This window comes from Leuresthes tenuis, unplaced genomic scaffold, assembly GCF_036924035.1.
Source record: "Leuresthes tenuis unplaced genomic scaffold, fLeuTen1.0.hap1 SCAF_1, whole genome shotgun sequence".
Lineage (NCBI taxonomy): Eukaryota > Metazoa > Chordata > Actinopteri > Atheriniformes > Atherinopsidae > Leuresthes > Leuresthes tenuis.
Genome location: NW_027325355.1, coordinates 6132123 through 6271774, shown reverse-complemented (window position 1 = coordinate 6271774; position 139652 = coordinate 6132123). Strand labels below are relative to the sequence as shown.

Sequence of the window (139652 nt, the reverse complement as noted above, 5' to 3'; positions counted from 1 at the left end):
GCAGTGAGCGCCCCCTGGTGGTTCCTGTCAGACTGCAGTGATCCTGCAGGATGGATTTCTGGAGTCCTGCTGCTACTTATCTACAGTATAGCTGTTCATGTCAGTTCAGTCCTGCATTCAGCCCATCAGAGTGTTTCAGATATCAGATTTATCATCGTGCTGCAGGTTCAGATAATCAGTGTGTGTCACTGAATGGAAATGCTTCATCATCATCATCATCATCATCATCATCAGGATCATGATGTCTGTGCTGCTCCATGCCTCCATCTAGTGGACTGATGGAAGTACAGCAGCTGATCTTTTTACAGCCCAAATGATGGAGAGGAGGATTTGAGTTGATGTGCAGATGAATGATTTGTGTTTCCTCTGCAGATGAAGGTAGAAAGTGTGTGTGAGCTGATGTGAATTCAGCAGCATGGATCAGTGTGAGGACACTAAAACCACTCTGTGTGGGGAACATGAGAGCCAGAGCAAAGCTCAGAGGTGAGATGACCATCTCTAACTGTCCATGACTCTTCTCCATGTCAGAGCTCAGCACTCACATCACCAAACCACCTTTATTCACAGGAACCAACCAGAACCAGAACCTGAACCAGAACCAGAACCAGAACCAGAACCTGAACCTGAACCCAGCTGTGTGTCCCTTAAGAGCGACCAGTCAAAGGATTGGTTGATTAATTTCCAGCATGATGTTCCATCAGCCCAACAGTGAGTATCTGTCAGTATTCAGTGGAGGCTGCATCATGTTTCAGATGATAACCAGTTTTCAGCTGAATTACTTGAGACTTGGATCAGTTCCTGATGTCTCTGATGAGACTAATTAGCTGCATCATGTGTGTAATGTGATATTTTAGTTCAGTCCTGCAGCTCTTTATTAAAACAAAGGGAGAATATTGCTGAATATCTGTCCACTGATGTGGCTTTTTCACAGGATGCTGATTATGTAGTGAACAGGGCGGCTGATGTAGAAATATTACGTTCTCACACGTTGTGTTTAATGACGTCAGTTTAAAACGACCTTCTGAAGAAACAAGAACAAAACGACCAAATCAACCTGTAGCTCCCAGTCGAACAAAGATGAGCCTTACTGATGTTTATTTTGTTTTATAATTTTCTCAAGCATGTGCCACTCTTAAACTAACGTAAGAGTGGCAAACATATATATGTATATATATACATATACACACATATATATGTATATATATATATGTATATATATATATACATATATATGCATATATACATATATATATACACATATATATGTGTGTATATATATATATATATACACACATATAAATAGATAAAAGAAATTAAACGTAATTTTTAATATTTCCAAATTACACCAATTAGCATGTGCTATACTAATTTAATGCAAAACATTTCGGAAGTACACAGAAATATACTTTGTTCCTCCTTTTCAAATGGTGCTAAACCTTACCTTTAGCCTTTTTATTTGTTCTGATTTTAACTTTGAACCAAAGTTCGTCCTTTCCTTTTGTTGTTGTCCAATGTTCTATTAAACTACATTAATTACATAGTTTCAAGTCCTTCAAAATAAAGTACTTACGGTTCTACAGAAAATTAAAAAATGATAGCGCCAAAAAAAGGAAATTTTCTCAATTCATTGAGAACAATAGGTGCATTCGGACAGAGAGTTCTAAGAAGGCAGTTCTAAGAACTGTCCACCTCGAATTTAGTTATAAGAACTGCCCTTCCCCAGGGGAACTGTTTCATTTTGCATTCACACATAAGTCGGGGACCTTGGTCGGGACTGATGTGACGCAACCATCTGCAACCGTGACGTGTTACTGTAGCGCCACTCAACAACAAAACAAAACCTGCAAAAAGTAAGGAGAGAAGAAAAAACAACACCACCAAGAAGCTAACATGGAGAGCGAGGAGGCCACCGTGTTCATGGTCTGCGTGACGGTGATATTAATCATGGACGATCACATCAGGCGTCTCAGATGGTTGGAAGAGGCTGGAAGAGCACACAGAGAGTCAGGAGATGAAGAATCGAGCATCAGGCGATACTTCTTTGTTTCATGAAGGAATGAAGGAGAGCAGAGTGCCGCAGACAAAGGAGACGACGTGCAAGTTTAACTTATTAAACAGGTGCCGGTTGTGTCCGTGTCGTATGAGTAAATATTTCAGTCAAGGGGCGGAGCTACCAGCCACCAAACACCTATGTCATGTGTTCCTATGGAACCCAGAAAAGACCCCGCCTCGGAGAAGGAGCTAAAATGGTTCTAGGAACTGAGGGCCGTGGTCCCTAGTTCCTGTATGTCCGAATGCACGAAAAAACGGCCTAGTTCCTTAAAAGGTTATAGGAACTGCAAAAGGTTCCTACAGTGGGAATGCGCCTAATTATACCCCTTTTCCACCGGTTCACACAGATCCCAGGCACCTTAATGACATGTCTGTGAAATTATTTGGTCAAATTCCTCACAGATTAAAAACAGCAGCCCTGTCTGTAGCACTCTGCTCTGAGGCGGTCAGATTTTCATGCTGCGGCTGCTAATGCTCACTCCGCCCCTCGGTTCGGCATCAGGCTGAGGTTGAGCACAAGCACTGGTCATGGCTGCCCACACACAGTTGCAACCTTATATGTTTGAGCCAGAGTCAGACCCTGAGAATGTATATACTCTTAATATAACACAACCTGCTGTATAAATAATTTATTTCAACATCGTTTGTACCTGCATGAACTAGCGGTTAGCCTTAGCTCGTGGTAATTGGACAAAAGAAACACAAAGCACACTTACATCGTCTGTCCTTTCCCCATGGATGACCTCTTTTAGGAAAAGTTTTGCTGCCAGTCCTGCATTGTACTGACCTAAATTGAGGAAGCAGTCCATGTCAAAATATTTGGCACACACAGATAGGTTTATGCCGACCGTGACAGAATGAATCTGATCACACAAACAGTAAAGACTAAGTCAGGAAACCATGCTGAAAGCTCAGAGCTTCAGTCTTCCTGTTTTCTCTCAGTAAAATTACATCCAGCTTCCAGTTTCACACACCTGCTGACGTCTGCCTGCAGAGTGGCAGAGCTGCCACAAGGAGGAGCTGTAACATTGTTCCACAGCAGCCACACTGACTCTCTGACAGGCCGTCTCACTGCAGACTCAAACACTATCACTGAATACTTTAGTTTGAAGAAAACAAGTGTTTTTCTCTCAGGATCCATCAGAGACTCAGACCTGAACCTGGAACCAGCTGTGTGTCCATGAAGAGTGACCGGTCAATGGATCTACCTCTTTTCTTCAAATCAGACCAACATCCATCCTTTAAGAGGTGAGCTGAGTGTAAATGTTGTAACAGAGTAAAATGTAGCAGAGTCAGTTTGAACAGTTTTTACTCCAACATGTGTTTAATGTGAGCTCAGCTCTGTTTCACATCCATTTCTATGTTCATATGTGAAGCGGTGTGTGTTGGATGTTTTCCACAAACACAGCAGTCAAAGAGGAAAGAATGGATGTTGGAGGAGGTGTTTCTGAGTGTCTGTAGGACACCAGCTGGTCCAGCAGGTGTCACCTTTGTGCTTTGGCTCTAACACAGTGTAGGAAGTGTGAAGCAGCTGACTTCTAAAGTAAAGTCAGGTCTGTTTTAGGTGGTTGAAATATAGACAAACAAACATGGTTTTGAATATCTTATAAGATTTTCAAAAATATCCTTTCAAATGTTTTGTCATCACTTGTCTTTTTGTCTTTTGAGTGCAGTGCTGAAATTATTTTGTGTTCTTTAGAAAGCTGGAAAAACCAGGCTCACCTGAACCTAAACCCAGCTCCGAGTGCCAGAAGACTGATCGATCTATAATACATACTCCAGGGAAAAGGCACCACCCAGATGTTCAAATGTACTGGAATAGTTTAGAGATGACAGACGGAAACTAAAGCATTTAATTTATTCTTTACATCTTCAGTACAACTTTACTAACACAGATAAAGTTCTCTCAGTGACGACTCTGTTTTAAACATCTATCTGTCTAACACTGGGAGCATATCAGTACAACCAGTCTGATCCAAGCACACACTGGCTCTGGCTGCCCTGCTCCAGGGCACTTCAGCAGGGAGGGAAAGCTTTCTGAAGGGGTTGCTGAGAGCTGTTGGACCCAACCAAAGTGAGCTGAAAGCTCCAAGCAGCTGCAGACTGAGCTGTTGATTCTCAGTGGGATCAGCAGGACTAGTAAAGCTTTCCCACTACAGGGAGTCCTCTGATTCACTGTTCACATCCACACATCACTTCATGGAGCTTTACCTTGTGTTTGTCTCTGTGTGGACAGACAGAATGTGAGCTCATTCTTCATGATTCCTCCACAGAGTGGACCAGCAGAGCTCAGAGGTTCCCAGTGGTCAGTCTGCCCAGCAGCATCAAACACAGCTGGACTCCATATTTATGGTCTGTACATGTACAACAACTACTTTTCCATCTATTCCGTTCACAGTCATCTCCATGCTGCACTTTGTAGACCAGTGGATTGTCAGTGTGTCCAACATGGATCTGATGTTTGGCTCCATGACTTCAGTCTGATTGGCTCATTCATATAGTATTCTGTTCCAGCTGCTGGAGGACAACATGGTCACTTTTGTGAAGGAGGAGCTGAAGAAGATGCAGAAGGTTCTGAGTCCAGTTTACCCAGAATGCTTAGCGAGTCAGAGGGAGGATGAGGATGAAGAGCAGAGGAGCAGCAGAGAGGCATTAGTGAAGATCACAGTTCACTTCCTGAGGAGAATGAAGCAGGAGGAGCTGGCTGACCGTCTGCAGAGCAGTAAGAGGATTTCTCTAAAGATTTAACCTGCTGGATAAATGACACATTTACTGATGTCTCAACACACAGAACAACAGATGTTCAAATACTTATTCTCAGAGAAATGAAAAGTTTGAAGATTTTCTGTGTATTGTATTGTCTGATCTTATTTGTTGTTTATTTAGAACTTTTTGACCCAGTTTTCCAACATAAATCTGCTCTGAAGAAGAAGTTCCAGTGTGTGTTTGAGGGGATTTCTAAAGCAGGAAACCCAACCCTTCTGAATCAGATCTACACAGAGCTCTACATCACAGAGGGAGGGACTGGAGAGGTCAATGATGAACATGAGGTCAGACAGATTGAAACAGCATCCAGGAAAGCAGGCAGAGCAGAAACAACCATCAGACAAGAAGACATATTTAAACTCCCACCTGGAAGAGATGAACCAATCAGAACAGTGATGACAAAGGGAGTGGCTGGCATTGGGAAAACAGTCTTAACACAGAAGTTCACTCTGGACTGGGCTGAAGGCAAAGCCAACCAGGACATCCAGTTCATGTTTCCATTCACTTTCAGAGAGCTGAATGTGCTGAAAGAGAAAAAGTTCAGCTTGGTGGAACTTGTTCATCACTTCTTTACTGAAACCAAAGAAGCAGGAATCTGCAGCTTTGAAGAGTTCCAGGTTGTGTTCATCTTTGATGGTCTGGATGAGTGTCGACTTCCTCTGGACTTCCACAACAAGGAGCCCCTGACTGATGTTACAGAGTCCACCTCAGTGGATGTGCTGCTGACAAACCTCATCAGGGGGAAACTGCTTCCCTCTGCTCGCCTCTGGATAACCACACGACCTGCAGCAGCCAATCAGATCCCTCCTGACTGTGTTGGCATGGTGACAGAGGTCAGAGGGTTCACTGACCCACAGAAGGAGGAGTACTTCAGGAAGAGATTCAGAGATAAGAAGCAGGCCAGCAGCATCATCTCCCACATCCAGACATCACGAAGCCTCCACATCATGTGCCACATCCCAGTCTTCTGCTGGATCACTGCTACAGTTCTGGAGGATGTGTTGAAAACCAGAGAGGGAGGAGAGCTGCCCAAGACCCTGACTGAGATGTACATCCACTTCCTGGTGGTTCAGGCCAAAGTGAAGAAGGTCAAGTATGATGGAGGAGCTGAGACAGATCCACACTGGAGTCCAGAGAGCAGGAAGATGATTGAGTCTCTGGGAAAACTGGCTTTTGAGCAGCTGCAGAAAGGAAACCTGATCTTCTATGAATCAGACCTGACAGAGTGTGGCATCGATATCTCAGCAGCCTCAGTGTGCTCAGGAGTGTTCACACAGATCTTTATAGAGGAGAGAGGGCTGTACCAGGAGAAGGTGTTCTGCTTCATCCATCTGAGTGTTCAGGAGTTTCTGGCTGCTCTTCATGTCCATCTGACCTTCATCAACTCTGGAGTCAACCTGATGGAAGAACAATCAAAGTTTCAGGAGTCTAAATCACTAAAAGAGACTCTCTTCTACCAGAGTGCTGTGAACAAGGCCTTACAGAGTCCAAATGGACACCTGGACCTGTTCCTCCGCTTCCTCCTGGGTCTTTCACTGCAGACCAATCAGAGTCTCCTACGAGGCCTGCTGACACAGACAGGAAGTAGCTCACAGACCAATCAGGAAACAGTTGATTACATCAGGAAGAAGATCAGTGAGAATCTGTCTGCAGAGAGAAGCATCAATCTGTTCCACTGTCTGAATGAACTGAATGATCGTTCTCTAGTGGAAGAGATCCAACGTTACCTGAGTTCAGGAAGTCTCTCCACAGATGAACTGTCTCCTGCTCAGTGGTCAGCTCTGGTCTTCATCTTACTGTCATCAGGAAAAGATCTGGATGTGTTTGACCTGAAGAAATACTCTGCTTCAGAGGAGGCTCTTCTGAGGCTGCTGCCAGTGGTCAAAGCCTCCAGCAAAGCTCTGTAAGTACAGAGATAAATGTGTTTTAAATATTCTGTTTACTTGTTAAAAGCAGAGAAAATTTTTAAAAAAGTTATTTCTCAGATAATTTCAGTTTGTAGATAACACAGATTCACAGCAAACAGTTACATCAGATCAGTTTACATAAAGAGGAAAGAAACATGCTGCAAGAATGTCAACACCTTATGAATGATTATTCATTTTATTAGAAAAGTTAAATTAATGAGTGTGAGCGTGTGTGTGGTTGTTTGTCTCCTTTGTCTATGTGTGTCCCTGTGATGGACTGGCGACCTGTGGAGCATGTACCCTGCCTCTGACCCAGTGACATCTGGGATAGGCTCCATCCCTATGATCATGAGTTGGATTGAACGGGTATAACTTCATTCTTTCCCTGTTATTCTCTCCTTAGACTGAGTGGCTGTAACCTCTCAGATGAAGGATGTGCAGCTCTATCCTCAGCTCTCAGCTCCCAGTCCTCCAGTCTGACAGAACTGGACCTGAGTAACAACAACCTGCAGGATTCAGGAGTGAAGCAGCTTTCTGCTGGACTGAAGAGTCCAAACTGTAACCTGGAGGCTCTCAGGTCAGGATTCATTCAACTGTTCAACTTCTGATCATTTTAACTCTGCTTTACAGTCATGGATGAACAGCTGACCTGTTCAGGATGGTGTCTGCTGTTGGTGTCTTTTTTTTAACCCAGTGATGGTGTTTAAATTAGAATTTTTCATTATATTTTCAAACGTAATTTTTTCTCATTAGTTTTTAATCACAGATGATTTTTTAATATTTCTTTTGACTTTGACTGAAAATGTTGTTGGAGACATGCTCTAAATGATCTTTCAGATTTATTTGAATTCAAACAGCTCTAAAGTGTATTAATGTTTGCACATGTGACAGACTGTGAGAAAACCAATGTTCTCTTGATTCCTTTGTATAACAAATGTTATGTTTCAGCAATCATAGCAGGAAAAATCAATACCAACAACAATACAAACTAAACTATTAAAAAAAGTGAAATTACGACATTGAGGTAACTCACCAACTCATATGAATGTTTGCACATCAGAGCAGACCTTGTTCTCAAGTGTTTCCTGAAGAATCAACAAACTCCTCATAAAGACCTAAGACAGGGTTCCCGTGGGGTCTTAAAAAGTCTTAAAAGCATTGAATTTATGAATTTGGAAATAATACCTTAAAAACACTTGAAAATGTCTTGAATTTTTATATATGGGTCTTAAAACTTGTGCAATATGTAACTTCTCCGTATTGCATTCTCCTCAGAAGTTTCACCACTATTATTTTGATTAAATAACGTAGCCTAAATAAAGAGTGGTGGTACCAATAATTGAGAACTCAACTGCTCCGGGTCTGATCACGTCACTTTGCGACAGCACGGGCCACCAAACAGACAAGGACACCAAGCCAAGCAGAAGCAACACAAGAAGTTTGTTTTTAACATTAGTTTACCCATTTCATGTTTTATGGGAAAATGTAAATTTAACGCTTGGCGAGAAATGCAAGCATTTTGTAACTGGTTAAAACCGGTGGACAACAATGTAGTCCAGTCTTTTTTTTTTCACTGTTTGCAAAAAAAAAACATTCAGCTTGGTACCATGGGCATGAAGGCTTTAGAGTCTCTGGATAAAAGTGTCTGTTAAATGCATAAACATCTACAGGAAACTGATTACAGAAAAGAAAAAAATCTAACTGAGAAAGTTTGTCAGAAAAATGTTTTTAACTCAGTCCCAGTAACACTTAGACTGAGTAAGTTTGAGAACAAATTCTGACTATATAGGGACTGTAAACACAATGAAGCATCTACTCCATGTGGTTCTGGAACTGCTCTCAGTTTACTTTGGGGATGACGTGAGGTTTTAGGATAAATTTTCAGGAAAGTGAATTAATATACAGAAGTTGGGGTCTCCAATTAAAACAACACCAAAATAAAGAAGAAGTGTTCAGAGAAGGTGATTCAAACACTGTGTGTGATGTCACATTTGATCACATTCAGCTTTAGTTTCAGAGCAGGTCTCTCAGTATCTGCCGTTTGTGTTGTTTTCCGCAGCCTGTCAGGCTGTCTGATCACAGAGGAAGGCTGTGCTTCTCTGATCTCAGCTCTGACCTCCAACCCCTCCCATCTGAGAGAGCTGGACCTGAGCTACAACCATCCAGGAGACTCAGGAGTGAAGCAGCTATCAGCTGGACTGGAGGATCCACAGTGGAGGCTGGTAACTCTCAGGTATGGAGAGGTCTGCTGCAGCATCACACAATGTCTGATGGAGGAGGAAGAGATGTTTTCTGTGCTTCACTCAGCCCTGTGTTTTTCCTTCATGCTGGTTTCTGAGTTTTATATGAACCTAAATGTAGGAGCCTTTTTCCTTTGTTCACTCAGGCAGATCTTTACACAGAACATTTAACAGCTTTATGTTAGCCTGCAGCACAAAAACATTAGTTTCAGCATAAAGGTTGAAAAACTGTGTGAGACTGTTTTCCTCTTACAGAGATACAGCTTACATCTCACTATGTGATCATGTTCATGTTAAACATCAGTCAGCTGTTCACCTGTCTGAGTAAGAAGTATTTGACTTGTTTACAGCTTGTACAAAATTCTGCTGTGAGTATCATGACAAGCATTGACAGAAGAGCCTACATTACCCCCGTCTTAAAATCTCTTCATTGGCTTCCTGTATTTTAACGCATAAATTATGAAATTTTGGTTTTGACATTGAGAGCGTTGCATGGACAGTTTCCTCCCGACATCTGTGAACTGATCCAGCCCTACACTTAAGATCGTAGCTTGAGATCCTCTGTTCAACATCTATTGATGGTCCCTCACACTCGCTTTAGAACCCAAGAAGACAGATCTTTCCAATCTTTCACATTTTCCTCAAACAGCCTCTGAAATGATGAAGAATTCATGTTGGATTCTATGATGGACAGTTGACCAGGCCTTGCTTCAGACCCAAATCTTTACTTTTACAGCTTCAGGCTTCACTGTTGGTTTAAAGTACTTCTGCTCAAATGTTGCTTTTAGTTTACACCAAACAGGTTCCCTGTTACAGTGTCCAAATTATAAAGTTTTAATGCCATCCAAAATTATCCCAAAGTCCAGGGACCAGATGCATAAATCCATTCATCCATTTTCTATACCTGCTTAATTCATTCATGGTCGCAGGAGCTGGAGCCTATCCCAACAGCCACAGGGTGAGAGGCAGGGTCCACCTGGGTGGGTCTAGATTCCATCTCACATACAGATATACAAACCACTCATACAAATGTTCCTACATTAAATAAAGAGAATTGCACACTTCACACATTCTTCAGACCGTGCACACAAATATTTTCAGTGTAATTTAAGTCTGATCTGAAGTGGAGATGAAACTTCTGAAACGTCCCATACTGTCCACATACTTTGATAACTTATTTCCATAACTTCAGACACAGTTCGCTCCTTTTCCTTTCACCGGCTCATGAGCTGGTTAGAAGTGATGACGAGCAGCGAGGGAGGAGAAAACCTCTGTAAGGAGGAGGAGGAAATGTCTGCCAGCATTAGCAGGTGTCCCCTTAAAACAGCGTGGATCTGTCAGAATGATGGAGGGTTATCATGTCTTTTCTGAGATAAACGGACCACAAAGAGAACATACATACCAGCAATCATCTCCTGGTTAATGCACAGCCTGTAAGGAAACATATTCAGCAGATTCAGAGACTTTATTCATCCAGTTAAAGGGATATTTATGTGTTTTTTAAATGGGGCTGTACACTCTTTCTCAGTGTAGAACAATGTGTGTGAGAGCCATGTAATGTCCATGTTTGCATGCTGAAAGAGACTGTGCTGCTCTGACCCCCCTCCTCTTTTCAGGGTGGAGCCTGCTGGAGAACGATGGTTGACACCAGGTCTGAGGAAGTGTAAGTGTGTTCTTCATCTGATTCATGACATCCAACCATCTTCACACTGTCACATCACTCATTGATCAAAGTGAACAGATGATAGATCAATAACTGCAGCTGGATTGTGTTTGTTCTCTCCATCAGATTCCTGTCAACTCACAATCGACACAAACACAGTGAACAGAAAACTGGAACTGTCTGACAACAACAGGAAGGTGACACGTGTGGAGGAGGTTCAGTCATATCCTGATCATTCAGACAGATTTCATGACTGGTCTCAGCTTCTGTGTAGAAATGTTCTGACTGGTCGCTGTTACTGGGAGGTCGAGTGGAGAGGAGATGTTTTTATATCAGTGAGTTACAGAGGAATCAGAAGAAGAGGAGGCAGAGAGTGTATGTTTGGATACAATGATCACTCCTGGAGTTTGAGCTGCTCTGATCGTTTAGGTTACTGTATCTGGCACAAAGACATACGAACATCCATCTCCTCCTCCTCCTCCTCTGTCTCTAACAGAGCAGCAGTGTATGTGGACCGTCCTGCTGGCACTCTGTCCTTCTACAGAGTCTCCTCTGACACACTGATCCACCTCCACACCTTCAACATCACATTCACTGATGAACCTCTGCATCCTGGATTTGGGTTCTGGTTCTGGCCACTTGGTTCCTCAGTGTCTCTGTGTTGAGTATAAAGAGTTTCCTCCTGTCAGAGAATCACTGTTGAACAGATAGTTCAGTCTGTACATGTCTGTCTGTTTCACTCAGAAACACCTTTTCAGATTCATGGATTCAGTCAGTTTCTGTTTGAAACTCTTCTAAATGATTCCTTGGAAACTTCTTCCTCTTCCAGTCCTTTAAAGATGGAAGCTGCCATTCTTCCGGGATGTTGTTTTTCTGTGTGTTTCCAGTCAAAGCTTCACACTGAATATCAGTATGTTGTGTTTCTCTGCAGCTCACTTCCACTGAGACCATTCAGTTGCTGTCAGCTGCAGTTATTTTGCTGCACATGTGACAAACATATTAGAGAGGAATCACTGAGCTGCAATCAGCCAAGATGAATTTCCAACCTGCTGACAGATCTTCACTGATTCTGTTCCAATGAGCAGAATTTTGCTGAGCAGCCATGGTTCATCCTGATGCTGTGCAATTATAGAATTAGTGATTTCTGATCTCAGAAATTTGATATTTTACATGATTTTTTGAAGTCTCAATGTTGGACTTTGTATCTGAAATGTCTAATTTTTAAATTTTTCCAAAAATCACTTTTTCTTTTTTTTACATTCAATTTGTATTTAGTATGTGAATGTTCACTTTTTTTTTTTTTATAAATCGGAAACTCCACTTTTTTTAGAAATTGTATCTGAAATATTTTATTCTTTTTAACATTTCTTTATACACTATTTGTCACTTTTATTTATTTTACTCTCAGTAGATTGATACAATTGTTACTTCGTCTTTGGGGACATTGAGTTTTAACAGATTTTTCTTCCAGAGTATTTGACACTTAAAATTGAAATTCATTTTAGATTTAATAGGATCCTAAGCTATTTAAACTCCTCCACTTCAGGCAGAGACTCATCACGGAACTTGAGGGTATGGTACAACATGAGGGCCAAAATTAAGACTATTGAGCACCCGGCGGTGGCTTCATACGTGTCACAGGCTATAATTCTGAAGCCAGCTGCTGATCTGATCAATGACAAGAGTGCACCAGTAACTGAGAGGCCGATGTTTTATTTAGGGTGCACCCAGTTAAGACATTTTAAAAAAGGGAATAAAAGTAACTGCCGGTAGGGTTTGTAAATTGTTTATTTTCTTATGTGTGTTTAATACAGTATTGTATAAGTTCACCTGTGTTCCTTTTACTCGTTGGAGTGTCCAAGCTTTTTTCTTTGAGCACGCACTTGACTTGAGAATCAACTCTGTGGCGGAAAAGCCTCTGACGTAATTGTGTCTGTCTTCTACATGATGCGCTGTACAGCCTTATACAAAGGATATTTTTACACCAGTCTGGTTTTAGCTAGCTATATACTGTTGAAATTAGAAAAACCCAAACTCAGACAGCATCTCCTATCTTAGCACTTACCCTGTACTTCCCTCTACAGTGTCCTCCCTGTCAGCTCTGACAACTTGTTTCCTTCTATGAAGCTATAATTAGCTTTGATGTTAGCTGTATGTTATATCCTCATTTGTCAGTCACTTTGGATAAAAGCGTCTGACAAATGCATAAACAAAGATCGGGAATACTAATTGGTCTAACCACAGTACATGTTTCCACTGTCTGATGGTCCATCCCAGATGCCCCTGAGCCCAGAGAAGTGGACGCCACCCCTGGACGAGGTTAACATAAGGCTTCTTTTCTGCACAGTAAAGTTTGTGAATGGAACTGTGTATTGTAGTTCTTGACAAAGGTCTCCCACAGTGATCCCTTGTTCACGGCGTAACCTACGGAGATCACGGGTGTCCAGCTTAGGCTTGTCCTTTACACACTGAAATGGGTATGGTTTGAATCCACACTCAGCACAGGCAGACAGGTAGTAAGTTGTTAATGGCTGAACTTATAGACAGGTCCAGTAAAGAGCTGTGACAAAAAACAGAAGGGAACAGACAGAACTCGTTGTCGGAGACAGAAGACTGAGGTAATATCCAGGCCAGAGCTGAAACAGGCAGGTCGGCAACAGGAGATCAGGCCAGAAAGGACCGCTGGAAAGTCTGGCGTGACACGAGAACAATCCGGCACGACGGAGATGACAGGAGCAGTCTTAAATGCAGCCAGTGTTGATGAGAGGCAGGTGCTGCCACAGGTGTAGGGAGTTGGCCTGATGAGTGGGGCGTGGCTGCCTGACAGAGTGGAGCAGAGACAGGTGAGTGGAAAAATACCAGCAGACAGCAGATGAGCAGAATGTGACAGAAATTCCTCCAGATTCCTTGAATGCTTTAATTATATTCTGCACTGTAGAGGGAGAAATATGCAAATCCCTTCCGATCTTTCTTTGAGGAACAAACTGGAGATCCTCTGACCATCTTTGCTCCATAAATACTCAAATAGCAACATTATTATTTGGTACATACATCTAATTCTTATCTCATTGCTGGTATTTAAGCTTCTCCATCGTATTTAGGGTTTTGATAAAATAAGAAATCATCTGGTTCTCACCAGGGTTTAAAATGAGATTGTGGTGGAAATTTTAGTAATGCACAGAGTCAGTTATTTTCTTCTGAGGATATAAGAGGTTTTTATAATAATATCTTGCAAGGGAGAACAACACAGTACAAAATACAGTTGTTCTGACAACTGACCGAAGACACTTCAGTCATAATGCACATTGTTGCTGCATCGCTCCTTGGGTATAGTTGAGTCTTATCTACTTTTCCACCCTAACTACAGTCAAAGTTACACAGACACAGCTGCAAGTACCAGCTCCCCTTCTATCCTCTTTAAAGTGCAGCTTTATCACAGCACACAATGTCCTCGGGAGAAAAGAGAAAAACAGGATATGTTGCTATCTTGCAGGAGGCCATCTGCAGGTTATACACAGTAACACTGAGTACAATGCATGTAAGAATTAAGGGCAGAATTTAGAATGTAGGCAGGGAACACCTCGCCAGTCCATCACAGGGCCACACAGAGACAGACGGTGCTAACCACCACGCCAACGTGAACCATACCTGAATTCTATGAGAATAAATCCTTTGATCTTTACAAGAGAAGATCCATGTTATTAAAGATTTTTTCACATTTTAATATTCCCCCCGGCTGGGGGAATTAGGCAGAACACCTCATACTTAGAAATATGAGGTGAAGTAAAGTTCTTCACAGAGGAAAAACAACACCTGAAAGGATTCAGGCATTAAATGACAATTCAAACCGTTGGAAAATACTGTTTAAATAATTAGATCAAAAGTTTCAAGCATCACACACCAAAGAAAAGACCCTTCCGAAAGTTAAAAAGTCCTTTCTTTATTGTGATGATGAAGAACATCCAAAAAAAAAGCAACACGACACACAAAACAGTCATTTTGTTTGAACTGAACGTGCAGCTGAAGACAGTATTTCAGAAATGATGTTCAGTGGTGATATGAGCCACGGCATCATCATAGTCCAGTCCCTCATCTTCCTCATTTTGTGGAGACGTTGTCATGGAAACAGGTGGTTTCCTTCCTGCAGAGTTTAGAATACATTTTTCTTACTTTTGAATATTTGAAATCACTGTAATGTAACACGTACGGCGTTTCACAGTAATTATTATCAATAATTATTATCAATAATTATTATCAATAATTATCAATAATTATTTAAAAGAATTGAATGACTTAATAATCAGCTCAACCTTTTAACTGAAGCATGAAAAATAATGAAGTGAACTGAAGAATGAAGTCTGATGGTGTGAAATCAGGAGTTTGATTAAAGAAGTAACAGTTTTAAATGAGCTCAGTTGGAAGCAGTGTCTCAGTCATAGTTACATCCTGTTATGATTTTACAGCAATAAGCTGCGGCTGTGCTGTTAGTAAAGTCACTCCTGATTATCCCCAGGTCTGCTGCTTTGTGCTAATTTGTTGACTGCTTCAGTCATCGCTGAGATGAACTGGTTGTTCATATAAAACATGTTGGTAGAACACTTGGAGACTTCCCCTGACTCTTGAGTTTTTAAATCACCATGATGTCGGTGTGAGTGGAGCTTTACCGGTTGGTCTGTGTCGATACAAAGACACCACGAGGACGGTGGAGATCAGGTACGGAGCGCAGACCAGGATGTGGCGCCACGTCCAGCGCAGTCGGCGTTGGTTCAGAAACCTTGAGAGCTGGAAGAAAAACAAACACAAACACAGCTCATCGGAAGTTCTAAAATCCCATCCGTTAACAGTCACATCACGAAACAAACGTCATCCTGTACAGACTAAACGAGGAGCACTGTGTCCTGTGGACAACAAACAGGAAGGTTGTTTGTGCAGCTCTGTTTTTATAAGCATACAAAGTCTTTGAGTTTCAAACACCCATAAAAAAGGCTCTTAACCTTTTGGGGCTTGTCCAGGATTTGAAGATTTTACCTTTCTCACCGCAAATGCAACTAAAGCTCGAGAACCCAACAGGTTTTTGATTGGTCAGTCAGGTATTTCATCTCGAAGGCTGTCAAAATGTACAATAGAGACCAAATGGAAGGAAGCACTGCAGCTGAGAGTTTTTTATTTTGTGCCAAGAACAGAAGAAAAATAAACTGGTTTGTTGAAGAGCTGTTGTGTTTCAAATGTCATGGTGGTGCAGTAAGATACGGGTCAGATGTGCAGATAACAACTTCATGTAAGAAATAAATATGGTATATTCTGTGTACCAACAGATGGAGTTCTGCAGTGGGGAAGAAAAACTAAATATGATTCATATTTTCATTTGCCAGTGTTGATCTTTACCTCTTATCAGCAGCCAGCTGGGTGGAGACTTTTCGTGAATGCTGATGTTACACATGTAGAGGCCTTCATCAGACCTGGTAACATGGTGGAGGGTCATGTGACCTGTAGGCTCAGTCCTGATGGAGGAGCCATCTTTATAGAAAGCAGCTGGGAGGTTGGAGGAAGTGGTCTTTGATTGACAGCTCAGTGTGACGTCATCTCCCTCCATCACAGGGAGGGCAGGACTCTGCAGGATCACTGGGTTGTCTGAACATAGGATGAAAAAATGTGTTTTTTTGTGTGTTTGATATGAAAGGATAGAAGTACATCACAAATTATGATCAGTTGCAAACATTTCTGCCTAATCAGAGCAGACTGGGCCCTGTGGGAGGAAACAGACTTAAAGAAAGAGGAGCAAACATTTTAAACATTGAAGACTGCACATCTGTTCTAATTTACCTCCACAATAAGTTAATAATCATGTAAATGAGTGTTGTATGGGTTTGGGTTCCACTGGTCCTACCGGTTATAGAGATGTTGACGGAGTTGCTCCGCTGCTTTGCAGGAGATTCACACCAGTAGATTCCAGAGTCCTGCTTTTTGGCTATTTCTATGGTACATTCAGCAGAATTCTGGATCCCCAATCCCTTACCACAGCTGGACAGAATGCCGTTATGCAAGAGGAACCTTTGAATCCTCCATCCATGAGAGCTGCTGTTGTTGCTGCAGCTCAGGGACAGTTTGTCATACTCAAACAGCTGAGACGAGTCTGGAGACACTGTCAGAAATGGTGGTTTGGAATCATCTGGGATCAGAGAAAGAGTGGAACTTAGGGTGTACAGCAGCGCTTCCTTAAATGTTCCCGACAGACTCCCAAATACTGTGGAAGCAGTTTATCATTACTGCAGACTTACTGTACATGTGTGCAGACACTGGTTATCTGATGGACTCTTACTGGAAAACATTATGTTGACGTCTAACCCAACATGATCTCATGTCATATCAAATAAATAAAGCCCAACTTACGGTATATTCTGTGTCCCAACAGATGGAGTTCTGCAGTGGGGAAGAAAAACTAAATATGATTCATATTTTCATTTGCCAGCGTTGATCTTTACCTCTTATCAGCAGCCAGCTGGGTGGAGACTTTTTGTGAATGCTGATGTTACACGTGTAGAGGCCTTCATCAGACCTGGTAACATGGTGGAGGGTCATGTGACCTGTAGGCTCAGTCCCGATGGGGGAGCCATCTTTATAGAAAGCAGCTGGGAGGTTGGAGGAAGTGGTCTTTGTTCCATTTTTTATTTGACAGCTCAGAGTGACGTCATCTCCCTCCATCACAGGGAGGGCAGGACTCTGCAGGATCACTGAATGTTGTTCACGTTCTGAAAAATGTGTTTGTTTTGAAATTAATAAGACAAAAAGAGACTTGGAGACAAAAGCGACACCTGCCGGAGGCTGAAATGAGTGCAGTAAAATAAAGATAAAGGAAAAATTCAGGATCTGAACATGAAAATATGTGTTTTTTATGAAAGGATAGAAGTACACCTGAAAATGGTCTGAGCAATAATAAAGTAAATTCTGCAACAGAATTTATGTCTGAACTAACTGGATGTGATGAGGCTGACTCTGCTTAAAACATACTGATACCCTGTTCCAGCCCCGCTCCACTTCATCCACTGACCTGTCAAACACAGCAGCTTCTGTCACATGTGACTCTGTCTTCCTGTCTGTGCAGGACTTTGTGCCCAAGCACTCAGTTCCTGGGTTTTACTGGGTTGGTTTGTCTGATTGGAGGACTGGGAAGTGGGAGTGGGTGAGCCAGACACCGTACACTGTGGAGCACAGGTATGTTACCCTGGAAATGTGTTCTTTCTGATCCAGGTTTTATCTGCATTTGTGTTGTGATGTGATGACTTCAAATGAAAAATTCAGTCATTATCAGGCCAGAATTTGCCCCAAAACATAAATATTTCCAGGCAGTTCCAGTGGGGAAAAGACCTGGGTCAGACGCAGGCTGGATCATATATCCCATCTGGCCTGGGAACATTTCAGGAGCCCCCAGGAGGAGCTGGAGAGTGTCGCTGGACAGAGGGATGTCTGGGTGTCCCTCCTGGACAACTTTGTATAAGTGGCAGATGATGGATGGATGAACCTCTGAAATATAAACTTTTAAAATGTTTTCTCTGGCCTTTCTTGGCATTTCTGGTGTTTTTGTTGCTGTCAAATATCAGATTTGAACTGAACTGCATGTTAACGTGTGAAGGTTGTGGTCTGTGTCCTCTGAGCTGAATCCTCTCACAGAGATTCACTTCTCCTTGTTGGAACCCGTTTCCTTTACAGCAGCTCATGTGTATCACCTGTAAGTGGCTGGATGTGTGTCTTTAGAGGAGATTAAAGAGTCTCACCAGTGACAGTGATGTTGATGGCGTTGCTGCTGTCTCTGTGTTTGGATTCACACCAATACACTCCGCTGTCATCGGGCTTCAGCGACTTCACGCTGCAGGTGGAGGAGGTCTGGGTGCCCCATCCGACGCCACACTGAGACAACCTGGGAACATCCCATTTGTGTTAGTCATCCACACTCAGGCATTTATCTCATTGTTGGCAGAAGACTTCTGATCAGAGGTGTGGAGTCAGAGGGTTAGATGTGTTTTCTTACCCTGCAGCACACACACACACACACACACGCACACAGTTATCGTGGTGAAATGTTACATGATAAATGTGGCAGTAGGCCCTGACTGCACTATGTCAGTGCCTGTCTGTTATTGATCACTGGGCCGGCTGGTGGCACATAAAACTCCCTCCCTCACCTCTGTGGTGATTGCCTGCTGGGTTCAGACTTCCGGGGTTGCCGATTCACCCTGTGTGAATGCCGCTCCTAACAATTCTTTACGGTAGGAAGCTTCTTTATTATTTTTCTGTATGTTGCTGGCTTGGGCTCAACCTCCATGTTTTAATAGGACACCAGTCGAAGTGGCCTGACTCTCCGTCCATCTGCACTCTACAGACTCGGGCTACTTTGTGTAGCCTCTTCTGGTCGGCTGCTTGTCCCAGCGCCAGGTCAGCTGTATTGCCGTTCAGCAGTCGCCTTGGCAATCTGCTGTGACCTGACGGGAATGATTTGATTTATGTTTTACTATTGTTGATTATTTTGTACGTTCAAGTAATTGAACCTTGATTTATTACTTTTGATCTTTTAACTTTCTTTTGTAATTGGCACAGGGCACGGCCAGCTCCTGGTGGTGGATTTCCAGGGTGGTGGTCTTCTGTTGGTGCGTGGTATAATTTCTCTTCTTTTCGTGCATGTTGTGTTGTGCTTTTCTTTTTAGACTACTGCCCTGCCTGTCTCTCAACTCTGGGAGTTGAGCCAGAGAAAACTGTGTCCCTCTTTCTTTGTATATGTGTGAGTAGCTGCTCGGCTTTTAATAACGATCCTTTTATTTTTATATTGTGGAATAAACATGTTACTTCGATGAGTTTGTCTCGAGCCTCCTCTGTGGCGAATTTGTGTAAACCCAGTTTGGGATGGTGCTAATAGCTTTGCTTTACCTTTTTGTCTGCTCTCACTAATCCACATTTATCACCATACTGGTCCCGCCACATAAATTTTACCCTTTATGTTTGAATTAATCTCATTATCTCGGTGGATTATGGGGATATGTAATAACAGCGTCAAGAGAACCAGTACGTTCAGGGACTTTTCCCTGTTTTATACGGCATTGTGGTTTGTTAGGATGAGGCATAATACAAGATTAAGCCATCAAGAACACTTCATTATAGAACATAAAACATCCCCATGTGTGCATTTCTGGGCCTTTACTGTGACACCTGTTAACATGTGACACTAAGCTGTCACTTTAGATTTGGCAGCGTTGCCTCGTCGTCTCTTAGCGCTGTTTAATGATCTCATCTGTCAGGCTCACAAAACAGGAAGTCGATAAGCTTCTGAGGCCTTATCTTCACAGCGCAGTGCAGGAGTGTGTGATGAGCAACACACATTTACTCACCTAAGGCAGATGAAATCAGTTGCCGTGGCCGACAATAAAGAAGCAATCCTCAGAGTCAGAAAGCAGATGCCTGTGAGGTCTGACTGCACAGAGTTTGTGATCTGAGCAGTCAAACTCTCTCTGCTGTGACATGAGTGTTGTGCTGGTGAACTCACTTTGTGGTGGATCTCCACACTGTCCATTCACCGGGGCCGAGCTGCTCGCAGCTGATGGAGACGTCCTCATACTCGAAATACTGAGACCAGCTGGGAGTGACCGTCAGGGAGGCTGACGGAGACAAAAAGACAGATTACCATCTTTTCTTTCACTGTATTCTGCTGATGGTGCATGTTTTAAAGGCTCACTTCACTTCTCCGTGTGATTTACAATAACTGGTGATTTTTTTTTCCATCAGCCAGATGCTCATGTACTAAATCTCATTAGGAACAAACATTTCCTCTTCAGATACCTTTGAGTTAAGATGGATGGAAACTTTAACTTAAAACATGTCTCTCTTACTTACACAGTACATTTCCTTACTGTTCTCAGAGGTTCAGACAAACATGTGCAGCCTGAGCTGACAAACACTAAAAGAAACTCACCTGTCTGCAGGACTGAAATGGAGCTACATGAGGTTAATATCAAACACGACACCCAGAAACTCTTTGGCTGTTTTCAGTGTATTTTTGGACTTTTTTGTCTGTGGATGAATCTGAGCAGATTTCATTCAGAGTTCATCCGGCTGCTTCTGGCCTCTGTCTCCTCATCAGTAAACATTACTCTTTAGAAGCCATTTAAAGCCATTCTCCTCAGGGTGAAGCCTCTGTATTCGCTCTGTGAGGTTTTCTCCTCAGGGTGAAGCCTCTGTATTCGCTCTGTGAGGTTTTCTCCTCAGGCTGAAGCCTCTGTATTCGCTCTGTGAGGTTTTCTCCTCACGGTGAAGCCTCTGTATTCGCTCTGTGAGGTTTTCTCCTCAGGCTGAAGCCTCTGTATTCGCTCTGTGAGGTTTTCTCCTCATGGTGAAGCCTCTGTATTCGCTCTGTGAGGTTTTCTCCTCAGGCTGAAGCCTCTGTATTCGCTCTGTGAGGTTTTCTCCTAAGAGTGAAGCCTCTGTATTCGCTCTGTGAGGTTTTCTCCTCACGGTGAAGCCTCTGTATTCGCTCTGAGGTTTTCTCCTCAGGGTGAAGCCTCTGTATTCGCTCTGTGAGGTTTTCTCCTCAGACTGAAGCCTCTGTATTCGCTCTGAGGTTTTCTCCTCAGGCTGAAGCCTCTGTATTCGCTCTGAGGTTTTCTCCTCAGGGTGAAGCCTCTGTATTCGCTCTGTGAGGTTTTCTCCTCAGGCTGAAGCCTCTGTATTCGCTCTGTGAGGTTTTCTCCTCAGGCTGAAGCCTCTGTATTCGCTCTGTGAGGTTTTCTCCTCAGGGTGAAGCTTCTGTATTCGCTCTGTGAGGTTTTCTCCTCAGGCTGAAGCCTCTGTATTCACTTTGTGAGGTTTTCTCCTCAGGGTGAAGCCTCTGTATTCACTCTGTGAGGTTTTCTCCTCAGGCTGAAGCCTCTGTATTCGCTCTGTGAGGTTTTCTCCTCACAGTAGGCTTTGATAATTATTAACTGATTGTTATGAAGGAATTTATCTGGACCAAGTGAAATAATTCTGCTGCTGTTCTCTGTGGTATTTTAGTTCTGAATGAACCAAACTGTAGATTTGACCTCTCCTAATGTTTCTGTAACCTCCCAATTGTTAGGTTGGTATATAGTTGGTGACAGTTGATTTAAAGAATCCAAACTATCTGCTGTTTGTGGACCCTTCCATCCATCCTGATACCCTACTGTAATTACTTTGTGTCCCTTTTAATGACTTTTTTTTATCTTCCTCCAATAGTCTCATCATGGTGTCTTCATTTCTGGACTGAAGATCAGTGGCAGCAGGTCTTATGGAGGGATGAATCCTCCCGAGAGCCCGGACCTCAACATTATTGAAGCAGTGTGGGATCATCTTGACAGGAAACGGAATTAAGGCAGCCTTTTTGCACATACTGTATGACAAAATTCTAAAGGGTTGTCGTCAACTCATTCAAACAACGATAAACTTGATACGCCGCCTGTACACTCAAAGTTTTAAGTGCAATAGATGGAAAAAAGCAACGAACAAACTGATCCTTTTGTCTGCCACAAATGACTGGCAAAAAAACTGCATCAGCAGGCAACAAACCGCCAGACAGGAAGTGATGAGAGGTGGGCAGCACGCATGAAAGTTCCTCAAAAAGAGTATCAAATAAACTAATATTTACAGTGTAATCCGGACACGTGCCCAGTTCTAAACTGGACACGACACTTTAAACACACACACAAGGGTCCAAACTTACCATGACTGGCAGACGTCTGGCAGGAGCTCAACAACACTGAAACATCAAAGTTAAGCCACAGTGTGAGCACAGTGACAGACATGCATCTGAGTCACACACTTCTTCTACTTCATCAGCTGTCACTGAGACCTCAAAGTGTCGCGCTTTAAATCTTCAGCAGAATCAGAGAGCTGGTCCGCTCATATCTGACTTTTGGCTTTACAAACATCAGTCACAGGATTGTTTCTGATTATAACCATTAGTTGTTTTGTCTACTTACAGAGAACAAGCAGAGCTGTCTTCATCGTGTCTGCTGGCTGAAGACTGACCGTGTTGTAACATATGTGGCGGCAACATCCTGTAAAGCAAACCACAAGTGGGTATGACGGAGATGATAGTGCAGCACAATATGATAACACTTAATCTGACTATAACCATCACTTACCTACGCTGTCATGTTACAGAAATATCTGCTTTCTGCTGCTTATGTGTATCTGAACTGAGAGTCCCGAGAAAAAAGCCTCACGTCCTGTTTCTGTTCTTAAATCCGCTCATTGAATCAGCTGCTTCAGTAAAATACTTTAATAAAAGGAAACTATTTCCACATCTCATAATTCGGAGAACAGGAGAGTTGTGCTGATATGAATGCACAGAGCTGACAGTCAACACTGATCTGCTTGTTGTGTCTGATGCAAATTAGATATCTGATTCTACTTATAACTGACAACACAATTTATCTTCTTACTTTCAACATCCACCAGTGAGCTGTGACATTCAGACATTCTGTGTGATTCTGTGTGGCTCATGCAGCCAAAACAGTTCTGATTGGCCCCAGTATGGACTGAGATTTGCAGCTGATCTTTTGTGAGGCCCAGTATCTGTTCAATGGTCTGATTATCTTCAGAAGGATAAGCAGCACGTTGAGCAGAAGGAGTGAATCTAGCTCAGCTGATGAAAGTGCTGAAGCTAAAGTAGTTTGGGTCTCGTCTGTTTCTGACCAAGCTGGTCTTTTGGGTCAAAATGGTGTTTTGGTCACATGATTTAAAATGTGAATAGTTTGAGTTTGAGGTGAAGACTCAAAGTAGGTGTTACATATGTGATGCCTGAGGCCACGTGCTCGTTTGGATGTTTTTTTCCAGATTAATAAACTGAAGACTTTCTTTAACCTTTGTTTAAAACCATCCGTCTTCTCTGACCAAACTGTGGACATTACTGTCCTCAGAGGTGAGTTCCTTCTCTTTGAGATGCAGGTGAACTGCTGAGGAGCAGGTTCTCCTGTGTGGGGCCATGTTGTTGTCAAGTGATTGTTTAGTTTCAACTGTTTAAAGGTTAAGGCTCTCCTCGCTGCACTGGCCTGCAGACACAACACTGCTCAGTTTGTGTTTACTTTCTGTCAGAGTGTGTTGTTGGCTTTGAAATGAGTCAGATTTACCATGTTTCTGATGTATATGGTGTAGAGGACCCAGATGTGGAACAGCAGCAGTCAAATAATGTGTGGCTAAAATATTTATAAAGAAAATAAGCAAAAAGCGCAGGTAAAAATAATTGAAGAACACAACAAGAAAAAATACGACACAGCAAAGAAACCAGAAAATTACAGAAGAGCAGAATGATAATGATGGAAGAAACAGCAAGGATCTGACAGAAGGTGAGATAAACCAAGGGCCACTGCCTACTTCCAGCAGGATAATGCACCATGTCACAAAGCTCAGATCATCTCAAACTGGTTTCTTGAACATGACAATGAGTTCACTGTGCTCCAATGGCCTCCACAGTCACCGGGTCTCAATTCAATGCAGCCGACAAATCAGCAACAACTGTGTGATGCTATCATGGCTCCAAACTTTTTAAAGTGGCTAGTGACTGTATAAACCAATTCATTATAATCCAATCATAATCCAAACAAATCAAATGCAATTAATTTCAACTCAAAAAACAAAGTTTCCTATTTAAGGAAACCAACAGATTTCACTGATATCAGTAAATTGATCATTTCAAGTCTTATTTGGACTTCTTTGAGAACATATCCCATAAAACGTCTCATATATCTCAAAATTTAGAATTTCAAACGTTAAACATCTCTTTGTTTTCTTGTATTGACATTTCTGACTCGTCTCCTGTGTGAAATGCTGGAGATGAGCTTCTGTAGTCTCAGTATCAGGTGACGCTGGCTGTAATGAACATGCAACACTTCCTACGGGTAGCAAAGCAAAGAATAAGCATACATCCAAACATCTTCTGCAGCTTCATTTAGCTGATTCATTGTGAGTGGTTCATTTAGCCAATCGCAGCCTGGCACATCAGGAATGGTCACATATTACAGGCTGAGTTTTTATGCCACCTAAATTTGAGCATCAGCTTCTACGGCTGAAAGGTTTTTTTGTAGGAATGAAATGTAATCTCTGATGGTGGTTTAGGTTTCAGCTGTGAATGAGGAAACTCACGTATCTGTGGGTGCTTATTGTGGTCCTGTAACTACAGGTCAGAAGTGGGAATATGGTTCTTTATGTAGTGTTATAACAAATACTTTGAGCATTTCATGATGTTTTAGATCTAAGATGTTTCTCTCTTGTGGAATAAGCTGCCAGTAAATGTTCGGGAAGCAGACACCCTTTCCACTTTTAAGATTAGGCTTAAAACTTTCCTTTTTGATAAAGCTTATAGTTAGGGATGGCTCAGGTAATCCTGAAACATCCCATAGTTAAGCTGTTATAGGCTTAGACTGCTGGGGGACCTCATCTGTCACACCTTTCCTCACTTTGCTCTCTTCTTCCCCCTGTTTAATTTCTCAATTGATTTTATGTACATGTGACATTATTGTGGTTATTAACTTGTGTTTCCCTGTTCCAACAGGTATCCTTTGAATGGCGTTATGGTGTTTTTCCCCCCTCTTTTCCCTCTTTTCTGTCTTCTCAAACCCCAGCTGGTCGAGGCGGATGGCCACCCTTCCTGAGTCTGGTTCTGCCAGAGGTTTCTTCCTGTTAAAAGGGAGTCGTTCCTTTCCACAGTTGCCACAGGCACGCTCAGGACGGGAGATTGGACTGAAGACAAGTTTCGGTGCAATCTGTTGGTTTCCTTAGCTAGGATATTAATTTTTTGAATTAGCTCTATATGAATTAATTGGATTATGATTACAATGAATTGAATTCCAATTGGCTTGAATTGGACTATATTATTTAAGTGCCTTGAGATGACAATTGTTGTAATTTGGCGCTATATAAATAAAATTGAATTGAATTGAATTGAATTGAATTGTTCAAATGGTGGTGAGTGTCACGGTGCGTTGGAGAGGTAGGACCCAGATGCAGTTCTTTTCCAAAATCAAAAGGTTTATTTACAAAACGGGGAGCAGGAACAAAAGGCACAGCAGAGCCGGATTATCAAAAATACCCAAACTGAAAAAAAGACACTAAACAAAACAAGGCTATGAAAAAACACTATGACTATGGCTATCTTAAACAGGCTATGAGGCAGGCAATCAAACTTATCTTTTGTCGTGGAAGCATGAAGGGATAGTGACGTAAGGATTCTGCGGTGACTGAAAGGAAACCAGAAGACTAAATACTGTGGAGGGAGTGATCAGTGAATGAGGTGCAGCTGTGAACAATTAACCAGGTGACTTGAGTGAACCGAGGTGGCAGGGGAAAAACAGGACTAGAACATAACTGAAACCATGATTAAACAAACTGTGACCGATAAAACATAGACTGTGAAAGAGCAGACTGTGACAGTGAGGCCTCTCGTGGTAAAGGACAGATTTTTTAAATCACATATTATCTCAAACCTTCTCATATGTTAATCTGCCCGATCCTAAAGCTCTTGTTCAACTGTAATTATACATTTTTGGGGTTTGGTCTTTGGAAATCTGGATCCCCAGAATGGGATGACCACTAATCTATATGTTCTTTACACCAGTCAGCCACAACATTAAAACTACCTGTCACGTAGGGTGGCATGGAGGTGAGGGGAGAGGACCCAAATGGAGATTATAAATGTAAAACTGGATTTATTCCTAAATATTTTTTTGGGGAATCCCAAAAAAACATAACTGATCAAACAAAACCTTAGGAACAAACAAAAACCCAATTGACATGAATAACTACTTAACTTAAACATGAGAGACGGCGAGGATTTGACAATGAGTGAATGACAACTGGGAGACTAAATACTGTGGAGGGTGATTGGTGAGTGAGTGCAGCTGATGACCAGACCAGAGGGAACTGAGGAAAAAGGTGAGGACATGGCAGACCTAAAGCTAAGACAAAAACACAGAACAGGACAAAGAATACAAAACGGTCACAGAGACATTGCACTACCCTCCTATCATTACGTCAGTGAATGGAAATTGGACCTGATGTGATGTATAAAATTAGCATTGATGTGAAATTCAGGACCAAAGGTTTCTCAGCATGTAACTGGATAGTTAGTTATTCATTTCACCCTATAGTGAAATTAATTTAGAGGTTTTAATTTTATGAATGATTGCTTTCTTGGATCGTACATAAGGTTATATATGTCCAACATGTGATTTCCTTTGCCCTTGGAGTTATATCGAAGGCTGAATATCTTGTGAAGGATTCAAAGATATTCCAAGTGATTCCTGCGTCCAGTATAGAGCTTCTAGTGTTTTTATAGCTGTGAAGCACACTCACAGACCTGTGCAGTAGCTTTAGGCAGCCAGCCAAAGCTATAAATAGTTTCTCCTTCAGATTAAATCCTCCAAAATGAACCAGCAGGAAGGTGACTGATCACCAGACAAACAAAACAGGCAAAACAGCTGAAGCTGCATTACAGACAATAAGAGATGTGGAAGCAGCATCAAAGCTGAAAAATGGGAACTTTAAACCTCGTTGGATGTGAAATTAAATGTGCTGAAGAGCAGGATTTCTACACACGTCAGTCATCATCATGATGTGAGTGTTCAGCTGCATAGAAACAAAAGAAGAAGAAGCTCCACTTTAAGACTGTGTGATTCCAGTGATGATCCAGCATTGATCACTTCCAGTTTCTGGAGAATTTGTTTAAAAAAGAAGCTTTCTGGTGAATTGATTTGATTGTGGATGTGAAGTGTGTCAGCGCCCCCTGCAGGTTGTAGAGAGATTTGAAAAAGCTTACAGCACCTGGTATTCCCAGGCGGTCTCCCATCCAAATACTAACCAGGCCCCCTGCTTAGCTTTCGAGATCGGACGTGTTCAGGGTGGTGTGGCCGTAAGCAAAAGTCACTGCAACAAATATCTATTATATAGCTGCTTGAACCATATGTTTCTTTTAGTTTTTCACCTAATTGGCTTGAGGGGCTGATACTGATCCTGCACATGTTCTTCTCTCTCGTGTTGGTTCTCTGCAGCTGAAAGTGAGACTCTCAGATAACTTAGTGTCTGTCGACCTCTTCTGTTCCCTGTGTGTAGTTTTGTGTTCAGCGTCACACAGAGAGACCGAGGCTGCTTAGTTAGATGAAATCATCACAAATTGCTCATTTTTAAACAGTTACATGATATTCTGATAGATGTTGTTTCAGCATCTATAAAACCTGATCTGTGACTGATTCTCTCGCTTACGGCCATACCACCCTGAACACGCCCGATCTCGGAAGCTAAGTAGGGTCGGGCCTGGTTAGTACTTGGATGGGAGACCGCCTGGGAATACCAGGTGCTGTAAGCTTTTTACACCTGCAGGAGGCGCTGCTGCTCACTCAACACGGACAGCTTCTTGACATACTTCACATCAGGAAGGAAATCACTCAAATAAATTCACTTTTCAATCTTTGTCAAAGACTGGAAATGAGCGCACACATAAACCTCATTTAGGTCACTCTGTCATATCATCTTCCAGCACTGCTCAGCTCACAGTGACTTCATCTGTCTCAATTCTTCTGGATACCAAACACACACAGATATTATTGTCTCACATTAGTCTGCAGACTGTTAACAGATCTTCCTGCAGTCTGCAGATTCATCCCATGTCCTTCCTTCCTAAGAATCCCTGCTGATATCCAAGGTGCTGATCCCAGATCTGCTCAGATGTCCCAGGTTCTCCTCTGCTTTTATCCTCACACACTGAACTGTCTCCTCATCTATGTTTTAACAACCAGAACCCACTGATGTGGGCTCAGAAATAAAGTTTCCAATGTTTTCCAAACACAAATGAATAAATTACAGAGATTTACTGAGGCCAGATAGAAAAAGTGCACGTGCAGCCACTTTAAACTGTCAAACAGGCAACTTTATATCTAACAGCAAACACTGAGAGCTGCTCTGCAGAATAAATACTTTTACTGGTGGAAGTGTTAGTAAATGTTGCTGATGACACTTTGATTCTTTTGCCTGAGTGAGGTTTTAGATTCAGAACTTTTACTGGGAGTTGAATATTTCTCAGTGTGGCATCAGTGCTTGTAGAGGATCTACACCACTGTCACCTGACTCAAAATCAACACTAATCAAATTGAAAGAAGTTCATAATCAGCTTTTTTAAGTGAATTATAAGCTAAAGGCTTCCTGTTTGCCCCAGGTTAGGGCTAAGCTGATCCGGGTCAGGGGGTAAGTTGCACCGTCTGGAGGTGAACTGACCGTCAAACTGAATCTAAATCAAACCCATAAGAAATTTCAACCATAACTTACCTCTTTGAAAAACTGATTTAAAAGTCCATTATTGTTTTGTAAGTGGTCATATTAATTTTCTTCAGGATAACTTAACATTAAATCTGATTTAAAAAAAAAATGTCATTAAAGTTGGAATCTTCCCTGAAACAGAAATGCTTAAGTGGAATGAATGAATAAATGTCCCCAAAACTTTCCATCCTTCCACTTTCTTTAATTCATGGTTTCAGGGGGAGTGGAGCCTATCTGTCACAGAAACTCCTCAACATTCCAGTCTAATAACAAGTCTGAAACTAAAGCAAAAACTGCAGCCCCAAATGAACATTGGCATGATATAGGCTGTGTCAAATGCAAAAGCAGTCCCTGTTTCCCTTTTTGGAACTCATCCTTTCTAAGGACAAAGTTAAATGTATGAGGATCAAACACAACAAGTACCTGGGACATGTCAACAGATTCAGGAAATCCAGGAACCAGCAAACTGAGAGCCACAGAGAAACTGAGGCGTCTGCCAACAAATCAGCAGCAGCTGAAGCTGATCAACTTCCTGATGTGTCATGAGGTGATCACATGTTTCAACAAAAGACATCAAATAACAGCTGAAGCTGCATTACAGACAATAAGAGATGTGGAAGCAGCATCAAAGCTGAAAAATGGGAACTTTAAACCTCGTTGGATGTGAAATTAAATGTGCTGAAGAGCAGGATTTCTACACACGTCAGTCATCATCATGATGTGAGTGTTCAGCTGCATAGAAACATAAGAAGAAGAAGCTCCACTTTAAGACTGTGTGATTCCAGTGATGATCCAGCATTGATCACTTCCAGTTTCTAGAGAATTTGTTTAAAAAAAGAAGCTTTCTGGTGAATTGATTTGATTGTGGATGTGAAGTGTTTCAGCGCCCCCTGCAGGTTGTAGAGAGAAGAGAAAAAGCTTACAGCACCTGTTATTTCCAGCCGGTCTCCCATCCAAATACTAACCAGGCCCCCTGCTTAGCTTTCGAGATCGGGCGTGTTCAGGGTGGTGTGGCCGTAAGCAAAAGTCACCGTAACAAATATCTATTATATAGCTGCTTGAACCATATGTTTCTTTTAGTTTTTCACCTAATTGGCTTGAGAGGCTGATCGTGCACATGTTCTTCTCTCTCGTGTTGGTTCTCTGCAGCTGAAAGTGAGACTCTCAGATAACTTAGTGTCTGTCGACCTCTTCTGTTCCCTGTGTGTAGTTTTGTGTTCAGCGTCACACAGAGAGACCGAGGCTGCTTAGTTAGATGAAATCATCACAAATTGCTCATTTTTAAACAGTTACATTATATTCTAGAAGTCAGAACACAGTGATAGATGTTGTTTCAGCATCTATATAAAGCTGATTTGTCACTGATTCTCTCGCTTACGGCCATACCACCCTGAACACGCCCGATCTCGTCCGATCTCGGAAGCTAAGCAGAACACAGAAATATTATTGTCTCACATTAGTCTGCAGAATGTTAACAGATCTTCCTGCAGTCTGCAGATTCATCCCATTTCCTTCCTTCCTAAGAATCCCTGCTGATATCCAAGGTGCTGATCCCAGATCTGCTCAGATGTCCCAGGTTCTCCTCTGCTTTTATCCTCACACACTGAACTGTCTCCTCATCTATGTGTAAACAACCAGAACCCACTGTGAGCCTTCCCAACATTAGGACTGCTTTCAGCCTACATGGATGGGACAGTAATGGGTGGTGTTTCCATCGGCCGGTGACAGACATAACAACAAAAATAACTAGACAGAGAAGAAGAGACTGAGCGTGGCGTCTGTGACAAGAAGAGTCAGAAACTAATGACATGGATAAAAGTGAACTCTGCTCACAGCAGATTCAGAGCAGGAAGTTAGTCCTCACCCATCACTGTGTTTAACTGTTTGAAGCTGTCGGCTGGAAGAAGAATTCTTGGCAAATGTGTTGACAGTGTAGATTATCTTCAGTAATTCCTTCTTCATCCAGTTTAAAATCACAGAGATTTAAGATTCCTCAGATCAGATGATGATCTGGACATTCTTGCATTAGCTCTCTGATCTCAGTGAGACTTCCTGGTTGAATAAAGGTGATGATGTGAGGTTCAGTTAGCTTTGCATTCACAGAGCTGTTGAAATTCCCCTTAAAACAGGTTACTTTGTACTTTTAGACCAAAAAGGTACATTTCAGAACCTGTACTTTTTAAGTTGAAGCAGAACTTTTATTTTTGACAAAGTATTTTAGTTAATTTTTTACAAAAGTATACGTGCCTCTACTTAAAAAGAGGTTCTGTGTACTTTAGCAGCCTCTAAAGGAGAGTCAGAAATCATCAGTCACACCTGAACACACCTGAGACAGCCCTACAGAAAGCACAGACGTGTTCATGAGTGGAATTTAGAGGTTGAATCATTCAGATAGAACAGCAGTACAAAGTTCAGACTTTGTTGTTCAGTAACTTGGAGATGTGTTTTAGCTCCACTGGTCAGACAGCTTCTATCAGTCCTGCCTCCATCACAGGTGGATTCTGCTCTGACTGGTTCCAGGAAGCAGCTCACCTGCGTCTCAGTCTGTCGGGTGGAGACTCTTCTTCTTCTTTAGCTCTGAACAATCTGTAAGTTCAAACTTTCCTGTTTGTTTCTGCTCTGTAATGTTGGAGAACATGTTCACTTCTTATTTCAGAGCAAACGTTGATCAGTTTGTGTTTGAAAACAAATATAGATGATTATCAGATTATTGATTAACTGGAATCAATCAACATGATGATCAGCTGATGGTTTTTTGTTAGTTTGTTTCCTTCTCAAACAAACTGCTTCATGTTTTTATTTCCTGGAATCAAAGTGTCGTCTCCACCTTTAAAGTCAGAAAGAGCAGCTTCCTGTCAGACCTTCCGTTATGAAGCTGTGATGCAGTGTATGTATGAAGGTGTTTAGTGTTCATTGTGGTTCAGTCTTTTCACTTCCTGCATTGTGCTGCAGGATCCAGTTGGACCAATCAGAACCTGCAGTGTGGGATTCTGCTGCTCTTTCAGTCAGACTTCACATTCAGACTGAAATCATTCTTTAAATCATCCTTTAGTTTCTGTTGTTGATATTTATTCATTACATCCACAGTACAGATGCTGCTGTTTTTAAGGTGTCAGCAGGAGAAGAAACTCTGAAGTGTCTAAAAGTCAGTTTAGAGGAGATGTTAAAGATCAGGGACTGCATTCATAAAAACTCTGTAAAGAGCTGCTCCTGCTGATGAAAATCTAACCAAATTCTTAGAATGGTTGAGAATGAAAGAGTAGATCCTACAAAAGATAAAAGTTATTCAGCAACATGTTAACCCTTAAAAGGAAGGAGGATTTGAGTTGATTTCAGGGGCGTCACTAGGTCTTAAGGACGGGGGGGCTTAGCCCCCAGAGAGGAACAGGATGTGAGCGAACGTAGCGCACGAGCACAAAACTTCACAAACAGCTATCAGGCTGAGAAACTTTTCATTATTATTATTTCAGTCTGTTTTTTAATATAGTACAACAACTATCACAGGTTTGCACAGTAACAGCATGTTTACAGCATTAACAAGAAAAAAAAATGGCTCCAATTGCGAGTTACTTGGTTGATGGAAGCAAAGAATGCCGTCTGTTTTTAAAGGCTGGCACATGGCTCTATCACTCTGCTGTGACTCAGAGGCTGAAGCTCGTCTTTTTCAATTGACATTGTTTGACACAGCCAGGAATGCAGCCGACGCAGTGCACTACAGGACGTTCCACATGAGCAGCTGCTCACAGGCACTGTTAGGGTAACAGCTACCTGGTAACTTGGATGCTTGCCAGGGGCGGTTTTTGCTATGATCAAAGTGGGAAATCAACCCAGGGCGCAATCTGTGAAAGGGCGCACGAGAGGAAGAAAAAAAAAGTATTCAGTTATTTTTATAGCTGAATATACAGATTCGACTGTTTGGGTTTTTCTAGTTCCAACAATATGTAACAAGCTGAAACCATACAGCATATCATGCAGAAGAAGAAGACAGATGCAGATTACGTCAGAGGCTTTTCACAGAGCAAGTCAAGTGCGTGTTCAATGAAGGATGGAATATAAAAGGTCAAGAAAGTCATCAGGTGCCCAGTTCAGGAAAAGAAGGAAATAAGAAGAAGAGGACCCAGAACCACCACTGATGGTTGCCTTCAGAGAGGGAAACATGTCTGTAATCTGAGACAATAAGATGGAGGGTTTGAAAGAGGAGATGAAGCATCAGAAGCTGTCAGACTCCTCCTCCTCTGACTCAGTCTCAGAACAATGTGGAGTTAAAGAAAACACAGGCATCTGTTTTAAAGGACTCACTGATGTTATGACTGGAAATCCAAAAATGATATGAAATTTGAGTATTTTATCCATGAAATATCATTGTGTTCACCTTCTGATCAAACTGTTTCATCATTCTTTGGGGACCTGGGATGTATCTATATTGGCCACTAAGTTACCTTCAGTTATGACACAAGAACATTTACATGAATTCTTCCTGAAGGGCAACAGCTCACAGAGAGGCTGCAGTATCAGTAGCTCCTGCACCAGGAAATTATTTTCCTTTAGAAAATGTATTCCTAAATAAAGCAAGGGTTGTCTGTAAAAACACTAAAATAATTTCCTCCGTACTTGTGCCTATTCAGTAACTGTTATAATAAACATCAATACTCACATTATAAGGACAGCAGGAGGCTGAATCTGTGAAATCACTGTAAAAGTAAAACTTACAATGAAAAGACAAACCCACAGAGTCACCTGATGGAAAAAAAAACATACAGAGTGACAAAAGATGCTTCTACAGGTCTGCAATGAACCTGTTTGTCTGGATTCAGCCTGTATTTTCCATCCTGTTTGTTTGTGATGGATGAAAGATTAACATTTAAATCAGCTGATGGTAAGAGAATCAAGGAGGTTGTTGACAGACAATATATCTTTGGTGACACAGCAAGTGAATCTATAATGACTTTGTATTTACTGTTTCTCAACCTCTTTTTAGTTTATGAAAGTAAACTTTGAATATGATATGAGACTTTATGCAGTAACTTCACTACGGGACATGTTGACCGATCTGTTTGAGGGAAGTTACTTAATATCACTAAAGTTTCCTGAACTTATCAGGAAAAGATCAGTTTTCTTGGTATTTGTTTTACAGTTGAACAGTTTCACAGTGATGCCGGGCTGTGTAAAGTCCATCAATCATTTAGATGTTAACATTTCTCCTCCATAGTTAAACTGAACTATTTAGGATGTTAATTTCAGACAAAACGCCTCTCTGGTTGTGTCTTTCAGAGTTTAGTTTCACTTTCCACTAAACTTCCATCTTTTTGTGACGCAGATTATTTGCTCCGTGAAATTCTCCGTCTGAAGGTAACGGAAACTATTTTTAATGTTTGACAATAATATCTGCTGTTGGCAGCTTAGTTCAAGCAGAAACAGACACAATCTACCGCATCGTCCTTTCTGTTGATTCACTGCTGTAACTGTAAAACTGTAACTGTGGGACCAGTGCCGTGCACAACATGTGTTACTTTTTGTGTTACTGAGTGAGAACAATATGTGGAATAAGAGCAGCAGCAGACTATAAAGATGGCCCAGGCTTAAACACTGAGTTGTTGTTACATGTCAGCTTCAAACTAAAACATGGAGCAGCATCCCAGTTATTATCTGGGAGGGTTGTAAAGGAACTCTTGAGGAGCTCAGAACCCCAGAATTTATTTTTCTACATTGATGTTACACCACCAGATCAGAGGAGGAAACATCTTCTCCGAAGGCGACGAGTTTCATTTGCTCTTTCATTTATAAGTTATAACCAAAATGATTGAAACAAAGTCACACCCTGTCATCAGTTAAACACATTGATACATTTTACTGAAATAAATAATAAAAATATAAAATAGATAATGTAACATATTGGTGATCATGGTGTAATTAAAACCAATGTTACAATAAAAATGTTTTTCATTAACAAAGCGAAGTATTGAAAACAGGCACCAAATCATATATATGATCATTTATAGATTAGCTGACAGATTGTACAACACAAGGGACTGTTACATGCATGCATTTCATTAATAATGAAAAGCATTAGACAATAAATCATATTTCTTTCACAAGTTCTTACACAATATTGGCATTAAGAGACCATTTCCTAATATTCCTATATTCATTTAAAGAGTTGATTTCAGTTTTAAATTCTTGAAAAGATGGGAAGGATTTGGAGAACCTGGCTTTGTGTTTTCTCAGTAAACCTGAAGGATTAGCAATGAGTTTAGTTTCAGAGTTTTATGTCCACAGTCTTTCTGCAGCAGAGGACATGAAACCAACGTCGAGCTGCTTTGGATTTTAGATCATTTGTTTCTGATTTTGGCTCTTTTCTGAGCAGGAACCCTGCATACTAACCTTCAGGGACAATTTTTATGCATCCACTGTAAGAATGGTCTCTAAAACCACGTTTCAGTCCATTTCTACACGCCTGTCCACTGTAAGTTTAAAAAAGCAGATGGAAAGTTAATTTTTAACAGATTCTAAGATTGTGGAAAGTCTTTGTGAAGGATTTATCCCCCTATAACACCCACTGAGCAGAAGTCCAGCTGAATGCATCTGACAGTGCTGTAATAGGTTCACTACAGACCAAAGAGGGTCAGACTTAGCAAAGAATCATATTTCAGAACAACACTGGCTTGTTGATTGGCAGATACAGTCACTGCAGAACTTTATCTGAGCTTTTCTAGGATTTGTAGTTTTTACCTGAGCAAAGAGCATCCACTGTAAGCCCAGCCCGCAGTGTGCTGAATTCTGGCTGTTAGCACAGCATCTGGCTCAGTTTCTGAGTGTTTGTCTGGTTCTGTAACTTCATGTGTTGGAAGCAATAAACTATATTCACTCTACTTAAAGAACTTTAGCTTTCCTCAACAATTTTCATGTTTCAACTTTACATTTCTTCCATTTCAGAGGAGATCAGTGAATCTTTTATTGCTCTGCATCTCTTCACAGAAATGCTTGTTAAGGCATCATAGAAAGTTATTGTGACCTTCAGAGACTTGTTGCTGCTGTTCAGCTGAAGATAAACTTTTAAAAACATTTTCACTTGTAAATCCTCAGTTAATCAAATTCACGGGCTGGAAAAGTTGTTTGAGCTGAGGATGACTTTACCACAGTGATGTTATGTTCTGGGAGAGGCCGGATCTGATTGATGCTGCATTCCAGCCTCATCTGCTTTGACTCTCTGATGACAACAGAACGGTTTCCTGTAACCTGTAAGCTGTTTGTTTCTGCTCTGTAATGTTTGGGAAACATGTTCACTTCTTATTTCAGAACAAACTTTGATCCCTTCTGAGTTTTGAGACAAATCTGCATGATTATCAGATTATTGATGAACTGGAATCAAACAACACGATGATCAGCTGATGATGTTTGTTTTCTACATGAAGAACTGATCTTCATAGAATGAAACCGTCAGCTCCTCCATTACAGTCAGACACAGCAGCTTCCTGCTGCTTCCTTTCTCATCTTTGTTTCTTTTTGTTTGTTGAATTCAACTAAAAGTTAAAACGTTTCATTCAAGTTTTTATCAGACTTTTTATTTGTACTTTCAAACACAAGATGGAACCTACAGACAAAGATGGAACCTTCCCAGGGTAGAAGGTTCTGTTATTAACAGCATATTAGTCCGTTTCTGGTTCAGACGTTAAATCAGTTGATCTCCGTCCTGTTTCATGTCAGTAAATGTACGTAATGGTCCATCATCATCATGAGTGTGCTGGGTGGTAGCTCCATGGCTCCATCTAGCGGACTGATGGAAGTACAGCAGCTGATCTTTTTACAGCCAAAATGATGGAAATGAGGATTTGAGTTGATGTGCAGATGAATGATTTGTGTTTCCTCTGCAGATGAAGGTAGAAAGTGTGTGTGAGCTGATGTGAATTCAGCAGCATGGATCAGTGTGAGGACACTAAAACCACTCTGTGTGGGGAACATGAGAGCCAGAGCAAAGCTCAGAGGTGAGATGACCATCTCTAACTGTCCATGACTCTTCTCCATGTCAGAGCTCAGCACTCACATCACCAAACCACCTTTATTCACAGGAACCAACCAGAACCTGAACCTGAACCAGAACAAGAACCTGAACCCAGCTGTGTGTCCTTTAAGAGCGACTGGTCAATGGGTCGTTATTATGACTTCAAATCAGACCAACATCCATCCTTGTGTGTAAATGTGTGACAGTGTCCATGTTGAAGGAGGAAAGAGTCCATTAATTATCGTATTAATGATAGTACCTTCATAGATCAAATGCACAACAGAGGAACATAAATGTACATTTATGAGGAGCTAGAAACGTAACTCAGTGTCATGGTATTACTGTGGAAGATCCATTTCATAAGGGTGGTGTGTGATGAACATCAGAACACTGAAAGCAGGAATGAAGAAGGAATAGGTGGGAGATCACCAGGAGGTTCACTTTAAGATTATGAATAGAAACTAAGTAGAGATACATTTAACTTATAAATTAAAGATCAAATGAAAGTCATCGCTTTCGGGGAAGATGTTTCCTCCTCTCATCTGGTGGTGAAACATAAATGTAGAAAAAGCAAATCTGGGGTTCTGAGCTCCTCAAGAGTTCTTTACGACCCTCCCAGATAATAACTGGGATGCTGCTCCTTGATTTAGTTTGAAGCTGACATGTCTACAATGAAATTTTGTCTCCTGTATTTGGGAAATAATCATCAGATGATGTTGTACAGTCATCGTCTGAGGCCTTCACACTGGGAGCTGCCCAGTACAACCAGTCTGATCCAAGCACACACTGGCTCCTGCTTCCTTGCTCCAGGGCACTTCAGCAGGGAGGTAAAGCTTTCTGAAGGGGTTGCTGAGAGCTGTTGGACCCAACCAAAGTGAGCTGAAAGCTCCAAGCAGCTGCAGACTGAGCTGTTGATTCTCAGTGGGATCAGCAGGACTAGTAAAGCTTTCTCACTGCAGGGAGTCCTCTGATTCACTGTTCACATCCACACATCACTTCATGGAGCTTTACCTTGTGTTTGTCTCTGTGTGGACAGACAGAATGTGAGCTCATTCTTCATGATTCCTCCACAGAGTGGACCAGCAGAGCTCAGAGGTTCCCAGTGGTCAGTCTGCCCAGCAGCATCAAACACAGCTGGACTCCATGTTTATGGTCTGTACATGTACAACAACTACTTTTCCATCTATTCTGTTCACAGTCATCTCCATGCTGCACTTTGTAGACCAGTGGATTGTCAGTGTGTCCAACATGGATCTGATGTTTGGCTCCATGATTCCAGTCTGATTGGCTCATTCATATAGTATTCTGTTCCAGCTGCTGGAGGACAACATGGTCACTTTTGTGAAGGAGGAGCTGAAGAAGATCCAGAAGGTTCTGAGTGCAGATTACCCAGAATGCTTAGAGAGTCAGAGGGAGGATGAGGATGAAGAGCAGAGGAGCAGCAGAGAGGCATTAGTGAAGATCACAGTTCACTTCCTGAGGAGAATGAAGCAGGAGGAGCTGGCTGACCGTCTGCAGAGCAGTAAGAGGATTTCTCTAAAGATTTAACCTGCTGGATAAATGACACATTTACTGATGTCTCAACACACAGAACAACACATGTTCAAATACTCATTCTCAGAGAAATTAAAAGTTTGAAGATTTTCTGTGTATTGTATTGACTGATCTTATTTGTTGTGTTTATTTAGAACTTTCTGACCCAGTTTTCCGACATAAATCTGCTCTGAAGAAGAAGTTCCAGTGTGTGTTTGAGGGGATTTCTAAAGCAGGAAACCGAACCCTTCTGAATCAGATCTACACAGAGCTCTACATCACAAAGGGAGGGACTGGAGAGGTCAATGATGAACATGAGATCAGACACATTGAAACAGCATCCAGGAAAGCAGACAGAGCAGAAACAACCATCAGACAAGAAGACATCTTTAAACTCCCACCTGGAAGAGATGAACCAATCAGAACAGTGATGACAAAGGGAGTGGCTGGCATTGGGAAAACAGTCTTAACACAGAAGTTCACTCTGGACTGGGCTGAAGGCAAAGCCAACCAGGACATCCAGTTCATGTTTCCATTCACTTTCAAAGAGCTGAATGTGCTGAAAGAGAAAAAGTTCAGCTTGGTGGAACTTGTTCATCACTTCTTTACTGAAACCAAAGAAGCAGGAATCTGGAGCTTTGAAGAGTTCCAGGTTGTGTTCATCTTTGACGGTCTGGATGAGTGTCGACTTCCTCTGGACTTCCACAACAAGGAGCCCCTGACTGATGTTGCAGAGTCCACCTCAGTGGATGTGCTGCTGACAAACCTCATCAGGGGGAAACTGCTTCCCTCTGCTCGCCTCTGGATAACCACACGACCTGCAGCAGCCAATCAGATCCCTCCTGACTGTGTTGGCATGGTGACAGAGGTCAGAGGGTTCACTGACCCACAGAAGGAGGAGTACTTCAGGAAGAGATTCAGAGATAAGAAGCAGGCCAGCAGGATCATCTCCCACATCCAGACATCACGAAGCCTCCACATCATGTGCCACATCCCAGTCTTCTGCTGGATCACTGCTACAGTTCTGGAGGATGTGTTGAAAACCAGAGAGGGAGGAGAGCTGCCCAAGACCCTGACTGAGATGTACATACACTTCCTGGTGGTTCAGGCCAAAGTGAAGAAGGTCAAGTATGATGGAGGAGCTGAGACAGATCCACACTGGAGTCCAGAGAGCAGGAAGATGATTGAGTCTCTGGGAAAACTGGCTTTTGAGCAGCTGCAGAAAGGAAACCTGATCTTCTATGAATCAGACCTGACAGAGTGTGGCATCGATATCTCAGCAGCCTCAGTGTACTCAGGAGTGTTCACACAGATCTTTAAAGAGGAGAGAGGGCTGTACCAGGAGAAGGTGTTCTGCTTCATCCATCTGAGTGTTCAGGAGTTTCTGGCTGCTCTTCATGTCCATCTGACCTTCATCAACTCTGGAATCATCCTGATGGGAGAAGATAAACGATCCAAGAGGTCTTCATTTTTTAAGAAACCAAAACTAATAAAGCTCCATCAGAGTGCTGTGAACAAGGCCTTACAGAGTCCAAACGGACACCTGGACCTGTTCCTCCGCTTCCTCCTGGGTCTTTCCCTGCAGACCAATCAGAGTCTCCTACGAGGCCTGCTGACACAGACAGGAAGTAGTTCACAGACCAATCAGGAAACAGTCGATTACATCAAGAAGAAGATCAGTGAGAGTCTGTCTGCAGAGAGAAGCATCAATCTGTTCCACTGTCTGAATGAACTGAATGATCGTTCTCTAGTGGAGCAGATCCAACAGTCCCTGAGTTCAGGAAGTCTCTCCACAGATGAACTGTCTCCTGCTCAGTGGTCAGCTCTGGTCTTCATCTTACTGTCATCAGAAAAAGATCTGGATGTGTTTGACCTGAAGAAATACTCTGCTTCAGAGGAGGCTCTTCTGAGGCTGCTGCCAGTGGTCAAAGCCTCCAACAAAGCTCTGTAAGTACAAACATAGATAGATTTCTTTTTAAATACATCTTTTACTAATTAACTGGAGAAAAACAGCAGAATCAGCGTTAAACTCAGTTTCAAATTAACTTCAGTTTATTTATAAAGTGTCAGTTCACAACAAAATATCATCTTACAAGTGATGTGAGATGATACTTTGTTGGAAATAGAAACTCAGCAGTTTCTCTGAGGAAGAACATGGTGACAGTTATTTATTAATTGTAGAATTAATTATTTCAATTGATTAATTTATTTATTTATTTGCTCCCATCTCATTAGTTAGTTATCTGACTGAACTAACTCAAACAATCAATGTGAATTAGACAGATGTAAATTTAGTTTTACTGTCTGTTTTGTTGTGTTTGAACATGAGAAACTCTAAAAAAACATGTTTAGCTTCTTTTATTTTATTTAAATACTTTATATCCATGGACAAATAAACAGAAACAAAATGGGAAACATAACTCTTCCACTAATCAAATACGATTGTAGTTTAATTAATGGATTAAGTTGTTTCCTTTCATCTAATTTCCTCCTCAGACTGAGTAGCTGTAACCTCTCAGATGAAGGATGTGCAGCTCTGTCCTCAGCTCTCAGCTCCCAGTCCTCCAGTCTGACAGAACTGGACCTGAGTAACAACAACCTGCAGGATTCAGGAGTGAAGCAGCTTTCTACTGGACTGAAGAGTCCAAACTGCAGACTGGAAACACTCAGGTAAGGATTCATGAACTTTTCAGATGAGAAAAATAACAGCTTCAATGAAACAGGTTGATCTGTTCTGCCTTTTGATTATCTGGTTTAAATAACTCTGATTATGAAGATAATGAAATATAACACACACAGTTTAAAGAAATGCCAAAGTGCTCTTTTACTCTGACTCCTTTCCATTCCTGTAGATTTGTCCTAAAACACAGATCCATCACATACCCAAAGTAAACTACTTTACAGAAATATGAGCTGTTTTTCCCCTAAATGTGAGCATCAAACCACCATAACACCAGGCCAGAGATACCTGCTGAGGAAGAGAAACACAAGTTAATGACAACAATGATGTCATATGAACATGGAGAGTAAAGAGAGCAGAGGGAGGAGAGGTGCATCATGGGAGCTCCCCAGCAGTCTGGGCCTATAACATCACTATGGGATGTTTCAGGGTCACCTGAGCCATCCCTAACTATAAGCTTTATCAAAAAGGAAAGTTGTAAGCCTAATCTTAAAGGTAGAGAGGGTTTCTGCTTCCTGAAGCCAAACTGGCAGCTGGTTCCACAGAGAGGGGCCTGATACCTGAAGGCTCTGCCTGCCATTCTACTTTTAGAAACTCTGGGAACCACAAGTAAACCTGCAGTCTGAGAGCAAAGTGCTCTGTTGGGAAAATCTCCAACTATGAGATGTTTCTCACTCAGTCCACAGAGTTGCAGCGTCAGACAGACTTCAGCCAGTAACTGGATTCTGCTTCTCTGCCTGTGAACAGTTCTCAACATCTCATAGATTGTGATGTCATTTGTTTCATGTCGTCCTCAGAGGGACCAGTTACAGTAGTTGATGATTCTCTGACTTTTATTCAGTTCCATCATCAGGTTAACATTTGATGAGATTCAGCTTCAGTTTCAGAGCAGTTCTCTCAGAGTTTCTGTGTTGTTTTGTGTGTCTGCAGCCTGTCAGGCTGTCTGATCACAGAGGAAGGCTGTGCTTCTCTGGCCTTAGCTGTGACCTCCAACCCCTCCCATCTGACAGAGCTGGACCTGAGCTACAACCATCCAGGAGACTCAGGAGTGAAGCTGCTGACGGCTGCACTGAAGGATCCACACAAACTCAGGTATGGAGAGGCCTGCTGCAGCCACACACAATGTCTGATAGAGGAGGAAGAGCTGGAAACACGTTCTCTGTCCTGCACTCAGCCCTGTGTTTTTGCTTTCTGCTGAGTGTTACATGAACAATCACACATGTAGGAGTGTCAGAAAAATTATCCTAAAATTAGGCTCAGAGTCGCTGGATACGATTAACACAAAACATTTATTTCTTGCAAGAAAGAGACAAGTCTGCACAACCTGTCAGGAAACTGGCTCAGAGTTGTCTCCCAAACAAAATGGTACTATTGCTATTTATATTGTTTATGTTTGCTGGCCACACAATGTTATGGGAAAGGGACATTTAATGTTTTGGGAAGACGAGTTCAGACAGTCACTTTTGCTTGCTACATAGTATTATGAGAACCAAAAGACAGGAGGAGTCCCTGACCCTGACCCTGGATCAGATACAGAGATGGGTCCAGGACATGTTAGCCTAGCTTAGCACAAAGATTTATAAAACCACGTTCACTGCACATCTGGAAATGTGTACATGTGGACCAGCTGGTACCCTTATAAAAGCACAGAATCAGAACCGGATCCAGTCCTTGGTTCTCCACACAGCTCTCTGAAGCCATCCACAGCAGAGACAAAGCCTGGTCCAGCTCTGCTTCATTTCTCCTAACAGAGCGGGCAGTTTGTCCGTGCTGGGCAGAAGGGAGAACTGTGGGTATATGAAGGGACATTTCTTCAGATCCTTTTCAGGCAGCTGTTAGAATGAATCACATTGTGTTAGAAAGTGTAGCTGTGTCTCCACAGTGTTGCTGTTGGACTGTGTACATCCTCTCTGCTCTGCACAGAAGAGTTCTGGCCTTCTGTGGTTCTGACCGTCCTTCCAGATGAGAACGAAGTAGACCAAAGTTCAACTGGAGCTGTATTTGGTTGTTCTTCATCCTGTCTCTGGCTGGGATGAAGAAACAGAAATAAAGGTGGAGGACAATCCAATAAACACTATCCAAGGAATTCCAGAGAAATAGGAAGAGAGGGACACTGGGGGAAGGAGAGGAAGAGGCTGTAGGCTTTTCAGTGTGTTTCAGATTCCTGAAAACTGACCAGGCTGAAATAAATGAGTGATTCTGATCAATAAAACCACAACACCTGGCAGCTGATATACTTCCAATGACTATAGATTCTCCTCTGATCTTATTGTGAGCCTTTAATGTTCAGTGTGGAGGGTGGAATGAGGGGAGTGTTTCTAATCTAACTTTTCTAGATGAATGTCTTCCCCTGGCTGGCTGTGCAGCATTCAGATGGACCAATGGGTCTGAGAAAGTATCTGGATGTTTGGCTGCCCTGAAACATACTGAGAGGAGGAGTCAGCAGAAACAATGTGACCATCAGGAGAGACCATGATGTCAGAAACTGAAGTGATTTCATTAGAATTCTTAAAGCTCATATTTGGATTCAGAAATGAGTGAAAAATTAAAGTGAAAATTCTTCCAAACTTGAAGAGTTGAATTCAGAGACAGAAACTTCATCTCCTTAATCTGACTGCAGAAAACATTTGGTGCTCATAATAGCAGTTTGGAGAGCACAGCAGTGGCAGCATAGGAAAACTTTCAGCCGACATTTTGAGTTAAAAGTTGACCACAACAACCTGAATACATCCAAAACTTGCAGTACAGTTAGATTTAGGATTGTGGGTATCGAGAATGCCTAAACAAAAGCAGAAAAAGTCAATGCAGTCGGAGCTATTTGAGAGAGATGAAGTTAGCCAGGTGTCCCCAGCTAACATTAGCAGCGTGATGGAGGACAATGATATGCAGTCGGACCACAGCAAGGAGCAGATGGAAGAAGCAGGCCTTGGCCTTATATTGAAAGAACTGTGGCAGTTTGGGAAGGACAACAGCTGAAAGTGATTCGAGAAGAATTCAACAAAACTAACGTGAGAATCGAAGAGGCTGAAAAAAGGTCGAAAGTTGGATACAATTGGCTGAAGAAGCAGTTACGGAGCTGCTGAAACTACAGATACACCTGGATGCAAAGCTGACAGATTTGGAGGCCGCTCCAGAAGGGAGCACATCAGAAAACACAAAGTTAAAGAGGGAGTGGAGGAGTCGTCCACATCGATGGTATGCTATGTGGAGCACTTGCTACATGAGGATCTGGAGCTCCAGGACTCCTCTGAGCTGTGAGTGGAGAGAGCTCACCGCACCTTGAAGGGCCCAGTATGGTTGCCGCTATGGCAAGCCATTTTAACATTTAATAGCCAGATTGGATATGTGTTGCAGATATCTGTAATTCAGTTTAGCCTAGTCAAAAAGAACATTTCAGATATCCACAACTACGTTCTTGTTACAACAAATGACATCACTTTTGCCATCCATGTATATGAGGTTTGTCATTACTGTTATCTAAAATTCAGTTGTGGATATCCGCTACGTGAATTATGGATATCTGTAAGGGAATTACAACTACTCATAATTCCAGTTACAGATATCTTTAATTCACCTTCATCAAAAATATCTACATGTTCCTTTTAAGACACCTTAAATTAAGTTTTGACTAGACGAAATGACGTTGTCCGTAATTAGGACTGCTACCACAAAGCATTAGCCTTGATCAGACGGGTTTTGTTTGTCAGAGACAAATTTACCCCTCTTTTATCCCTCTCGCTCAGAGCAGTGTGTCTAAATTTCTCACATGTAGCCATCCTACTACATGCCCGCTGGACCCCGTCCCTACTAATCTTCTCCAATCCATTACTCCTACTGTTACTGCAGCAGTCACGCATGTGATTAATGCTTTACTGACATCGGGCACATTTCCTACCACATTCAAGCAAGCTCAGGTTACACCGCTGCTCAAGAAACCTTCCCTCCCTCCAACTCATGTGGAGAATTATCGGCCGGTCTCTCTCCTCCTGTTTCTGTCTAAAATCCTTGAAAGGGCTGTCTTTAATCAGGTCACCGATTACCTCTCACATAACAACCTCCTTGACCCTAACCAATCTGGGTTTAAAAGTGGACACTCCACCGAAACGGCTCTGTTAGCTGGGACAGAAGCCTTAAAAGAAGCCAGAGCGACAGCTAAGTCCTCTGTACTTATCCTGCTCGACTTATCGGCTGCATTTGACACTGTCAACCACAGTATCCTTTTGTCCATACTCTCTAGCATGGGCATCGCAGGGAGAGCACACTCCTGGTTTGAATCGTACCTCACTGGTCGGTCTTTCAAAGTATCCTGGCTTGATCACACTTCTGCAGCGCACCACCTCGCCACAGGGGTCCCCTAAGGCTCAGTACTGGGACCTTTTCTCTTTGCCATATACACCAACTCACTGGGACAGATCATTCGATCACATGGCTTCTCATACCAATGCTATGCTGCTGATACCCAGCTCTATCTGTCATTCCCACCTGATGACCACACGGTCATCAGGTGGGACCACACGGTCTCTCTGACATATCAACATGGATGAAAGCCCATCACCTCCAACTTAACCTCCCAAAAACTGAACTGCTTGTCTTCCCAGCCAAACCAACCATACACCACAGCATCTGCATCCAAACCGAATCCCTATCTCTTGCTCCATCAAAGGTTGCTAGAAACTTGGGTGTCATGATTGATGACCAACTAACCTTCAAAGATCACGTTACCTCAGTTGCTCATTCATGCTGCTTTGCATGACTAAACATAAGAAAGATCAGACCATACCTAACCCAACATGCCACCCAGCTCCTGATGCAGGCCATGGTCATCTCCCGCCTTGACTACTGCAATGCTCTCCTAACTGGTCTCCCAGCCTGTACTATGAAACCTCTACAGATGGTCCAGAACGCGGCAGCACATCTGGTCTTCGATCAGCCTAAAAGAATACCACCCCTCTGTTCATTGAACTCCACTGGCTACCCTTAGCCGCCCGCATCAAATTCAAGTCACTGTTAGCCTACAAAGTGCTTAATGGAACGGCTCCCATCTACTTGAATGCTTTTGCAAAGGCTTATGTCACAACTCGGTCCCTCTGTTCGTCGCAGGATTGTCGTCTAGCAGTGCCTACACCACGCCTAAGACAATCCAAACTCTTTTCATGTGTCGTCCCACGATGGTGGAATGACCTACCAAGCACTACCAGAACAGAACTGTCTATCTTCAAGAAACTCTTGAAAACCCAGCTCTTCAGAGAGCATCTCCTATCCTAGCACTTACCTTGTACTTCCCTACCCCCTCTATCTTTGCACTTTATCTTTCTGCACTTCCTTCTATGCCTGCACCCTATCTCTACTCTGTCACCTCTGACAGAGTCGGACTAGTGGGTTCCTTCTATGTAGTTTATTGTTAGCTTTTTATATAGCTTGTTATATCTTCATTTGTAAGTCGCTTTGGATAAAAGCGTCTGCTAAATACATAAACATAAACACAAACAAACCCAGGACAACATTAGACGGTCCTTGCATGTAATGAGCCACATAACAGAAAGTCATTTGGAAGCTGTATTAGTGGGGTTAGATGCAGAAAAAGCTTTGGATTGTGTCAATTGGTCTTCTTTGTGTCTTTGGTTTTCACAATACTTTCATCACAACAATAAAAGCTCTTTATAACAATCCAAGGACAAGAATTAAAATTAATGGACTGGTTTCAACCCCCTTTTCACTAAAATGAGGCAGGGCTGTCCAATTAGCCCCCTTCTATTTGTGATTTTTATTGAGTCCCTGAGTCAGTGGATTATTCAGAATAAAGACATTAAAGGAATATGTATGAAAGAAAAAAAATCTCCTTGCTTGCTGATGACACACTGGTACAGTTGTCAGAACAATCCCTTGGACAGTTGTTTTCACTTTTTGAATATGGATCCTTTTCTGGATATAAAATGAAAGTTTCACTAACCCAAATACCGAGGTTTAACTACAGTCCCTCAGAAAATGTGAAGAAAAGGTATAATTTGAGGTTGGAGGCTGAGTCCATGAGCTATCTAGGTTCAACAGATTTGTTGAAACTGTTTTCACTGAACTTTCTCCCCAAACTGCAGGATTACTTCCCAAACTGCAGGTTTACTTGTTGTTCCCAGAGTTTCTAAAAGTAGAATGGGAGGCAGAGCCTTCAGCTATCAGGCCCCTCTCTTGTGGAATAAGCTGCCAGTAAATGTCCGGGAAGCAGACACCCTTTCCACTTTTAAGATTGGGTTTAAAACTTTCCTTTTTGATAAAGCTTATAGTTAGGGATGGCTCAGGTAATCCTGAAACACCTCTTGTAAAGGTTTGGTAGGATCATAAAGGGGCACCCCAGCATTCTTGTTGTTAGAGAGTTTAGTTCTTATTTAGTTTTTATTTCTTATAATATGGTGGAAGGACCTTTTCATCTTTGTACTATTTGTATAATCTCAGATATACGACTGTGGGATTCAGCTGTAACATTTAGATGAATGGATGAGAATGGTGAAATGACAGTATAATGAACATGTGAATCATGAAAAATAATAATAAAAAAACATGTGGTGCTTTCAAACTTCAGAATGAGCTCAGACAGATTTCCTTCCATCCATTGTTCTTCTCTTTCTTCACTTTCTTTTCTTTCCTCATTTTCTGACCTCTGACCCCCCTCCTCCTTTCAGGGTGGAGCCTGCTGGAGAACAATGGTTGACACCAGGTCGGAGGAAGTGTAAGTGTGTTCTTCATCTGATTCATGACATCCAACCATCTTCACACTGTCCCATCACTCATTGATCAAAGTGAACAGATGATAGATCAGTAACTGCAGCTGGATTGTGTTTGTTCTCTCCATCAGATTCCTGTCAACTCACAATCGACACAAACACAATGAACAGAAACCTGAAACTGTCTGACAACAACAGGAAGGTGACAGATGTGGAGAAGGAGGATCAGTCATATCCTGATCATCCAGACAGATTTGATGGCTGTCCTCAGCTGCTGTGTAGAAATGTTCTGACTGGTCGCTGTTACTGGGAGGTCGAGTGGAGAGGAGAAGTTTCTATATCAGTGAGTTACAGAGGAATCAGAAGGAGAGGAGGCAGTGACTGTGTGTTTGGACAGAATGATCAGTCCTGGTGTCTGAGCTGCTCTGATGGAGGTTACTCTGTCTGGTACAATAACAGAAGAACACTCACCTCCTCCTACTCCTCCTCCTCCTCTTCTGTCTCTAACAGAGCAGCAGCGTATGTGGACCGTCCTGCTGGCACTCTGTCCTTCTACAGAGTCTCCTCTGACACACTGATCCACCTCCACACCTTCAACACCACATTCACTGAAGAACCTCTGCATCCTGGATTTAGGTTGTTGTTACCTGGTTCCTCAGTGTCTCTGTGTTGAGTATAAAGAGTTTCCTCCTGTCAGAGAATCACGGTTGAACAGATAGTTCAGTCTGTACATGTCTGTCTCTTTCCCTCAGAAACACCTTTTCAGATTCATGGATTCAGTCACTTTCTTTCCGGGACATCTTGTGTGCAGATGTTCACTTTTCTGTGCACATCTACGTATACTTTCATAGTGTAAAGTGCTGTGGGATTAATTCCATTTTACACATCGTTACTGACTTAGTTTTGCTCTATTCATTGTGTTAGTTAGCACATGGCTTGATGATGTAATTTCCTGTTGGTCGTGTCACTCGCGGTTTATTTTCTGATGCCACGTTGAATTGGTTTTGTTAAAAGTGTTGCACATGTGTGGAGGGACACAACTTGCTGTGAATGAAATATGTTGATCGTCAGAACAAGAATTATGTATCAAAAGCAAAATAAATGGGTCAGAAACTGACTTTAACTGTTACATGTACATGTATGTTCCTCATTGAGAAGCTGGTGTGATCTTTGTCTTTTTAGGGGCTGTATTTTCAATATTCTGCTCTTCTCTTCTCTCAGGACAAGTTTAATTTACACAAGAAATGTGTGTTTTAGTGTGTTTATTATTTTCAATTTGATGGGAAGATCAGAAAATGTCCAGGAATTCAACAAATCATATTCTGCGCTCAGATCTGTGTGTTTGAGAGCAGAAGCTTGTTAATGAGGCAGTTATTTCAGAACAAATCACATATTGTTTTAATCTCAACACTCACACCTGATATATTTGTGAATATATTAATATTTCCATCACATTGTGAAGCAGCTTCAACAACATTTGTTCAGTCTTTCTACGTGTTCTAATCCACATTTCTTACTGACAACATCTGGATTCAAAGTTCAGGATCAGGTACGACATCCTTTTCTGGTTGGGTGAGGTCCCCATCTTCTAAGTTCTTCACCCTCTGGTCCTGAATGTCCGTTTCTGTAGAGTCATCATATTTTTATCTGACACATACAGATGTGCAGTTTGAAGGCTTAGCAGTTCACCTCCATCTTAAGGTGAAGGGACACTCTTTTGAGGACAGTAATGTCCACATTCTAGACAAAGAAAACAGATGGTTTGGACTGAGGTGTGTCAGTGTGACCGTACAGACCTGCCAAGTGTGAATAGTCTTTAAGCTGCTGATCAGCCGACAGTCACCAACTAGTTAAAGCTGAAGACATCTTTCAGATGAGAAGTGAAATATTCAGAAAGTCCAGTTGCTCATTATTACAATGATAAGAAATCTACTAAAGTATTCAATCGTTTAAAAACACTCCCAATCTGACATGATGCTATTTATATTGTCACCGCCAGAGGGCGACAAATTCCCATCAATAAAGACTCCACTTCCTTCACAGTTAAAGGAGATTTTATTGACATTGTTTCAACAATCGATAATTACCTGAGGTCAGGTCGCCTAGGCAACAGGTCCAGAAGTGAAGACTCCAAAGACTCTCCTTTGAATTTCTCATGTCTGTGCATTATTAACTGCTCGCTGCTATAGAATATTAAAAATGAAGCCATTTTAAAAGATACAGCTCAGTCCACAACAGAGTACAAATATACAACAGATGTATGTGTGTATTGAACATCATGTGTGATTACAATGTAAACCTGTTCATCTGCACCTGTATTTGATCCGTTACAGCTTTAACGTTTCACAGAAATATTCCTTCTCTGTTCATGATGTCACATGTGTCTGCGTGCTGTCTGTGTTCCTGAGAGGAAGTCACACACCACAGAAACCAAGAGAAACAGCTTTAACACTCTGCTATATAGTATATCCAAGTAGTGTTTATAAAAGAAGTAAACTAATATGAAGGAACATGTTATGTGCTTGTAAATGTATGATCACGGTCAATCTGGGGACTAAACTGGGGTCCATCATTTCATCTATTAAAATATTTCTTCAAGCCACCTGTGTATGAGCAGCAAACTTTAAAGACACAGCAAGTGAATCTATATGTCTTTGAATTGACTGTTTCTTAACCTCTTTTTAGTTGATGAAAGTAGACTTTAAATATAATATGAGACTTTATGCAGTAACTCCAGTACAGACATGTTGACCGATCTGTTTGAGGGAAGTTACTTAATATCACTAAAGTTTCCTGAACTTATCAGGAAAAGATCAGTTTTCTTGGTATTATTTCGATAGAATACTTTTTATAAATGTTTTAACTTCTCAGAATTCAGACAGATGAAGTCATTGTGAGCTGAGCACTGCAGGAAACTGTTAGAACAGACCGACTTAGATGAGATGCCATGATTTGTGTGTGCTCTCATTCACAGTCTTTGGAGAAAAATGGGAAAGTTGTTAAAATAATAACCAACTTCATATGAAGTTCCATGGGACAGCACCTTCCTCTTTGGTTTTTGTAGAGAAGGAAAAGAGCTTTCAGCACCTGTTGTTCCCAGGCAGTCTCCCATCTAAGTGACCAGGCCCAATCCTGGTTAGCTTCTGAGCTCAGATGAGGTCAGGTGTGTTCAGGGCAGTACGGCCATAAGTGAGGGAAGTGAGATGCAGAAACAACATATATTATTAAATTAAGCTTCCTCGGTCTCTCTGTGTGACGCTGAACACAAAACTACACACAGGGAACAGAAGAGGTCGACAGACACTAAGTTATCTGAGAGTCTCATTTCCAGCTGCAGAGAACCAACACGAGAGAGAAGAACATGTGCAGGATCAGCATCAGCCTCTCAAATAACCTCTGATTTAAAATAGAGGAAACATGGTTCCAGCACCTATATAATCCATATTTGTCACAGTGACTGTTGCTTACAGCCACACCTCCCTGAACACACCTGATCTTGGAAGCCAAGCAGGGTCCAGCCTGGTCCTCTTGGGCAGTCAGAACCACCCGGAGCTGAACCCGCTCAACACTGTGGAGATGACAGTGGACTTTCATAGGAAACCCCTCACTCTTCCCTTCTCACCATCCTCAACAATACAGAGAATTGAGAAGGTGAGAGAATAAAATTTGTGTTTGTTTTCCAGAAGAATTGAGACAGATGAAGTCTGTGAGCTGAGCAGTGCTGGAAACTGTTAGAACAGACTGACTTAAATGAGGTGCCACGAATACAGCAGCTGGTATTCCCAGGCGGTCTCTACGGTGGCCCTGAAGTGTCAAAGAATACAAAAGCAACACAACAAGCCACAACGCTTGGGTTTTAACGGATAAAGAGAGGGAAATTAGGAAAAGTTTGAGAAGGAAGTGAGACACTGATGCTGGATAATGTTTATTAACTGTGCTGTTATCTTAGTTTCTCAACTTTACACAACAAATTACCATCATGTGTAAGCTAAGAGTCCTTTCCCCTTTGTATTTTACCAGATGATGTTTTGTACATTTTGTGGAATAAATCTTCAGCCTGTCCTGTCACACTGTGGCTCATGCTGCAGAAATCTTCAACAGGAAGGTATATTTTGATCATCTTCTTAAAGATTATGGATTTCTTCATTGTACTGTGAATTATCACTGAGATTACCACCCAGGTATGGCTGAAACTCAAAACATGCAAACTATGTTAAATGCAACAGATGAAGAATATTACATTCAGAAAAACAGAGAGGCACCCTCAAAATAAAATGTCAAATCCCACTACTTCGGGTGGCATTTTGCAAGGTTTCCAACTCTGCTGCGTTTTAGTCACTGGGATGAACACTAAATGTATGAGAATCTAAGTGAATCATTAACAATATTCAGTTTCTTACTTTGTTAATCAATAATTGTTTAAAACTTGACACCAAAGAGTATAAATGCAGTGGATCTACTTTTTCTCATGTGGTGTTTTCATATATTCATCCATCAGGTCCTGAAGCTGCCGTGGTGGATGAACTTATCCACAAGTATTTCACAGAGGACCCTGCCTCTGAAATCATGCTGGACTTACTGGCAGCCAAGCACAACATTTCAGTGAGTGTCAGCACTTTCAAAAGAAGACAAAATGCAGACCTGACCGAGAGGACGAACTACGCTCCAGTTGCTGCTGTGCAGGCAGCTTTTTCTGAGGAACCTCAGGGATCAGGCAGCTTTTAGGTTACAGAGCGATGTGGCAGCCTCTGAAACAAAAGTACTCTTTTACAGTCAGAAGATGTGATGTGATGAACAGAAGAAGAGAACCTGACACATCTGGAATAGAGTATTGTTCAGTGTGGCATGTTGGTGGCTACGACAAACTGAAACCTTTTGGAATTGCCTGAAGTGGCCGTATCGATGACTTCTCAACAAAAATGATGTGGCTCACATGTGGAAAGTCCAACAATGATCCTGGTGTCGGTGCTCAAAATGACATCGAGTGTGTCGCTGAGCTTTGAGTTTTTCCAATGCGCCGCCGCACAGACTGTGGCAGAAAATGGACTGATGGCAGCACTTCATCGTTCCTTAAGATCAGAGCACAGAGATGCATTTGCAGGAGCCAGAAGTCACATGTATGGCACTTCAGCATCTGAGCAGTGAACTGAAAGCTGGAGGTCCTGCTTTGGCAAACAAAGGTTTTTATCTCGTATTCATTCTTCACTGATTATCTACTTCACATCACACTTTGGATTTACTGTAGATGACTGTGCTGATGAAGGCAATGCTCGCTTTTATTTGGTGTTTTTTTTTTAATATGTTGAATCAATTCAGTTCCTGCTTAAGATTTTAAATGTCTTCTACATAATAAACTACTTAAAACACAACAGGCAGCAATTCAGCTGTATTTTACAGGAGGAAGGTAATATATTTCCTTAGAATAAAATGTGTGTTTGCATACTCACACACAGTTTTGGACGGATCTGTTTGGTGACTTGAGGGAGAAGCATCTGTTCAAAAGCAGCTACGAACACACAAGGCTGCTGCGATACAGCCGTCTGGGAGCACGACAGAAAGAACTGGACGAATACAAGCACCACTGGAACGCTCACGTTATCCGTGCTGTTCGGCAGTCTAACTGAACATCTGGATGAGCAGAGGTGATGTATCATTTGTCTCACAGGTGAACACTGCAAACCATGTTAAAGCAAAAACAACAGGATGAACTTTTATTTCATCTACATGAAGCATTCACAGGAAAATCATGGTTACATGAGTTTAACCTGAGGTTGGACTGAGGCTGTAAAAGCTCAGAAAACAGTATATGGACCAGAGAGCTTTTTTTTATGATAAAAAAAAAAAAAAAAGGTTTCTTCCTTGAAGCTGTCACTTTAAAATCAGTCATTATGTCTGAGAATTTACACTCATGCTTCAGTCAGCATCACTTTAGTTCTAATATTTATTTGATGGTGTATTTGAGCTTTTATCATGTCGTCTTGTGGTGTCTCTGCATACGAGTCTTGTTGACTAAATCTGGCCAATCACTGGCAGGGAACGCCAACAACATTTAAACTTGAAGAGAAAACAAAGTAAATCTGGTTGTTTTTCTGTATTTTCTTCCCAGATTCAATGGGATGAACTGTGGATTCTCAGCATCTTCACAGACCCTGAGCAGCACCACCAGTTACTGTTGGAGACGATGACCTGCATCCCTTTGAAGAACCACAGAGACAAAGTGGTCTGACACCATCTCTTCAGTGGCAGTCTGCTGTAGAGAACTACATCACTCTGAACAACATGGCTGAACTTTATCTTCATGTCACATTTAGACAAATAAACTGGGATGGCAAAACATTTTATTCTTATGCATTACCCTCCGGCACAGAGGAACACCGGCACCTTGTAGATTTTAAAAAGAGAAGACAGAACAGAGGTTTAAACAGGAGTTTAAAGCTGAGTGTTTAACATCTCCAACCTGAACAAAACCTTTTTCTTTTGGGACATTTCAGGTGTTCATAGTTCAGTGTGTTTAAAAGTGGGAATTCTTCATTCCAAAGTTCATGTTGGCTTTAAAGCTGTTGCAGTTATCAGAGACAGGCGGCTTTAATGTGTTGGCACATGTATTTGCCATGGGGTAGTTTGAACTGGTGAGGAGCTGAAGGGACGCTCCAGGATCCGTGCCAGCAGGAGGTTTGCCTGCTACACCTGTGGCAAGCATGAAGATCTCCTCCAGGGTCACTGAAGTGTCTCCTTCTAAAAGTAGAAAGCATTTGGACTAATTTACTGAAAATGTCAATCTAAAACAAGACTTGGGATGATATTTTACGTTGATAAAGATTAAACTGACTAACCTTCGCAGTCAGAAGGCAGTCTGCCCACAAACTTCTTGTTTTCCTCTTGTTACTTCAGGCAGGACTAAGCTGGGGTTGGAATAAGTTTTCCGTGTCTGTGGCAGATAACTTTTCACTTGAGTGACAGAACAGGGGTCAGGACTGTAGGATACTGCTGCAGTGCTGTGAGAAACTGCAAGCTGCCAAGTCCATCTTTGAAGCCATAATGCAATAATACAGAGGATTTTAACTAACAGTCAGTCACATGTTTAACTCTTTCTGGGCAAGAGCAATAAAATAAACTACCTTTCAACTGCTGTGTAGTTCTCATCAATTAAATACGACTGAAGGTAATCATTGATAACTGAATGCTTTTCCTCCATTGACCCAACACGTTTAAAACACCCTGCAGTTTGCAGCATGGTGCTGCTGTGTACGAGCAAAAAGCAAGAACAAAAAGCACGGCAGAGCCGGATTCAAAAATACTTAACGTTAACAAAAACCAAGGATATGGAAAAAATAAGATGCTGTTGTTTCAGCATCTGTAACACTTTTATCCCCTCTGGGCTTTTACAGAAGAAGCTTCCATAAATGAAAACTCTTGAAGCACTTGGAGGTGCTGGGTGACCTCGGCAGGTGACTTAGGTTTGCACACGTTACCCCAGCGCCTTCAAATCCAAATATCAACACATGGAAGCAAACGTCACTGGTAGATCCCGACCATGTTTCCATGGAGCATGGAGGTGCTGGGGTGACGCATGCACGTCCAACCTCACCTGCACACGTGACCAATCATGTCACTGATGGACCCCTATTTTGGGGATATTCGTTTGACGTTTGCAGATTTCCATTTATGGAAGGTTCTGTGAGTTCTTTTTTCCATATATGGTAAAAACAGGGGCAACAGTGACGGTGTCTACTGGTCATGTGATCATATTTCGAACGCAGAAATCATATAAATAGGGCCAGTAGGACTACTGAAAGTTTAATCCTACACGTTCCCTCGAGGAGCCGTGAAGGGTCGCCTCTCTATCAGACTCCTTCCAGGGTCTCTGCAGTGGGCTCTGCCCCTCCTGCAGTGATACAGGTGGTAGTTATGGAGTCTGATAGACTGTCCTGGCCTGGAGCGTGCTGGGTGGGACATCGGCCGGCTCTTCGGTCCAGGACCGACGCCGAAGCCTCCCTGGGCGGCTTCCGTCGGTCCTGGATCGAGGCGGCTGGCCGGTGTCTCGCTCCTCTCCTCTGGGTGAAGTGGCCGGTAGGATGCCCTGACAGATGGGGAAGACATTAAGCCACCACCTGGAGTCCAGAGCTTACAGCTTTGGGACTCCATTTTTTAATCTTACAACAGCCCCGAGGCTCGGGGTGCATTAACTTTGAGCAGGTGTTCCTCCTGGGCTCCACAAAAATCTCTACAGTACAGCAACTTACATCACTGATGTGATGTCCAATGTTCATACAAGCAGACACATCTGTGCTTTTGTGGGCATCTGTTGCGTCCCTTTGAATGCCTTTGAACTCATCTGTTAACCAACTGACTTTGTGTCAAGTGAGACCAACTCTGCTTCAAAATTCTTTAAGAACATATCAACACTTTCCTTTAACACATTTTTATCAATTCATACTTGGATTTGGGCAATAACATCACCTGGTCAGAGTCACAAAACAAAGGTAGTATAGCCTAAAACCCATGTTTAAATAACGCGACTCTCCCCCGCACGGACGCCATTTTGTTGGTCGCCACGGTTACACATAAACAAACAAGTTCACTTCAAACATTGTCACTTTCCGGTTGGTTTTAGAAAATAGCTTCACTTGGTTAAATCATTAGTTATACAAAAAACTATTATTATAAAACAAGCGTGGTTAAGAATAAAAAAATAAGTAGTTTTGTCATGGCCAGCATTTTTCTTTTCACGTGCAGTTATTCTAACAACCACTAGATGTCGCACATTTTTTAACCTCAGTATGAGCTGCATCTGTGTCTCTGCCTGTCATGAACACCCCATGGACACATTATGTGAAGAGGCAAAGTATCTTCAAAGCGACACTTGGTTATATTAATCCAGTCGTACCAATATCTTTCACTTGTATCCCCCTTTCTTTGATTTAAAATGACTAACCTTAATAATAAAGTGTAACAGACAGTATTGTATTGTATTCTCATGTCAAATGTCCTGCTGGAAAAGTGCATTCTGGGAGGAGTAATAAAACGGGGGCGGCAGGTTCTGAAAGTTAAACTCAGTATCCAGTCTCCATTAATGTTTTTATTTTAAAGTGTTAAGTTGAATGAACCCAGCAAGCTCGGTTACTTTGGTGGCAGAGCTCATGTTTTTATATGTTTAGACTTTTGCCGGTCCATGGAAGTTAGCTTGCTGTGTGAGTTAGCGCGAGGCTAAGTTAGCATCACGCGGCGTGGAGACATGACCCTGTCAAGTTCAGTTGGTCTCTGTTTGGTGGATCTACCCGCTCCATTTGCTGGTGACGGAAGCCAGAGTTTCCTTGGCTGGAGGGACGGGAGATGGCGGCGACTACTACGGTGAGCTCGCGAGGATTCCTCCAACCTGTTTGAGCAAGTCTGCGTTTTTGCTGGTCGTGGAGGCATTTCCCGACTATGGAGATGTGGCACAAAGAGAGGAGAAGTTTCGACGCTTCTTCGCTGGTCTGGGGGCTGCTCTGAAAGCTAAGTTCCTTGAACATTGTGCCACTAATCCGGCGGCCGAGGAAGTTGCGCCTGTGGTGGAAGGAGGTGCCAAGCCAGGTCGTCCCAGATGACTTCTGGTGCTATTCATCAGATTCAGGAGGAGGTGTCGTCAAGGAGATTTCCAGGGGCAGGAGTCCCAGCCCAGGGTGAAGAATGGAGTCACAGTTTCAAAAGTTAAACTCTTACCTACTCAATGACTTCAGTACTTGTAAACCCAAACAAAATGTTCTTGTGAAGAATAGATTGCCTGCTGTGGAATTAAGCTTCCATCTGCTGGATATTTGCTGAATCTGCAACTGTAGGCCAAGCCGGTCAGTTTCAGGGCAAAGCTCCTGCAACACCAGCTCAACATCAGTCAATGCCATCGGTTCATGTTATCCTTTTTGCTGATTCCTCGATTGCAGATAACAAGCTGAATATTGGCTGATACCGATGTTAGGACGATATATCTGTGCATCCCTCCATGAATCCATGAAGCTGAAAATGTGTTTCTGAATGAAAGAGGCAGGTATGTGCAGAGTGAACTTTCTGCTCAACAGTGAGTGTTTCTCAGACAGAAAGACACTTTCTATAAAGATACAGAGGAATTAATTGAGCAGAGTGCAGGATGCAGAGGTTCTTCAGTGAATGTGGTGTTGAAGGTGTGGAGGTGGATCAGTGTGTCAGAGGAGTTTATCTTCATGGGATCAGGCAGGAGGAGAAGACCTTGTCATCAGTGAGTTAAACTGCAGTTTAACTCTGCTGTGAACAGCCTGAACAACACTGCTGCAGCTGTAGTTTGTTCAGTGAGTTAAGGGCTCGTAGCTGTGAACCAGTTGATGATTTTAGCTCAGAAAGGCAGTTCATACAGGTCAGTGGATCCACTGCTGGGAAAGACTGCCAGACCTGTTAGGCCCAAGTGCATTGTGGGAATGTTTGGCAGCGAGCTCTGTCCATGAGATCTACATGAAATCACGTCTGTCTTAGTGTGGAATTCTAACCTGAGCGACCTTAAGACTCCCCGGGTGGAGTTCCTGGGGTTTAGGGCGGACATGTTGTTCTGACTGAGTGACGCAGAGCTGGATGCCGTCTTTGCAGAAATCCAACTAAGTCCCCCAAACACAGGACACAGAATGATGAAATCATTCCTTCATGCCAGGGGACTGCTGCTGCAAAGTGAGTCTGATATAAAGTGGATCCTTATGTGAAAGTCCTCTGTAAGCTGCATCAGTGCAGTCTCTCTGCTTTGTGTCAAAGAAGCTGTGAATGAACCTTCTTCAGATTTAGATCTGATGCATTAGATCTTCTTTTTCTTTGTCCTTCACGCTGGAATAGATGCTTCAGCCGTTTAACTGTTCATCTGTCTGCTGCAACAAACAATGGAGCATCTCCAGTGCTGGAGAGCTTCCTTGGTGCCATCAACACGTCTGGTTTGCCATCAGCTGTGCGCTCTGACAGGCTGCTGAGAATACTGAGGTCGCCCATTTCATGGTGGAACAGCGAGGAGAGAACCCAGACTCACACGTTACCGGAAGGAGTTTCCATAACCAACGGTGAGGTTTCCATGGCGATGTATTAAGAGAAAAGCTCTGCAGGAGAGCACATAACGAGTGTTATTATTCCCCAACGTTCATCCTGCTGTTCCTCTGCAGGACTCTCACTGGCCTCATTCACAAACTCTGCTTTGTCCTCCATTACTGACAGAAAACACTGAACAAAGCATGAATGACATCTGTCATCTGCTTCAGAGCCTGTTGTTTTTTCACATTTCCAAAATGTAAAGTATATTTGAGGGGGAAAGATCTTCAGACATGTTTTCCTTCTTCTTATTTCTTGTGTTGGAACTGTTTGTATTTGCAGCAGCATCAAACATTTTCAGACTTAGTTTTTCAGGCGAGTGCTCCACCAAGACCAGATTAGGCTGGACACACATTTCTAAAGCCATCACTGAACTTATGAGCATCAGTTTCCTCATTGTAGAGTCATAACATCCAGCAGCTGGAAGTTCTAATTCAGAGCAGAAACATCTTCTCTTCCTGCTTGGAATGTTTCTCTGAATCATGTCTCTTGTTCTTCCAGGATAGAACGCTGATGGACAGATGTTTCCATTCCAGTCCTTGACCCATTCCATACTCTGTTTCTCAGCCTGGAGAGGCAACTTGCCTTCTTCATGGATGCTTGGAACCATCACGGCCTGAGAGCAGCAGGCAGCCAGTCTCCCCACCAGCTTTGGACATCATTCAGACACCTTCAGGATCCTGATCAGGTGTGTTAAAACAGCTGAGTGCATCATATCAGGAGCCATTATTTAAATGATACATTTAAAAGGCCTAAACTGATTTGGCGAGATTACAGAACTTAATATTTATACTGAGGAGAACTGATTTCATAGCTTCAGTTTAAAACTGCAACTGAAAATGTTTCAGTGAAACATCTGAAGATGCCAAAGCTTTTGTTTAAGTCTCCAGAAAGCCTACAAACTATTGAATAAGCTTAAAGCTGTGATGGTGTTTTATTTGTGTTCAGGTGGAGGCAGACTGTGGGACTGACTGGGATGGACCACACGGCTCTGATGACCTCGGAGGTGAAACGGACCGAGTTGAAGGAGCCCAAGTGCAGCTTGAAGGACACCTGAGCGAGAACATGGCCAGGTCACCTGACCCCGATGTTCCCTTCATGGATGCACTCCACATCTATGCAGCCGCACCACAGCAGCTGATGCAGCCACAGCAGAACTGGACGAGTTCACCAACGTTCACACACTGCTGGATGGAAAAGTGCACCAAACACTTCATGTTCAATCGTCTTTATTAACCAAACTTTAACATTTGTAAATAAAACTTCAGCTTGAAATGTTTGTTCTCAGTTCTCCTGAACTGTTACCAACCTCACACACTTCCAGTTAATGAGGTAAAGCCTTAACATGGCTCACTGCTCCACAGCCTTCAATGAGCAGCATGAAACAGAGGAACAGACTAACTGCTACAACTTTGAAATGTTCAACTTAAAGACGCTCAGTTTCTCACATTATTCACATCAGATCATTCCAAAGCCAAAGTCTGTACTTCTAACAGACGCTTGGAGCTTTTCTCTGAATGTCTGCTAGCTTTGGCTCTTCAGAGGCAGTTTCAGCAGGTCCTGCAGGCTGAGGCTACAGGCGTGGTCATTTCAGGAGGAACTCCTGCATACAGGTGCTGGGGAGGTATACTCCAACCTGTCCACAGCTTCAGGAGTTGGTGCAGTTCCTGAGAGGAGCCCACAGAGACACAGTCAGAAGTATTTAAAGCTGCCAATAAGATGCTGAACAGCAGAACTTTCTCAACTTTACCCAAAGATCAAAGAATCTCTGCTTCACCTGTAAAAAGAAAACTGGTCTTTCTGCGGTAAAATCAAACAATGTTTCCATCATGTTACCGGGTAGATTTTCCACCACCAGGTTTCAGAAATATGGAGTCAGTGTGAAGAATCAGCAGCAGCTTTAGGAGATGAACATTGTTCAGGTCTGTTTCTCTGAGAGAACATTTACAATCTGAGCATTTTCAGTGTGGTCTCTCAGAAAGCCTGAGCTGCACGTCTCCTCCAGGCTGCTGTGCTCATCCTCACTATCTGGCATCGGCCTCATGATCCTTTTCAGGATGGTCTGAGAAGTAAAAACAGCCTCAGAGGCTGTAAACTGAAAGGGTTTATTAACAGAACAGAGCAGCACTTTTATAAAAGCACAGGCAGAAAAAGCAGGGGGAGAGAGGAGGAAACAAGCAGCAAAGTGCTGCTTTAAGTTAAATTAAGCTGTCGATAAAGCAGCGTTCAAAAGCTACAGCACAAAAATGTCTGTGACAGTCTGTAGGAAACACGTGTCGCTGCATTATCTGACAGAGCAGCAAACAAGTTACTGACTGGAGAAACAATCCACAGCTGTGACAGAGAGCAGCAACAGAAGCTCTACAGGGGTTGTAGGCTGTACTTCTATCACATCGGATGTACTGTAGATTTCTCGGGACGATCCATCTGAGTTCAGCTGAGGCGAGTTGGACCCACGAGGGATGTTCCTGACCAACAATTTGCTCGTCGATTAGTCTAAAACTTAAATTTAGACTAAGTAAAAATATGTCTGAAGATTTAGTCGAGGCCTCAGGACACAGATGCAGGGTCGAGTTCAAAGTCAAGACTTTCTTTATATAAACAACAGGTTGATGATCTGCTCACAGAGCAAAGAAAGGGGCTGTGAAACTCCTGAGCACTCTCCTCAATAACTATGGAGGAGGAGAGTGCAGCTGTGAAAATGATCAAACCAAAAGCCTCTCCACTCCAGGAGGAAAACAAAGAGCTATTAAAGATAAGAAACTCGCAGCTCTCCTAACGAGGCGGACTTAAACAAAAGAAGCTCTCTCAGAAACAGAGGCACTATGAAACCTTAACAGTTATCTATCAGCACACCTATAACGGCGGCGCAAAGATCCTCCAAGAGCAAAACACAAAATCACTCCACTAACGGAGGGCTATGAAACTAAAACAATTAACCAACGCAAAAGCTCCGCTAACGGAGATGATTAAAAGATTACAGCAAAGATCACTCCAAAAAACAGAGGAACAAAACCAGGCTGTGAAACTGAGCGTAATAAAACTAAAGCTATGGATAAAGAATAAATTACAACAAAGGATACGCTCGACTGCAGGCTGAAGGAAGCTGTGGCTGTGGAACAAAGAGGCGAGGGTGAGGCTCATGGTGGAAACAACACACTGGCACAAGACAAGGGAGACACAGACTATTAGAGCACAAGAGGAGCCAAGGAGAACAGCTGGAAACACTTTGGAATCAGGGAAGACAATCAGACGCAGACACAGGAGGAAGGGCAAGGTACCTGAAAGGAGAGGGACGTTAGTGATTTCAAAATAAAACAGGAAATGACGAAACAAGACATGAATCAAAACTTAAATAGTGACAGATTTCTTTTTTTAAAAAATCAGAGGTTTAAAAATACTTTTGACAGTAAAATTGCACATTGGAAAACAACTTAGACCCCAAAAAGTGACCAAAGTCCGACTGTGTTTTAAGTACTTGAGGGAACTGAAAAAATGACATTAACATTAACTATCATGGCACAAGAAGCTCTGACAATGAACACATTTTCTTAAAGTCCATGTGTGTGAAATGTTGGGATAATCTGTGTTTATCTTTGAGTCACCTTCAAATGAAGAGAAGTTACAACACGAACAAGGGAACCCAGAGAAGGATGCAAGATTTGGATAGAAAGCATTTCCCAGCTGGTTGGCTGTTGTCATGCTTCCTGAGCGATTTACACAAGTCAAAGAAATTCCCAACATCTGACACTGAAACACATGTTTGGTCCTACAGTAAACCTGGAGATTAAGAGGGGTTTCCCCTTTTTTATCCTTTCAAAATAAAGAATGAGCAGATTTCTCACTCATTTTGGTAACAGGCCCATTATACGTGACTTACAGTTTATCATAGAGGGAGAAGGACAAGGAGAGGAGCCGTTCATCCCTGCACTCTGTGGGGCTACAGACCGGTGCGCAGCCGCAGCTTCTCTGCAGACTCAGACTGAGTCAAATGAACACGGAGCAAACGACTCCCCTGCTCCATGGAAATTTAACTATGGCTGCAGCCCTGACGTTTAATGTACTCATAAACAACTGTTGCTTTCATTCGCGTGACATATTTTTCCTTCACCCACACTGTATTCAAAGTAAAAAAAAACTTCACCATTTCTCCAAGGAAATTATATAGCTATTATATAGCTGCAGGAACCATATGTTTCTTTTAGTTTTTCACCTAATTGGCTTGAGAGGCTGATTTTGATCCTGCACATGTTCTTCTCTCTCGTGTTGGTTCTCTGCAGCTGAAAGTGAGACTCTCAGATAACTTAGTGTCTGTCGACCTCTTCTGTTCCCTGTGTGTAGTTTTGTGTTCAGCGTCACACAGAGAGACCGAGGCTGCTTAGTTAGATGACATCATCACAAATTGCTCATTTTTAAACAGTTACATTATCTTGAAGAAGTCAGAACACAGTGATAAATGTTGTTTCAGCATCTATATAAAGCTGATTTGTCACTGATTCTCTCGCTCACGGCCATACCACCCTGAACACGTCCGATCTCGGAAGCTAAGCAGGGTCGGGCCTGGTTAGTACTTGGATGGGAGACCGCCTGGGAATACCAGGTGCTGTAAACCTTTTACACCTGCAGGAGGCGCTGCTGCTCACTCAACACGGACAGCTTCGTGACATACTTCACATCAGGAAGGAAATCACTCAAATAAATTCACTTTTCAATCTTTGTCAAAGACTGGAAATGAGCGCACACACAAACCTCATTTAGGTCACTCTGTCATATCATCTTCCAGCACTGCTCAGCTCACATTGACTTCATCTGTTTGAATTCTTCTGGATACCAAACACACACAAATATTATTGTCTCACATTAGTCTGCAGAATGTTAACAGATCTTCCTGCAGTCTGCAGATTCATCCCATTTCCTTCCTTCCTAAGAATCCCTGCTGATATCCAAGGTGCTGATCCCAGATCTGCTCAGATGTCCCAGGTTCTCCTCTTCTTTTATCCTCACACACTGAACTGTCTCCTCATCTATGTGTTAACAACCAGAACCCACTGATGTGGGCTCAGAAATAAAGTTTCCATTGTTTTCCAAACACAAATGAATAAATTACAGAGATTTACTGAGGCCAGATAGAAAAAGTGCACGTGCAGCCACTTTAAACTGTCAAACAGGCAACTTTATATCTAACAGCAAACACTGAGAGCTGCTCTGCAGAATAAATACTTTTACTGGTGGAAGTGTTAGTAAATGTTGCTGATGACACTTTGATTCTTTTGCCTGAGTGAGGTTTTAGATTCAGAACTTTTACTGGGAGTTGAATATTTCTCAGTGTGGCATCAGTGCTTGTAAAGGATCTACACCACTGTCACCTGACTCAAAATCAACACTAATCAAATTGAAAGAAGTTCATAATCAGCTTTTTTAAGTGAATTATAAGCTAAAGGCTTCCTGTTTGCCCCATGTTAGGGTTAAGCTGATCCGGGTCAGGGGTTAAGTTGCACCGTCTGGAGGTGAACTGACCGTCAAACTGAATCTAAATCAAAGCCATAAGAAATTTCAACCATAACTTACCTCTTTGAAAAACTGATTTAAAAGTCCATTATTGTTTTGTAAGTGGTCATATTCATTTTCTTCAGGATAACTTCACATTAAATCTGATTTTTTAAAAAAATGTCATTAAAGTTGGAATCTTCCCTGAAAAAGAAATGCTGAAGTGGAATGAATGAATAAATGTCCCCAAAACTTTCCATCCTTCCACTTTCTTTAATTCATGGTTTCAGGGGGAGTGGAGCCTATCTGTCACAGAAACTCCTCAACATTCCAGCCTAATAACAAGTCTGAAACTAAAGCAAAAACTGCAGCCCCAAATGAACATTGGCATGATATAGGCTGTGTCAAATGCAAAAGCAGTCCCTGTTTCCCTTTTTGGAACTCATCCTTTCTAAGGACAAAGTTAAATGTATGAGGATCAAACACAACAAGTACCTGGGACATGTCAACAGATCCAGGAAATCCAGGAACCAGCAAACTGAGAGCCAAAGAGAAACTGAGGCGTCTGCCAACAAATCAGCAGCAGCTGAAGCTGATCAACTTCCTGATGTGTCATGAGGTGATCACATGTTTCAACAAAAGACATCAAATAACAGCTGAAGCTGCATTACAGACAATAAGAGATGTGGAAGCAGCATCAAAGCTGAAAAATGGGAACTTTAAACCTCGTTGGATGAGAAATGAAATGTGCTGAAGAGCAGGATTTCTACACACGTCAGTCATCATCATGATGTGAGTGTTCAGCTGCATAGAAACATAAGAAGAAGAAGCTCCACTTTAAGACTGTGTGATTCCAGTGATGATCCAGCATTGATCACTTCCAGTTTCTAGAGAATTTGTTTAAAAAAAGAAGCTTTCTGGTGAATTGATTTGATTGTGGATGTGAAGTGTTTCAGCGCCCCCTGCAGGTTGTAGAGAGAAGAGAAAAAGCTTACAGCACCTGTTATTCCCAGCCGGTCTCCCATCCAAATACTAACCGGGCCCCCTGCTTAGCTTTCGAGATCGGGATGTTCAGGGTGGTGTGGCCGTAAGCAAAAGTCACCGTAACAAATATCTATTATATAGCTGCTTGAACCATATGTTTCTTTTAGTTTTTCACCTAATTGGCTTGAGAGGCTGATGCTGATCCTGCACATGTTCTTCTCTCTCGTGTTGGTTCTCTGCAGCTGAAAGTGAGACTCTCAGATAACTTAGTGTCTGTCGACCTCTTCTGTTCCCTGTGTGTAGTTTTGTGTTCAGCGTCACACAGAGAGACCGAGGCTGCATAGTTAGATGATATCATCACAAATTGCTCATTTTTAAACAGTTACATTATATTTTAGAAGTCAGAACACAGTGATAGATGTTGTTTCAGCATCTATATAAAGCTGATTTGTCACTGATTCTCTCGCTCACGGCCATACCACCCTGAACACGCCCGATCTCGGAAGCTAAGCAGGGTCGGGCCTGGTTAGTATTTGCATGGGAGACCGCCTGGGAATACCAGGTGCTGTAAGCTTTTTACACCTGCAGGAGGCGCTGCTGCTCACTCAACACGGACAGCTTCATGACATACTTCACATCAGGAAGGAAATCGGTCAAATAAATTCACTTTTCAATCTTTGTCAAAGACTGGAAATGAGCGCACACATAAAACTCATTTAGGTCACTCTGTCATATCATCTTCCAGCACTGCTCAGCTCACAGTGACTTCATCTGTCTCAATTCTTCTGGATACCAAACACACACAAATATTATTGTCTCACATTAGTCTGCAGACTGTTAACAGATCTTCCTGCAGTCTGCAGATTCATCCCATTTCCTTCCTTCCTAAGAATCCCTGCTGATATCCAAGGTGCTGATCCCAGATCTGCTCAGATGTCCCAGGTTCTCCTCTGCTTTTATCCTCACACACTGAACTGTCTCCTCATCTATGTGTTAACAACCAGAACCCACTGATGTGGGCTCAGAAATAAAGTTTCCAATGTTTTACAAACACAAATGAATAAATTACAGAGATTTACTTAGGCCAGATAGAAAAAGTGCACGTGCAGCCACTTTAAACTGTCAAACAGGCAACTTTATATCTAACAGCAAACACTGAGAGCTGCTCTGCAGAATAAATACTTTTACTGGTGGAAGTGTTAGTAAATGTTGCTGATGACACTTTGATTCTTTTACCTGAGTGAGGTTTTAGATGCAGAATTTTTACTGGGAGTTGAATATTTCTCAGTGTGGCATCAGTGCTTGTAAAGGATCTACACCACTGTCACCTTTTATAAGTGAATTATAAGCGCAAGGCTTCCTGTTTGCCCCAGGTTAGGGCTAAGCTGATCCGGGTCAGGGGTTAAGTTGCACCGTCTGGGGGTGAACTGACCATCAAACTGAATCTAAATCAAAGCCATAAGAAATTTCAACCATAACTTACCTCTTTGAAAAACTGATTTAAAAGTCCATTATTGTTTTGTAAGTGGTCATATTAATTTTCTTCAGGATAACTTCACATTAAATCTGATAAAAAAAAAAAATGTCATTAAAGTTGGAATCTTCCCTGAAACAGAAATGCTGAAGTGGAATGAATGAATAAATGTCCCCAAAACTTTCCATCCTTCCACTTTCTTTAAATCATGGTTTCAGGGGGACTGGAGCCTATCTGTCACAGAAACTCCTCAACATTCCAGTCTAATAACAAGTCTGAAACTAAAGCAAAAACTGCAGCCCCAAATGAACATTGGCATGATATAGGCTGTGTCAAATGCAAAAGCAGTCCCTGTTTCCCTTTTTGGAACTCATCCTTTCTAAGGACAAAGTTAAATGTATGAGGATCAAACACAACAAGTACCTGGGACATGTCAACAGATCCAGGAAATCCAGGAAACAGCAAACTGAGAGCCAAAGAGAAACTGAGGCGTCTGCCAACAAATCAGCAGCAGCTGAAGCTGATCAACTTCCTGATGTGTCATGAGGTGATCACATGTTTCAACTAAATACATCAGATAGACATAGCTTTAACAGATGCAGACCAATATCAATACTTTCACAGTTTGTTCAGAAACTAGATAGTTTTATTGAAAACAACAGCTTATTGAATGAGAGTCAATATGGGTTTGGTTCAAATAGGTCTACAGCTGCAGCAATAATGAAGGTGACAGAAGAAATCCCAACTGCAACAGACAGAAAGAAGTTTACCATAGGGGTATTCATTGAGCTGAAGAAAGCTTTTCACACTATTGATCATTCAATATAACTTTCAGAGTTAAATAGCTTTGGTGTGAGAGGAGTTGCTTTAAAGGGGAACTCCTGTATTTTAAAACCTGGACCTTATTTCTGGCATGAAATACGTTTCATCTACTCACAGAAGAGTTTGGCGAAAGTCGGCGTCCTTCGGGAGCTATTTAGAAAACTCGCAATCAGCGTATATCCATATAATGGAGTTAATGGATGATGCAGCCTCTAAATAAGACATTATCTGTCTTAATTTCACCAATACTTTAAGAAAAATGAATGAACGAACGTGTACTATAGCTCTGTTAGTTCAGAGGTGCTGTTATGTGGCTACTTGCGGCTATAGGAGAGCTAACGGAGGGATTTCTACACAGGCCCTCTACTGGGACAACCAATTTAACCAATTTAAAACAAATGTGTATCTCAGCTGCAGGAGTCAAACTTTGGGATTCTCAACATAATGATTTAAAAGGTTTTTCAGATGTTTCCCTGTTCAAAAAAATGTATGAGGAGAAAACAATTGGACATTAAACAAGACATTAGACAGTGGAAGGAGCTGCACCCATCTGTCCCAGACAGCCCTGATGGGAGCAGGCTGGTCAGATCTTTCTCTGGTATCTCTGTTGTCAAATCTGAGGACTCTTGATATCATTTGAAAGGTCTGAAGTGACATTGTTGTTCGAAAATATTTCTTCCTGTCGATGCGTCCCAGAGACGATCAGTGGCCTCATTGCAGGATCTGTGCACTCCAGCAAAAAGAAGAAGCATCCAGGTGTTCCTCATCAGTGTCTTTCCACATATTGCCATGGACTTTTGTTCCTTCAAGGTTTGACTCTTTTTAATGGCATAAATGGCTAAAAACATGTGTTGATGTCACTGATTCTGGTCACAGCAAACCCTGTGATTCCAGGAGTCATTTTGATGACATCTGCAGCAGCTGCCCTGCCATCATGTACATCATGAGGTACTGAGCTCCAACACATCTTACCATTTTTGGACTTGAGTCTTTCAGCAGGAGCAGCTTCAGCACCGGTGACCTCCTCATCAGATGAGTGTCTTCTGGATGATATTCCACTTTGTCTTCCTCCTCAGAAACCTGCTCATCCGTATCTCCATGCTGCTCTGTGTCCTCTCCCTCATTTTCACCAGAAATATGATGCAGAACTTCTCTCACTGAGAATCTTCTTTTCATTTTGGCATGCTGCACATTGGAGATGTGCACTCTGCACGTCACCAACTCCACACTGAACTGAGCTCACATGTGTGGACATGCCCGTCTTTGCTTGTTCTGTTTCTGTGCAGGTAAACTGGATAACAAGGCAAACTGAGAATCCCCTAAAGCTCACATGATGAGGAGAGGAGCTGGCTGTCAGTGTGTTGGCTGACAGTGCACTGATGATGTCATCTGTGGCTCTAATTATTGCTTTATAATCTTATTTTTGTAACTGGGACGAAACCGACCCTAACAACACAGAAGTCTTAATTTCAGCCTGAGCTTTTTACAATTTAGTTTTATTTTGGTTCCTGACAATAGATAAATCAACTCCAGTTAACTGTAAATATGAAAAACTGTGGTATTCATGTCTCATCCCATCATCACCTTTACAGCACCGCTGCTGGAGCTGATACAGACACACAGGAGACTTTTAACATTTTATCAGTATCAGTTTTACACAGACAGCAGGATCCAGGATGACTCTGATTGCTGTGCAGACCTGAGAGATGTCACCTTGATGTGTTCACAGTTTGTCACATGATGACAGATGTTGTCTCCCTGCACACATCTGGTGCATCTGTCGCAGCACTAAAACTACAGAGCTCCTGCACAGAACAAATCCCAGTTTAAACCGTGGTTTTGATATATTTTCTGGTGATTATCAGCGACTTATTCTGTTCCATCACTGTGAGTCTTCCCAACATTAGGACTGCTTTCAGCCTACATGGATGGGACAGTAATGGGTGGTGTTTCCATCGGCCGGTGACAGACATAACAACAAAATAACGAGACAGAGACGAAGAGACTGAGCGTGGCGTCTGTGACAAGAAGAGTCAGAAACTAATGACATGGATAAAAGTGAACTCTGCTCACAGTGTAGATTCAGAGCAGGAAGTTAGTTCTCACCCATCACTGTGTTTAACTGTTTGAAGCTGTCGGCTGGAAGAAGGATTATTGGCAAATGTGTTGACAGTGTAGATTATCTTCAGTAATTCCTTCTTCATCCAGTTTAAAATCACAAAGATTTATGATTCCTCAGATCAGATGATGATCCGGACTCTTGCATTAGCTCTCTGATCTCAGTGAGACTTCCTGGTTGAACAAAGGTTACTTTAAATATAATATTAGATTTTAACTTAGTAACTTCAGTAGAAGACATGTTGATCGATGTGTTTGAGGGAAGTTACTTAATATCACTAAAGTTTCCAGAACTTATCAAGAAAAGCTCAGTTTTCTTGGTATTACTTTGATAGAATTATTTGGATAAATTTATATAAAGCTTTAAGTAAACACTGGTTTTTAATTGCTCTTAAACTCTTTGTTGGATGTATATTTCAGAGTTTAGTTTTACTCAAGCTGAAAGTGAAACTAAACTTCCATCTTTTTGTGACGCAGGTTATTTTCTCCGTCTGAAGTTAATAGAAGCTATTTTTAATGTTTGACTATAATATCTGCTGTTGGCAGCTTAGTTCAAGCAGAAACAGACACAATCTACAGTTCCTGAGACATTGTCTTTTGGAGAGTGCCTTTCTGCCATTGGAGCTGTTGGTCTCAGAGAAAAGCTCTATAAGTTCTCAGCAGTCAATGCACTACTGATGTTTCAGTCACTTCTGTCTGTAACCGAAGGACTCCGCAACCTCCTTCAGAAAGAGACTGTAGACCTGGCAGAAGCTTTGATCTGCAAACAAGCAGTATGTGACACACTTAAGGGCAAATGCACAGATGCATTTGCCACAGAGCGGCATGAGAGAACCAAAGCCCTGTGTCACACCCGCAGTATCTGTGGGTATCAGATTTTGTGCTGGAGGAAACTGCAGGTTTCACACACTGAAATAAAAACAACTCATGCATTGAAAAGAGAGTTACTTTTCCCTTGTGTGGATAGGATGGTTGGCAGGGCTACTGAAAGGCATCCAGGCATGCAGTCCTGAATGTGAATCACACACTTGAATGAACTTGCAAAACACAACAGCATTGACCTGAAAACAAAGTTTCTGGTGGTCAGAAACTTTCTTGCCCGGGAAACAGAGGCTGGATGTTCACCCACAGATATATTGTCTGTAAACAACCTCCTTGATTCTCTTACCATCAGCTGATTTAAATGTTAATCTTTCATCCATCACAAACAAACAGGATGGAAAATACAGGCTGAATCCAGACAAACAGGTTCATTGCAGACCTGTAGAAGCATCTTTTGTTCACTCTGCATGTTTTTTTTCCATCAGGTGACTCTGTGGGTTTGTCTTTTCATTGTAAGTTTTACTTTTACACTGATTTCACAGATTCAGCCTCCTGCTGTCCTTATAATGTGAGTATTGATGTTTATTATAACAGTTACTGAATAGGCACAAGTACGGAGGAAATTATTTTAGTGTTTTTACAGGCAACCCTTGCTTTATTTAGGAATACATTTTCTAAAGGAAAATAATTTCCTGGTGCAGGAGCTACTGATACTGCAGCCTCTCTGTGAGCTGTTGCCCTTCAGGAAGAATTCATGTAAATGTTCTTTTGTCATAACTGAAGGTAACTTAGTGGCCAATATAGATACATCCCAGGTCCCCAAAGAACGATGAAACAGTTTGATCAGAAGGTGAACACAATGATATTTCATGGATAAAATACTCAAATTTCATATCATTTTTGGATTTCCAGTCCTTTAAAACAGATGCCTGTGTTTTCTTTAACTCCACATTGTTCTCAGACTGAGTCAGAGGAGGAGGAGTCTGACAGCTTCAGATGCTTCATCTCCTCTTTCAAACCCTCCTTCTTATTGTCTCAGATTACAGACATGTTTCCCTCTCTGAAGGCAACCATCCCTAACAGTGCCTGTGGGCAGCTGCTCATGTGGAACATCCTGTAGTGCACTGCGTCGGCTGCATTCCTGCCTGCCTCAAACAATGGCTCAGAAAAGACTTCACAGTCTTGGAGTCATGTCAATTGAAAAAGACGAGCTTCAGCATCTCAATCACAGCAGAGTGATAGAGCCATTTGTCACCCTTAAAAACAGACGGATTTCTTTGATGCTTCCATCCACCAAGTAACTCGCAATTGGAGCCATTTTTTTCTTGTTAATGCTGTAAACATGCTGTTACTGAGCAAACCTATGATAGTTGTTGTACTGTATTAAAGAAACAGACTGAAATAATAATAATAATAAATATTTTCTCTGCCTTTTTTAGCTGTTTGTGATGTTTTGCGCTTGTGCGCTACGTTCACTCACATCCTGTGCATCTCTGGGGGCTAAGCCCCCCCCTGTCCTTAAGACCGAGTGACGCCCCTGAATAAAATGGAAAAAATATATATAAATATTAACAATTTTCTGTATTGGCTTTATTTGGAATAAATATGTCGTAGTGCTGCTGTTGTTTTTCACCTCTACTGTCATGCCTTCTTCACGCAGTCTGACTGGATGTTGTGAAAATAAACACTGGTGTTGTCTGTGATAACTGAAAAGAATGACTCATAAAAGCACCTTCATCTGAACACATTCTTCTCACACCACATAACACACTAAAGTGAGTAAAAACTAACAAGAAGATAGAAAAGTCCACATTTAAGTGCTCAATGTATAAAATAAAGTAGTGAAGTGTTAACAGTGAGTAAATCAGAGTTAAATCCTGCACATAAACACAGGGCTGATATTTGAAACAATATTTTTCACAAACTTTGCTGGAAACCGACCTCAGATTTGTTTTACTGTCACAATCACAACTTTTAGTGATTAACACGCATCTCCTGTGAGCGCTGATTCTCACGTGTCCCTGTCCTCTGTCTGAAATGAACATTCCTGTAACATCTTCCTGGCCTGTGTGTGCCATACAGGTGATAAACTCTCAGAGGCTGCTGTCAGATAACAGCTTGAGGAAAACTTTGAAGGATCCTGAAACATGTAGGCATTCATGTTTCTGAGGATCTGTTAAAAAATCTAATCAAAACAGATGCATATTAAACATTCTGGTACATAAAAAGTCAACATTGATGAAGACCAAAGGCAGCTTTTAAAAAGGAGCTGCATAACCTGAGCATTGTTTGGAGCTAATGATCCAAACATGACAGATGTGTAAATGTTCCCTCCAGCCTTTATTCCCCTGAAGGGGACAAATTCATTCATAATTAAAGATAAAATCATCTGTGATTAGTGTTGATGAGGTCGTGTGAACCATACTTTGGTCTCCCCTTGTTAGGGTTTAATCATGTTTAATCACAGAACTGGTTCCTGGTGAGCAGTGGTTGGCCTCCATCTCCAGTTACCTTCTGCTGGAGATCAGTCTCCAACATCAGCTTTTAGATCTCCCTGATCTCTCTTGGTCGAGCCAGAACACTTATTTTCTGTCTTTGTGAGAAACTCTGGACCCAACTGCTGCTGCCTTTCACTCCTGTAACTTTGTCCAAGCAAAGTTTCAGGTCTGAACAACTTCTGTTCTTCTCTGGACTTTGACTTGTAAACCATCAGATATCAGTCAGATTCCAGTTCCTGCTTCCAGCTTCTGCTTTATTCCCATAAATCTTTACTCTAAACAACATTTAGTTTTGTTTCAAACTAAAAAGGCAGGTACAGTCTTCCTGCAGTACGATACATAATGAAATAAATGTTGTGCTGCATCTGGGAGTCATTTACAGAACGAGCAAATAATTGCTCATCTGCAGCTTCCTTTGACCTAAATTCAGCTATAAGTCCACCAGATGTGGCCCAGCCCTGCTGATATGAACCACTTTGAATACATTGTAGGGACATAAAGTCTGCCCCAACAATCCAGACAAAAAGAACTTTCAGAGCACCTGACGACTCATTTCCACTCCCAGGATGCATCAAACCTGATTGATGAGACTTCAGCTGCTTTACTGAACCAGCTGCAGACATTCAACACTTTTCTGAGCATGAATTCGGGTCATTCTTCAACATTTTCAGCACAATCAAACAGTAAGATGTTTACGGGTTCTGTTAATCTCCTCAAACACAGTCATCATGAAATAAATAAGGCATGCTGTGTGAAACACAACAAGTTTCAGAGGTGTCAGAATACTTTTAAAGCTTCAAACTGAAGCAGGAACATGTTGTAGAGGGAGTGTTCAGCCAGGTCATCTGTTTCAGTCCTATTCATGCTCAGATGGACAGAAAATGCTCTCTTTCTATCCAACATCAGTGATGTTAATGAGCATGTTCCCTCCTCCATCTGATCGTTGCTTCAGAGTCAACATGACCAGTCTGCCTGATACCAAAGCAGGATGCCTCCAAGTCCCAGGCTGGCTGTGAGATGGTCAGTTACCATTCTGACCTCCATCATGATCCCTACCTAATGTGAGAAAACTGCTCAGTGAGACATGATGGAGGAAATAAGCAGATGATGGCTGATAGGAGTCAGGAGTGAGAGTAAGACTGATGAAACTGTTCATTCATTTCAAAACAAATCAGAAATGTTACAACAAGGTTACAAGCTGCTGTTAAACTCAGAGACGCAGACGCTGGCTGCAGAAAACGCAGCCCTCAGAGGATCGGTGAAAACACTCACCGAGGGAATGAGCCGGATCTCTGACGAGAACAAGAGGATGAAAGAATCAATTATTGATCTCCAGGCTCGTAGTATGAGGGACAATCTGGTGTTTTCTGGAATCCCGGAGCAGGCAGACGAGGATCCTGAACTCACAGTGAAAAGCTTCATTCAAAATCAGCTGAAACTTCCAGGAGATGTAGTGAAAAACATTACTTTTCACCGAGTCCACCGCCTGGGAGGGAAGAGACCTGATGCCCGCCGACCGAGACCGATTGTGGCCAAGTTCGAGCATTTCCAACAGAAGGTCCAGGTGAGGGGCCGCGGCAGGGAGCTGAGAGGAACGGACTTCAGCGTCAACGACCAGTTTCCCAAAGAAATCCTGGAAAGACGCAGGGTTCTGTTCCCCATCCGGAGAAAGTTCATGGAAGGAGGCTCCCGAGCTGTCATCGCGGTGGATAAGTTATTCATCAACGGGCAGCTGTACCGCGACCAGGAAACCACTCCTTGGCTCTTCTAAACTCCAGGTGATCTGTATTCGTTAACTTGTATAAATCATATCACCATAGATAGTACATAAGTAACTCTGAAATAATCTATCCAATTCACAGTTATCTATCAAGGCAAAATATATAGCTCACTGCCAGTCTCACCAGCATAGGATGTATGCAGTTCATATTTGTTTATTTGGGTATGTTTTTTTGTTTTCGTTTTTGTTTTTTCTATCTCACACTTCCACTCTTTTGCACTGTTTTTCTATTCTGTCTTTCTTCCCCAACCCGCTGCGTTTCCACCTTAATAAGTAATGTTAACAAGCACGGCGCACATAGAGTTTTGAGCAGAGCACATAATCAAGTTCCACACAGCATCGACAGCGCAAGTACATATTGTAGCAAGCTCATACTGACAACTGAAACACCAACAATGGCATGTTCACGGAAGCATATATGCACACACACGCACGGGATGCTTTTAGCAAGCATCCAGCACTCACTGCGTTAGTCTGAGCATGTCCACACTGAGGTTTATCTCATGGAATGTGCATGGAGCTGGGTCCAGGGAGAAGAGATTAAAAATCTCCAATAAATTGAAGGATTTACAGGCGGACATTGTTTTATTACAGGAGATTCATTTATCAAAGACTGTAGCTGATGTTCTCACCACAGCACAGTTTCCTCATGTGTACTCAGCCTGTTACAACTCCAGACAAAGAGGTGTAGCCATTCTGATAAATAGAAGAGTAAATTTCACCGTAAACAACACAGTTATAGATCCAGAAGGTAGATTTCTAATAGTTAATTTATCTGTTCAAAATATGAATTTATGCATTGAAAATATATATGGTCCAAATGTGGATGACCCCTCATTTTTTCACTCCTTTTTCACTTCACTCTCTGATCACTCAGATAACACACTCATCATAGGAGGGGACTTTAACATGGTATTAGACTCAGGAGTAGACAGACTCAGTACTTCAGGAAGTCAGCGGAACTGGCAGTCCACGAATATTGTTAAACAGTATATGAAAGATTTTGGTCTTTGTGATGCTTGGCGCTCCCACCACCCCACTCTTAGAGAATACACCTTCTTCTCACCGGTACACCACTCATACTCAAGAATAGATTATTTCTTAGTTAGCAGTTCCTTGATGAGGGATATTTCAGACACCAAAATCCACCCCATCACTATCAGTGATCACGCTCCAGTTTCTATCACACTGAAGAATAACAGAGTTACACCACCAGCTAGGAATTGGAGATTTAATACATCATTACTAAAAGACCCTGATTTTATTAATTATTTCAAAAGGGAATGGTCTGTATATTTAGAAAATAATGACCTGCCAGGAATGTCAGCTTGTACTCTTTGGGAAGCCGGAAAAGCAGTTATGAGAGGCAAAATAATCTCTTTTTCATCAAATAAGAAAAAGAGGGAAAGTTCAAGGAAATCAGATTTAGAACTCAGGATTAAATCATTAGAAATTGTCTACAGTACCTCCAAAGAGGAACACACACTGAATGAATTAAGAAAAGCTAAACTTGAATTAAACAAAATTATTGATAAACAAACACAGTTTCTGATACAAAGACTTCGCTTGGAGAACTTTGAGCACGGCAATAAATCTGGAAAGTTCCTAGCTAACCAACTAAAGAGAAACAAAGAGAAAACAACAATCACTTCTGTTAAAGACTCAAAAGGAAATGTCACCCATGACCCCGATGTAATCAACAATGCTTTTAGGGACTTCTATAAAACCTTATATTCATCACAAAATGATCCATCAGACAGTAACATAGATCAGTTTCTTAGTAATATCAACCTTCCAAAATTACAAACCGAACAGGCAATGGCTCTGGATTCACCTCTTTCAATAGGAGAACTCCATGAAGCCCTTCAACATATGCCTAGTAACAAAGCCCCGGGACCAGATGGTTTTCCAGCAGAGTTCTACAAAGAATTTTGGACTGTTTTGGCACCTGCATTTCACAAAATGGTATTACAAGTTAAGCAGAATGGCAGATTATCCCCACACATGAACTCTGCTAACATTATCTTGCTACAGAAACCAGGAAAAGACCCCATACTTCCATCCAGCTACCGCCCAATATCTCTAATAAATGCAGACCTCAAAATAATTTGTAAAGCCCTCGCCAAAAGAATAGAAAAAATAACTCCACTTATAATACATCCTGACCAGACAGGTTTTATAAAGGGTAGACACTCATCCACTAACACTCGCAGGCTAATTAATCTCATAGACTATTCTAACATCAACAACCTGGAAACCACAATAGTCTCTCTAGATGCAGAAAAAGCATTTGATCGAGTGAACTGGAAATTTTTATTCGCAGCATTAAACAAATTTGGGTTTGGGTCACACTTCATCAACTGGATAAGGATATTATATAGCTCCCCAAATGCGTGTGTCAGGACAAATGATCAAACCTCTCCAAACTTCAGTCTGCAGAGAGGTACAAGACAGGGTTGCCCACTTTCTCCCTCACTTTTTGCTATTTTCATCGAACCTTTAGCAGCTGCTATCAGACAAGATAGAAATATTAAAGGCATCCAACCCCAAAATATTGAGCATAAAATAAGTCTTTATGCTGATGATGTTTTACTTTTCCTTCAGAACTCTCAAACGTCTCTCACTCACACGATCACACTCATAAATAAATTCTCAGCACTTTCTGACTACTCTATCAATTGGTCTAAGACCACAGTTCTGCCCATTAACTGCAGAGTCCAGAATATACCTGCAATCACTTTACAGTCAGGAAATATCAGATATTTAGGCATAAACATTTCCTTCAGGCTCTCAGAGCTAACAAAGCTAAATTATGTGCAATTATTAAAGACAGTAGAGGACGATCTCTCTCGTTGGAAGTCCTTACCTATATCACTTATGGGGAGAGTTACAACCATTAAAATGATGATACTACCAAAAGTTAATTATTTGTTCTCAATGATCCCCATAAAACCATCTGCTACTTGGTTTAAGTCACTAGATTCTTGCATCTCCAAATTTCTGTGGAAAAACAAACCACCACGTATTAGTTTAAAAACCCTACAGAAGACCAAGGACAGTGGTGGATTAGATTTACCTAATTTTCAGCACTATTCCTTAGCTACAGGTTACAGTATATATCAAAATGGTTTAAACCTAGCCCAATAGATGAACCATGGATAAATGTAGAACAAGCATTGTGTGATAATCTGGAAATCTCTGACCTGCCACTTATTAGTCAAAACGTAAAACATCACAAATGTTTCAAAAGCATTAACATCAGCACCTCTCTGACAGCCTGGTGGGAATTTCTTAAAATAACAAAGTCTTCAATTGTCCCATGTAAGCTTACACCCATCTGGAACAATCCTGACATACTGCAAAACAAAAAAATGCTAAACTTTACTCTGTGGAAGATCAAAGGAATCAAACATCTGGAACATATAATCCAAAATGGACATTTTATTTCATTTGATGAGCTCATATCACAACACGAGATAGGCAGCAATAAATTCCTAGAATATCAACAACTTAAGTCTATAATAACAAAGAAATATATCCTCCACCAACCAGACTTACAACTCCCGATTAGGGTAGCAGAATTTCTAAGCATCTGCACCCCAAAACTACTATCAAAAATATATAAATTATTGTCTAAAATAGATGACACAATGTCTCTTCCATCCTCAAAATGGGAGGCAGATTTATCCATCAGTTCTAGTCATAGCTTCTGGCCACAAATATGTTTGAACACCTTCAGAATGACTCAGAATTCTAATTTACAGCTCATACAATACAAAATCCTTCATAGAACACACTATACAGGACAAAGGATGTTCAGGATGGGTCTGACACACTCAGACATCTGCTCACATTGCACAGAGAACACGCCTGATGATTATGCACACGCTTTGTGGTTCTGTGCGCCTGTCCAGAAGTTCTGGCTTGAAGTCTGTGCGGACCTATCAACATGGCTAAAGTGTAGCATCCCTGCATGCCCCACACTGTGCATACTGGGTGACTTAGACAACATCAACATGGAAATTAACTCAGCACACATGGTTCTCACAGTGTTATGTATCGCAAAGAAAACTATTCTCATGAACTGGAAAGCGAAGAAGAATCTGTGTATTAACCAGTTTAGAAATTTTCTTTTAGATTATATTAGCATGGAAACAATGTCTGCCTCCTCAAAACATCAATTGGCTGAATTTAACTCTCTCTGGTTCCCGCTGATTAGCTTTATCACTTAGTGGTGGTGGTGGGTTGCTGTCCCGTCGCTCTGGGCGGTTGGGTGTGTGCTGGGGGGGGCTGTGTGGCTTCGGGCGTCTGGTGGTCTCGCGGGTCGTGGGGACCGGGTTGGTCATTGCTGGGGGGGACTGTGTGTCGGGCTTGGAGGGCAGTTTTGGGGGCTTGCGGGTGGGACTGTCTTGCGGTGTGGGGCGGGGTCACTTAGAGGCCTTGGGGTGGTGGCTGCTGGCTCTATGCCGGGTGGCTGGGCCGCTCCGGCATGGGTGGTGGTGCTGGGCCTGGGCCCTGGTGGCTGGGTGCTGCCTTGCGCCCGGGGGGGGGCCCTGCCTGTGCCTGGAGGGGCTGGGTTGTCCTGGACGCGCCACAGTATGGGTGGGTTGGTGCAGGTCCTGGTGCCGGGCTTGTTGCTCTGGGACCTCCAAGGTGTCCGCAGATGGTTGTTTTTTTTTCAGGGTGTTGGGGCGTGCGGTGGGGGGGGGGCGGTGCTTTTCCCCTGTTGGGGGGGGGTGGCGGCCTGTGTGATGGTGGGTCTCAGGCCCGGGCTGCTGCGACTGGTGTGACCGGGAGGTTTGTTTGTTTGTTTTTTGTTGTTGTTTGTTTGTTGTTTGTAGAGGTCCTCCGGGGTGGGGTGGGGCGGGATGGGTACCTTCTGGGGGTACAGTAGCTCCCGCAATATGGTCGCTGCAGGCCCCGAGCCTGGTGGACATCAGCCCCTCCTGCCCTGGGTTGGCTCCCAGGTAGCGGGGATGCCTATTGCAGCCAGTCCCTGGCTGCCTTCTCCGGGGGAGAGTAGCTCCCCCCGGTGTATATCCCCATACCCCTCTCCCTTCTGGCTCCTGTACACAGCACACACTCACACATGAAGGGTTTTGGGGGCGTGTGTGTTCGGTGGGGTGTAGTGGATGGGGCCACGTAGGTGGTCCCCTTTGGTTGCACTCTGCAGTTCCCCGCCCCTGTTTTAATTACACCTTAGACATTACTACTTATCAAACACACTCACACACACACATTAGGTCTTGGGGGGTGGTTACACTGAGTGGCATCTGGTGGGCGGGGCTCTTTGGGTATGTAGGCTGCCCAGAGGGCCGCGCTCCCAGTCCTACAAGTTGGGCTGCCCCTCAATTTTAATCGCTCACTATTAGAAAATATTGAAGAGCCAGAAGGGTGAGGGGAGGGGTCTTCTTCCCACACCCCTGCTTCCTGGTTGCTGCTCGGGGCGGGAGGGGCCAAGAGGATTAATTAATTGTTCTGCTGGTTCGGGGTCTGTGGTGGCTGGGGGGCTGCTGGCCCCCTGGTGTGCCCGCTGCACTACACCCCAGCGGAGTCGAGGGAGGGAGGATGTGTGGATGTATGGGACGTGAAAGTGTGTGTGGTAATGATTGGGCCTGGATCTGGGACTTGCTGTCGCCTGGCCTGCCTGTGCTTCTCCCGATGGGGGGGCGGCGTTGCCTCTCCCTGCTGCTCGCGACTTCACCCACCTGTGGGCACGTCTTGACTCCCAGGGCACTTGGCCAGGGGCGCTGGGGCTGGCGCTGACCCACTGCGTGGCTGTCTGGGGCACTTGGCCCTCCTGGGTATTGGGTGGGGCCTCTGCCGGGGGGTTTGGGGGCGCTCGGGCTCCCGGGGCCCGGGTCCAGTGCACGGCCCATGTCTGGGCGGCTGGGACCTGGCGGGGTCGGTGGGCTGTTGCCCCTGGCTCTCTGAGGGCCTCTGCCCTATGCTTATGGGGGCTCTGTCCGGGGGCTTCCTCTGCAGTCTTCTGGGTGGATGCATAGTTGTCCCTGCGGTGGGCTTCCTGGGTTCTGTGCTCCGTGGGGGCTGCTGGTGGCCTGGGTCTTGTGGCCCTCTCTGCCTGCTTCTGATTGCTTGGGGGGGGCTGTGGATTGTGGCCCTGTACACTTATACACTCATAACTAACCACGGTTACCATGTAGATCCTGTGCCATGGGTGTTGCATGTTCTCACACACACACACACACACACACATTCATTAGTCCAGTAGCATGCTCGCTAAGCAGTTGATGTATTATCATGTCGTCTCAGGTCATCTATATCCACAGCTGTGTTGTATGCGATTGCCGCTTCTTGTGCTTGTTTTTGTTTGTTTGTGTGTTTGTTTTTTCTCTGCTTGTCTGCTTTCAGGTGCTCCTGGTGGCGCTAAGGCTGGATTCCCCTCAGAGGCCATGGATTGTTGTCTGTTTTGTTTTTTACAGGTGTAGCAGCTGGTTGTCTGGTTTTTGTTTCTATTTTTGTTCTGCTTCCTCTTCTTTCCTCTTCTTCTTTCCTTGTCCCCCGGTCCGGTTCAGTTCTATTACATGTTATATATTGTAAACAAAAATAAATAAATGGGCATCAAGGGGAGCTTTACATTTATAAAACTTCCCTTGGCAAAGCAAATCTGTTTGGCATCAAAGGTATTCAGACTACAATTCTGCTGCCATAATGCTGAACAGGACAGGGGAAAAAAAAAAAAAAAAAAAAAAAAAAAAAACAACAAAAAAAAAAAACAACTCAGAGATAAAGATGAAATCAGATCCTGTTGCTGCTCCTCCCTCCTACCTGTCCTGCCCCCATCAGGGGTGGAGCTCTGACTGATTCCAGCAGCAGCTCACCTGTGTCTCAGTCTGTGGAGCCTCGTCTTCTTCAACACTTGGTTTGAACAAACTGTGAGTCTGAACTTTGTCTTCAGTAACTTTCCTGTTAGTTTCTGTAATGTTTGGGGAACATGTTCACTTCTTATTTCAGCTCCAGTTTGATCACTGTTGAGTTTGAAGATAAATCTGCATGATTATCATTTACATTGTTATTGATTAGAAACATATTATTTATTGTTTTATTCACAAAATAAATCACATTGTGTTTTAATTTGTGGGACTAACTGTGGTTTCTTCCATTAAAGTCGGACACAGAAACTCACTGCTCATTCAGAGAGAACGGCAGAATAAATGTTTTCGGATCAGTTTGTTGTTCAGGAACTTGGAGATGTGTTTTAACATGAACTCCACTGGTCAGACAGATTTTATCTGTCCTGCCTCCATCACAGGTGGACTCTGCTCTGACTGGTTCCAGGAAGCAGCTCACCTGCGTCTCAGTCTGTCGAGCGGAGACTCTTCTCCTTCTTTAGCTCTGAACAATCTGTAAGTTCAGACTTTCCTGTTTGTTTCTGCTCTGTAATGTTGGAGAACATGTTCACTTCTTATTTCAGAGCAAACGTTGATCAGTTTGTGTTTGAAAACAAATATAGATGATTATCAGATTATTGATTAACTGGAATCAAACAACAAGATATTTTTTTTATTTGTTTCCTTCTCAAACAAACTGCTTCATGTTTTTATTTCCTGGAATCAAAGTGTCGTCTCCACCTTTAAAGTCAGAAAGAGCAGCTTCCTGTCAGATCTTCCGTTATGAAGCTGTGATGCAGTGTATGTATGAAGGGGTTTAGTGTTCATTGTGGTTCAGTCTTTTCACTTCCTGCATTGTGCTGCAGGATCCAGTTGGACCAATCGGAACCTGCAGTGTGGGATTCTGCTGCTCTTTCAGTCAGACTTCACATTCAGACTGAAATAATTCTTTAAATCATCCTTTAGTTTCTATTGTTGATTTTTATTCATTACTTTCAGAGCACAAATGCTGCTGTTTTTCAGGTGTCTGCAGGAAAAAAAAAGAGGAGATGTTAAAGATCAGGGACTGCATTCATAAAAACTCTGTAAAGAGCTGCTCCTGCTGATGAAAATCTAACCAAATTATTGGAATGGTTGAAAATGAAAGAGTAGATCCTACTAAAGATAAAATTTATTCAGCAACATGTTAACCCTTAAAAGGAAGGAGGATTTGAGTTGATTTCAGGGGCGTCACTAGGTCTTAAGGACAGGGGGGGCTTAGCCCCCAGAGAGGAACAGGATGTGAGTGAACGTAGCGCACGAGCACAAAACTTCACAAACAGCTAACGTAGACTGAGAAATAATTAATTATTATTTCAGTCTGTTTCTTTAATACAGTACAACAACTATCACAGGTTTGCACAGTAACAGCATATTTATAGCATTAACAAGAAAAAAAATGGCTCCAATTGTGAGTTACTTGGTGGATGAAAGCAAAGAATGCCGTCTGTTTTTGAAGGCTGGCACATGGCTCTATCACTCTGTTGTGACTCGGATGCTGAAGTTCGTCTTTTTCAATTGACATGACTCCAAGACTGTGAAGGGAAACATGTCTGTAATCTGAGACAATAAGATGGAGGGTTTGAAAGAGGAGATGAAGCATCAGAAGCTGTCAGACTCCTCCTCCTCTGACTCAGTCTGAGAACAATGTTAAAGTTAAAGAAAACACAGACATCTGTTTTAAAGGACTCACTGATGTTATGACCGAAAATCCAAAAATATGAAATTTGAGTATTTTCTCCATGAAATATCATGGTGTTCACCTTCTGATCAAACTGTTTCATCATTCTTTGGGGACCTGGGATGTATCTATATTGGCCACTAAGTTACCTTCAGTTGTGACACAAGAACATTTACATGAAATCTGCCTGAAGAGCAACAGCTCACAGAGAGGCTGCAGTATCAGTAGCTCCTGCACCAGGAAATTATTTTCTTACCTTTTTTCTGGCATTAAATTTTAGATTTATTACAAGATAAAGCCTGTAACCTGTAAGCTGTTTGTTTCTGCTCTGTAATGTTTGGGGAACATGTTCACTTCTTATTTCAGAACAAACTTTGATCACTTTTGAGTTTTAAGATTAATCTGCATGATTATCAGATTATTGATGAACTGGAATCAAACAACACGATGATCAGCTGATGATGTTTGTTTTCTACATGAAGAACTGATCTTCATAGAATGAAACCATCAGCTCCTCCATTACAGTCAAACACAGCAGCTTCCTGCTGCTTCCTGTGTCACCTTTCAGAATAAAATAACATGAATGTCAGTTAAATGTGTCTGACTGTAGTCAGTTATGAAGCTGTGTGCAGCTCTGATGGAACATATAATCCACTAATATTGTCTAATGATGAAATGAAGTAGATTCAGATGTTCTGTTTACTTTATGGCTCAGTTTGTGATGTTTTATTCAGATTTTTCCTTTCCTTTATATGTTTCTTTTTGTTTGTTGAATTCAACTAAAAGTTTTTATCAGAGACATTTTATTTGTACTTTTATACATAAATTGGAAACCTACAGACAAAGATGGAACCTTCCCAGGGTATAAAGTTCTGTTATTAACAGCATATTAGTCAGTTTCTGGTTCAGACGTTAAATCAGTGGATCTCCCTCTGTTTCATGTCAGTAAATGTACGTAATGGTCCATCATCATCATGAGTGTGCTGGGTGGTAGCTCCATGGCTCCATCTAGTGGACTGATGGAAGTACAGCAGCTGATCTTTTTACAGCCCACATGATGGAGAGGAGGATTTGAGTTGATGTGCAGATGAATGATTTGTGTTTCCTCTGCAGATGAAGGTAGAAAGTGTGTGTGAGCTGATGTGAATTCAGCAGCATGGATCAGTGTGAGGACACTAAAACCACTCTGTGTGGGGAACATGAGAGCCAGAGCAAAGCTCAGAGGTGAGATGACCATCTCTAACTGTCCATGACTCTTCTCCATGTCAGAGCTCAGCACTCACATCACCAAACCACCTTTATTCACAGGAACCAACCTGAACCTGAACCTGAACCTGAACCTGAACCAGAACCAAGCTGTGTATCCTCTCAGAGCAACCAGTCACCTGATCGGTTAATTAATTTCCAACATGATGTTCCATCAGCCCAACAGTAAGTATCTGTCAGTATTCAGTGGAGGCTGCATCATGTTTCAGATGATAACCAGTTTTCAGCTGAATGACTTGAGACTTGGATCAGTTCTTGATAATTAGCTGCATCATGTGTGTAATGTGATATTGTGGAGACGTAAATAATATTGATGAGACAGGAGACGGAGGTGAGTCGAGGCCGTTTACTCTCCACAAATTATATATCTCAGAACAACAAACACAAGAAACTCTCCTATTTGCTAGGCAACATGTAAACTATATAGAATCCGGAACCGGCATATCCCATAAGCTCTTGCTCTTAAAGGTATAAGCCCTCTGGTGAATGTCTCTCCTAAATTCCTTATTGTGGGTCACTACAGTATTTTAGTTCAGTCCTGCAGCTCTTTATTAAAACAAAAGGAGTATATTTCTGAATATCTGTCCACTGATGTGGCTTTTTCACAAGAGCTGATTATGTAGTGAACAGGGCGGCTGATGTGGAAATATTACGTTCTCACACGTTGTGTTTAATGACGTCAGTTTAAAACAAGCTTCTGAAGAAACAAGAACAGAATGACCAAATCAACCCAGTAATGTTAGTAACTGATATGTTATTAATTCTCTCCTAATAAATCTGCTCATGTTATCTGGTGAAAAGATCTAATTTTTTAATCTGACACTTTATATTCCAGAAAAATCAAATATTCCAAAGTCAGTGTTTTCCAGTGTGGTGCAGCTGTAGTTTGTCTCTGAAAGAGCAGAATGAATCTGATCACACAAACAGTAAAGACTGAGTCAGAGAACCATACTGAAAGCTCAGAGCTTCAGTCTTCCTGTTTTCTCTCAGGTAAAATTACATCCAGCTTCCAGTTTCACACACCTGCTGACGTCTGCCTGCAGAGTGGCAGAGCTGCCACAAGGGGGAGCTGTAACATTGTTCCACAGCAGCCACACTGACTCTCTGACAGGCCGTCTCACTGCAGACTCAAACACTATCACTGAATACTTTAGTTTGAAGACAACAAGTGTTTTTCTGTCAGGATCCAGCAGAGACTCAAACCTGGACCTGGAACCAGCTGTGTGTCCATGAAGAGTGACCGGTCAATGGATCCTCCTATCAGATTCAAATCAGACCAACATCCATCTTTTAAGAGGTGAGCTGAGTGTAAATATTGTAACAGAGCAGTGGCGGCTAGTGAAAAGAAATCTTGGTGGGGCTTATGTGCCAACAGATTTCCCTGCCTAATCTAAGTTGGAAAATTATTGGTTGAAAATGAACAGTTCCACAATAACAATTTAATTTGACAGTTTGCAGTTTCACAGAAAAGGTAACAATTAACAGCTATATTAGACTTTATGCTATCAAATACTTTACAGTACAATCAAGGGATAAATTCACAACAAGGGTATGATTTCAGCTGAATCTATAAAAATCAACAGTGAATGAGTGAGTGAGCCAGTCACGTCTTACAGTTGAACCAGCTCCAACAAAAACTCTGTTTGTAACATTTATCTTTCACTTTGGCTACATTCACACTGCAGGTCTCAATGCACAATTCCGATTTACTGCTAAAATCCAATTTTTTTGTTTGGCTGTTTGAACAGCTCACGTTCCTGAAGTGACCCGCATGCGCAGTTGATCATTGATGACATCACGCCCATAGACCACACCACAATGGTGTTTACTGAAGCAACCATTGCAACAGCAACCAGTACTGCAGGACTGTATGGATTAATGTTAAAATTCAGGGCTCTCACGTCTCACGAGACACACGCATTTTAACAAGTTCTCATGCTCACACGCCACACATGGTATTTCTCACGCTGAAAAAAGTATAACAGAAATTTCTCTGGCGCGCCGTTATCACTATGGAAATGGCAGGAAACAAGCACATCTCCCATGAGTCTGAGCTGACCAACACTAACAACAACACTAATAATAATCTAAGTAATAACAGACCTGAAGATTCAAAAGGTCTAAAAGGTTATTTTTCAAGGAGCTGGACCTGGATGAATGCAGACAACTGCAGAAAAGAAAAGAAAATGCAAAACAAAAAGTGAAAAAATTCAGAAAGAAGAAAAACAATTAGAACAATTTGAAAATTTAGTAGAATGTCATTTGTTGAAGTTTCAAAAGGTCTGAAAGGTATTTTTTAATGTACTTGGAGCTGGATGAAGGCAGAAAACTACAGAAAAGCGAGAAAAAATATAAAAAGGATTGGCAGTCGGAAGGTACTGCTGTGAAAGGAATTTTTGAAAGGAGCTGGAACTGGATGAAGGCAGAAAACTACAGAAAATGTAGGTAATGTAGTTTTTATTTCAATTGAGTGAAAGATTTTTAAATGGCAGCGAGTTGAAAACAGTTGAACCTGTCTCTGGTGTCATACCAAACTTTCCATTGGAGTTAGTGAGAGAATTTGAAAGGTTTCTCTCGCTTCAAGGCTCATAGATGAAGTTCTGTCAATGTGATCTCTTTAGTAGTTACATTGGCTGAAAGAGAACAGCTTGTCCTACATTTTAAGGTATGATTTGTTTCTCTGAGTTGAACTGTATGAAACTTAAAGGAATTTGTTTGAATAGAATAGAATAGTCTTTATTGTCATTGTACGGGGTGGCACAACGAAATTTGAGGGTGCTCCAGCAGAGCTACGGTGCACAACAAAAACAACAAACACAAAAAAACAAACAAAGCCAGAAACATTATGAATATCAGAAAAAGCTTTAAAGGATCAATGAGTCACTCTGTTGGCTCGTCATTCATAAAAATCAAGAAGGGGTAAAATGTTTGTTTTTCAAACTGTTATTTTTCAAAATTGGCTTAATATTTGAAAAAGCTGAACCATGTGGTAATAGCCGAATGTCTTGTGACACATTTAAAATTTGAAAGGTGTCTCTAGCTGAAAGTATGTAGAAGTAGTTGGGTTGAAAAGAGGAGAAAGATTTCAATTTTCCTAAAATTTGCCTTAAATTTGAATAAAATGTTAAATATTTAAAAACGTATAAAAGTTAGAAACACCAAAAGTCAAAACTGGAATCTCCTGAAAGAGCTGAAAGTTTTGAGTCCACAATAGTTGAAATTGGTGAAAGTATGCAGGAGTACGTTGGAAGAAGAAGAAGACGTTGTAAACTGGAGAAAGAGTTGAAATTTGTTCATGTTTTTGAAACTGTCATATTTCAAAATTTCTTAATATTTGAAAAAGCTGAACCATTTGGTAATAGCTGAATGTCTTGTGACCCGTTTAAAGTTTGAATGGTGTCTCTAGCTGAAAGTATGCAGAAGTAGTTAAGTTGGAAAGAGGAATAAGTTTTTGAAGAGTTGTGCTCTCATTTCAATGACTGGAAAATTTGAATAAAAGCTGAATAGTTTAAAAAGTATAAAAGTTAGAGACACCAAAATATATCGCAGAAATTCCTGAAGGAGCTGAACTTTTTGATAACACTCTTGATTGTAGAAATCAGTGAAAGTATGCAGGAGTTGTTAACATCCAAAAAACATATGGAATAATAATAATATTAAAGGGAAACAGGAAAACAATGCAAAAAAAATACAAAAAATATTTTTTCCAATCAACACCAGGTGGGGCAGGGCCCCAGCACCCCCTAAGGGGCCAGCTGCCACTGTAACAGAGTGAAATGTGGCAGAGTCAGTTTGAACAGTTTTCATTCCAACATGTGTTTAATGTGAGCTCAGCTCTGTTTCACATCCATTTCTATGTTCATATGTGAAGCGGTGTGTGTTGGATGTTTTCCACAAACACAGCAGTCAAAGAGGAAAGAAGGATGCTAGAGGAGGTGTTTCTGAGTGTCCTTTGTGCTTTGGCTCAAACGTCGTGTTGGAAGTCCGAAGTGTGTTTGTGTGAGTTTTTAACTCCACAGTCAGAGTTTTTGTAGAAAGTTTCCATCTACATCTGATGGTTTGTGTTACTGTCACACATCAGCAGAAAACCTCAATAATCAACACTAGTCCCCTCTACTACTGTCCCCTCTGAAGTAGTATTTGTTCCCAATAGAGCCTGGTGGCTGTGGCTTGCAAACAGTGAACATTTTCAGCTTTTTACAACAGAAGTGCTGCACATATCTGATCAGTTATTAATGTTTAAATGTTCCTGACACTTGTTTTTTATCAGGAGGAAGCTGGAAAATCCTGAGCCCCACCGTGTGCTTGAAAGCAAACGTCATATATCCAGCAAACGTAAACGCAAACGTGTCAAACAAAGGTAAGTTTCTTTTTAAAACCATGTTTAAAAAAAAGTGTTTCACAAATTCATTTGTGACTTTTCTAAAATGCCCTTTGCACTGTCTTCTACAATCAGTCACTGACCCTGTTATGTGGAACACATTTGTTCACGTTCAGGGTCACAAAACTAAACTAAACTCAGTAATCGGTTCCATTTTGATACCTTGGAGGGAAAAATTAAAAGAATCCATAAAATGTGTCAATAAAGAGTTCCAGTACTGGTGCTCCCAACAGTAAATAAAACATGCTGGTTGTCCTACATTTATTTCTCATTTTTGAAATTGCCCTGGTTGGTAAAGTGGTCTAATTAAAAGTGTTTGCTATATGTCCCTTAAATATAGAGTTTGTCCACAAGCTCTTTAATACATCTGGTAAGATGTATGCAGCTCAGTACAGCTGACAACAGAACATTTTCTTGTACAGCCTGCAAAAAATTCCTTGGACAGACAGAATGTGAGCTCATTCTTCATGATTCCTCCACAGAGTGGACCAGCAGAGCTCAGAGGTTCCCAGTGGTCAGTCTGCCCAGCAGCATCAAACACAGCTGGACTCCATATTTATGGTCTGTACATGTACAACAACTACTTTTCCATCTATTCTGTTCACAGTCATCTCCATGCTGCACTTTGTAGACCAGTGGATTGTCAGTGTGTCCAACATGGATCTGATGTTTGGCTCCATGACTTCAGTCTGATTGGCTCATTCATATAGTATTCTGTTCCAGCTGCTGGAGGACAACATGCTCACTTTTGTGAAGGAGGAGCTGAAGAAGATCCAGAAGGTTCTGAGTCCAGTTTACCCAGAATGCTTAGAGAGTCAGAGGGAGGATGAGGATGAAGAGCAGAGGAGCAGCAGAGAGGCTTTAGTGAAGATCACAGTTCACTTCCTGAGGAGAATGAAGCAGGAGGAGCTGGCTGACCGTCTGCAGAGCAGTAAGAGGATTTCTCTAAAGATTTAACCTGATGGATAAATGACACATTTACTGATGTCTCAACACACAGAACAACACATGTTCAAATACTCATTCTCAGATAAATTAAAAGTTTGAAGATTTTCTGTGTATTGTATTGACTGTTCTTATTTGTCGTGTTCATTTAGAACTTTTTGACCCAGTTTGCCACCTTAAATCTGCTCTGAAGATGAAGTTCCAGTGTGTGTTTGAGGGGATTTCTAAAGCAGGAAACCCAACCCTTCTGAATCAGATCTACACAGAGCTCTACATCACAGAGGGAGGGACTGGAGAGGTCAATGATGAACATGAGGTCAGGCAGATTGAAACAGCATCCAGGAAAGCATACAGAGCAGAAACAACCATCAGACAAGAAGACATCTTTAAACTCCCACCTGGAAGAGATGAACCAATCAGAACAGTGATGACAAAGGGAGTGGCTGGCATTGGGAAAACAGTCTTAACACAGAAGTTCACTCTGGACTGGGCTGAAGGCAAAGCCAACCAGGACATCCAGTTCATGTTTCCATTCACTTTCAGAGAGCTGAATGTGCTGAAAGAGAAAAAGTTCAGCTTGGTGGAACTTGTTCATCACTTCTTTACTGAAACCAAAGAAGCAGGAATCTGCAGCTTTGAAGAGTTCCAGGTTGTGTTCATCTTTGACGGTCTGGATGAGTGTCGACTTCCTCTGGACTTCCACAACAAGGAGCCCCTGACTGATGTTACAGAGTCCACCTCAGTGGATGTGCTGCTGACAAACCTCATCAGGGGGAAACTGCTTCCCTCTGCTCGCCTCTGGATAACCACACGACCTGCAGCAGCCAATCAGATCCCTCCTGACTGTGTTGGCATGGTGACAGAGGTCAGAGGGTTCACTGACCCACAGAAGGAGGAGTACTTCAGGAAGAGATTCAGAGATAAGAAGCAGGCCAGCAGGATCATCTCCCACATCCAGACATCACGAAGCCTCCACATCATGTGCCACATCCCAGTCTTCTGCTGGATCACTGCTACAGTTCTGGAGGATGTGTTGAAAACTAGAGAGGGAGGAGAGCTGCCCAAGACCCTGACTGAGATGTACATCCACTTCCTGGTGGTTCAGGTCAAAGTGAAGAAGGTCAAGTATGATGGAGGAGCTGAGACAGATCCACACTGGAGTCCAGAGAGCAGGAAGATGATTGAGTCTCTGGGAAAACTGGCTTTTGAGCAGCTGCAGAAAGGAAACCTGATCTTCTATGAATCAGACCTGACAGAGTGTGGCATCGATATCTCAGCAGCCTCAGTGTACTCAGGAGTGTTCACACAGATCTTTATAGAGGAGAGAGGGCTGTACCAGGAGAAGGTGTTCTGCTTCATCCATCTGAGTGTTCAGGAGTTTCTGGCTGCTCTTCATGTCCATCTGACCTTCATCAACTCTGGAGTCAACCTGATGGAAGAACAATCAAAGTCTCAGGAGTCTAAATCACTAAAAGAGACTCTCTTCTACCAGAGTGCTGTGAACAAGGCCTTACAGAGTCCAAATGGACACCTGGACCTGTTCCTCCGCTTCCTCCTGGGTCTTTCACTGCAGACCAATCAGAGTCTGCTACGAGGCCTGCTGACACAGACAGGAAGTAGCTCACAGACCAATCAGGAAACAGTCGATTACATCAAGGAGAAGATCAGTGAGAGTCTGTCTGCAGAGAGAAGCATCAATCTGTTCCACTGTCTGAATGAACTGAATGATCGTTCTCTAGTGGAGGAGATCCAACAGTCCCTGACTTCAGGAAGTCTCTCCACAGATAAACTGTCTCCTGCTCAGTGGTCAGCTCTGGTCTTCATCTTACTGTCATCAGGAAAAGATCTGGATGTGTTTGACCTGAAGAAATACTCTGCTTCAGATGAGGCTCTTCTGAGGCTGCTGCCAGTGTTCAAAGCGTCCAACAAAGCTCTGTAAGTACAGACCCGGTTTAACCACTTTCAGTAGAGTGGAAGCCAGGTGACGTTTGTGGACTTTGTGAAACCTTCTTAAAACCCTGTCCTTCCACTCATTCTGAAATAAAAACGGGTCATTTTGCAGCAGAATGGAAAAAAAAAAAACTTGTTTTCATCAGATAACAGGATAAATATGTTATAATAAATATAAATATGTTATATTCAGCTGATTTCAGTTTTGACTGTTGAGAGTATCCAAAACTGAACTGTGAGTCAGGCTGTTCGTCTGTTTTACTGCAGTTATCAGAACTGACACAATTACTTTGGAGGCAAAGATGAGAGGCTGAACAACACCTACTCCTCTGCTTCATTACAGTGCAGTGATGAAGCTGAAGGTTAACCTGTCACAAATTTAACTGCAGAGTGATAGATGGCATCCAGAGTGTCAGAGTAGAGACTGATGGATGCATATAGATCAACATTTCCTCCTCCACTCTGTGTCCACACAATGTAGAAAAACTGCCTCATTTCTGTACAAAAACTCAGTTTTACACATGTCACTTAAATCTGATTCATGAGTTTTAACAGTGAGACCTTCATCTGTCCAAATATTAGCAACAACATTTATTTATAAAGTCAGTAAAAGTTCCATCCACAGTCACAGTTGTAGAAAACAGGATTATCTGCATCTGAAACAAGTTCAACATTTAACAACATTTAAAAAAGCAGTTGCAACTGCAGTTTTTCAGTGTCCATGCTTATAGTTTGAGCTCTATAACAGAGGACTGTGTCATCAGCATAAAGATGGACATGACCATCAGCTCAGTGTGAAACTCTGTCAGTTATATACATGGTGAACAGGACAGGACCTGAGAGGAGCTCAGTTTACAGTCACCCAACAATTCACACTGAGATCTATCAGAGAAACATTATGGAACCATCTACAGGCTGTTTGATCCAAGTCAGAGGATCCAAGCTGCTTCTGGGATCCACCAAGAGCACTGCATCATGCTGATCCCCACTGAAGTTTTGCATTATAGATATATGTCAAGAGGTCTGAGATAAAATAAGTGAGTGAGTTGAAGAAATGATGGATCAGCTTGTATTATCAGAACCTGTAAAATCATAACCAGATGTTGTCATCATGTTCAAAGTATTTAGACAGATGAACACATTTGTGAAGCTGTTATTGTACAGATAATAACATGAGCTGCAGTCAGCTCCAGTACCTGTATCTCCACTTCACCTGTCTCTCCTCTCAGATAACTGTGAAATAATGACATTATGAGATTACATCACTGAGATGATTGCATTATCACAAAGGGAATGATGTGCTGATAAATGTTAGACTTTGTTCCTGGTTGGCAGCTCTGAAGTCAGCCCCACCATCAATCTGATGGCATTAGTTCCTAAGGTTTGTTCCCCATGAAACCCTCTGCTGTTTGAATCAGATTCTGAGACTGTCTCTGATAAGCTGCAGTTCCAAGGTGGAAAGACTCAGCCACCATGTGGACTCCTTGTTTCACTCATGATGTGTCTTTGAGCATAAAAAAGCACAGCACGGACATGATCACAGGCTTATAAACCTGATGTTCCCTATAAGTGGTCTTTCTGTCCACATTCAGCGTTAGAGGTGATTGATTCTGATCCCAACTGTTCTTTTTCTCTGTAATTGTCTCTTCAGACTGAGTGTCTGTAACCTCTCAGATGAAGGATGTGCAGCTCTGTCCTCAGCTCTCAGCTCCCAGTCCTCTAGTTTGACAGAACTGGACCTGAGTAACAACGACCTGCAGGATTCAGGGGTGAAGCAGGTGTCTGCTGGACTGAAGAATCCAAACTGCAGACTGGAAACACTCAGGTCAGGATTCATCAAACTGTTTTTATGAACAGCTAACAGAACACCTGTGGATGGTCTTTGTATGATTGTTACAGAAGCTTTAGGCCTCTGACATCACAGGAACTTACCTGAACCTGATACCTGGCCCACAACCTGAACCTGGAAAGACTTTTTTGGGTCATTTGGTCAGTTTCCTTTTGGGCTGCGTTTTCATCCAATAAATAATGTGAAGATTCATATAAAGTTATTTGAGTGAGTTGTTCTCCTGAGCCCAACTGATGGGTGGGGCAAACAAGTTGTCAACAAGTGTTGTACCTCGTTCCTTCTAACTTACCTTATATGCATGACATTACGTTCCCTTTCAGTCGATTCACTCGGTACAACACATATAGTATGGGACATATATACATGCCCCACAAAGCAGCCGTTAAACCTGGGTCAGAACCAGCACCCTGGTGCAGTTCAGACCCAGCAGAAAGAACAGAGTGAGCCACCGAAGGACCTGTCACATCCAAGCAGTATAACTGAAGAAAAGTGTGTGGTGATGACCAACTGGCTGCAGCACAGGCATCACCCACAGAAACTCCTCTAAACAGGGCCCATGACGCTGCCACGCCCCCGGGTTGAATGAGCTCTGACACCATGAGGTGGAGGGAGACCCCTGCTGCTGTAAGTTAGAGAAATAGCTTCTACAATCCAATGAGACAGTGTCTGCCGAGACAGAGCTTTGCTCCTGGCTGGATTGACAAAACATACAAACAGCTGGTCACATAAAGGCACATTCTGTGTGCGGACAATGTAAGAATGAAACGCAGTTTCAAAAGGAGGGGCGTAGAAACTTGAGAGCTCCATCACCATGGAGCTGTGGTCGGATGGAATAACCTGAGGTAAGAGTTCCAAGAGTTCTGCAGCCAGGCACGCAAACCAGCAGGCAGCAGTGACCCACACCAACAAGAGTGTTTAATCTAATGTTCTGGGGGAACAAGGCTAACTAGCAGAAACTAGGGAGCCTGAGATCAACAGAGGAGTTCTTAGTGAAGTGAAAAGCGTAAGAACTGAGGAATGACTGGAATGATGACTGTAAATACAGTGTGGGTGGGGCCCATCACACATTATCACTGCATGAGGGCGTGATTCGAGGTGTCTTCTGCCAGAACACGCCAGGGCGTGACATCCCATCCTACATGTGTTGTACCGAGTGAATCAACTGAAAGAGAACTACCATTAACAATGTTTAATTTCATGTACATTCAATCTGTTACATTCAACACAGTACAATTCAGTTTCAGTATAAGTTGTAAACATTAAGGATAAGAAATACACAGCCAGAACATTGGAAACAGCCTGCACACGCTCCCACAGAATCAGACCAGTTTCTGGTGGACCATCACTTTTTGGAACAACACCGGTCCTCAGCCCATCGCCCCGATGCTGTCCTTCTGCCACCTGACGAGTGTTGACTCGTTTTTAATGCCACCATTTCTTTTTTACCTTTGCAGGGTCCTTTTCTCAGACTTTACAGAGTTGATTCTTCTGTTTCTTTTTTCCATCCAGCAGCTTTTCTTCTGTTGTTGATTCCAGAACTAAGATCAGCAAATAAAACAGATTTAATTTTCTCTGCTTCACTGATGAGCGTCTCAGTTTCACATTTGTTAAATCAGCTTCTTCTTTACTGCTGCTCTCGCTTTATCTGAAAAGGACTAAGTAGGGGAGTGTCTGCATGTATTTGTGGCTAAAATGACCAGGTTCATCCACGTGTGTAGTTTGATTCTGACTCAGATTTATGAAGACACAAAGTCAGTAATGTGAGACAGTTCCAGTTTCTCTGAACAATTTGGTGACATTCAGCTTCAGTTTCAGAGCAGTTCTCTCAGAGTTTCTGTGTTGTTTTGTGTGTTTTCAGCCTGTCAGGCTGTCTGATCACAGAGGAAGGCTGTGCTTCTCTGGCTGAAGCTGTGACCTCCAACCCCTCCCATATGAGAGAGCTGGACCTGAGCTACAACCATCCAGGAGACTCAGGAGTGAAGCTGCTGATGGCTGCACTGAAGGATCCACACAAACTCAGGTATGGAGAGGCCTGCTGCAGCCACACACAATGTCTGATAGAGGAGGAAGAGCTGGAAACATGTTCTCTGTCCTGCACTCAGCCCTGTGTTTTTGCTTCCTGCTGAGTGTTACATGAACAATCACACATGTAGGAGCCTTTTTCCTTTGCTCACAGCAGAAACACTGGCTGAACAGAAACAGCAGATATTTGGGGAGGAGGTCTCCAAGGAGAACATCTGCAGGAACAACAGTGAGAAGTGTCTGTTGGTCCTCTGACCCTGGATCAGATACAGAGATGGGTCCAGGCCATGTTAGCCTAGCTTAGCACAAAGATTTATAAAACCATGTTCACCGTACATCTGGAAATATGAACATGTGGATTAGACCTGTGTTCCTCCCTCCATACGCCCACATGGGGGATCTTCAGCTGGACCGGCTCTCTGACAGCTTCAACACATTCAGAGAACAATGTGTGGAACTGGATGTGTTTCAGCTTAGAGATAAAGCCACCAGAGCAAACTTCAACAATCCTCTGAGCTCCACATGACTTCATATGAGACTTACTGACAGAGCACACAGATCCCTGCCTCTGGAGTTTGTCATGTTAGTGATCACTGCTCCATCACCTGTGTCAGAGACACTAAAATCACTCAGTCTCTAATGATCAGCACAGGAAATGAGAAGCATTTGAATGTTCAGGATGTTTGAAATGACTCTGATCATATATTCTCTGTTACTTATCCTGCCGTGGCTCTGGACGACTTTTCACAGTGTTACGGTGACCAAATTCCAATTCACCAGATGTGGGACAAAAACTGTCACAGTTTAGTCATCCAACCATCTGCCCCACTCAGCCTGTCAGCCACACACACCTCATCAGTTAACTCCACTCACCTGTGCACACAGCTGCCTCTCATCACATGCAATCAGCCCAGCATATAGTCACCAGCTCCACACTCTATCCTTTGCCAGATTGTTCTTTGCCATGCAAGTCTTTCCAGCGTTCTCCTGCCAGCTTTACCGGTACCAACCTCGCCTGTCCCTGATTCCCCGCTTCGTCTACCTCCTGGTAATTCGACCCAGCCTTCTGTCCCTGACCAAGAACTTTGCCTCTCCTCTCCTGATTCCTGTTTGCCGGTTTCTAAACCGTTTGTCTGTCTTCCAGAGTTTCAGTAAAGCCTTGAACTTTTTACCACTGTCTTCTGACTCCTTTGTACTGCAATTGGGTCCATACACCACCCGTTAAAAAAAAACTATGTTTGTGTGGGACAATGTGGGATACCAGTGCACTGAGGTGGCCTAAAATAAATTTAAAAAATAAACCTCTATTCTACCCCTTAGCTTGTACATTATTATCCTTAGCCATCTGGTTGATTCAGTAACACATCACAGACTGCAAATAAAAACTTAACAAATATATCTTATTTTAATGCAACTTTCTCAAGTTCTCTCACGTACGAAAACATAGTCAGCATGGAGCTGTCATTAAGCTGACCAGATTTCTGAAATGAAAATCGGGGACATTTTCATTGCAGTGGTGAAAAATCATCAAATATCATCATCATTATGAAATAAAAAAAACAGGTACAAGTACTTTTCCATGTTTCTTAACCATCTTTTATTACACAAAAGGTGGCAATCAAAAAATTAGGTGACATTACAGTTATCTCCTCATTCATCCACCTCCACCTCAGGAGCCTGGGTAGAATAAGAGCAGAGTAAACAATCATACTTACTTCAATGTTACATCACATCACACACACACACATGCACTCACAGCCAAGTCTACCGCCAGTTCACACAAAATAAATAAGTTAATACACAACATACCATTTATCGCGGCCACTGGTCTCCTTTTCTTTCCTTTTTGCCACCTCCAGATTGCTGTTGTTGACGCCGCTGCGTCTGTACGTCATGACGTCTTCTCTGGTGATGCGTTCAATGGCGACCGTAATAACTGGTGTTACTTTGAGTCTGCGCGCATTTTCCCCCGCTCGGTGTCAAAATAGGGGACATTTTCGGGGACAGCTTTGACATCGCGGACGTCTGGTCACCTTATCTTTCATACTATTTTACATCGCATCTGAAGTTAACACACCTGACTGTGTACAATTGAACAGAATAGACAGTCAGGACTACAATTGTTCTTTCAATTATAGTGCTTTTTGTGAGTCTGGCATTGTATGTGTTGTTTTACGTCGTATTCACCTCCATGTGGAACGGAAAAATTACTTCACACAAAACTTAACCAGATTCGCCTTGCACTGGTTTCACCCAGGGGTAGATGTTTTTCCAGTCTTTGTTGTAGCTGCATTTTCTTTCTTTAGTTGTACAAGTCGTATTTTCTCCCTTTCCCGCCATGTCTCATGCTGCATGTCGGTACCGTTCTGACCTGATTTGCATTTTTCTTTGTTGTTTCTTCTTCATCCCAGCCACAGATGGGGTGAAGAAAAAGAAAAAAAAAACGTGTGGGACAATCCAATAAACACTATCCAAGGAATTCCAGAGAAACAGGAAGAGAGGGACACTGGGGGAAGGAGAGGAAGAGGCTGGAGGCTTTTCAGTCTGTTTCAGATTCCTGAAAAGTGATCAGGCTGAAATAAATGAGTGATTATGATCAATAAAACCACAACACCTGGTAGTTAATATACTTCCAATGACTATAGATTCTCCTCTGATCTTATTCTGAGCCGTTAATGTTCAGTGTGGAGGGTGGAATGAGGGGAGTGTTTCTCGTCTAACTTTTCTAGATGAATGTCTTCCCCTGGCTGGCTGTGCAGCATTCAGATTGACCAATGGGTCTGAGAAAGGATCTGGATGTTTGGCTGCCCTGAAACATACTGAGAGGAGGAGTCAGCAGAAACAATGTGACCATCAGGAGAGACCATGATGTCAGAAACTGAAGTGATTTCATTAGAATTCTTAAAGCTCATATTTGGATTCAGAAATGAGTGAAAAATCAAAGTGAAAATTCTTCCAGACTTGAAGAGTTGAATTCAGAGACAGAAACTTCATCTCCATAATCTGACTGCAGAAAACATTTGGTGCTTTTAAACTTCAGAATGAGCTCAGACAGATTTCCTTCCATCCATCGTTCTTCTCTTTCTTCACTTTCTTTTCTTTTCTTTCCTCCTTTTTCTGAGATAAATCAAATAATGAAAGCATCTCTGCATGAGTCCATAATCTGCTGTGCAGAGATGATTGAAAGGAGTTTTGTGTTCAGTGTTGATCAAACAGCTTTCATTCTAGTTTTCAGATGCTCCATTCCAGTGGATGTGTCCAGACGTTTTCCTGTTCCTTTCTCAGTGTAGAACAATGTGTATGTGAGAGCCATATAATGTCCATGTTTGCATGCTGAAAGAGACTGTGCTGCTCTGACCCCCCTCCTCCTTTCAGGGTGGAGCCTGCTGGAGAACGATGGTTGACACCAGGTCTGAGGAAGTGTAAGTGTGTTCTTCATCTGATTCATGACATCCAACCATCTTCACACTGTCACATCACTCATTGATCAAAGTGAACAGATGATAGATCAATAACTGCAGCTGGATTGTGTTTGTTCTCTCCATCAGATTCCTGTCAACTCACAATCGACACAAACACAGTGAACAGAAAACTGAAACTGTCTGACAAAAACAGGAAGGTGATACTTGTGGAGGAGGTTCAGTCATATCCTGATCATCCAGACAGATTTGATTACAAGTGTCCTCAGCTGCTGTGTAGAAATGTTCTGACTGATCGCTGTTACTGGGAGGTCGAGTGGAAAGGAGAAATTGATGTATCAGTGAGTTACAGAGGAATCAATAGGAGAGGAGGAGGCAGTGACTGTGTGTTTGGATGGAATGATCAGTCCTGGAGGCTGAGGTGCTCTGATCTTTTTGGTTACTTTTTGGTCTGTCACAATCAAAGAGAAACACGCATTACCTGCTCCTCTGTCTCTAACAGAGCAGCAGTGTATGTGGATCGTCCTGCTGGCACTCTGTCCTTCTACAAAGTCTCCTCTGACACACTGATCCACCTCCACACCTTCAACACCACATTCACTGAAGAACCTCTGCATCCTGGATTTAGGTTCTGGTTCAGTTCATCTGATTCCTCAGTGTATCTGTGTTGAGTATAAAGAGTTTCCTCCTGTCAGAGAATCACTGTTGAACAGATAGTTCAGTCTGTACATGTCTGTCTCTTTCACTCAGAAACACCTTTTCAGATTCATGGATTCAGTCACTTTCTGTTTGAAACTCTTCTAAATGATTCCTTGGAAACTTCTTCCTCTTCCAGTCCTTTAAAGATGGAAGCTGCCATTCTTCCAGGATGTTGTTTTTCTGTGTGTTTCCAGTCAAAGCTTCACACTGAATATCAGTATGTTGTGTTTCTCTGAAGCTCACTTCAACTGAGACCATTCAGTTGATGTCATCTGCAGTTAGTTTGCTGCACATGTGACAAACTGTGATATCAGAGAGGAATCACTGAGCTGCAATCAGCCAATCAGAAAATTGGGTCAAATTGTTAGGAAAAAAAGGCAGATGTGTCTTTCTTTTCAAATGTGTTTTAGTTTGTGTTGCAAAAGCTTTAAAAAAAACATGGATCATACAAAGAAAGCAGCAGAACTGAGTGTTTGTGTTAATATGGTGTTATCTGCTCTAAATATTGTTTTCATTCTATCTGTTCTGTTTCCTGTCTGTCTTCTCTGCTAATTATTCACAATAATAAAGCTGAACTTCAACCTAAATGCAGCCGTGCTTCCTTAAAGCAAAAATTATTCAATGAATCTGATGCTGATGTTTCACAGAGATGTTACTACACTGTTGTTCGTTTGATTGTTGAAGATTTGGATCATATATTTATATCTGACTGGACTTATTTACCCCATTAAATGTGTGAATCTTCCACCTCTCCATTAAAACAAAACTTGTTTCTGCAGAGAATTTTATTCTGAAATAACTGAGTCATGCTTTTCTATCAGGATCCATCACAGACTAGACTTCCTGGAAGCTGAAAAACAGCTGGAAGGTCGCGCACGTGTGATGATCCAGACACATTTGATCACTTATTTAATCACTGATGTTATTTAGATATTTAAGAGTTGACAATATTCTCGGTTTTCCTGCTGCAAACATTCAACACATTAGTTTTTAAGAGGTTCAAAGCAAAATGTTGCAAAGGTGAAAATCTTCCTCTCACAGCGGTTGTGTTTTTCTGAGCGGTCTGATGTCTGTCCCGCAACCAACTGGACTGGAAACGTCACTAAAACAATGAAGCTGCTGTTTTAGCAACCTCATGAAGTCGAGTGTCGTCCTGCTGTGAAAAACAGCAGCTGAGAGGTCAGATCAGGCATGAGGAGGGAAAACTGGGCAGAAACCTTCAAACACACCAGACTGAGAGCTGAAAGCACCCAACCACAGAGCCACAGCCAGGACCAGGACCCACAATGTTAAAATGTTTTCATTTTACACTGATTAGGGTCAAATGTGGAACTAAGAAATACAAAGAGTCTTCAAGGTCAGATTACAGTTTAAGTACAGACGGTTCACGCTTTGTTGTCCTCTGGTGGGACCATAAAGATGTGAAATGACAGCTGATCATCATGCTGATTCAGCTGCTGCTCTGATGCCACATGTTAACATCTGTCTGTTTGTCTCCAGGTGAACCATGACGAAGTGTACTCTGACCGTCTTTGTCCTGCTGAACGTCTTCATGCTGCTCAGGATTCCTGCAGGTGAGACACATCAAACATCTTCATCATTTAGAGTTTCAGCTGCTTTCACACAGAAAAACTCTAAACTACCTCACAGAGGAGACAGAGACCTGCCTGATGCAACCAGGAGCTCCATATTCACCTCACAGACGCCTCTTATTTAATGTTGTAAAAGGAGTTTTACTGCCGATCTGTCATGTGTTCATGTTAGCTGCACCAAATAGAGAAATTTCACTCACTTTAAAAAAAACAGTATCACACATACAGATACATTAATACTAACAGGTTAAAAAAAACAAGCCAAAAGTAACATAAAATCCCCAAAATGCAAACTTCTACACTGCTATATCTTTCTAGAAGTTTAAAGTGGAGAGTGAAACCTACTTTGAAGCGGACTCAGGTTCAGGTTGCTTCTTTCTGACCAGCAGCTGCAGCAGTTTCACCTCTGAAATCAATCTAAAGCAGTGTTTGTGCATGGAGTTTGTATTTTCTGTCAATTTTGAACTGACAAAGGTGAAATGACGGCTCAGCTGATTGGAAACGTTTAGTTCATGATCATTTTTAATGTGTTATAAACACAGCTTGAATTAATGCATGGACTTGATCTTTATCTGAGTGCATTTTAGATCAGACAGTTATTGCTCATTTAAATACAACTTATTCCTCAGAAGTACAAGAAGAACTTGTATTTTAGACCCAATTACACCGGACTGTTCGAGGAGGTTTTCCCCTAAATCCACACCTCCACATTGGATTTGATCAGTCCACCACAGAGTTTTAAGGTTGCTGGAATTAAACCTTTACTTTAAACTTTCCTTTTACTCTGGAAGCAGAAATTCCCCTTAAACTTCTCTGAGCCATAATTGGTGGCAGCAGAGGCCTTGGAGGGAGTCCATTCCCTCTGAGTGCAGCCCACAGAGGGAGTGGGAGAGGTTCCTGAGTCTGTAAACTTCCTCTTGCTGTGTTGAGCTGCAGAGGCCTGGGGATGATTCTGCATCTTCTGGCCTGTTGGCGGCTTCCTCAGAACTTTCCTCTTTGCCACTTTAAAAGGAAAATATGTAGAAACCCTCAGACTCATTTTCCAGAATCTCTTCATCTACTCTGTCACCCCACAGAAGTGCAGGAGAGGATATTTTGGTTTGACTCAAAAAGGACTTTTTAACTAAGTGTTGTTTTTCAGGCGGTTTGTCTTTCAGGCTTTTATAAACTACAGTGATGTCATGTCCTTTGATGACATGTTTCCATTGTGATGTCATGCAGAACTGTGAGGTCATAATCAGTGATGACATCACTTCTTGTGATGTCAGCAGCGATGGTGCTCTGTTCTCAGTCACCAGTCATCACGTGTGCTGTTCTGCTCTCTTTTTCAGCTTTATGATCTTAACTGTAAATAATATGCAGCACATGTTCATAGAGCCCAGGCAATGGTGGGAAACATGGATTGTATGAATGCTGTGTGAAATGTGAATGAAAACAGAAGCAGTGACCTGCAGATCCTTTATATATATGTGATAACTGAATCTGAATGTATCAGTGTCCAGGTCAGTAATAATGTATTTATTGTATGTTACGGTGCTCACAGCTGCTTTCTGCACGCCTCACCTGGAAGTATCTTTGAAGCTGCTTTGTATGTTGTCTACACTGACTGTGAAGCAAAAGTAACACAACAGCCACATATTCAGGCTGTTCTCAGTGTTTCCAGCACAATCATTCAGCTGTTTTCATGCATCAACATAATACAGTAATAACAGTGTAGTTATGGTTGTTTCTATTCAGAGCTGCTTACAAGCAGAATGGGATTATTTCTACGTGTCAACATACAGTGTATCACATCATTTCTAGTAAAAATCTGACTTTGAAAGATGTTAAAATGACAGAATCAGCATGTAAATGATAAAGTGTCTTCCTCTGGATGTTCTCAGATATGTACAGTATGAACACTGTGATCCTTTCCCACATGTCCCAGTATGTTTGATTGTGTTCCAAGTGAGGGTCAGACTGGAGAAAGTGTCATGAAGCTGTCACCCTTAAACAATCAATAAAAGCTCTGAATACAAAAGCATTTCAGTGTCATCTCTATAAGTAATGATGAGAGAAGCAAAAGCTTCAGCTGCACCTCCTGAGCTCTACTTTCCATATTGTTTACACTGACTGTGAATCAAAAGCAGCACAACAGCCACATCTTCAGCTTGTTGTTGAAGAGCTGTTCTGACAACATTCACAGCCCAATAAGCAGCACAGTGACAGCAGTGTAGTTGTGTTTGTGGGTCAGAGGAAATCTCATGTTCCAGCCAATCAGGAGCCAGCAAACTCCGCCTGGAACAAACACTGTCACACTGACCTTCATCTGTCTGTCTGTGTCTCTACAGCGCTGGTTGCTATGGCAGCACAGCTGATTCAGGACCAGTTAACACTGACCAGGAGAGTTGGTCAAAGTGTCTCCTTCAGCTGTGGAGCTGACCAGTGTGATGAAAACTGGATATACTGGTACCAGAAGAAAGAAGCAGAAACATTCACAGTGATTCTGGATATTAATAAAGATAGTGGTGATGATTATAAAGGTTATGGTCATCCTCAGAAAGATGATTTCTCAGCTGAGAATAAACAGAACGGCTGTGAGAGAGCAGTAAACCACAGCCCAGGTTCACATATTTCACCTCCATCTCAGACAGAGTCACAAACATACTGAGCTGAGGGAGTTTCTTCCTCTCTGCTGTCTTTATTTATTTCAACTTTTATTCAACTTTTTCTTCTTATTAAGAGAAGTTTTCTGAAGGTTCAAAGATAAAAACTGTGAACATTTCAAAGATTTGTTCTGGAAAATGATCCAAATGAAACTTCAATTCACCATAAATAAAAGCAAGACATTTTAAAGACATTTATTGAATACTGAATGTTTTCATTCAAATGTCCAGATAAATATGAATCTGCTGCTTTGAGCTGCTGCTGGAATAAAGTCCATTCCTCCTTTAAAAAGTTTAATGAGCTCTTCATGAAAACACTTCCAGCAGCACTTGTTGTTTCACAGCTTTCAGCAGATTTCACCACATCATTTCACTTTATTCCATTTTAAAAGACAGATCTTGGACTGATCTCAGGTCAGGATTTTGTCCTTCTAGCAGCAGCTTATCAGGATGCTGATTTTGTTGGACAGATGTTCATCAGTTTCCTGTGGATGTTTCTGCTTCCCAGAGGATGAATCCAGAGTGCACTGAGACTGAGGCAGGAGCAGGAAAACTTCCTAAATTCATGTGAAGTCTTTGTACCACATTACAGCTCAGAAACAGAACACATGCACAGTGAGGGCATGATGCTCAACACGTTTCTCAAAGCATTTACACAAGGACATTCATTATGTGCTGAGAGTGATATGATTTCCTTCCCCTGACACTGAAATAACGATCATCTTTAAGTGATTTCATGTCACTTTTACATCCATCAGCTCCACAGTTTTATATCTCTACATGTTAAGTATAAGGCAGCTTTCACAGCGAGCTATGTGGCAAATATCTGGAAACAACTGAGACTAACAGCCTGAAACATCCAGTTTCTACAAAGATAGCTCATATACACAGTTCTGTGGAATGTTTCTGTACAGTCATCATGGACATTAATGTAATTTCCATTTAGTCATTTAGCAGATGCTTTGATCCAAAGTGACTCACAGGTGAGGAAACAACATCCCAGTGCAGTCAGGCATACCTCTCATTTCCCTGTATTTGTGTCCATCCTCCAGACTCCTGTGGATCCTTTTTACCTCACGCTAAAAAAGCCAATATCACAGACAGAGAAAAGTTATCATGAGAGAGAAAACAACTCTTGAAACTTTCTGTGAACAAAGCAAGGAGGTCAATAAATAAGTCTACACCTCATTACAGTGGTTAATATTTCTGTCTGAATATGTTTTTGTTTGCATCTGTGTGGTTGTGGACATATTTGATCTAAGGGAACTTCAGATTGAAACCTCGCCAGTGAAGAACTGAATGTAGCACAACGTGTTGGTGTAAAAGACCACTCTGATGCTTAGAAGTCCATACTCCCACCAACTAGTTTAAAGCTGAATAATCCTTTCAGATGAGAGATGAAACGTCTTCAAGAACCAAGAAGAAGAAGAAGTTGCCCTTATTCAGGCTCTTACCCACAAAGTGTCACCGTGAGGAGCCCCCTTTCCAATCAGTAAACCTTCTTCTAAAAAAGTAGCCCTGAACAGCTGCCTCCAGCTCCTCTGAGGGACACACCTGCTGAACTGGTCATTGACATTAAAATAAAAAGGCTGCAGACAGACCAAAACTCCTGCATTGGAGACGAACCCTCTGTGTAATGCTTCTCACAGTTCATGAAAGAATATTACAAAATAACAATGATTTTAAGCATCTGTAATTATACTGGGGCAGCTGCTTATCTGAAGTGTTGCATATGTCACTGTGATCTATGTTATTAATGTCCAAAGACATGTGAGCTGTGTTTAGATTTAGCCAAAAGCTGAAGTGGAGAAGAAGATCTTGCAATAAAGAAAGTGGAAAGGATGATGCACAGTTTTTACAGTAATGAATGACACACAGTGGTTCCAACGGTGCCCTGGAGCTGTTCACATCTGGTCTTAATGTGATCAGAAAAGTGAACTAAGTACATCTGTGAACACGTTCAACAACGATTCAGCTGCTCTTTTCTCCACTGTGGAAACCTCTCGGCCAAACTCGGTAGTTCTTGTGATGAGAGATTTCAACTCGTGTAACCTCTCCCAGGAACTGACGAGCTCCAAACAGCTGGTGACATGCGCCATGCAGGACAGCAACACACTGGACCACTTCTACTCCACCATAAAACCCTCATACCGCTCCATCCCCCACGCTGCCCTTGGACACTCCGACCACTGCATCATACAGATGGTCCCCACATACAGGCAGGAACTGAGAAGGGCCAAACCATCCAGGACTACAGTAAGGAGGTGGACTCCAGAGGCAAGGGACAGGCTTCAGGACTGCATGGAGTCTACTGACTGGGAGTCACTGAGGGGCCCTGAGGATGACAACGGCAGCTTTTCTGACACTGTATGTTCCTGCATCAGCTTCTGTGAGCAGGTCTGCCTCCCAACCAAAACCATCACAAGGCACAATAACCAAAAGCCCTGGTTCTCCAAGCAGCTCAGAGAGCTCAGGCGCCGGAAAGAGCAGGCGTACAGAGAGGGTGACATGGACACATTCAGACTGAAATCCTCCTCTTCCAAGCTGGCTCCATCCTCTTGCATATCGTTCTCTCCTTACTCTGCTCAATCTCAAAACTATCTCTCTCTCACTTAACTCCACAAACTATCTCCAAACTATATTAACGCTATCCAAACTCTAGTATCCAAACTCTATCCAAACCCTGAACCCTTCATCGAAAAAAACACATTTTAAATGGAGACTGAGGGTTTCATATGCCTGTCAGTACTCTCGGCAAAATCTGAACCGCTTCCTTAAGCAGTCACGTGGTACGGCCAGGTAGCGAGGCTCCTGACGTCATCATTTTCGGCTCCTCCCCTAAATTAAGTAAACCGTCCCCTCCATTACTACACACACGCTTCAAAGCCTCAGCACATTTCGGAACATCACTACAGGAAGTTGCATGCAGGTGAGTCCAGAAAAGAATACATGTAGCGGTCAAACATTTGCAGAAATGTCTTGAAAGTGCTTTGTATCATTGGTTTTATTCCTGCACCTGGACACGGGCAGTCAGAACATTCACCAGAGAGTAAAAAAGTTCAAATAACCTGGCTGCTATTCACAGTTAGCATGTCCTACTAATGCTAATGCTAATGCTAATGCTCTGCATTGTGCACTGCTCAAAGCAGTATGTCGAATACTGCTCAAAGCAGTGCACAATACCAGAAACACAACTTCAGCTATAGCTTTCAATAAGCCGGCCAGATGGACAAGTAAAATGGAGCTTTATCATTTTAGCTGTGTGTGAAACAGACTTATGGCCCTTTGTCTTCCTCTTTTCTTATCTTTTTGGACAGTTTTTGACCATCTTGTCACATGTTCCACTAAAGCTGCAGTTTTCTAAACTTCTTTCTGTAGTTTTGCTGAAATCTTTTATGATTTAAAAAGTTTGATGATGAATGTAAAATTTAAAATAGTTATTTCCAGGCTGATCTGGATATCATTTGGCTTTTTGATAAAACTGTGGAGCGAAAACATGTGATCTGATGTGTTTAATGTACACATGCCACATCTCATGCTTTTTTAAACCTAGACCTTATTTCTGGCATGAATTACATTCATCTTCTCACCGAGAGCAGTTCGGCTGTTTCCGCACGCTGGGTCCGCCCATCTGTTCGCTGATTGGCTGTTCCTGTGTTTCTGACGGCTGGAACGAACTCCATGTAGACAGCTCCGCTTCGATAGAAATTCGCTTCAAAACAAAATTTCTGTCTCGCCCCTACGCGCGCACTGCGGTCACCGACACGAGACAAGACACACACACACACACACACAAACACACACACCGAGCATACATACATAAAAACCGAGCAGTAAGTCTGGCGCAGCGTGCTTGTGGCACCACTAAAAACAAACTCCTAAAGCCACATTTGGAGCTATTTTGGGTTTAAACAAGGCACACACGGTAAAGTAAATAGACGATGGCCATTACTGTGCAGGCGCTGCAATCAAGCTATAGGAGCCAAAGGAGGCAACACTTCTAACCTCATAAAACACCTGCAGTGTCGTCACCCAGATTTACATGTTGAATACCAGGTTGGTATGCCCTGTTTATTTTCTAATTGGCTAATATTAGGCTATATTCTGCGTGTACAGGCTGAAGAATGAAGAGTTAAAAGATGTCAAAGCACCTAGAAAATACATAAAAAGGGAATCATTTTACAATGTTTGTTGTATTTTGTCCTCTGTTTTATTATGGTGGAGAAGCATCATTATTGTCAAATAAATGTTTTTAAAAGGATTTGTTATCCTATGTTGATTATTTATATTAGTATTATGTTTATCATACACATAACAACATACGTAATTAATAAGTATTTATAACTTGTACAAATACATTGAAGTTCATAAAAATAATAATAATTAAAAAAGAAGGCTGCAGTATCGCGATAATACCCGGAACCGTGAGACTTTGTCTGGTAGAGTATCTTGGTTACTTATTTTGGTATCGTGACAACTCTAATTGAACGTGACATTCACGTTTATCGGTCTTTAGTCACGCACTCCCCCACACATTGTATTTCTCGCTCTGAAAAAGAATTAGATTATACATTTTTCTGGTGCGCCGCTATGGAGACGGCAGGAAACAAACACGACTCTCATGAGTTAAATTCAGTTTTATTTATATAGTGCTAAATTACAACAAATTTCATCTCAAGGCACTTAATATAGTCTAATTCAAGCCGATTGGAGTTCAATTCATTATCATAATCCAATGAAATCCAATTAATTTATTTAAAAATAATCCAATTATCCAATCCAATTAATTGGCTCTAGAAATCCAGAGCCAATTCAAAAACAACAGCCTAGCTAAAGAAACCAACAGATTGCACCGAAACTTGTCTTCGGTCCAATCTCCCGTCCTGAGAGACACGACTCCCTTTTAACAGGAAGAAACCTCTGGCAGAACCAGACTCAGAAAGTGAGGCCACCTGCCTCGACTTGCTGGGGTTTGAGAGAGGAAAGGTGTGACAGATGAGGTCCCCCAGCAGTCTGGGCCTATAGCAGCATAACTATGGGATGTTTCAGGATTACCTGAGCCATCCCTAACTATAAGCTTTATCAAAAAGGGAAGTTTTAAGCCTAATCTTAAAAGTGGAAAGGGTGTCTGCTTCCCAGACATTTACTGGCAGCTTATTCCACAAGAGAGGGGCCTGATAACTGAAGGCTCTGTCTCCCATTCTACTTTTAGAAACTCTGGGAACAACAAGTAATCCTGCAGTCTGAGAGCAAAGTGCTCTGTTAGGAAAATATTTTACAATGAGATATTTTAAGATATGATGGAGCTCGATCATTAAGAGCTTTATATGTGAGGAGAAGAATCTTAAATTCTATTCTGAATTTAACAGAATTTTAAATATTTTGAACTGTGACCTTAGTGGGTCCTTAGTGTGATTTAACATGCTGCACGCCACCGCTGGATCTTATTGTATGTACTGACGGTTTCAGACAGAGTCCATCAGTCGGAGGACCAGGACCAGAATGGAGCAGCAGAACATGGATCCAAACCCCTCCACCAAGAACAGAGCCGGCTCATCCTCTGGTTCCACCAGGCTTCAGGTCAGTGAGGAGGATATTAAAGATACGAGAACGAGTGTCGAGGCTCCTTGTATCGTCCGCTTGTTCTGCTTTTACTTCAAATGTGGAAAAAGTGTTTCTTGGTTTCATCTACCCTCTCTAATACAGATGTGCTTAGACTGAAAATGTGCTGCAGGCTGAATGATCTGCTGGAAGAAACTCAGTGGCCAGATTGTTGTGGTGGGACATTTTCTGGCTCCCAGTCTTCAGATTTGAGAGGTTCAGGAGCTAATCTTCATTATTTGTGTTTAAAGTCTCTGGATTACATGAATTAAACCTGGTGGTGGTAATACTTCTGGGTCTTTAATGGTTAGATGACAGGTTTGTAGATCTCTCTATCTCAGTGTAAAGAGTTGTTTTAGAGAGAAACAAAGGTTGAGTTAAAAGTTTCCCTGATAGCTGTTGAGCTCAATGGCTGCAGACCTCTGGGTTGTAAGCTGGAACAAAGGGTTAGTGTAAAGAATGTCATGTATTACCACCACTGTTACTTTGATTCATTTAAACCAGGGGTGCCCAACCTTTTTTGACCTAAGATCTACTTTTCAAGTTCTGTAACCTCCCGCGATCTACCAGTCCAGTGTCAATATCGCAAACCCACTCATATCATTTCCAACCTGCAGTAACTAACCACACAACACTTTTTCTTGTTGTCACACAACCACTACACATCACATCAAAAACCCTCTCAAACACACACAGACTCGCACAAATAAGTTGATCCAAAAAGAGCTGTTAGGTTCAAGGCACATCTTCTGAGACTGGGATACTTCTCCTCCACCAGTAGTTTCCAGAACACTACATGCTCTCCAGGTTGATCTCAATGTCATTTTGCAATGTCAGAATCTCATCCTCAAAAGCAGAGCTTTCCAGGTCAAAAAGTTATTTGACTTTGACGGCATTGTCATCAACACCGATACCTGTACTGTAATGGATAACAGCTGGCTGACGGCTCGATGGATACAAAGTCAGTAAAACGCCTCTCAAACTCTTACAAGATGCTCTGAACATGCTACTGATAATGTGCACTGTCAAGCTGTGTCACACCTTTACCGTAACGTTATACTTCTACTTGCATGTGAGGGAAGTTGTGCAGGTTACCACTCTGCAGCCTGCTTTTAAACTTCCTCACTTTCAGTGAGGAAAGATACATCTAAAAGCCACTCTGGCTTTGTATGGTAATCCACATGTTTTGAAAGCTTCAGGAAGTTCTTGATTTCAAGGAACAGCTCCATAAATCTGGTAAAACTTTCCCTCTGCTTAACCACCTCACATCCGTGTGAAGCAGCAGGTCTCTGTGCTCAGCATCATTCTCCTCTAAGTGAGCACGGAAAAGCCTTCTCTGCAGACTCCTCGCCCAAACTGAACACAAAATCTTCATTGCAATATTCATCACGTCTTTCATATGTAAAATCTTTCCACACAACGCTTGCTGGTGAATTATACAATGATCATTCAAGATATCTGAGGAAGATTCACTTTCTTTGCACAGTGCAGTGAACCCACTGGTGCGGCCCGTACCGCTCCTTCGAGAAAGGCTTCCTTCACAATTTCGCCGTCTTTGAATGGCTTCTTGTGTTTAGCAAGGACGTGACTGAAGCAATAGTTGCGGCCTTACCCTGAAAATGGTAGGTCTTGGTCTCGGTTTCCCCTCAGCCATGTTAACGTTTAGGAGTGCGTAACTGCTCTGATCGCTAGCTGCTTGCTACTGTTGACAGCTGTCAATTTTGAACCTTCGACTGCGATCAGGAGCAGACTGGGACACAAAAATCCACCAGGACAATTCTGACTGCACCGGCCCACAACTGGCCAAACCCATCCCCTCCACCTCCCATATATCAACTACGCAAACAAAATGTAAGGACTTGCGTGCGGCCGTAGCCACCGTGATATGACGACACCGCCCCCACTGAGGAACTCAGCTCAAATGTTATGGTAATTTGCAACAATGTGTCCTGTCAACTCACCTGCATCACTAATTGACGCCTGGTTGTTTCGGAATAAATCCATAATTTTTTACCATTTTGATGCACTCTCCTCCAGCATCTGCTTCTTCTTCATTCTGGCCTATTCGGGCCCTCCTTTCTCCTTTCTCTTCTTTCCCTCCATCAGGTGTAACACAGAGCAAAACTAACATGCAATTCCGATTCCTCTTCTACCGTATGAACATCCGCTACTTCAACCTTGCCCGCTTTCTCTGACAGCCTCTCATTCACATATATATATATATATATATATATATATATATATATTGGTTGGAAGTTAATCGGGACTACTTCCATAGCTGTCGGAAATCTTGGACATATTCACGGGAACAGGCTTGATTGACAACAGTTTTAACTCAATGGGCCGCTCATGAACTTCACACGGCTGCGCAGGACAGTCTGCAGGCTGGTTCTCTTGAGCTCATTAGCCAACCGGGAAATCTCCCGGTCGTCCCGATGGCCACTCCGCCTCTGAACGCAATCGACTGGTTGGGATCTCCTGATTTAAACCAGTGGTCATCAACCTTTTTCAGCCCAACCTCTACATAATGTTTTAATTGAACAACTTGGACAAGCCTGTGCTTCCTTCTATCATTTAGAAATGTTTTACCACAAGTTCCTTTTCAGAAGTTCATCATGACAAAGTATAATTAGTAAAAAAGCAAAAAACCCTGAACGTGTGCAGCTCTGTCTGTCAAGGTCCAGTTAGAATATGTTGGTTAGTGTAGGATAGCTTAGAGAAATCTTTTGTGTGAACTGTTACATACTACTTAATATTTTTTACATTGCACAGCACTCTACCTTATTACTGCATACATGGTCTGTTATTTGTGCTTACATTTTATACTTATAGCTTATTGTTTTTGCTACTTTTTTGCACATACTAGCATATATTTGATACTTTTTATCCTTATACTTCTTTTAATATTTTCTTATATTAAGACTTTTTTTATTCAGTTTTATTTTATTTTACTGTGTTGTTAGAGAGACCGAAAGTAAATATGTCTATGAATTACACAATTGACAATGAAGCTGACTTTGGCTTTGAAAAAAAATCTCATTCTTCTTCCTGTCTGTCATTGCAGAAACTTAAAGCCAAATAGGGATCAAGATGGCACTGCTGTAAGCACTGTGGGAAAGTTTTCAAAAGATCGTCACAGCTGAGGTATCATCACAGGCTTCATACTGGAGAGAAACCTTACAGCTGTGGTCAGTGTGGGGCAGCTTTCACTCAATTATCTGATCTAAAGACACACCAACATATTCACACAAGAGAGAAACCTTACAGCTGTGGTCAGTGTGGAGCAGCTTTCACTACATTTTCCCGTCTTAAGACACACCAACATATTCACACAGGAGAGAAACCTTACAGCTGTGGTCAGCGTGGGGCAGCTTTCACTCAATTATCTGATCTAAAGACACACCAACGTATTCACACAGGAGAGAAACCATACAGCTGTGGTCAGTGTGGGGCAGCTTTCACTCAATTATCTAGTCTAAAGAGACACCAACGTATTCACACAGGAGAAAAACCTTACAGCTGTGGTCAGTGTGGAGCAGCTTTCACTCAATTATCTAGTCTGAAGAGACACCAGTGTAGTCGCTGCAGATAAATGATTGGTTTAAATTAGGGGTGCAACGGATCAAAAATCTCACGGTTCGCGGATCAGAGTCATGGATCGGATCATTTTTTGTATCAGCAAAAAAAAAAAAAAGGACGAGACAAATAAACATAAGTTTAATCTTTTTGTTTATTAACACTTTTAAATAATTAAATTAAAATATATAAAAGCATCTTAATGTGCACAAGGCATCATATCTTCTTTTTAACATAATTAATGGAAAACAACTTAAAGTGCAACATAAAAAGGCATATTTCCTTCCTATAAACACACCCATACCGTTTGCGATGGCTTTAACCCGGTTGGATTGTGCAACAAGGGACTGCATAATTGCCGCGGTGATATGCCGTTGTTGAGCAGCCTCCATTTTCTCTCCTGTCAGTGAAACACTGGGGTGATGTTGCTTCAAATACGTGGCCATGCTTTATGTGTTTCCACTATTATTTGACTTTCTTGTGCCACAGTGCCTACACACCGTAATGGTTTTATCCACTAACCTCTTTTCCCCATACAGGGGACTTAAATGACGCAGGGCGTTCAAGCTCCTCCGTTCCTCCACTCGCCACGCTGTGAGTGGACTGAACATGCGCATGAACTTTTTTTTCATAAATCAATCTGCAGATCGCGGATCAATGACGATCCATTGAACCACTAGTTTAAATCAACAAGATGAGAAAACATTCACCTGGGAGCAGCAACAGGCACTACCAATCAGAAGCCTTTCATTTGTTCAAATTAAAAATTGGAGTGGATTACCACCTTCTCTTGTCAGGACTTTTGCTCTGAATGTTCTGTGGGTAGCACAAGTTTGAAGAACGATTGAAAGTGCTTTATTTTTTGTTGGGATTGTTTTAACTGTGGACAGATCTCCCACCGTTCAAGAGAAACATGGCATCAATTGTGAGTTGAAGAACAGATATGCAATCTGTTTGAAAGTAGAAACATGTTTTATTCTGTTATACTGAACATATATGTTTTGTGTAAAATGAAGATTAAAAAGAAGTCGCTTTGCACCAGCTGTGGATATTTACGTAAACATACAGCATCTGTAGAAGCAATGTATCATTTCAGTTTCATGTAAAGTCCAGCTTTACATACGTCTGTATTTTATTAAAGGTCAGATGTGAACATTTCTCATGCTTTTCATGTTCTTGCTGCAGAAATATTTTTCAAGAGAATGTGCTTGATTATGAGGGAAAGTTGACCCATTTCATCTTCCCCAAAAAACCTGAAATCTTTAACGCAGTCTGAAAAAGGTTTGGAGTTGTTCCCTGTACAGTGTTTCCTCTAGGTGGGGATGGGGGGGGTCTTTTCTTGAAACATTTGATCACCTTATGACACATCAGAAAGTTGAAGCTCTTGACCTCAGAAGTCAGACCGACAGATCTGTAGTCATTTAGGCATGTTATCCTGTCCTTCTTTGGAACTGGGATGATGGTGGTTGTTTTGAAACAGGATGGCACATGACATTCAGAGATGCACTGGTTGAAGATGTCTGAAAACACTGGTGACAGCAGGGCAGCTCACTGCTTCACTGTTGCTGAGGAGACGCCATCAGGTCCTGTGGCTTTCCTGAGCTTCAGCTGAGTGAAGACCTTGATAACATCTTTAGCTGTGAACGTGAGGGGGCAGGAGACTGTGGAGGAGGGGGAAATGTGTGTGTGGGAAAGGGGGAGATGAGGGGTGGGTGGCGGTGAGTGAGTTAAGGGGGGGGGGGGGGGGGGGGGGCGGTGACGAGTGGGCCTGTGAGACAGGATGGGGGGCACAATGGAACAGCAGGTAGTCTCTGTAACCTGGTGTAGAAAACGTTGAGATTGTCAGCTAGTCCGGGGGAGGGGGCGACCACAGGGCTTCTACCTTTGTAGTTTGTGATGGTTCTGAGGGGACTCCACACAACTGCAGGGTCGTTGGTGCCTGAATCACGCTCCAGTCTGGCTCTATAGTCGTCTTTAGCATTTTGAGTTGGAGGGTGGCCACACTGCAACTAGTTGACAGTGAAGTCAAACGTCTGACTTTTCTCAACATATCAACTCAGTATTTGATATACAGGAAGACTTTTCAGGATAAATAACCTGATCAAACATCTGTTCTGTATTTCCTATGTGATACATATTTGGCCCACAAATGACAGGTCTACTTATTATAATTCAGTTCTAAAAGCTGCTGAGCAAATTACGGGCAGTAACGCAGTTTCTTACCCGCCTCCTTTGTGTGTAGCAGTAGCCGCATAGAGAGCCAATTTGTTAGGATTGTTTTACTGTGGACAGATCTCCCACCATTCAAGACAAACATGACATCAATTATGAGTTGATGGACATAGCAATATGCAATCCGTTTGAAAGTAGAAACATGTTTTATTCTGTTGTACTGAACATGTTTTTATTTTTTTTAAAGTTGAGATTCACAAACAGACAACATCTGTAGAAGCAATATATCATTTAAGTTTGATGTGAAGTCTAGCTGCATCTTATGACGTCATCTGCTTCCTCATCTCCATAATCCTTTGATACATAATTGATACATTGTGTGGGTAAGGGTGGTTTCGGTTAGGGCTGAACAATTAATAGCATTTGCGATAAAATCGCACTTTGAAAAAAATTGATTTTTCTAATCACATATGTTCCAGTTTAAGTAAAAAAAAAAAAAAAACTGACCAAAACGATGATGGCCTCAGGCACAACCATGACAGCCTAAAGAAACTTTAGTGTCAAAGAGGAGTAGTGCCTCAGTTGTGTGGAATTATTTTGTTTTCAAAAAAGAGGATGCTGCACAGCGCCAGGTGTTGTGTATATATGTCTTGCTACTGTTGCTGCCTTGCGAGGAAACCTGATAAACTTTAAAAAAAAAAACATTTAAATATGTAAGGGGTCCGGGAGTGGAACTTCCAAGAACTGCTTAGCTTCCAAGATCAGGCGTGTTCTTGGAAGCAAAGCAGGGTTGGGCCTGGTTAGTACTTGGATGGGAGACTGCCTGGGAATACCAGGTGCTTCTCGAGGCTTATGCAGTTGTGTATGTGGAGAGGAGCACCTGGGAGAGAACACACCCCTTGGGGAGGCCGGTGCTCGTGGTCTGTGGTCATATTTATTCTCTTCAGGATAACTTTACATTAAATGGAAAACTATCCTTCTTTCCATTTGATTTACATGGTTTCAGGGGGACTTGGGCCTATCTGTCACAGAAACTCATCAACATTTGAATCCAAGAACAAGTCTGAAACTAAATGAAAAACCGCAGCCCCAAATGAACGTTGGCATGATATAGGCTGTGTCAAATGCAAAAGCAAAGGTATGAGGATCAAAGCCAACAATGACCTGGAACATCTCAGAAGATCCAGGATCAGCAACATGGAGACTGAGAGCCAAAAAGAAACTGAGATGTCTTGTCAGCTGAAGCTAATCAACTTCCTGATGTGTCATGAGGTGATCACATGTTTCAACAAAAAACATCAAATAACAGCTGAAGCTGCATTACAGACAATAAGAGATGTGGAAGCAGCATCGAAGCTGAAAAATATGAACTTTAAACCTCGTTGGATGTGAAATGAAATGTGCTGAAAAACAGGATTTCTACACACGTCAGTCATCATCATGATGTGAGTGTTCAGCTGCATAGAAACAGAAGAAGAAGAAGCTCCACTTTAAGACTGTGCGATTCCAATGATCATGGCTTCCTTGACTCCTCTCTCAAACCATCTGTCTTCTCTGTCCAGAATGTGGACATTACTGTCCTCAGAAGAGTGTCCCTTCTCCTTGAGATGTAGGTGCACTGCTGAGTTTGACCTGAAGAGGTGGCTCTCCTATGCTGTGCCATGCGCTTGTGGAGCTGTTGTTTGGTCTCTCCTATAAAGAGGTCTTTGCTGCACTGCATACACAACACCACCCAGTTTGTGTTTGGGTGTTTAATCCTTTGAATGAACCAGTATCTGTCTGAGGGTGTTCTTTGGTTTATTGAAATTAGTTGTATAAACTCAGTTCAATGAGGCCTACAAGCTGTGAATAGTTGAAAGAGACTTTAGGTAATATGTCTGTATTACGACTTAAAATCAGCGAAGATGTTCTGAGTCAAAGTCAGCAGAACACAGGCAGAGTTCAGTCTGAATGAACAGAACAGGAGCTTAAACCTCCTCTACATCCCTGTGAGCAGGATGAAGGCGTCCTCTTGTGTTAGTTTTCAGATTTCAGCTGTGAACCTGCAGGACGACATGAGAAAAGAGATATTTAAACATCTGTAATATCACACTGTGTCAGTTTGTTCACAGGACTCACAACCTGTAACACTGATGCTGCTTTCAGGGAACTTCTTCCTGTTATTGTTTCTTTTTTTGTGAACTTTAACTTTATCAATAAGTGACAGACCAAACAGCACAGTCACCTCTCCATCTGTGGTCTCCAAACCCGACTGAAACTGAGGAGTCTGCTGGAAACTCCACTTTACTCTGACCCGCTCCACCCAAACTCGTACCTGTGACGATCCTTAAACAATACGTGGAACAGAACAATGAGAGTTAAACAGTTCTCAGCCCCACCACAAAATCTTTTCATTCATTTGGATGACATGATCCTTTCTTCATCATATTCTCATTAATGATCAGAGCTGAGTCAGATTTCTTTGAAAAGTCCATCGCTGACAGCAGCAGAAAGTGACTAAATATACTGAACATAATTACAATGTTTTCAGTATTTTTAGCTTGTGCTACTTTCTATTTGTACTCCACCACATTCAGAGACTCTGTTGTACCTTTTAGTCCACTACATTCATCTGATAACTTCAGCACATTCAGACTAATACTAAAAAACATCAGAAAGAACAGAATCAGATCATAGAATATGATGTAAGATCACACACATCACCTTTAATCATTCCATAACACGTTATTCCAAAGTGTGCCATTCTGCCTCATTTATTCTATTTTTTACATTAAAGTATGTTTTCATATGAATGTTTTTGTAGTTTGAGTAAAAATAAAAAGTAAATCTACAGTTTTTATCTGAAACAAAATCTCTGTGGTTCTGATTCTGTAACTTATGTCCAAGAATTCTTCTTCCACTTCTTGTCTCTGAGAACAAATGACATCTCCTGTAATGACTGACATCATATAATATTGTTACATTTAGTTTTGATTTGAATCACTTTGAGGTTTCATGTCGTTCTTTTTGTTTTCTGAGTTTCTTCCAACATCTCAGAACACGTTCAGAAACAAGTTTGAAGCGTTTGTGAGCAAACAGGTGAAACCCAGAATATGATCCTGAACCAAAGCAACTCTTCCAGCCACAGATGGGTTTCAACAAATATCTCTGAAACAAAGCAGTTACTTGTTGCCGCCGTGTGTTGCCACCATGAGGGATGCTGGTGGTGTGACAGCCTCACTCCCATTTTCACAGAAACACAATTCATGATCAGGATGAATCCACAATTTATTATTTCCAGAAAAACATCCAGAATCAGAACATTTAGTTTCTGGGTTACCAAGTAGATCATTACTGAGAGTTTTCAAAGCAGCAGCAACATTTGATCTCTGAAACAGATCAAAGTAAGTTTAACTGCAGAATTATTTTCACATTTACAAAGTGATGAGATGTGAAAAGAATCTGTGATAAAGGAAGGTCTGCTGATTTCTCTGTTTGGCTCCATGAAGTGGAAGAGAAACAACAACATACAAACACATCAACACAAGGATTCAACTAACATTCAGAGCTCAGAGAAGTTTAGATTTTCATGTGGAGAAATCTTTCTGTGAATAAAACTCAGCATTAGCTGTGATATCTTCCATGGCTGCACAAACAGGAAAAAGCAGCAAATAAACAACAGAACAGCAGCGCAGAGACATCACAGCAATGAACTCTCAGCAACAAACTGACTGAAAACCTTTATTTCACTTCACACAGCTCAGCTGTGGCTCCAGTCCATCCAATCCTAACTCCAGCATAGAGCGGCTGAGTGAATGTGGTCTGGACTCTGTGGAGGAGAGTCATGGCTTCAGAGACGCTGTAGAAGGACAGAATACCTGCTCTGTGATCCAGGTACACTCCTACTCTGGAGGACTGAGGACCTGAGATGGAGGCTTTCATCTTGTTGGACCAAAATTCAAAACTGTTTTGGGAACATTTTAATGCCCAAGATTTGTCATTACGTCCAAATCCACATTCATTCCCTGTTCTGCTGATGTTCTTGTATGCGACTGCTACATCAGCTCCTCCCCCTCTCCTCTCCACCTCCCAGTAACAGCGTCCAGTCAGACTCTCTCTGCTCAGGACCTGACACCATTCCGTGAATCTGTCTGGATGAGCAGAATAAGACTGAGGTTGTCTCATTACTGTCACTTTTCTGTTCCCCTCTGACACTAACAGATATGTGTTTGCTGTGTTTGGATCCAGTGTGATGTCACATGGATATTTTAAGAAGGCAGCTCTGCTCTTTGGCTCTGGTTCTGGTTCTGGCAGTAAAACATCCACTTCAGTGACTGTCAGTGAGCTGTTTGTCCATTTCTCTCTCAGAATGTCCTGTAGTTTCTCTCGGAGCTCTGACGCAGCTGCTGTCACATCCTCAAAGTACCTCAGAGGACGGGTATTGATGCTGGAAGAGTGTGTGGACTCACTGAGTGCTGACACTGAGGGGTAATTGTGTAGAAACTGGTTGTGATCCTCTGTGTGTGAGAGCTGCTTCAGCTCAGCATCTTTCCTCTTCAGCTCAGTGATCTCCTGCTCCAGCTTCTCCTGAAGCTCTTTGACTCGACTCACTTCAGTTTGCTGCTGGGATCTGAGCTGCTGCTTCACATCAGAGCTTCTTTTGTGGATGAGACGGATCAGCTCGGTGAAGATGTTCTCACTGTCCTCCACTGTTTTATCAGCAGACTGATTGATGGCCTCCACCTCCTGTTGAAGCAGCTTCACATCTTTCTCTCTGTCCTGGATTCTCTGCTGGATTTGTTGTCGACTCCCCTCCAGCTCTCTCTGCCTCTCAGTCCTTTCTGCTGCAGCTGACACTGTGTCGTGGCCTTTATGATCATCCACAGGGCAGAGATAACAGATAGACGTCTGATCAGTACGGCAGCACATCTTCATCACCTCATCATGACGACAGCAGATGTTCTCCTGGAGGCTCTTGGAGGGCTCCACCAGCTTGTGTTTCTTGAATGGAGTCACATCATAATGAGGCTGAAGGTGTTTCTCACAGTAAGAGACCAGACAGAACAAACAGGACTTGATGGCTTTCAGTTTTCTTCCAGAGCAGAAATCACAGGCCACATCTTCAGGTCCAGCATGGCAGAGATCAGCAGGAGCAGCTTGGAGTCCAGTCTTCTTCAGCTGCTTCACTAAATCAGCTAACATGGTGCTTTTCTCCAGGACAGGCCTCGGTATGAAAGTTTTCCTGCAATGAGGGCATCTGTGAATTCCCTTCTTATTCTTTCCATTCCAGTAGCCTTTAATACAGTTCATGCAGTAGCTGTGTCCACAGGGAATAGTCACCGGATCCTTCAGTAGATCCAGACAGATCGAACAAGAGAAGGTTTCCAGGTCCAGTTTAACCCTTTTCTGAGCCATTTCCTCCGTTTGGCAGAGCAGTGTGTGACTCTCAGAGCAGAAACACCGTCTGTGCTGTGATACAAAACTAATTCCACCTCCTTTTGTTGCAGCTGATCAGCTGATCTTCACTTAAGAGCTCCTCTACTATCACACAATGGTTTCACACATCCTCCCAGCTTCAGATCAGTTTGGGGAGGGAACAAGGGAACAGTGCTGGTTTCACCTCAATCCAGGCAGGATTGTTCAAGGGGTCGCTGAATTCTTATTTGTTCTCTGTTGAAGGGAAAGATAAATTCATTAACCTTCCACTTAAAGCTCAACATGAAGAAAATTGGTTTCTCTGCATCTATCAGATCAACATTGTCCGATACTTTTAGCAGGCAGCTGTACAGGAAATGTAAATGTTGCTTTTTCTTAGTATTTTCATGCTTTTCATTTACATTTATATAATCAGCCCTGCTCTGCAGCAGCTTGAAATTCATAAATCATGATCTTCTGCTGAAATGCTCACCTGAATCTTCAGACTGATGCATTCAAGTGTGTGACATGAAACATGAGCTCTCATACGGCTGTTGGACTTCAGAAGAGGTAAAAACCTGCAGAGTTGAGCTGCCTGAAAACTAAAGTTGACCCCTAACCTGCAAACTTTCTGTACTCCTGGCTGGCTGGACCAGAGTCCAGAGAAGAGTCCAATATTAGCTCTTAACTCACATGTAGATATTACCGATTAAAGGTTTCTTAAGACTGCATCAGACATGTTTGATCATAATCTATCTATCGAGCTCTGTATACTGACTGGTGTCTCCAGGCTGAGCCTGATAGAAACCCTCTTTGTCTCTTTGTCTCTGTGTAGAAAAGAAGCTGCATCTTAAGATGGAGTTCCTGTGGTGTTTTGTCCACTCTTGTCCACACTGAAAACACAAACAGCATAAAACAGCAGAATGACTTCTTTTCCAGCCTTTTTCAGTTGGCAGGAAACAACAAAACGCTTCACAGCAAACATCTGTTCAGAAGTGAGAAAACCCAGCTGAGCAGATCAGTGATTTCTGTGCGGCTCAGATAACATTTCATGTTAGGCTGCAGTCTGAGGTGCTGATAAAGGCTTTATTTTATGATCATGCTGTTATGCAGCTAAGTCTATATACATCCTGGTCAGTGAGGGGATTTAAACTGAGGAGGCAGGATTACTTTTACCTCTGATGAGCTCTGTTATTAAGCGGAGAAAAGCATCATTTTCATCTGGACAGAGGGATGAACGTGAGAGAAAAAGTGGCTTTAATATATTAACCTGAAATAACGTGACTGTACTCTGACAACATCACGGTCCATCTGATGCCCCCAAAACCCTGAACTCTAAACCACTGCAGGGATTTCTGTACATCTATAATGGAGGAGTGGGAGATCCTGTCAGAACTTCTATCTGTGATGAGCATCTGAAGCAGAAGATGTTTCACAGCTCAGATGGTTGAGGTCTGAAATGTAACCTGTGTGGGGACAGGCAAAGGTGTAGAAGACAAAAAGTGGAGGCTCCAGATGGTGATAGAAGATAACGACTCTGTTTCTTTCAACTGAGGCTTCAGACAGATCCCAAACTGACCTCTGACCTCAAGACTCCTGCATGATAATAACATCCATGCAACCAAAGACCTGAAGAAGTTGCACTGATCTGAAAGACAAAAGGACGGTGATGTTACCATCCATCCCCCATGATTTCAGACATTAACTCAACCCCAAACTTGGACAAACTCCTTCACCACAGTAATGACTCTACATCCTGATGAGGGACATTAAAAACAATCGTTTCTAACAATTTCTATCTAAACTATAAATGATTGGAGGGATTTTTCAACAGTGACAGTTAAGGAGTGTCATCAGGTGAATGAGATCAGCTCAGTAATGAAAACACAGTTTACACTAAATACAGTCTGTGGTTTACACAAGCCTCAGTGAAAATAAATACAATTATTATTCAGAATATCTTGGTGGTTTACATTGTTGCACATATTTTCAACACAGTCATCATATGCTATGAAAAGCTGAATGTCAGAAATAAACTGAAATGATGGAGAGTATTCATAAGAGCAACTGGACTTCTTTTTTGATCTTGAAGACGTTGAATTTTGATGGGACAGCAGCTTCCTCTTTGGTTTTTGTAGAGAAGTACAGTAGAACAACCGAGTACTAACCAGGCCCGACCCTGCTTAACTTCACAGGGTGATCAGACGTTGCAACAAAAGACATGCAGTTTGTAGAGAGAAGAGAAAAAGCTTACAGCACCTGGTATTCCCAAGCGGTCTCCCATTCAAGTACTAACCAGGCCCAACCCTGCTTGGCTTCCGAGATCAGATGAGGTCGGGCATATTCAGGGTGGTGTGGCCGTAAGCAACAATATCTGTGAACAATGTGCATTATATAGGTACTGAAATCATACGGTTACTCTATGTAACCAGATAATTGCCGAGAAAGGCTGATATGTAGTGGGCACATCTTAATCCCTGATGTGATTATTACCTGCAGTTGAAACTGAGTCTCTCAGATCACTTCTTGTCTGCCAACAATGCAGCAGCAGCAGCAGCTGAAGATGACCAACTTCCTCATGTGTCACAGGGTGATCAGACGTTGCAACAAAAGACATGCAGGTGGTAGAGAGAAGAGAAAAAGCTTACAGCATCTGGTATTCCCAAGCGGTCTCCCATCCAAGTACTAACCAGGCCCAACCCTGCTTGGCTTCCGAGATCAGACGAGGTCGGGCATATTCAGGGTGGTGTGGCTGTAAGCAACAATGTCTGTCACAAATGTGCATTATATAGGTACTGGAATCATACGGTTACTCTATGTAACCAGATAATTGCCGAGAAAGGCTGATATGTAGTGGGCACATCTTCATCCCTGATGTGATTATTACCTGCAGTTGAAACTGAGAATCTCAGATCACTTTGTGTCTGCCAACAAAGCAGCAGCAGCTGAAGATGACCAACTTCCTCATGTGTCACAGGGTGATCAGACGTTGCAACAAAAGACATGCAGTTGGTAGAGAGAAGAGAAAAAGCTTACAGCACCTGGTATTCCCAAGTAGTCTCCAATCCAAGTACTAACCAGGCCCAACCCTGCTTGGCTTCTGAGATCAGACGAGGTTGGGCATGTTCAGGGTGGTGTGGCCGTAAGCAAAAATATCTGTGAACAATGTGCATTATATAGGTACTGGAATCATACGGTTCCTCTATGTAACCAGATAATTGCCGAGAAAGGCTAACTTGTAGTGGGCACATCTTCTTCCCTGACGTGATTATTACCTGCAGTTGAACCTGAGACTCTTGGATCAGTTCGTGTCTGCCAACAAAGCAGCAGCAGCTGAAGATGACCAACTTCCTCATGTGTCACAGGGTGATCAGACGTTGCAAAAAAAGACATGTAGGTGGTAGAGAGAAGAGAAAAAGCTTACAGCACCTGGTATTCCCAAGCAGTCTCCCATCCAAGTACTAACCAGGCCCAACCCTGGTTGGCTTCCGAGATCAGACGAGGTCAGGCATTTTCAGGGTGGTGTGGCCGTAAGCAACAATATCTGCGAACAATGTGCATTATATAGGTACTGGAATCATACGGTTACACCATGTAACCAGATAATTGCAGAGAAAGGCTGATATGTAGTGGGCACATCTTCATCCCTGATGTGATTATTACCTGCAGTTGAAACAGACTCTCAGATCACTTCGTGTCTGCCAACAAAGCAGCAGCAGCTGAAGATGACCAACTTCCTCATGTGTCACAGGGTCATCAGACGTTGCAACAAAAGACATGCAGGTGCTAGAGAGAAGAGAAAAAGCTTACAGCACCTGGTATTCCCAAGCGGTCTCCCATCCAAGTACTAACCAGGCCCAACCCTGCTTGGCTTCCGAGATCAGACGAGGTCGGGCATGTTCAGGGTGGTTTGGCCGTAAGCGACAATGTCTGTGACAAATGTGCATTATATCGGTACTGGAATCATACAGTTCCTCTATGTAACCAGATGATTGCCGAGAAAGGCTAACTTGTAGTGGGCACATCTTCTTCCCTGTCGTGATTATTATCTGCAGTTGAAACTGAGAATCTCAGATCACTTCGTGTCTGCCAACATAGCAGCAGCAGCTGAAGATGACCAACTTCCTCATGTGTCACAGGGTGATCAGACGTTGCAACAAAAGACATGCAGGTGCTAGAGAGAAGAGAAAAAGCTTACAGCACCTGGTACCTGGTATTCCCAAGTAGTCTCCCATCCAAGTACTAACCAGGCCCAACCCTGCTTGGCTTCCGAGATCAGACGAGGTCGGGCATGTTCAGGGTGGTTTGGCCGTAAGCGACAATGTCTGTGACAAATGTGAATTATATAGGTACTGGAATCATACAGTTCCTCTATGTAACCAGATAATTGCCAAGAAAGGCTGATATGTAGTGGGCATATCTTCATCCTTGATGTGATTACTACCTGTAGTTGAAACTGAGACTCTCAGATCACTTCGTGTCTGCCAACAAAGCAGCAGCAGCTGAAGATGACCAACTTCCTCATGTGTCACAGGGTGATCAGACGTTGCAACAAAAGACATGCAGGTGGTAGAGAGAAGAGAAAAAGCTTCCAGCACTTGGTATTCATAAGCAGTCTCCCATCCAAGTACTAACCAGGCCCAACCCTGCTTGGGTTCCGAGATCAGACGAGGTCAGGTATATTCAGGGTGGTGTGGCCGTAAGCAACAATATCTGTGAACAATGTGCATTATATAGGTACTGGAATCATACGGTTACACTATGTAACCAGATAATTGCCAAGAAAGGCTGATATGTAGTGGGCACATCTTCATCCCTGATGTGATTATTACCTGCAGTTGAAACTGAGACTCTCAGATCACTTCGTGTCTGCCAACAAAGCAGCAGCAGCTGAAGATGACCAACTTCCACATTTGTCACAGGGTGATCAGACGTTGCAACAAAAGACATGCAGGTGGTAGAGAGAAGAGAAAAAGCTTACAGCACCTGGTATTCCCAAGTAGTCCCCCATCCAAGTACTAACCAGGCCCAACCCTGCTTGGCTTCTGAGATCAGATGAGGTTGGGCATGTTCAGGGTGGTGTGGCCGTAAGCAAAAATATCTGTGAACAATATGCATTATATAGGTACTGGAATCATACGGTTCCTCTATGTAACCAGATAATTGCCGAGAAAGGCTGATGCGTATTGTGCACATCTTCTTCCCTGTCGTGATTATTCTCTCCAGCGGAAACTGAGACTCTCAGATCACTTCGTGTCTGCCAACAAAGCAGCAGCAGCTGAAGATGACCAACTTCCTCATGTGTCACAGGGTGATCAGACGTTGCAACAAAAGACATGCAGGTGGTAGAGAGAAGAGAAAAAGCTTACAGCACCTGGTATTCCCAAGTAGTCTCCCATCCAAGTACTAACCAGGTCCAACCCTGCTTGGCTTCTGAGATCAGACGAGGTTGGGCATGTTCAGGGTGGTGTGGCCGTAAGCAAAAATATCTGTGAACAATGTGCATTATATAGGTACTGGAATCATACGGTTCCTCTATGTAACCAGATAATTGCCGAGAAAGGCTAACTTGTAGTGGGCACATCTTCATCCCTGATGTGATTATTACCTGCAGTTGAAACTGAGACTCTCAGATCACTTCGTGTCTGCCAACAAAGCAGCAGCAGCTGAAGATGACCAACTTCCTCATGTGTCACAGGGTGATCAGACGTTGCAACAAAAGACATGCAGGTGGTAGAGAGAAGAGAAAAAGCTTACAGCACCTGGTATTCCCAAGCGGTCTCCCATCCAAGTACTAACCAGGCCCAACACTGCTTGACTTCCGAGATCAGACGAGGTCGGGCATATTCAGGGTGGTGTGGCCGTAAGCAACAATATCTGTGAACAATGTGCATTATATCGGTACTGGAATCATACAGTTCCTCTATGTAACCAGATGATTGCCGAGAAAGGCTAACTTGTAGTGGGCACATCTTCTTCCCTGTCGTGATTATTATCTGCAGTTGAAACTGAGACTCTCAGATCACTTCGTGTCTGCCAACATAGCAGCAGCAGCTGAAGATGACCAACTTCCTCATGTGTCACATGGTGATCAGACATTGCAACAAAAGACATGCAGGTGGTAGAGAGAAGAGAAAAAGCTTACAGCACCTGGTATTCATAAGCAGTCTCCCATCCAAGTACTAACCAGGTCCAACCCTGCTTGGCTTCTGAGATCAGACGAGGTTGGGCATGTTCAGGGTGGTGTGGCCATAAGCAAAAATATCTGTGAACAATGTGCATTATATAGGTACTGGAATCATACGGTTCCTCTATGTAACCAGATAATTGCCGAGAAAGGCTGATGCGTATTGGGCACATCTTCTTCCCTGTCGTGATTATTCTCTCCAGCGGAAACTGAGACTCTCAGATCACTTCGTGTCTGCCAACAAAGCAGCAGCAGCTGAAGATGACCAACTTCCTCATGTGTCACAGGGTCATCAGACGTTGCAACAAAAGACATGCAGGTGCTAGAGAGAAGAGAAAAAGCTTACAGCACCTGGTATTCCCAAGTAGTCTCCCATCCAAGTACTAACCAGGCCCAACCCTGCTTGGCTTCCGAGATCAGACAAGGTCGGGCATGTTCAGGTTGGTTTGGCCGTAAGCGACAATGTCTGTGACAAATGTGAATTATATAGGTACTGGAATCATACAGTTCCTCTATGTAACCAGATAATTGCCAAGAAAGGCTGATATGTAGTGGGCATATCTTCATCCTTGATGTGATTACTACCTGTAGTTGAAACTGAGACTCTCAGATCACTTCGTGTCTGCCAACAAAGCAGCAGCAGCTGAAGATGACCAACTTCCTCATGTGTCACAGGGTGATCAGACGTTGCAACAAAAGACATGCAGGTGGTAGAGAGAAGAGAAAAAGCTTACAGCACCTGGTATTCCCAAGCGGTCTCCCATCCAAGTACTAACCAGGCCCAACCCTGCTTGGCTTCCGAGATCAGACGAGGTCGGGCATGTTCAGGGTGGTGTGGCCGTAAGCAACAATGTCTGTGACAAATGTGCATTATATAGGTACTGGAATCATACAGTTCCTCTATGTAACCAGATGATTGCCGAGAAAGGCTAACTTGTAGTGGGCACATCTTCTTCCCTGTCGTGATTATTATCTGCAGTTGAAACTGAGAATCTCAGATCACTTCGTGTCTGCCAACATAGCAGCAGCAGCTGAAGATGACCAACTTCCTCATGTGTCACATGGTGATCAGACGTTGCAACAAAAGACATGCAGGTGGTAGTGAGAAGAGAAAAAGCTTCCAGCACCTGGTATTCATAAGCAGTCTCCCATCCAAGTACTAACCAGGCCCAACCCTGCTTGGGTTCCGAGATCAGACGAGGTCAAGTATATTCAGGGTGGTGTGGCCGTAAGCAACAATATCTGTGAACAATGTGCATTATATAGGTACTGGAATCATACGGTTACACTATGTAACCAGATAATTGCCGAGAAAGGCTGATATGTAGTGGGCACATCTTCATCCCTGATGTGATTATTACCTGCAGTTGAAACTGAGACTCTCAGATCACTTCGTGTCCGCCAACAAAGCAGCAGCAGCTGAAGATGACCAACTTCCTCATGTGTCACAGGGTGATCAGACGTTGCAACAAAAGACATGCAGGTGGTAGAGAGAAGAGAAAAAGCTTACAGCACCTGGTATTCCCAAGCGGTCTCCCATCCAAGTACTAACCAGGCCCAACCCTGCTTGGCTTCCGAGATCAGACGAGGTCGGGCATATTCAGGGTGGTGTGGCCGTAAGCAACAATATCTGTGAACAATGTGCATTATATCGGTACTGGAATCATACAGTTCCTCTATGTAACCAGATGATTGCCGAGAAAGGCTAACTTGTAGTGGGCACATCTTCTTCCCTGTCGTGATTATTATCTGCAGTTGAAACTGAGAATCTCAGATCACTTCGTGTCTGCCAACATAGCAGCAGCAGCTGAAGATGACCAACTTCCTCATGTGTCACATGGTGATCAGACGTTGCAACAAAAGACATGCAGGTGGTAGAGAGAAGAGAAAAAGCTTCCAGCACCTGGTATTCATAAGCAGTCTCCCATCCAAGTACTAACCAGGCCCAACCCTGCTTGGGTTCCGAGATCAGACGAGGTCAAGTATATTCAGGGTGGTGTGGCCGTAAGCGACAATGTCTGTGACAAATGTGAATTATATAGGTACTGGAATCATACAGTTCCTCTATGTAACCAGATAATTGCCAAGAAAGGCTGATATGTAGTGGGCATATCTTCATCCTTGATGTGATTACTACCTGTAGTTGAAACTGAGACTCTCAGATCACTTCGTGTCTGCCAACAAAGCAGCAGCAGCTGAAGATGACCAACTTCCTCATGTGTCACAGGGTGATCAGACGTTGCAACAAAAGACATGCAGGTGGTAGAGAGAAGAGAAAAAGCTTCCAGCACTTGGTATTCATAAGCAGTCTCCCATCCAAGTACTAACCAGGCCCAACCCTGCTTGGGTTCCGAGATCAGACGAGGTCAGGTATATTCAGGGTGGTGTGGCCGTAAGCAACAATATCTGTGAACAATGTGCATTATATAGGTACTGGAATCATACGGTTACACTATGTAACCAGATAATTGCCAAGAAAGGCTGATATGTAGTGGGCACATCTTCATCCCTGATGTGATTATTACCTGCAGTTGAAACTGAGACTCTCAGATCACTTCGTGTCTGCCAACAAAGCAGCAGCAGCTGAAGATGACCAACTTCCACATTTGTCACAGGGTGATCAGACGTTGCAACAAAAGACATGCAGGTGGTAGAGAGAAGAGAAAAAGCTTACAGCACCTGGTATTCCCAAGTAGTCCCCCATCCAAGTACTAACCAGGCCCAACCCTGCTTGGCTTCTGAGATCAGATGAGGTTGGGCATGTTCAGGGTGGTGTGGCCGTAAGCAAAAATATCTGTGAACAATATGCATTATATAGGTACTGGAATCATACGGTTCCTCTATGTAACCAGATAATTGCCGAGAAAGGCTGATGCGTATTGTGCACATCTTCTTCCCTGTCGTGATTATTCTCTCCAGCGGAAACTGAGACTCTCAGATCACTTCGTGTCTGCCAACAAAGCAGCAGCAGCTGAAGATGACCAACTTCCTCATGTGTCACAGGGTGATCAGACGTTGCAACAAAAGACATGCAGGTGGTAGAGAGAAGAGAAAAAGCTTACAGCACCTGGTATTCCCAAGTAGTCTCCCATCCAAGTACTAACCAGGTCCAACCCTGCTTGGCTTCTGAGATCAGACGAGGTTGGGCATGTTCAGGGTGGTGTGGCCGTAAGCAAAAATATCTGTGAACAATGTGCATTATATAGGTACTGGAATCATACGGTTCCTCTATGTAACCAGATAAATGCCGAGAAAGGCTAACTTGTAGTGGGCACATCTTCATCCCTGATGTGATTATTACCTGCAGTTGAAAATGAGACTCTCAGATCACTTCGTGTCTGCCAACAAAGCAGCAGCAGCTGAAGATGACCAACTTCCTCATGTGTCACAGGGTGATCAGACGTTGCAACAAAAGACATGCAGGTGGTAGAGAGAAGAGAAAAAGCTTACAGCACCTGGTATTCCCAAGCGGTCTCCCATCCAAGTACTAACCAGGCCCAACCCTGCTTGGCTTCCGAGATCAGACGAGGTCGGGCATATTCAGGGTGGTGTGGCCGTAAGCAACAATATCTGTGAACAATGTGCATTATATAGGTACTGGAATCATACGGTTACACTATGTAACCAGATAATTGCCAAGAAAGGCTGATATGTAGTGGGCACATCTTCATCCCTGATGTGATTATTACCTGCAGTTGAAACTGAGACTCTCAGATCACTTCGTGTCTGCCAACAAAGCAGCAGCAGCTGAAGATGACCAACTTCCACATTTGTCACAGGGTGATCAGACGTTGCAACAAAAGACATGCAGGTGGTAGAGAGAAGAGAAAAAGCTTACAGCACCTGGTATTCCCAAGTAGTCCCCCATCCAAGTACTAACCAGGCCCAACCCTGCTTGGCTTCTGAGATCAGATGAGGTTGGGCATGTTCAGGGTGGTGTGGCCGTAAGCAAAAATATCTGTGAACAATATGCATTATATAGGTACTGGAATCATACGGTTCCTCTATGTAACCAGATAATTGCCGAGAAAGGCTGATGCGTATTGTGCACATCTTCTTCCCTGTCGTGATTATTCTCTCCAGCGGAAACTGAGACTCTCAGATCACTTCGTGTCTGCCAACAAAGCAGCAGCAGCTGAAGATGACCAACTTCCTCATGTGTCACAGGGTGATCAGACGTTGCAACAAAAGACATGCAGGTGGTAGAGAGAAGAGAAAAAGCTTACAGCACCTGGTATTCCCAAGTAGTCTCCCATCCAAGTACTAACCAGGTCCAACCCTGCTTGGCTTCTGAGATCAGACGAGGTTGGGCATGTTCAGGGTGGTGTGGCCGTAAGCAAAAATATCTGTGAACAATGTGCATTATATAGGTACTGGAATCATACGGTTCCTCTATGTAACCAGATAAATGCCGAGAAAGGCTAACTTGTAGTGGGCACATCTTCATCCCTGATGTGATTATTACCTGCAGTTGAAAATGAGACTCTCAGATCACTTCGTGTCTGCCAACAAAGCAGCAGCAGCTGAAGATGACCAACTTCCTCATGTGTCACAGGGTGATCAGACGTTGCAACAAAAGACATGCAGGTGGTAGAGAGAAGAGAAAAAGCTTACAGCACCTGGTATTCCCAAGCGGTCTCCCATCCAAGTACTAACCAGGCCCAACCCTGCTTGACTTCCGAGATCAGACGAGGTCGGGCATATTCAGGGTGGTGTGGCCGTAAGCAACAATATCTGTGAACAATGTGCATTATATCGGTACTGGAATCATACAGTTCCTCTATGTAACCAGATGATTGCCGAGAAAGGCTAACTTGTAGTGGGCACATCTTCTTCCCTGTCGTGATTATTATCTGCAGTTGAAACTGAGAATCTCAGATCACTTCGTGTCTGCCAACATAGCAGCAGCAGCTGAAGATGACCAACTTCCTCATGTGTCACATGGTGATCAGACATTGCAACAAAAGACATGCAGGTGGTAGAGAGAAGAGAAAAAGCTTACAGCACCTGGTATTCATAAGCAGTCTCCCATCCAAGTACTAACCAGGTCCAACCCTGCTTGGCTTCTGAGATCAGACGAGGTTGGGCATGTTCAGGGTGGTGTGGCCATAAGCAAAAATATCTGTGAACAATGTGCATTATATAGGTACTGGAATCATACGGTTCCTCTATGTAACCAGATAATTGCCGAGAAAGGCTGATGCGTATTGGGCACATCTTCTTCCCTATCGTGATTATTCTCTCCAGCGGAAACTGAGACTCTCAGATCACTTCGTGTCTGCCAACAAAGCAGCAGCAGCTGAAGATGACCAACTTCCTCATGTGTCACAGGGTCATCAGACGTTGCAACAAAAGACATGCAGGTGCTAGAGAGAAGAGAAAAAGCTTACAGCACCTGGTATTCCCAAGTAGTCTCCCATCCAAGTACTAACCAGGCCCAACCCTGCTTGGCTTCCGAGATCAGACAAGGTCGGGCATGTTCAGGGTGGTTTGGCCGTAAGCGACAATGTCTGTGACAAATGTGAATTATATAGGTACTGGAATCATACAGTTCCTCTATGTAACCAGATAATTGCCAAGAAAGGCTGATATGTAGTGGGCATATCTTCATCCTTGATGTGATTACTACCTGTAGTTGAAACTGAGACTCTCAGATCACTTCGTGTCTGCCAACAAAGCAGCAGCAGCTGAAGATGACCAACTTCCTCATGTGTCACAGGGTGATCAGACGTTGCAACAAAAGACATGCAGGTGGTAGAGAGAAGAGAAAAAGCTTACAGCACCTGGTATTCCCAAGCGGTCTCCCATCCAAGTACTAACCAGGCCCAACCCTGCTTGGCTTCCGAGATCAGACGAGGTCGGGCATGTTCAGGGTGGTGTGGCCGTAAGCAACAATGTCTGTGACAAATGTGCATTATATAGGTACTGGAATCATACAGTTCCTCTATGTAACCAGATGATTGCCGAGAAAGGCTAACTTGTAGTGGGCACATCTTCTTCCCTGTCGTGATTATTATCTGCAGTTGAAACTGAGAATCTCAGATCACTTCGTGTCTGCCAACATAGCAGCAGCAGCTGAAGATGACCAACTTCCTCATGTGTCACATGGTGATCAGACGTTGCAACAAAAGACATGCAGGTGGTAGAGAGAAGAGAAAAAGCTTCCAGCACCTGGTATTCATAAGCAGTCTCCCATCCAAGTACTAACCAGGCCCAACCCTGCTTGGGTTCCGAGATCAGACGAGGTCAAGTATATTCAGGGTGGTGTGGCCGTAAGCAACAATATCTGTGAACAATGTGCATTATATAGGTACTGGAATCATACGGTTACACTATGTAACCAGATAATTGCCAAGAAAGGCTGATATGTAGTGGGCACATCTTCATCCCTGATGTGATTATTACCTGCAGTTGAAACTGAGACTCTCAGATCACTTCGTGTCCGCCAACAAAGCAGCAGCAGCTGAAGATGACCAACTTCCTCATGTGTCACAGGGTGATCAGACGTTGCAACAAAAGACATGCAGGTGGTAGAGAGAAGAGAAAAAGCTTACAGCACCTGGTATTCCCAAGCGGTCTCCCATCCAAGTACTAACCAGGCCCAACCCTGCTTGGCTTCCGAGATCAGACGAGGTCGGGCATATTCAGGGTGGTGTGGCCGTAAGCAACAATATCTGTGAACAATGTGCATTATATCGGTACTGGAATCATACAGTTCCTCTATGTAACCAGATGATTGCCGAGAAAGGCTAACTTGTAGTGGGCACATCTTCTTCCCTGTCGTGATTATTATCTGCAGTTGAAACTGAGAATCTCAGATCACTTCGTGTCTGCCAACATAGCAGCAGCAGCTGAAGATGACCAACTTCCTCATGTGTCACATGGTGATCAGACGTTGCAACAAAAGACATGCAGGTGGTAGAGAGAAGAGAAAAAGCTTACAGCACCTGGTATTCATAAGCAGTCTCCCATCCAAGTATTAAACCAGGCCCAACCCTGCTTGGGTTCCGAGATCAGACGAGGTCAGGTATATTCAGGGTGGTGTGGCCGTAGGCAACAATATCTGTGAACAATGTGCATTATATAGGTACTGGAATCATACGGTTACACTATGTAACCAGATAATTGCCGAGAAAGGCTGATATGTAGTGGGCACATCTTCATCCCTGATGTGATTATTACCTGCAGTTGAAACTGAGACTCTCAGATCACTTTGTGTCTGCCAACAAAGCAGCAGCAGCTGAAGATGACCAACTTCCACATTTGTCACAGGGTGATCAGACGTTGCAACAAAAGACATGCAGGTGGTAGAGAGAAGAGAGAAAGCTTACAGCACCTGGTATTCCCAAGTAGTCTCCCATCCAAGTACTAACCAGGTCAAACCCTGCTTGGCTTCTGAGATCAGACGAGGTTGGGCATGTTCAGGGTGGTGTGGCCGTAAGCAAAAATATCTGTGAACAATGTGCATTATATAGGTACTGGAATCATACGGTTCCTCTATGTAACCAGATAATTGCCGAGAAAGGCTGATGCGTATTGGGCACATCTTCTTCCCTGTCGTGATTATTCTCTCCAGCGGAAACTGAGACTCTCAGATCACTTCGTGTCTGCCAACAAAGCAGCAGCAGCTGAAGATGACCAACTTCCTCATGTGTCACCCGGTGATCAGACGTTGCAACAAAAGACATGCAGGTGGTAGAGAGAAGAGAAAAAGCTTACAGCACCTGGTATTCCCAAGTAGTCTCCCATCCAAGTACTAACCAGGTCCAACCCTGCTTGGCTTCTGAGATCAGACGAGGTCGGGCATATTCAGGGTGGTGTGGCCGTAAGCAAAAATATCTGTGAACAATGTGCATTATATAGGTACTGGAATCATACGGTTCCTCTATGTAACCAGATAATTGCCGAGAAAGGCTAACTTGTAGTGGGCACATCTTCATCCCTGATGTGATTATTACCTGCAGTTGAAACTGAGACTCTCAGATCACTTCGTGTCTGCCAACAAAGCAGCAGCAGCTGAAGATGACCAACTTCCTCATGTGTCACAGGGTGATCAGACGTTGCAACAAAAGACATGCAGGTGGTAGAGAGAAGAGAAAAAGCTTAGAGCACCTGGTATTCCCAAGCGGTCTCCCATCCAAGTACTAAGCAGGCCCAAACCTGCTTGACTTCCGAGATCAGACGAGGTCGGGCATATTCAGGGTGGTGTGGCCGTAAGCAAAAATATCTGTGAACAATGTGCATTATATCGGTACTGGAATCATACAGTTCCTCTATGTAACCAGATGATTGCCGAGAAAGGCTAACTTGTAGTGGGCACATCTTCATCCCTGATGTGATTATTACCTGCAGTTGAAACTGAGACTCTCAGATCACTTCGTGTCTGCCAACAAAGCAGCAGCAGCTGAAGATGACCAACTTCCTCATGTGTCACAGGGTGATAAGACGTTGCAACAAAAGACATGCACGTGGTAGAGAGAAGAGAAATAGCTTACAGCACCTGGTATTCCCAAGTAGTCTCCCATCCAAGTACTAACCAGGCCCAACCCTGCTTGGCTTCCGAGATCAGAGGAGGTTGGGCATGTTCAGGGTGGTGTGGCCGTAAGCAGCAATATCTGTGAACAATGTGCATTATATAGGTACTGGAATCATACGATTCCTCTATGTAACCAGATAATTGCTGAGAAAGGCTGATGCGTATTAGGCACATCTTCTTCCCTGTCGTGATTATTATCTGCAGTTGAAACTGAGAATCTCAGATCACTTCGTGTCTGCCAACAAAGCAGCAGCAGCTGAAGATGACCAACTTCCTCATGAGGTCACAGGGTGATCAGACGTTGCAACAAAAGACATGCAGGTGGTAGAGAGAAGAGAAAAAGCTTACAGCACCTGGTATTCCCAAGTAGTCTCCCACCCAAGTACTAACCAGGCCCAACCCTGCTTGGCTTCCGAGATCAGACGAGGTCTGGCATATTCAGGGTGGTGTGGCCGTAAGCAACAATGTCTGTCACAAATGTGCATTATATAGGTACTGGAATCATACAGTTCCTCTATGTAACCAGATAATTGCAGAGAAAGGCTAACTTGTAGTGGGCACATCTTCATCCCTGTCGTGATTATTATCTGCAGTTGAAACTTAGAATCACAGATCACTTCGTGTCTGCCAACAAAGCAGCAGCAGCTGAAGATGACCAACTTCCTCATGTGTCACAGGGTGATCAGACGTTGCAACAAAAGACATGCAGGTGGTAGAGAGAGGTAAAACAGCTTACAGCACCTGGTATTCCCAAGTAGTCTCCCACCCAAGTACTAACCAGGCCCAACCCTGCTTGGCTTCCGAGATCAGACGAGGTCGGGCAAATTCAGGGTGGTGTGGCTGTAAGCAACAATGTCAGTCACAAATGTGCATTATATAGGTACTGGAATCATACGGTTACTCTATGTAACCAGATAATTGCCGAGAAAGGCTGATATGTAGTGGGCACATCTTCATCCCTGATGTGATTATTACCTGCAGTTGAAACTGAGACTCTCAGATCACTTCGTGTCTGCCAACAAAGAGGCAGCAGCTGAAGATGACCAACTTCCTCATGTGTCACAGGGTGATCAGACGTTGCAACAAAAGAGATGCAGGTGGTAGAGAGAAGAGAAAAAGCTTACAGCACCTGGTATTCCCAAGTAGTCTCCCACCCAAGTACTAACCAGGCCCAACCCTGCTTGGCTTCCGACATCAGACGAGGTCGGGCAAATTCAGGGTGGTGTGGCTGTAAGCAACAATGTCTGTCACAAATGTGCATTATATAGGTACTGGAATCATACGGTTACTCTATGTAACCAGATAATTGCCGAGAAAGGCTAACTTGTAGTGGGCACATCTTCATCCCTGATGTGATTATTACCTGCAGTTGAAACTGAGACTCTCAGATCACTTCGTGTCTGCCAACAAAGCAGCAGCAGCTGAAGATGACCAACTTCCTCATGTGTCACAGGGTGATCAGACGTTGCAACAAAAGACATGCAGGTGGTAGAGAGAGGTAAAATAGCTTACAGCACCTGGTATTCCCAAGTAGTCTCCCACCCAAGTACTAACCAGGCCCAACCCTGCTTGGCTTCCGAGATCAGACGAGGTCGGGCATGTTCAGGGTGGTTTGGCCGTAAGCGACAATGTCTGTGACAAATGTGAATTATATAGGTACTGGAATCATACAGTTCCTCTATGTAACCAGATAATTGCCAAGAAAGGCTGATATGTAGTGGGCATATCTTCATCCTTGATGTGATTATTACCTGCAGTTGAAACTGAGACTCTCAGATCACTTCGTGTCTGCCAACAAAGCAGCAGCAGCTGAAGATGACCAACTTCCTCATGTGTCACAGGGTGATCAGACGTTGCAACAAAAGAGATGCATGTGGTAGAGAGAAGAGAAAAAGCTTACAACACCTGGTATTCCCAAGCGGTCTCCCATCCAAGTACTAACCAGGCCCAACCCTGCTTGGCTTCCGAGATCAGACGAGGTCGGGCAAATTCAGGGTGGTGTGGCTGTAAGCAACAATGTCTGTCACAAATGTGCATTATATAGGTACTGGAATCATACGGTTACTCTATGTAACCAGATAATTGCAGAGAAAGGCTGATATGTAGTGGGCACATCTTCATCCCTGATGTGATTATTACCTGCAGTTGAAACTGAGACTCTCAGATCACTTCGTGTCTGCCAACAAAGCAGCAGCAGCTGAAGATGACCAACTTCCTCGTGTGTCACAGGGTGATAAGACGTTGCAACAAAAGACATGCACGTGGTAGAGAGAAGAGAAAAAGCTTACAGCACCTGGTATTCCCAAGTAGTCTCCCATCCAAGTACTAACCAGGCCCAACCCTGCTTGGCTTCCGAGATCAGAGGAGGTTGGGCATGTTCAGGGTGGTGTGGCCATAAGCAGCAATATCTGTGAACAATGTGCATTATATAGGTACTGGAATCATACGATTCCTCTATGTAACCAGATAATTGCTGAGAAAGGCTGATGCGTATTAGGCACATCTTCTTCCCTGTCGTGATTATTATCTGCAGTTGAAACTGAGAATCTCAGATCACTTCGTGTCTGCCAACAAAGCAGCAGCAGCTGAAGATGACCAACTTCCTCATGTGTCACAGGGTGATCAGACGTTGCAACAAAAGACATGCAGGTGGTAGAGAGAAGAGAAAAAGCTTACAGCACCTGGTATTCCCAAGTAGTCTCCCACCCAAGTACTAACCAGGCCCAACCCTGCTTGGCTTCCGAGATCAGACGAGGTCTGGCATATTCAGGGTGGTGTGGCCGTAAGCAACAATGTCTGTCACAAATGTGCATTATATAGGTACTGGAATCATACAGTTCCTCTATGTAACCAGATAATTGCAGAGAAAGGCTAACTTGTAGTGGGCACATCTTCATCCCTGTCGTGATTATTATCTGCAGTTGAAACTGAGAATCATAGATCACTTCGTGTCTGCCAACAAAGCAGCAGCAGCTGAAGATGACCAACTTCCTCATGTGTCACAGGGTGATCAGACGTTGTAACAAAAGACATGCAGGTGGTAGAGAGAAGAGAAAAAGCTTACAGCACCTGGTATTCCCAAGCAGTCTCCCATCCAAGTACTAACCAGGCCCAACCCTGCTTGGCTTCCGAGATCAGACGAGGTCGGGCAAATTCAGGGTGGTGTGGCTGTAAGCAACAATGTCTGTCACAAATGTGCATTATATAGGTACTGGAATCATACGGTTACTCTATGTAACCAGATGATTGCCAAGAAAGGCTAACTTGTAGTGGGCACATCTTCTTCCCTGTCGTGATTATTATCTGCAGTTGAAACTGAGAATCTCAGATCACTTCGTGTCTGCCAACATAGCAGCAGCAGCTGAAGATGACCAACTTCCTCATGTGTCACATGGTGATCAGACGTTGCAACAAAAGACATGCAGGTGGTAGAGAGAAGAGAAAAAGCTTCCAGCACCTGGTATTCATAAGCAGTCTCCCATCCAAGTACTAACCAGGCCCAACCCTGCTTGGGTTCCGAGATCAGACGAGGTCAAGTATATTCAGGGTGGTGTGGCCGTAAGCAACAATATCTGTGAACAATGTGCATTATATAGGTACTGGAATCATACGGTTACACTATGTAACCAGATAATTGCCAAGAAAGGCTGATATGTAGTGGGCACATCTTCATCCCTGATGTGATTATTACCTGCAGTTGAAACTGAGACTCTCAGATCACTTCGTGTCCGCCAACAAAGCAGCAGCAGCTGAAGATGACCAACTTCCTCATGTGTCACAGGGTGATCAGACGTTGCAACAAAAGACATGCAGGTGGTAGAGAGAAGAGAAAAAGCTTACAGCACCTGGTATTCCTAAGCGGTCTCCCATCCAAGTACTAACCAGGCCCAACCCTGCTTGGCTTCCGAGATCAGACGAGGTCGGGCA

General features: G+C 42.6%; 5 protein-coding genes, 1 long non-coding RNA gene, 19 other non-coding genes and 29 pseudogenes across 25 annotated transcripts in view; 6 read left to right on the top strand and 48 right to left on the bottom strand.

The window, feature by feature from the left end:
• Positions 1 to 4877: 4877 nt before the first annotated feature.
• Positions 4878 to 11816, top strand: LOC140296349 (NLR family CARD domain-containing protein 3-like). Its single transcript, XM_072379715.1, has 6 exons — positions 4878 to 4884; positions 4939 to 6721; positions 7129 to 7302; positions 8785 to 8958; positions 10582 to 10628; positions 10755 to 11816. The coding sequence occupies exons 1-6, from the start codon at positions 4878 to 4880 to the stop codon at positions 11291 to 11293; spliced, it is 2724 nt and encodes a 907-aa protein (XP_072235816.1). The 3' UTR covers positions 11294 to 11816.
• A 1224-nt stretch (positions 11817 to 13040) lies between these two features.
• LOC140296333 (high affinity immunoglobulin gamma Fc receptor I-like) lies at positions 13041 to 18561 on the bottom strand. Its single transcript, XM_072379714.1, has 7 exons — positions 18401 to 18561; positions 17111 to 17348; positions 16516 to 16797; positions 15998 to 16259; positions 15293 to 15402; positions 13309 to 13448; positions 13041 to 13052 (listed from the first exon to the last, which is right to left on the bottom strand). The coding sequence occupies exons 1-7, from the start codon at positions 18470 to 18472 to the stop codon at positions 13041 to 13043; spliced, it is 1116 nt and encodes a 371-aa protein (XP_072235815.1). The 5' UTR covers positions 18473 to 18561.
• A 1604-nt stretch (positions 18562 to 20165) lies between these two features.
• Positions 20166 to 22760, bottom strand: LOC140319714 (uncharacterized). Its single transcript, XR_011917999.1, has 3 exons — positions 22607 to 22760; positions 22348 to 22383; positions 20166 to 20272 (listed from the first exon to the last, which is right to left on the bottom strand). It is a non-coding gene; the product is annotated as an uncharacterized lncRNA (long non-coding RNA).
• A 4674-nt stretch (positions 22761 to 27434) lies between these two features.
• On the bottom strand, positions 27435 to 27540 carry LOC140297220 (5S ribosomal RNA; annotated as a pseudogene).
• A 338-nt stretch (positions 27541 to 27878) lies between these two features.
• Positions 27879 to 27987, top strand: LOC140298448 (5S ribosomal RNA; annotated as a pseudogene).
• A 1863-nt stretch (positions 27988 to 29850) lies between these two features.
• LOC140297270 (5S ribosomal RNA) lies at positions 29851 to 29956 on the bottom strand (annotated as a pseudogene).
• Positions 29957 to 34229: 4273 nt separating this feature from the next.
• Positions 34230 to 92022, top strand: LOC140296317 (NLR family CARD domain-containing protein 3-like). The gene is made up of 8 exons (XM_072379713.1): positions 34230 to 34283; positions 36806 to 36916; positions 37001 to 37020; positions 85955 to 86054; positions 89028 to 89117; positions 89621 to 89699; positions 89862 to 90069; positions 90236 to 92022. Exons 2-8 carry the CDS (start codon positions 36849 to 36851, stop codon positions 92020 to 92022), a joined length of 2352 nt encoding a protein of 783 aa, XP_072235814.1. The 5' UTR covers positions 34230 to 34283; positions 36806 to 36848.
• Positions 37647 to 48628, top strand: LOC140294721 (NLR family CARD domain-containing protein 3-like). The gene is made up of 6 exons (XM_072379609.1): positions 37647 to 37760; positions 39149 to 40413; positions 40963 to 41136; positions 42077 to 42238; positions 47821 to 47867; positions 47994 to 48628. Exons 1-6 carry the CDS (start codon positions 37647 to 37649, stop codon positions 48533 to 48535), a joined length of 2304 nt encoding a protein of 767 aa, XP_072235710.1. The 3' UTR covers positions 48536 to 48628.
• On the top strand, positions 63439 to 63547 carry LOC140267283 (5S ribosomal RNA; annotated as a pseudogene).
• Positions 65872 to 65980, top strand: LOC140267503 (5S ribosomal RNA; annotated as a pseudogene).
• A 27306-nt stretch (positions 92023 to 119328) lies between the features above and the next one.
• On the bottom strand, positions 119329 to 121093 carry LOC140292814 (tripartite motif-containing protein 16-like). Its single transcript, XM_072379494.1, has one exon. It carries the CDS (start codon positions 121000 to 121002, stop codon positions 119329 to 119331), a length of 1674 nt encoding a protein of 557 aa, XP_072235595.1. The 5' UTR covers positions 121003 to 121093.
• A 2156-nt stretch (positions 121094 to 123249) lies between these two features.
• Positions 123250 to 123368, bottom strand: LOC140299264 (5S ribosomal RNA). Its single transcript, XR_011914714.1, has one exon. It is a non-coding gene; the product is annotated as a 5S ribosomal RNA (ribosomal RNA).
• Positions 123369 to 123643: 275 nt separating this feature from the next.
• On the bottom strand, positions 123644 to 123762 carry LOC140294814 (5S ribosomal RNA). Its single transcript, XR_011912810.1, has one exon. It is a non-coding gene; the product is annotated as a 5S ribosomal RNA (ribosomal RNA).
• A 269-nt stretch (positions 123763 to 124031) lies between these two features.
• Positions 124032 to 124150, bottom strand: LOC140267509 (5S ribosomal RNA; annotated as a pseudogene).
• A 269-nt stretch (positions 124151 to 124419) lies between these two features.
• LOC140298408 (5S ribosomal RNA) lies at positions 124420 to 124538 on the bottom strand. Its single transcript, XR_011914058.1, has one exon. It is a non-coding gene; the product is annotated as a 5S ribosomal RNA (ribosomal RNA).
• A 267-nt stretch (positions 124539 to 124805) lies between these two features.
• On the bottom strand, positions 124806 to 124924 carry LOC140299129 (5S ribosomal RNA). The gene has a single exon (XR_011914701.1). It is a non-coding gene; the product is annotated as a 5S ribosomal RNA (ribosomal RNA).
• A 269-nt stretch (positions 124925 to 125193) lies between these two features.
• Positions 125194 to 125319, bottom strand: LOC140268746 (5S ribosomal RNA; annotated as a pseudogene).
• Positions 125320 to 125588: 269 nt separating this feature from the next.
• On the bottom strand, positions 125589 to 125707 carry LOC140291878 (5S ribosomal RNA; annotated as a pseudogene).
• A 269-nt stretch (positions 125708 to 125976) lies between these two features.
• Positions 125977 to 126095, bottom strand: LOC140299132 (5S ribosomal RNA; annotated as a pseudogene).
• Positions 126096 to 126364: 269 nt separating this feature from the next.
• LOC140267432 (5S ribosomal RNA) lies at positions 126365 to 126483 on the bottom strand (annotated as a pseudogene).
• A 269-nt stretch (positions 126484 to 126752) lies between these two features.
• On the bottom strand, positions 126753 to 126871 carry LOC140305683 (5S ribosomal RNA). The gene has a single exon (XR_011915371.1). It is a non-coding gene; the product is annotated as a 5S ribosomal RNA (ribosomal RNA).
• A 269-nt stretch (positions 126872 to 127140) lies between these two features.
• On the bottom strand, positions 127141 to 127259 carry LOC140292267 (5S ribosomal RNA; annotated as a pseudogene).
• Positions 127260 to 127528: 269 nt separating this feature from the next.
• On the bottom strand, positions 127529 to 127647 carry LOC140300829 (5S ribosomal RNA; annotated as a pseudogene).
• Positions 127648 to 127916: 269 nt separating this feature from the next.
• On the bottom strand, positions 127917 to 128035 carry LOC140297581 (5S ribosomal RNA). The gene has a single exon (XR_011913304.1). It is a non-coding gene; the product is annotated as a 5S ribosomal RNA (ribosomal RNA).
• A 269-nt stretch (positions 128036 to 128304) lies between these two features.
• Positions 128305 to 128423, bottom strand: LOC140289422 (5S ribosomal RNA; annotated as a pseudogene).
• Positions 128424 to 128692: 269 nt separating this feature from the next.
• Positions 128693 to 128811, bottom strand: LOC140293164 (5S ribosomal RNA). The gene has a single exon (XR_011912646.1). It is a non-coding gene; the product is annotated as a 5S ribosomal RNA (ribosomal RNA).
• A 269-nt stretch (positions 128812 to 129080) lies between these two features.
• Positions 129081 to 129199, bottom strand: LOC140289421 (5S ribosomal RNA; annotated as a pseudogene).
• Positions 129200 to 129468: 269 nt separating this feature from the next.
• On the bottom strand, positions 129469 to 129587 carry LOC140291877 (5S ribosomal RNA; annotated as a pseudogene).
• Positions 129588 to 129856: 269 nt separating this feature from the next.
• On the bottom strand, positions 129857 to 129975 carry LOC140299121 (5S ribosomal RNA; annotated as a pseudogene).
• A 269-nt stretch (positions 129976 to 130244) lies between these two features.
• LOC140267425 (5S ribosomal RNA) lies at positions 130245 to 130363 on the bottom strand (annotated as a pseudogene).
• A 269-nt stretch (positions 130364 to 130632) lies between these two features.
• Positions 130633 to 130751, bottom strand: LOC140293046 (5S ribosomal RNA). The gene has a single exon (XR_011912634.1). It is a non-coding gene; the product is annotated as a 5S ribosomal RNA (ribosomal RNA).
• Positions 130752 to 131020: 269 nt separating this feature from the next.
• On the bottom strand, positions 131021 to 131139 carry LOC140299110 (5S ribosomal RNA; annotated as a pseudogene).
• Positions 131140 to 131408: 269 nt separating this feature from the next.
• LOC140267419 (5S ribosomal RNA) lies at positions 131409 to 131527 on the bottom strand (annotated as a pseudogene).
• A 269-nt stretch (positions 131528 to 131796) lies between these two features.
• Positions 131797 to 131915, bottom strand: LOC140289855 (5S ribosomal RNA). The gene has a single exon (XR_011912296.1). It is a non-coding gene; the product is annotated as a 5S ribosomal RNA (ribosomal RNA).
• A 269-nt stretch (positions 131916 to 132184) lies between these two features.
• On the bottom strand, positions 132185 to 132303 carry LOC140292266 (5S ribosomal RNA; annotated as a pseudogene).
• A 269-nt stretch (positions 132304 to 132572) lies between these two features.
• On the bottom strand, positions 132573 to 132691 carry LOC140298061 (5S ribosomal RNA). The gene has a single exon (XR_011913741.1). It is a non-coding gene; the product is annotated as a 5S ribosomal RNA (ribosomal RNA).
• A 269-nt stretch (positions 132692 to 132960) lies between these two features.
• LOC140297568 (5S ribosomal RNA) lies at positions 132961 to 133079 on the bottom strand. Its single transcript, XR_011913292.1, has one exon. It is a non-coding gene; the product is annotated as a 5S ribosomal RNA (ribosomal RNA).
• Positions 133080 to 133348: 269 nt separating this feature from the next.
• LOC140289420 (5S ribosomal RNA) lies at positions 133349 to 133467 on the bottom strand (annotated as a pseudogene).
• Positions 133468 to 133736: 269 nt separating this feature from the next.
• Positions 133737 to 133855, bottom strand: LOC140292927 (5S ribosomal RNA). Its single transcript, XR_011912622.1, has one exon. It is a non-coding gene; the product is annotated as a 5S ribosomal RNA (ribosomal RNA).
• Positions 133856 to 134124: 269 nt separating this feature from the next.
• Positions 134125 to 134244, bottom strand: LOC140295172 (5S ribosomal RNA; annotated as a pseudogene).
• Positions 134245 to 134513: 269 nt separating this feature from the next.
• On the bottom strand, positions 134514 to 134632 carry LOC140291322 (5S ribosomal RNA; annotated as a pseudogene).
• Positions 134633 to 134901: 269 nt separating this feature from the next.
• On the bottom strand, positions 134902 to 135020 carry LOC140299307 (5S ribosomal RNA; annotated as a pseudogene).
• Positions 135021 to 135289: 269 nt separating this feature from the next.
• Positions 135290 to 135408, bottom strand: LOC140306609 (5S ribosomal RNA; annotated as a pseudogene).
• Positions 135409 to 135677: 269 nt separating this feature from the next.
• Positions 135678 to 135796, bottom strand: LOC140299979 (5S ribosomal RNA; annotated as a pseudogene).
• Positions 135797 to 136066: 270 nt separating this feature from the next.
• LOC140298279 (5S ribosomal RNA) lies at positions 136067 to 136185 on the bottom strand. The gene has a single exon (XR_011913941.1). It is a non-coding gene; the product is annotated as a 5S ribosomal RNA (ribosomal RNA).
• A 269-nt stretch (positions 136186 to 136454) lies between these two features.
• LOC140296220 (5S ribosomal RNA) lies at positions 136455 to 136573 on the bottom strand. Its single transcript, XR_011912943.1, has one exon. It is a non-coding gene; the product is annotated as a 5S ribosomal RNA (ribosomal RNA).
• A 269-nt stretch (positions 136574 to 136842) lies between these two features.
• On the bottom strand, positions 136843 to 136961 carry LOC140300308 (5S ribosomal RNA; annotated as a pseudogene).
• Positions 136962 to 137230: 269 nt separating this feature from the next.
• Positions 137231 to 137349, bottom strand: LOC140282197 (5S ribosomal RNA). Its single transcript, XR_011909820.1, has one exon. It is a non-coding gene; the product is annotated as a 5S ribosomal RNA (ribosomal RNA).
• A 269-nt stretch (positions 137350 to 137618) lies between these two features.
• On the bottom strand, positions 137619 to 137737 carry LOC140290714 (5S ribosomal RNA). Its single transcript, XR_011912383.1, has one exon. It is a non-coding gene; the product is annotated as a 5S ribosomal RNA (ribosomal RNA).
• A 269-nt stretch (positions 137738 to 138006) lies between these two features.
• Positions 138007 to 138125, bottom strand: LOC140300636 (5S ribosomal RNA; annotated as a pseudogene).
• Positions 138126 to 138394: 269 nt separating this feature from the next.
• LOC140298278 (5S ribosomal RNA) lies at positions 138395 to 138513 on the bottom strand. The gene has a single exon (XR_011913940.1). It is a non-coding gene; the product is annotated as a 5S ribosomal RNA (ribosomal RNA).
• A 269-nt stretch (positions 138514 to 138782) lies between these two features.
• On the bottom strand, positions 138783 to 138901 carry LOC140294601 (5S ribosomal RNA). The gene has a single exon (XR_011912799.1). It is a non-coding gene; the product is annotated as a 5S ribosomal RNA (ribosomal RNA).
• Positions 138902 to 139170: 269 nt separating this feature from the next.
• On the bottom strand, positions 139171 to 139289 carry LOC140289419 (5S ribosomal RNA; annotated as a pseudogene).
• Positions 139290 to 139558: 269 nt separating this feature from the next.
• Positions 139559 to 139652, bottom strand: part of LOC140299420 (5S ribosomal RNA) — a 119-nt gene continuing 25 nt past the window's right edge. Inside the window, exon 1 of the ribosomal RNA XR_011914731.1 lies at positions 139559 to 139652. This exon is cut by the window's right edge and continues 25 nt beyond it. This is a non-coding gene — a ribosomal RNA (5S ribosomal RNA).

What these genes read in the sequence shown, in the direction of transcription:
- LOC140296349 (XM_072379715.1), top strand. An exon ending in TGGAGGCTGGTAACTCTCAG is followed by an intron (nt 8,959 to 10,581) that starts GTATGGAGAGGT and finishes TCCTCTTTTCAG; the next exon opens with GGTGGAGCCTGCTGGAGAAC. An exon ending in GACACCAGGTCTGAGGAAGT is followed by an intron (nt 10,629 to 10,754) that starts GTAAGTGTGTTC and finishes TCTCTCCATCAG; the next exon opens with ATTCCTGTCAACTCACAATC.
- LOC140296333 (XM_072379714.1), bottom strand. Translation starts at nt 18,472, where the DNA reads ATGACAGCGGAGTGTATTGGTGTGAATCCAAACACAGAGACAGCAGCA. An exon ending in CATCAACATCACTGTCACTG is followed by an intron (nt 17,349 to 18,400) that starts GTGAGACTCTTT and finishes GTGATCCTGCAG; the next exon opens with AGTCCTGCCCTCCCTGTGAT. An exon ending in CAGCTGGCTGCTGATAAGAG is followed by an intron (nt 16,798 to 17,110) that starts GTAAAGATCAAC and finishes CTCTGATCCCAG; the next exon opens with ATGATTCCAAACCACCATTT.
- LOC140296317 (XM_072379713.1), top strand. Translation starts at nt 36,849, where the DNA reads ATGGATCAGTGTGAGGACACTAAAACCACTCTGTGTGGGGAACATGAG. An exon ending in GAACCAACCAGAACCTGAAC is followed by an intron (nt 37,021 to 85,954) that starts CTGAACCAGAAC and finishes TCCAGCAGAGAC; the next exon opens with TCAAACCTGGACCTGGAACC. An exon ending in AGCTGGACTCCATATTTATG is followed by an intron (nt 89,700 to 89,861) that starts GTCTGTACATGT and finishes ATTCTGTTCCAG; the next exon opens with CTGCTGGAGGACAACATGCT.
- LOC140294721 (XM_072379609.1), top strand. Translation starts at nt 37,647, where the DNA reads ATGTTGTACAGTCATCGTCTGAGGCCTTCACACTGGGAGCTGCCCAGT. An exon ending in TGCAGACTGGAAACACTCAG is followed by an intron (nt 41,137 to 42,076) that starts GTAAGGATTCAT and finishes GTGTGTCTGCAG; the next exon opens with CCTGTCAGGCTGTCTGATCA. An exon ending in GACACCAGGTCGGAGGAAGT is followed by an intron (nt 47,868 to 47,993) that starts GTAAGTGTGTTC and finishes TCTCTCCATCAG; the next exon opens with ATTCCTGTCAACTCACAATC.
- LOC140292814 (XM_072379494.1), bottom strand. Translation starts at nt 121,002, where the DNA reads ATGGCTCAGAAAAGGGTTAAACTGGACCTGGAAACCTTCTCTTGTTCG.